General features: G+C 34.5%; 1 protein-coding gene across 6 annotated transcripts; it reads left to right on the top strand.

The window, feature by feature from the left end:
• The first annotated feature begins 72,746 nt into the window (after positions 1-72,746).
• Positions 72,747-140,339, top strand: Tmem161b (transmembrane protein 161B). Of its 6 annotated transcripts, XM_047556532.1 has the most exons (13): positions 72,832-72,860; positions 92,933-93,036; positions 102,859-102,921; positions 105,551-105,634; positions 108,013-108,110; positions 112,822-112,978; positions 128,220-128,371; positions 129,130-129,190; positions 129,659-129,799; positions 132,224-132,337; positions 136,204-136,378; positions 137,409-137,505; positions 138,707-140,338. In XM_047556532.1, the coding sequence occupies exons 6-13, from the start codon at positions 112,914-112,916 to the stop codon at positions 138,982-138,984; spliced, it is 1,083 nt and encodes a 360-aa protein (XP_047412488.1). In that variant the 5' UTR covers positions 72,832-72,860; positions 92,933-93,036; positions 102,859-102,921; positions 105,551-105,634; positions 108,013-108,110; positions 112,822-112,913; the 3' UTR covers positions 138,985-140,338. The 6 variants fall into 6 exon arrangements, with proteins under 6 accessions (XP_047412486.1, XP_047412487.1, XP_047412489.1 ...); XM_047556530.1 differs by lacking the exon at positions 102,859-102,921 and having other exon boundaries at positions 72,747-72,860; positions 138,707-140,337; XM_047556531.1 differs by lacking the exons at positions 102,859-102,921; positions 137,409-137,505 and having other exon boundaries at positions 72,747-72,860; positions 138,707-138,953.
• The last annotated feature ends 3,840 nt before the right edge of the window (positions 140,340-144,179 follow it).

The raw sequence follows: 144,179 nt of genomic DNA, 5'->3' as shown, positions 1-144,179 counted from the left end.
TGATTTATTTAAGTTGTGTATATCCTCCTCATTCAGTTTAGGTAATTCATATGTCTCTGGAGGTTTTCTGTTTTGTTGGAGTATAGATTTTCAAAATAGCTTCTAATTATGTTTTGTATTTCACTCGTGTCTGTTGTGATATTTCCTTGTTCATTCTGAATTTTAGTAATTTGAGTTTTCTCCCTCTTTCTCTTTGTTAGTGTAGCTAAGGGTTTATCAATTTTGTTTACTTTTTCAAAGAACCAACTCTTTATTTTGTTAATTTCTCCAATTGTTTCTTTTGTTTCAATTTCATTGATTTCGGTTCTGATTTTAACTATTTCCAGTCTTCTACTACTTTTGGTGTTGGTCTGCTCTTCTTTTCTAGGGCTTTGAGCTGTAGTGTTAAGTCATTTATTTGTTGATTTCTACTTCTTTTGTTGAATGCGCCCCATGAAATAAATCTTCCTCTAAGTACTGCTTTCATAGTGTCCCAGAGATTTTGATATGATGTGTCTTTGTTCTCATTTACTTCTAAGAATTTTTTTTATTTCCCTCCTGATGTCTTCTGTTATCCATTCATCATATGATAGTGTATTATTTAATCTCCAGGTATTGGAGAAGTTTCTGTTTTTTATTCTGTCATTTATTTCTAATTTCAATCCATTATGATCTGATAGAATACAAGGTAGTATCTCTATCTTCTTGTATTTGCTAACAGTAGCTTTGTGGCATAAAATATGGTCTATTTTAGAGAAGGATCCACGTGCTGCTGAGAAGAAAGTGTATTCGTTCTTTGTTGGATGGTATATTCTATATATGTCTGTTAAGTCTAAATTGTTGATTGTGTTATTGAGCTCTATGGTTTCTTTATTCAATTTTTGTTTGGAAGATCTATCCAGTGGTAAGAGAGGTGTGTTAAAATAGCCTAGTATTATTGTGTTGTGGTCTATTTGATTTCTAGAATTGAGAAGGATTTGTTTGACGTACATGGATGAGCCACTGTTTGGGGCATAGATATTTATGATTGTTATGCCTTGCTGATTTATGCTTCCTTTAAGAAGTATGTAATGTCCTCTTTATCCCTTCTGACTAACTTTGGCTTGAAGTCCACATTATCTGAAATGAGGATGGATACTCCAGCTTTTTTGCTGTGTCCATGTGCATGGTATGTTTTTTCCCATCCTTTCACCTTTAGTCTATGGGTATCTCTTTCTATGAGATGAGTCTCTTGCAGGCAGCATATTGTTGGATTTTTCTTTTTAATCCAATCTGCCAGTCTATGTCTTTTGTCTGATGAGTTCAGGCCATTAACACTCAGGTTTATTATTGTGATATGATTTGTATTCCCAGTCATTTGACTCATTTTTGTTTTTTGACATGATTTGGTTTCTCCTTTATTTGGCTCTTCCTTTAGGCTAGTTCTTCCCATTGCTGATTTGCATTGTTGTTTTTCATCTCTTCCTCATGGAATATTTAGCTGAGAATGTTCTGTAATGCCGGCTTTCTTTTAGTAAATTCCTTTAGCTTTTGTTTATCATGGAAGGATCTTATTTCATTGTCAAATCTGAAAGTAAGTTTTGCTGGGTATAAGATTCTTGCTTGGCATCCGTTTTCTTTCAGGGCTTGGAAAATATTGTTCCAGGCTCTTCTGGCTCTAGGGTCTGGATTGAAAAATCTGCTGATATTCTTATTGGTTTCCCCCTGAATGTAATTTGATTCTTTTCTCTTGTGACCTTTAAAATTCTGTCTTTATTTTGCATGTTAGGTATTTTCATAATAATGTGCCTTGGTGTGGGTCTGTTGTAATTCTGTATATTTGGAGTCCTATAAGCCTCTTGTACCTGGTTTTCCATTTCATTCTTCAGATTTGGGAAACTTTCTGATATTATTTCATTGAATAGATTGTTCATTCCTTTGGTTTGTTTCTCTAAGCCTTCCTCAATCCCAATAATTCTTAAATTTGGCCTTTTCATGATATCCCATAATTCTTGTAGATTCTGTTCATGATTTCTTACCATCTTTTCTGTTTGGTCAACTTGTTTTCAAGATTAAATATTTTCTCTTCAATGTCTGAAGTTCTGTCTTCCAGGTTCTATCCTATTGGTTATGCTTTCTATGGAGTTTTTAACTTGGTTTATTGTTTCCTTCATTTCAAGGATTTCTGTTTTTTTTTTTTTTAGTATCTCTAACTCTTTATTGAAATGATCTCTTGCTTCCCATATTTGGTCTTTTAACTGTTGATTGGTGCGATCATTTAATGCCTGCATTTGCTCTTTCATCTCCTCCTTCAATGCCTGCATTTGCTCTTTCATCTCCTCGTTTGCTTCCCTGATTGTTTTAATTATGTACATTCTGAACTCCCTTTCTGACATTTCTTCTGCTGTGCTGTCATTGGGTTTTATTGATATAGTATCTAGGTTTGTTTGGGACATTTTCTTCCCTTGTTTTCTCATATTGGTCAGATATCAGTGGGACTCTGAGATATTGCAGATTTCCTCTATTGGTTTATAGTGTCCCTGTAGATTTCCAGTGTATCACCTCCCAGCCTTCAGTAGCCTGAAGTCTTGGAGGAACTTGATAATGCAGTGCTTCCGAAGAAAGCTGGCCCAGCCTGCTACTGGTTCCAGGGATTGGAGCTGGCTCTGTGCGGAAAGGCTCTCACTGGGTGGCCGGCTCAGAGAATCTGACCGTGGAAGGAGCCTGCTGCCAGAGGGAGCAGGGTTTCTTGGGGAAGTCCCTGGCTGTCCTGACCTGGTCCCTGAAGCCGCCTGCGGGCCTGGGTTGGCCGCTGGGTCTGGGGCTTGGAGCTGGCTCTATGCGGAAAAGCTCTCACCGGGTGGCCTGTTTTGATAAGCTGGCCGTGTGGAAGGAGCCCGCCGCCGGAGGGAGCAGGGCTACTTTGGGAAGACTTTAGCTGCCCTGCCCTGCTCTGAGAAGCTGCCCCTATCTGGGCCTGCTGCCCTGTCCAAGCTTCACCTGGTTGGGGAGACTCACCCTGTGACTCTATGTTAGTCCAAGTCTCTCATGCCTCCCCTTCTTGAATCCTGGGTTCTGGAGCGACAGGAGATGCAGTCACCCTCTTGTCTGCCATCTTGGATCACCTCTTGCTAAGTTGTTGAAGCTGGACTCAGATTTACAATCCTCTGCCTCAGCCTCCTGAGTTGCTGGAATTACAATGTGCCACTCTGCCTGGCTTTGTATAGAACTCTTGATTGAGTCTCAATCTTTTCCCCTCAAAACAGTAGATTTTATCTATTTTCTTTTAGTTTATTATAAGATGTTCATTATAAATAACTAAGGCAAGCTCAAAACTTATTATAGAGTAGGAAACCTGTTTCTTCCTGATATCCATAGGACCTCTCTTTATCAGAATTCCCCTGTCATGAGAGGACATTTAAATAGCAATCTCTTTTCATAATGATCTCTTTTTATTAATTTTTCTGCCTATAAAATAAGCTAGTTTGATTGATATATACACACCAATCTTTCAGTTGAGAAAATTTCTTCTGTTGGATGTGAAGTTTTACTTTTATTTCTTCTGTCATTTGTTGACTCTCTATTCTCTGCCTTTTATTTCTATGATCTTCTCTTTCATAATTTTATTTTCCTGCTTATTCTAGTGAGCCTTCCTTTTTGCCAGAACATTTTTCTGTATTTGTGATTGACTATTAAGGATCCTGTTTTCAATTCTGCAGATGTGTTTTTAAAAATTTCTTTCTCATCTATCTTCAAATCACTCAGTTCACCTTATTCCTAGCCAACTCTTTTTACATTCTACTCCATTGTCTCATCTTTTAGTTCCAGATTCACAAAATACAATTTTTCATGAATTTTTGGAAATACAGAGAAAACCTTTAAAATTTTCTGAGGTAAATGTTCTTCAAAATTGTGCAGCTCATTTGTATCATAAAGGTGCTACTGAATATGTTACTGCAGGATATTTTCATAGATATCTGTAATGGTTATTTTCAATGTGTCAACTTAACTCAGCAAAGGGATGCCCAGATAGCTAGTAAAACATTATTTCTAGGCATGCCTCTGAAGGTGTTTCTGGAAAAGATCAGAATTTAAATTAATAGACCAAGTAAAGTCAATTCAGTCATCAGTCACACTGGTGTGTAGACAGGCATCATCTAATTCTTTGAGGATTACAATGGAATGAAAAGGAAAGGAAGGGTGGATTCTCTCTCTCCAGTATCTGGAATGCACATCTTCTGCCATTGGACATCAGTACTCCTGGTTCTCAGGCCTTCAGACTCTGAGACTTAGATCAGCAGGAGCTCACTGCACCAGGGTTTTCATGCTTTCAGTCTGGAACTGGGAGTTACACCACTGATTTCCTTAATTTTCAGGACTTTGAACTTGTAATAAATTATACCACTGACTTTCCTGGTTCTTCAACTTGATGCCAACCAAGATGACAGAAATGTTAAAATTTTCTGACAAAAATTTTTCAAAATACATTGAATGAAAATGAAACTATAACAAATCCAATGTGTGGGACACATCTAAAGCAGTGCTAAGAGGTAAGTTTATAGCAGTAAATGCATGACATAAAAGAGAAAAAGTTAAAAAATCAGTAATATAAGCTCCAGTATTAAGAACCCAGAAAAGACCAAATTAATCTCAAAGCATTCAAACAAAAGGATATAATGAAGATAAGAGCAGAAATCAGTGGAACCAATAACAGAAAAGCAAGAAAGAAAATCAAAGCAAATTGCTGGTGCTGTGAAAAGATCAGTGAAGTTTACAAACGGCTAGCAGGACTGACAAAGGAAAAACATCAGGGAAGAAAGAAGGAATATCGGTATATACCCTGTAAACATCAAACTATAATAAGGGAATGCTGTGAACAGTTCTATGCACACATATATTTCACAATTTTTCAAAAAACACAAACTATCACAACTCATCCAATATTAAATAAGTAATACTAATGAGCTGTAACCATTAAAGAAATTGAACTTGTAATTTAAAATTCCTACAAATTAAAGCCCCAGGACCAGATTGTTTCACTAAGAGATCTACCAAGTATTTAAAGAAGAATTAACACAAATCCTGTACAGTTTCTTCCAGAAAATAGAAGAGAACATTTCCCAATTTATTTTATGAAGTTATTACTGTCCTGATACCCAAACTAGGCAAAAATGATACCAAAAGCAACCAAAGAGAACAAAAGCCCTACATGTCAAAATCCTCGATTTTTTTTTTTTGAGGGGGAGCGGGGAGTTACCGGGAATTGAACTCAGGGGTACTCAACCACTGAGCCACATCTCCAGCCCTATTTTGTATTTTATATAGAGACAGAATCTCACTGAGTTGCTTAGCACCTCACTTTTGCTGAGGCTGACTTTGAACTTGCAATCCTCCTGTCTCTGCCTATCAAGTTGCTGGGATTACAGGTGTGCTCCACCACAGTTGGCAAAATCCCTCACTTATATAAATTAAAAAAATATATAAATATATATAATATATAATATACATAGTATATATAATAAATAAATAATATAGAATATAGAATGTAATAAATATATAACATTATATATAATATGATATATATCATATATATGATAAATATATATTTTTATATTTACATATATATGCAATATATATATATTTATATATAAATGTATATTTATATATCTTTTTTTTGGTTTTAGTTCGACACAATATCTTTATTTTGTTTGTATGTGGTGCTGAGGATTGATCCCAGGTCTCACGTGTGCTAGATGACCACTCTACCAATGAGCCACAATCCCAGTCCCCAAATCCTTGATTTTTTTATGATTTTTTTTTTTTAAATTTTGATTCATTGTACACAAATGGAATACAACTATTGTTTCTCTGGTTGTACATGAAGTAGAGTCATACCATTTGCGTATTCATACATGTGCATAGAGTAATGACATTTGTCTCATTCTATTATCTTTCCTTCCCTAACTCGCTCCCCACCCCTCATGTCCATCTACACAATCCATCCTTCTTCCATTCTTCCCTTACCCGCCCCCGACACCCATTATGTATCATCAATCACTTATCAGAGAAATCATTCGGCCTTTGGGTTTTGGAGATTGACTTATTTCACTTAGCATGATATTCTCCTACTCCATCCATTTACCTGCAAATGTCAAAATTTTATTCTTCTTTATGACTGAATAATATTCCATTGTGTATATATACCATAGTTTTTTATCCATTCATAAATTGAAGGGCATCTAGGTTTGTTCCAAATCTAGCTATTGTGAATTGAGCTGCTATAAACACTGATGTGGGCTGCATCACTGTAGTATGTTGACTTTAAGTCCTTTGGGTATAGGCCAAGGAGTGCAATAACTGGGTCAAATGGTAATTCCATTCCAAGTTTTCTAAGGAATCTTTTCAGAGTGACTGCACTAATTTACAATCCCACCAGCAATGTATGAGTATACCTTTTCCCCACATCCTCGCCAACACCTGTTGTTGCTTGTATTCCTGATAATAGACATTCTAATTGGGGTGAGATGGAATCTTAGGATAGTTTTGATATGCATTTCTCTTATTACTAGAGATGCTGAATATTTTTTCATATATCTGTTGGTTGCTTGTAGATCCTGTTGTGTGATGTGTCTGCTCATTTTCTTAACCCATTTATTGATTGAGTTATTTGTATTCTTGGTGTAAAGTTTTTTGAGTTCTTTGTAGATTCTGGAGATTAGTGCTCTATCTGAAGTGTGTGTGGCAAAGATTTTCTCCAACTCTGTAGGCTTTCTCTTCCCATTATTGATTGTTTCCTTTGCTGAGAAAAAGCTTTTTAGTTTGAATCTACCACAACTATTGATTCTGCTTTTATTTCTTGTGCTTTTGGAGTCATGTTAAGGAAGTCTGGTCCTAAGTCAACATGATGAAGATTTGGATCTACTTTTTCTTCTGTTAAGTGCAGAGTCTCTGGTCTAATTCCTATTCCTTGATCCATTTTGAGTTGAGTTTTGTGCAGGGTGAGAGATAGAGGTTTAGTTTCATTTTGCTACGTATGGTTTTCTAATTTTCCCAGCACCACTTGTTGAAGAGGCTATATTCTCTCCACTGTGTTTTTGGCACCTTTGACTAGTATGAGATAACTGTATTTCTGTGTCCTCTATTCTGTACCTTTGGTCTACCTGCCTATTTTAATGTCAATACTATGCCATTTTTGTTACTATTGCTCTGCAGTATAGTTGAAGGTCTGATATTATGATACCACCTGCTTCACTCTTACTGCTCAGGATTGCTTTTGCTATTCTGGGTCTCTTATTCTTCCAGATGAAATTCATTATTTCTTTCTCTATTTCTATGAGGAATGTCACTGGGACCAAATCCCTGATTTTTCATTAAAAAAAAAAAAACTTACCAAAACATTAGCAAATAAAATTCAGCAGTTATCTTAAAAAAACAAAAACAAAAACAAAACAAAACACCATGACCTAGTAGAGTTTATTTAAGGATGCAATGGTGGTCATTGCTTTTAAGATACAAATCAATACATCCAATATGGTAACATGGTTAAACACAAATTCGTATTAATCAGTATAGAAAAAGGAGCTGGCAAAATTAAACACCATGATATAAACAGTCAGAAAAGTATGAAGAGAAGTTCATTGTCTCAATTTGATGATAAAATCTTACAGCTAACATACTAATTGGTCAAAAAAATGAATGCTTCCCCCCTAATATTGGGCACAAAACAAGGATGACTACTCTTACCATTCCTGTTCAACATAATGCTTACAGCTATGGCCAATACAATATGAAAGAAAAGGAAATAAAAGTTATACAGATAGGAAAGGAAGAAATCAACTGTTCCTATTTGCAGTTGACAGGATGGTCTACATAGGAAATACAAAGAATCTGTATAAAACTTCTAGACCTAGCAGTGAATTCGGCAAGGTTTCAGGATGCACATTTAACATAAAAAACATATTTCTATGCACTAACAATGAACATATGGTCACAAAATTTAAAATACAATATCCCTTATAATTGCTCATAAAATAAGATATTGAAGTGAAAAATCTAAGAAAACATACAGGACATACATGTAGGCAGAAAACAACAAAACACTAATGAAAAAAATAAAAGGTTACCTAAATAAATGGAGATGCATCATATGCTTGCAGATCAAAGGACTCAACATAGTAAAGATACCAGTTCTCTCCATTTGATATATGGAATTGATATATGGGTTTAATACAATTCTTATCAAAATCACATCAAGATATTTTTGGTTGTAAACAATATTATTACAGAATGTTGTCTTAGTCTGTTTTCTGCTACTAGAATAGAATACCAAAGAATGAATAATTTATAAATAACACAAGTTTACTTGGTTCACAGTTCAGGAGGATGGGAAGACCAAAAGCATGGTGCTAGCATCTGGTGAGGACTTTTGTGTTCCATGTAACACGGTGGAAGGGCACATGAGAACACAGGGACAGAGATAAAAATGAGGACAAAACTTATTCTTTTATCAGGAGCCTCCTCCTGAGATTACTAACCCATTCCCAAGATAACTGCATTAATCCATTCATGACAGTGAAGGCTTTATTATGATTTGGATCTGAAATGTCCTCAAAAGCTTATCTGTTGAAGGCTTAGCATTATTTAGAGGTGGGGCTTTTGGAGGTTGATTAGATTGTGAAGGCTCTGACCTCATCAATGAATTAATTCACTGATAGATCTGTAGTCTAATGGCTATTGGGAGATGATGGAAACTTTAAGAGGTAGGGCATAATTGGTGGAAATAGGTCAATAGAGGTGGTCCCTTGAAGTATATATTTTGTTCCTGGTTCATTCATCTCTCTCTCTCACTCTCTCCTTCCCAGCCATCATGAACCAAGTAGCTTTACTTCACCGGTGCTCCCTCCCGTGATATTTTGCCTCAACACAGGCCTAGAAACAATAGCCCAGTGAACAGGGACTGAAATCTCAGACTCCATGAGCCATATAAAACTTTGCTCCCTTTATTTTTTTTTCCCCTCAGGAATTTTATTACAGCATCAGAACTTTAACACATCCTTCATGATTTAATCCCCTCTTAAATGTCCCACTTCTTAATATGGTTAGAATGGCAATTAAATTTCAATATGAGTTTTGGAGAGTACTTTCAAACAATGGCAAATGTATATGGAAACTAAAATTATTAATATAATTAAAAAAATAAAGTGGGAAGAATCAGTCCATATGATTTTCAGATTTATTATATAGCCATGGTAATCAAGACCATGTGGTATCAGTAGAAAGGTTATCACAGAGACATAGAACCTAGAAATAGACCTGCACAAATATGTCCCACTGATTTTTGTCAAAGGTGCAAAAGAAATTCAATGGGGAAGGATATCTTTTTAATCAAATGGTGCTGAAGCAATTGGAAACCCATGGAGGGGGAAAAAAAAACTTCCACATATTCTCACATCTGATACAAAAATTAATTCAAAATGAATCACAAAAATTGATGAAAAATATTAAATTATAAAAGTTTAAGAAAAATACACAGGAGAACGTCTGTGGGATCTAAGAACTAGGCAAAGAATTCTTAGACTTGACATCAAAGCCATGATCTATAAAAGAAAATCAACCTGATAAATTGATTTGATGAATATTAAAAACTTTTGATCAGGAAAAGATCCTGTTAAGAAGATAAGAGAAGCTACAGAATGGGAGATAATAGTTGAAACACATTATCTAACAAGAGACTTATATCCAGAATATATAAAGAACTCTTAACCCAACAGTAAGGAAAGCAAAGAATCCAAGTTAGAATATGAGATGGGCAAAAATATGAGGAGGCATTCCAAAGGATAATGTATACAGATAATAACACAAAAAGATGCTCAACATAATTAGCCATTGAGGAAATGGAAAACAACAAACACACAAGAATGGATTCAAAGAAAATAGTGGTGCTCATGATGTAGCTCAGTGGTTGCCTAGCTTATGTGAGGTTGTGGGTTTGATTCCCAGCACCTCATAAAAAAGAAAAAAAGAAGAAGAGAGAGAAAGACAAAGAGAAAGAGGAAGCAAGAGAGGGAAGGAGGGAAAGAAGAGAAGGAGGAAGAGAAGATAGGAAGGAAGAAAAATAGTGACAATAGCAAATAATGACAGCAAGAATAAGGAGAATTGGATCCTTCATACATACATTGGTACGTAAAATGGTATAGCTATCCAAGAAAATAGTTTGTTTCTTTAAAAAGTAAACATACAAATATTCTCCAGCTCAATAATCACATTCTCAGGCACTTATTCCAGAGAAATGAAGACATACGTTCACACAAAAACTTTATGAGCCGGGCATGGTGGTGCATGCCTATAATCCCAGTGACTTGGGAGTCTGAAACAGGAGGATCAAGAGATCAAAGCCAGCCTCAGCCTCAGGAGGATCAAGGCACTAAGCAACTCAGTGAGACCCTGTCTCTAAATAAAATACGAAATAGGGCTGGGTATGTGGCTCAGTGATCTAGTGCCCTTGAGTCCAATCCCTGGTACTCCCCAAAACAAAACAAAACAAAACAAAACAAAAAAACTTTATGATATCTTTATTTGTGATAGCTAAAAATCTGGAAACAACCCAGATGTCCTTCAACAGGTCTATAGCAAAACACATTAGTATATCCATATGAAGGAATACTACTTCAGCAACAAAAAGGAACTATTGATACACACAACAACCTGGAGTGATCATCAGAGAATTGTGCTAACCAAAAAAAATGCCAATGCCAAAATGTTACATGCTATATGATTTCATTTAGATAGCATTCTTGAAATTTCAAAATTAGGAAAATGGAGAAAAGATAAGTGATTGCCAGGATTCAAGGTGGGTGGGAGGAAAGTGAGAGTGGTTTTAAAAGAGCAACATAAAGGATTCTTGTAGTTTTGCAACTATTCTATATCTGAATTGTATCAATGCCGATATTCTAATTGTGATACTGTGCTATACTGTATTGTACTGGTAAGATGTTATCAATGGAGGAAACTGAGGGGTAAAAAGTATACTGAATCACTGTATTATTTTTTTAATTGCATGTGAATCTACAGATATGTCAACATAAAAGATTTAATTTTAAAATAGAATTTTAAAAACCAAACAGGAGCTGGGCATGGTGGCTCACACCTGTAATCCCAGCAATTTGGGAGGGTGAGGCAGGAGGATTGCAAGTTCAAAGCCAGCCTCAGCAATTTAGCAAGGCCCTAAGCAACTGAACAAGACCCTGTTTCAAAATAAAAAAAAAAAGAGCTGGGTAAGTAACTCAGTGGTGAATTGTTCATAGGTTCATTATTTGGCAGAAGTGGGCCAAGAGAAAATAGAACATGAAAAGTGAACTTCCCCAAAGTAAAGAAATCCCCACAGGAAAATTCATGTTTATATTCACACACAAGTCCTATCTTGGGTGAAATTAACTGGCAGATCCCCTGGATATGACCCAAAAAAAAAAAAAAAAAAAAAGAAAGAAAATCACATTTGTCTTGAGATAAGGATGGACAGAAAATGAATTTTAATAAACACTCTTTCTCCAAGGCCTGGTTTACTTACTGCACTTGAGACCATTATAATAAGACCCCATCTAAATCAACTAGAATTTAACTTGACTGTAACATCATCCAGTTTTCTCAGAAGTCATATATTTTGCAATTAAACATATAAACTGGAAAATGGTGGTAGTTGAGAATCCTGCCTCTTTAATTTCTTACCTGGATGGTGCTAAACAACTGTAACAAAGTAGAATTTTCTGAAGTTTTTAAATAAAATTTAAATAAACAAATCAATGGCTATTTCTCTGGCCACTATAGCTGCCTCTCTATATGTTATTTAATGACCATTTTTTGGCCATTAAATTTGTACCATATAATATAATACTAATGGGTAATCCCTACTAAATTCTTATTATATGCCATGTACTATTTAAACACTTTTTATATAAATTAATTATATTTATTAACTCTTTAATACACACCATTTAATGTTCATTAACATTTAGTAAATGTTAATATATTAACATTTATTAACTTCCTAGTAATCTTATGAATTAGATTCTATTATTAATTTATCCTAGGTGACATCTGTGCTACTAAATATTGAAGCCAGGAAAGAAATCTAAGTGAGTATAACTTTGGAGCATATGCTTTAAATTGCTATATTTTATGGCCATTCACAGAACTGTACCGCATGAAGTACATCTAAGTCCTCTAAAAATTGTGATAGGACTGAGGGTGTAGCTCTGGAGTATAATGATTGACAGGCATGCCAGAGGCCCTGGGTTTCATCCTCAGCAAGACACACACACACATACACAGCAAACAAAAACTGTGTGATATAAAATGTGAAATGTAACAGATTTCAACTAGTTGTGTCTTGTATTTTGGTAGAGTCATGTGACTAAATACATGTCAATTCTAGGGATAACTCATAAACTCATAAAATATTGTCACTGTGATCTTCTATTTGCATTTCCATCCTTTGGCTGAATGGAAAGAACGTCCAGGACCTACAGAAGAACAGTTGAAGGAGTCCAAATCCCTGCTTTGCTACTGAGAGAAGAGCTGCCTAACTAGGAACATTCATGTCACTCTGTTGTTTCAGGAGAAATAAACTTTTAATGTTTTAAGCTGCTTAAATTTAGTATTATTTATTATTGACCAACCTTGAGTAAATACAGGATGTTAGTAAGCTCTACAAGCTCAATCTTTACCTTTTCTTTTCTCATATCAAGGCATGTCCTTAATTCCCCAAGATTTTGTTTTCAGTCTCATTGTCTTTATTCTCCTTACTCATTCATCTGCTCAACAATTTCATGCTTCAGCAATCTTTTCCATGTGAATAAGTCCTAAGGTTCTCTCTTCCTCTGTTCCTCTCTTTTAGGGGAATATTTTTTCTCTGCCGTTTGGTTGTATCCCTCTGGATGTCCTCTTTCTCATCCTTCAGACTAGTCATGGCCAAAACTTACCTGTCTTCATCACCAATCTGAGTACTGATGCCCCTGCTTCTGTGTACCCAGCTTGGCAACACAGCTTTGAATTTATCTTAACTTTGGTTTCCCTCCTTTCCTCACATTTCAATTGATCATCCTCATATTCTCCCTCCACAGCTTCTCTCTTTTCTTTTCAATATCTACTGTCAATGTTCTTTTCTAGATTGCACAGCCTCTCTTCTGTAATATCATCCCAACTAGAATTTGAATTCATATCTGCTTCACTTCAGTCTCTTTCCACCATAATCAAAGCTCTAATCAAGTCAAGCTGAAATTATCAATATCTATTAACTACTGTAATATAACGTTCAAAATTTTCAAAACAATATAATTTTAAATATAATTTTAAGCTTTATCTCTTTATCCTTTACCTTAACATATACTCTATTCTCCAGTTAAGCAGTGAAACATTTAAATCTGAACTGAATAGGGTGTTTTCAACTACATTTCAGGATCTTTCTGTTTCTACCTGTACTTCTTGGTTTATTAAAATAGTGCTCTTTTGCCAAGTTCTATCCCATATGACACTTGTTTCACGAAGTCTTTTAAAAAACACTTTCTATTATGAAAAGATTAAATGTATATAAAAATGGATAAAATAGCCCAATGAATCCTGCATTCATTATACAGTTTCTCTAATTATCAACTCAAGCCTATTCTTGATTCAACTATACTGTTATCCCCTACCTTCCCTTTCATCAAGTTCAAAGTTGAATGTAAGCACTCTCTTCTTTTTGTAACTCTTACAGCACTAATATTGCTTTGAGAATTTTATAGCCATTTGCAATTATTTTATACTTTCCTCAGATTTAAAGTACCTTGAAGGTAAGGTCTCTGTGTTACTCTCCTTCAGCACCTATACACAGCACAGAGCCCTAACAGTAAAAAATAAAATATTTTTAAAATTTGAATTAAGACATTTAATGCTATTTCAAAAGGTGCTAGTTTGCACAGAGTTAATATTCATATCTTTTGCAAAACTAGCTCTATACAAAGCTAACAAGAGCTTCAATCCTATTTTTAAATTTTCTGTGAAGACGATCCATGGGCTTCTTTAGTAATCCAATACCCTGTTTGGATTATCTCAATAATCACTCAATTCTATGCTGAGCCTTGGTTCAGGGTGACATTGGATAAATCATGTGGAATTAGCATAGGGAATATATTCATTTTGTCAGTTTCCTTATTAGCAAATTGCATATTCCCATTCTAGCTCACAGGAGAATTATGAGATTAAATAGAGTAATCAACTATTGATTACACAGGTTATGACCATTCAGAATTTCTTTTTTGTACTTTCTAGACATGTTGTACAATTTTATTTTTATTTTTTGGTAGCTGATAACTCTCAGAGAATGATACAAAAAGGCAAGGATAAAAAGCTTAAATAATTTAGCAGTGGGGGGTCAATAAAAAATTGGGCAGGATAGAAAATTAAAGCCATTAACTAAAATAACTATCCTTTATTGTGATGAATATAAAAAATCACCTGCAAAGTATTTTAAATTCCATAAAGTCTTTGTGATGCTAGTTTTGTGTGAATGAGTGAGTGTGTGTGTGTGTGTGTGTTTTACCTTAACACACACAGCTTAAACTTCTTCAAATTTAATATTTTATTGATTCAAGCATTTCATCATACTTTAAAGGGACATAGAACTGAAAACATAAACTTCACAAAATCATTTACTGTGTCTCTATGATAATTTTCAATGTTGAAAATAAAATTGTAGGCTGTGTTTAGATTCCATTATTATGCATACTTTGGAGTGAAATACTAAATCCAACATTAAACCAAAAATGGGATTATAGAAAACACTAAGCAAAAGACTTTGATATTGCCTACTAATCTATGACAAAGGCTCCAAGAATACACAATGGGGAAGGGATAGTCTCTTCAATAATACAATAAAAGATATTGGGAAAACTGGATATCCTTGTGCAAAAATAAATAAATAAATAAATAAATAGAGGAGAAAGGAAGAAGGCAACTGGATCCTTATTATTTTATACCATATATAAAAATCAATTCAAAATGGATTAAAAACTTAAAACATCTAGAAGAAAATGGGAAAAGCCTCATGATGTTGGTCTTAGCAATGATTTCTTGGATATGACACCAAAAGCACAGGCAACAAAAGCAAAAATAAACATGTGGAGATTACATCAACCTAAAAAGTTTCTGCATAGCAAAGGAAACAACAAAATAAAAAGGCAAACTATAGAATTGGAGAAAACATTCACGAACTATACATCTGACATGAGGTTAATGTCCAGAATATACTAATATTTTAAGAAACTCCAACAACTCAATAGCAAAAAAAAAAAAAAAAAAAAAGCCTGACTAAAAACTGGCCAAAGGGCCTTAATAAACATTCCCAAAAGAAGATAAACAGGGTCTGATGATGGAGCTCAGTGGTAGAGCATTTCCCTAGCATGCACAAAGCTCTGGGTTAAATTCCCAGCAACACACACACACACACACACATATACACAAAGATGACATACAAACGGCAAAAGGTATTTTTTAAAGTTTAATGCTACTAATCATCAGGGAAATGCAAACCGAAACTACAAGATATGACCTCACTCCAGTTAGAAAGGCTATTTATATATAAAAAATACAGAAGACGGACCAGGCATAGTGTCATATGCATGTAATCCCAGGTACTTGGGAGGCTGAGCCAGGAAGCTTGCAAATTTGAGAACGGCCCAGGCAACATAGCAAGATCTCATCTCACAATAAAAATAAAAAAGACTGGGGATGTAACTCAGTAGTAGAGTACTTGCCTAACATATGTGGAGCCCTGGGTTCATTTCTAGTACCACAAAAAGTTTTTTAAAAAAATGAAAAGGACAAAAGATTACGAATACTGGCTAGGATGTGGAGAAAAAGAAACACTTATGCTGTTGGTAGGAATGTAAATCAGTATAGCCATTATGAAGAACAGTATGGAGGTTCCTCAAAAAAAATGAAAATAGATCTACATGATCCAGCAACTCCACTCCTAGGTATATATTCAATGAAATGAAGTCACTATCTTAAAGAGTTATCTGTACTAGCATATTCATTGCAGCATTATTCACAGTAGCAAAGATAATAGAATCAATCTGTCCTTTGACTGAAGAATGGATAAAGAAAATGCTGTAGATACACAATACCTTAAAAAAGAAGGAAATTCTTCATTTGTGACAAGATGGATAAACCTGAAGGACACTATGATAAGTTAAATAGGTCATCCACAAAAAAACGAATGCTACATAATCTCACATGTAGAGTCAAAAAAAGTCAAACTCATTGAAATAGAATAGAAGGGTGGTTACCCAGTGGGTACAAGAATGGGAAGATGTTGCTCAAAAGGGAAAAACTTTCAGATATAACATGAATAAATTCTGGAGACCTAAGGTATAGCATGGTGACTATGGTTAGTAATAATTTATTGTATACTTGAAATTTGCCAAGTAAATTTGAGGAATCCTAACCACACACACAAAAAGGTAACTATATAAAGTGAAATATATGGTAATTATTTCATGACATACATATAATACAACATCTTATGTATACCTTAAATATGTACAGTTTTCATTCATCATGTATACCTTAATAAAGCTGGAAAATTTCATTTATTGAACAAAGAATTCATGCTTAAGAAAAAAAAATTATATGAACAGTTACATTATTATGGAATTTTCATATAAGGTAAAAAGCCTTGATGACAAGTGAGTCTAAGATGTGTAATCACTTGATGTATGTACAATCATTCATAAAATCATAACATGCTCAAAAATTATGTACAATATAGGAATGGGGGAGAAGAATTATATGCTTTGGTGGTATTGACTAATCTAAAGACTTGCAAAGATTCAAGGATATATCTTTGTAAAGGACAAGGTGGCTTATCACTAATAAGAAAATACAAAAGACCTGGAGAAGTCTTCTAGTTTTCCCCTTTGAATTGTGTTGGACAGTGCCATAAAACTGTTCAGAGAAGACTTGGTGCCCTACTCAGACCTGGTAGGTGTTCCTATCACTATGGGCAGCTCTGCTTTCATTGGTCTAAATGAGATGCCATGTATGGTTGCTTCCATTTTATTATTATTATCATTATTATTATTATTATTATTATTATTATTATTATTTTGGTGCTGGGGATTTAACCTAAGGGTACTTTGTTACTGAATTACATCCCAGCCCTTTTAATTTTTTATTTTGAGACAGGTTCTCACTAAGTTTCTTAGGTCTCATTAAGTTGCTGAGGCTGATCTCAAACTTACAATCCACCTGCCTCTGCCTCCCAAGTCTTGATTGTTATTTTTTAAAATTTAAGTACTTACTATTAAAAGAAATATTTGAAACCTGTCATCTAGATTGACTACTGCCTCAACTTACCTCTACATAAGATTTCACTTGAACCTGATGAATCTGTGACCAAACAGGATCAGATTTGTGAAGTCCAATTATAGGTGGTTATTAGTATATGCTGAAGTTAGACATGTTCTTTCGAAATCTTCATTTCAAATTTCTTTAGTTACAAGTTCTTCACATTAGCTCAAACTGAGTTCCCTTCCCTAGGACATTCTTTTCTAAGCATATCTTCTCTCTTCTGTTTAATCATCAATAGTTCTTCACTGTTCATCAAATTATGGGCAATCTCTATACCCTAGCATTTGAAGTCCTTGATCACATGTCATAGAGTATCTATCATTTCATGTTTTCATGTCTATTAGAGTGCAGTAGAGCTGAAGGGCCAGGACAGTATCTCACACATGCCGAGTTTGAATTAAATTCTATAGCAACAATATTCAACAACCCAGTCTCTGTTATTGTTTTAGTTATGCTTACCATTATTAGCCCTAAGGAACTATAATTTTTTTAATTGTGACTGACAGAAATATTTGATTTTTCTCTCTAAAAGTGCTGCTTAAATTTTACATCAAGTGTACTTGAATATATTTCCCAGTTTTGTGTATCTTCTGGATTTTATGAAATACCCTAATTCCTTTACATTTAAAATATAGTTTTTGAATATTCAAGACACACAAACAATATTTTTAACGTTAAGTTTCTGGCATGAAAATAAGGTTAATAAATGCTTTAAAAAAACACGTTTTCTTATTTTCTGAAAACACGTGTGAAAATTAAAATAGGATTGCTTTTTCATTGTAAACTTAGTACTTTTGAAAGATGCAAAATGAAGGACTGCAAATAAAATAAGGGAATGAAACACCGATTTCTATCACAGTTATTTATGTAGTTAAACATCCATTTTATTTTAGGAATACTTTAGGGAAGGCAGTCCACATTTAAAACCAAGAAATTCCGTTTGCAATGAAGAAATGTAACTAAAAAATGTAGTATTTTATGAGGGAGATGAATGAGTCAGCGACTAATTATAAGATATAATGGCTACATACACAATTGATACCTAAATTAAGTTCTATGGAACCAGAGGGGTAGAAGTCATTGACTCAAGAGAAGGAAATGCCTAACTATGGCAGATGAGGAGGCGACCAATGGGCATGAAAACATGATTTTTTTTTTTTTTTTTTTTTTTGAGAAGAAAAAGTGCCTCCAAGTCCTTAGATTCTGATGTAAGAGACCACACCAACAAATCCCGGTAAAGAGAATGTGGAGCTTTGTGTGTGAGGATAAATATCTTCCTTTGGATGTTATTCTATTGGCAACTAGTGAAACTTTGAAAGTTAAAACTACAAAAAGATTTGAAAAACAAAAAAAGAAACTATCACTTTAATTTTTGCAGTCTGTTTTAGAATGAAAAAAAAAAAATCTGTTGCTAGTTAACATTTCATATTTAGGCTTCCACATTGCCACCAAATTAATTTAGCTAAAATGCACTTCCAACCACACCAGTTTTCTGTTTAAAAGGATTCAGTGACTTTATGGGTTATGTTAGATAAAACATTAATTCCTGAGTTGAAGAGGTTCTTATTCCACATAATCAGATCCTTACATAATACTGACAGAAACTTATCTCTTGCCATGCCACACCTCAAACTCTTACTCTACGGAATGCTAACTTTTTGCAGTTTATGAAAAGTTTAAAAGCCATGTCGTACATTTTATTTTATTTTATTATTTTTTTTATTGTAAACAAATGGGATACATGTTGTTTCTCTGTTTGTACATTTGTTTAATCATAAATTTACTTAGGGTAATGTTGTTTGATTCATTCTGTTATTTTTTTCCTTCCCCCCACCTCTCCCACCCCTCTTTTCCCTCTATACCGTCCTTCCTTCCTCCATTCTTACCACCCTCCTTAACCCTAATCCTAAACCTAACCCTAACCCTAATGCTAACCCCTCCCACCCCCCCATTATATGTCATCATACGCTTATCAGCGAAATCATTCGTCCTTTGGTTTTTTGAGATTGGCTTATCTCACTTAGTATGATATTCTCCAATTTCATCCATTTGCCTGCAAATGCCATAATTTTATCATTCTTTATAGTGGCGTAACGTTCCATTGTATATATATGCCACAGTTTCTTTATCCATTCATCAATTGAAGGACATCTAGGTTGATTACACAATCTGGCTATGGTGAATTGAGCAGCAATGAACATTGATGTGGCTGTATCTCTGTAGTATGCTGATTTTAAGTCCTTTGGGTATAGGCCAAGGAGTGGGATAGATGGGTCAAATGGTGGTTCCATTCCAAGCTTTCTGAGGGATCTCCATACTGCTTTCCAGAGTAGCTGCACTAATTTGCAACCCCACCAGCAATGTATGAGTGTACCTTTTTCACCACATCCTCGCCAACACCTATTGTTGCTTGTGTTCATGATAATCGCCATTCTAATTGGGGTGAGATGGAATCTTAGGGTAGTTTGATTTGCATTTCTCTTATTACTAGAGATGTTGAAAATTTTTTCATATATCTGTTGATTGCTTGTACACCTTCTTCTGTGAAGTGTCTGTTCATTTCCTTAGCCCATTTGTTGATTGGATTATCTGTATTCTTGGTGTAGAGTTTTTTGAGTTCTTTATAGATTCTGGAAATTAGCGCTCTATCTGAAGTATGGTTGGCAAAGATATTCTCCCACTCTGTAAGCTCTCTCTTCACATTACTGATAGTTTCCTTTGCTGAGAGAAAGCTTTTTAGTTTGAATCTATCCCAGTTGTTGATTCTTGCTTTTATTTCTTGTGCTATGGGAGTCCTGTTAAAGAAGTCTGCTCCTAAGCCAACAGGTTGAAGATTTGGACCTACTTTTTCTTCTATAAGATGCAGGGTCTCTGGTCTGATTCCGAGGTCCTTAATCCATTTTGAGCTGAGTTTTGTGTAGGGTGAGAGATAGGGGTTTAATTTCATTCTATTGCATATGGTTTTCCAGTTTTCCCAGCACCATTTGTTCAAGAGGCTATCTTTTCTCCATTGCATATTTTTGGCCCCTTTGTCTAGTATGAGAAAATTGTATTTATTTGGGTTTGTGTCCATGTCCTCTATTCTGTACCATTGATCTACCTGTCTATTTTGGTACCAATACCATGTCGTTTTTGTTACTATTGCTTTGTAGTAGAGTTGAAGATCTGGTATTGCAATACCGCCTGCTTCGCTCTTGCTACTGAGGATTGCTTTAGCTATTCTAGCTTTTTATTCTTCCAGATGAATTTCATAATTGCTTGCTCTATTTCTGTAAGGTACATCATTGGGATTTTTATGGAATTGCATTGAATCTGTATAGCACTTTTGGTAGTATGGCCATTTTTTTTTTTTTTTTTTTTTTTTTTTAGAGTGGAAAATGCAGCTTTATTAAAGAAAAGGAAAAGCAGACTTCTCCCGGGTGGAAGAAGGGGACCCAAAGGCGGAATCCGTGGGATGAGCAAATCTCGTTCTTTTTATGGGTTTCATTCTCCCATTCTTTCCCCCTTGTCTCCTCCCTTCCTGCCTACCGGATTAGGCCTGGTTTTGAAATGTAAAAAGCGAAAAGCGGATGGGGCAGAGGGAGGGTCAAGGTGACCCAGATGGGCAAGGGCCCAGGGGGCATTAATTAGCATCTTCCTGCCTGTTGTCTCTGACAAGGGCAGGTAAATTTGGTAATCAATGGGCTCCGGAGATCCTTGACATTCCATTCTTCCAGGGGCAGATGACTTTATGGCCTCCATTTTCTTGATCTGACCCGATTTCCTATTTCTACACTAACTACCTGTCCCCAATTCTGGCTTCATTCCCCCCTCTAATTTTAGGAACTCCATGCTGCTGGGGAAGGGGGTCGATGACCGCTCTGACTTCTTCGAGCTGAAAGTGGACGGCGAGGGGCAAGCAGCTTGGAGTTCCTTTTTAGAAATCGGGTCAATCAAGGGGTCCACGGTAAAAGTCTGGTTGAAGAGTAATAGGCTGGAGGGTCATTTGAGAGATGGGCGGTCTATAAGAGAAACAAGAAGTTATGAGTACCGGGATAAGATTAATGCAACAGTAAATGCCACAACATAGGAACACACCAATGAGTATGATGATGATTATAGAGACTAATAATCCTAAATATTGGACCTGTTGCTGACATAATTGAGCTTTCTTTTTTGAGACTTTATAACCCTGATTGGCTAAGAAGTTTAAGAGCTCTGTAGTAGCTTTTTGACATTCCTCCTGGGTGGAGGCGCATAACAGGATGTCATCCACATATTGGAGAACAATTGCAGTTGTCTTATCTTTGAATTCTGCTAAGTCCTTAGCTAGAGTTTGTCCAAATAGGTGGGGGCTATCTCTAAATCCTTGGGGGAGTACTGACCAGGTTAGTTGAGATCCACTATCTGGTTCCTCAAAGGCAAACAGATACTGAGACTGAGAATCCAGAGGTATGCAAAAGAAGGCATCTTTTAAATCTAACACAGTAAACCAAGCGGCAGTTGCTGGAATCTCAGATAGCAGAGTATATGGATTAGGAACTACTGGGTGGAGGGGAACAACTGCTTCATTAATTATTCTGAGGTCTTGGACTAAACGCCATTCCCCATTTGATTTTTGAACTCCCAAAATTGGTGTATTGCATGGGCTGTTACAAGGTACTAAAAGTTTCTGCTGTTTGAGGTTCTGGATGATTTTTAATAAGCTCTTTTTGCTTCTGGGCGTAGCGGGTATTGTCTCTGATGTGGAAAGACAGAGGGATCCTTTAAGACTATTTTAACTGGGATTGCTCTTTTTGCCCGTCCAATCTTGCCTTCAGTGGCCCATACCTCAGGGTTTATATCACATTCTAGTAGAGGTAAACATAATGATCCTTGTGGTCCCAAATTCATTGTAATGGAAGTCTGAAGTTTTGAAAGTAAATCCCTTCCCAATAGAGGGGTAGGGCATTCTGGCACTATCAGGAATGCATGAGAAAACATCATCCCATCCCACTCACAACTCAGTGGGGGAGTAAACTTTCTGGTAATAGGCCGTCCAGACACCCCTTGCACCGTTATAGTATTAGAGGAAAGAGGTCTAGGATAAGAGGTGAGCACTGAAAAACTAGCACCAGTATCTAAGAGGAAGTTGACCTCTTGGCTCCCTACGGAGAAGCATACCCGGGGCTCATGCGTAGTGATAGGAGTTACGGGAGCCATTAGAATTGGCCCCGGGCCCCGGCAGGCCTGTGTGGAAGAGTCTGGCCTCAAGGACCTACGCCCCTGAGGACAGTCACTTTTCCAGTGGTTGCCTTGACACTTGGGGCAGGGCTTTGGTGGTGGCCGTTTGGCTTGGGGACATTCCTGTCTGAAATGTCCCTCCTTTCCACAACGGAAACAAATCCCTTTTGTGGCCTGAGGTACATTCCGTTTTCTTTCTTCGTCACCTGGGAAGCTAACTCCTCTTAGGGCTAAGACCAGCGCTTCAGTTTTTCTTCTGTCTCTACACTCTTTTCCTTCTTTTCCTCTACATCTCGATTATAAAAAAACGGAAGTTGCAAGTCGGAGGATATCATCTAAGGATTGATCAGGGCCATATGCCAATTTTTGTAATTTCCTCCGAATGTCTGGGGCCGACTGAATGATAAATTTGTCCTTTAAAAGTAAATGGCCCTCTGTGGATTCAGGATCCACGGTGGTGTGTTTTCTCATTGCCTCCCTGAGTTTCTCCATGAAAATAGCCGGGCTTTCTTCGGGACCTTGTGTAATTTCAGAAACCTTAGAATAGTTAATAGGCTTCTGTTTGATTCTCCTAAGGGCCTCAAGGACTAACATCTGGAAGTGTCTGATCTTCCAAGCATCCTGTTCATCGTTTGGGTCCCAGTCGGGGTCATTTCTTGGAACTGCCTGTGCTCCCGATGGATAGTTGGGTTTAGATCTAGTTTGGGCTCCTGGGGCATGAGCAAGGTGTAGGTCATCCCCAAATTGTTCAGCTGCTTTCAGGGTGGCTTCCTTCTCATTGGAGGTTAAAGTCTGGTTAAGTAACAGGATAATATCTTTCCAGGTGAGGTCAAACACCTGGCATAGGTTTTGAAACACCTCAATATATTTATCTGGATCTTCTGAAAATTTCCCTAGGTCTGTTTTTATCTGTCTTAGGTCTTGGAGGGAGAAAGGGTTGTATACTTTAATTGGTCCAAATTCTCCTCCCGGCATCTCCTGGAGAGGTAGTACATTTGATCTGTCCATTGGGGCAGATGGAGAAGGACCAGGGTATGGAGGACAGGAGGCCTGCTGATGGACTTTAGCAGAAAATTCCTTTCCCTCAGTAGGTGACTCTTTAAGGCTTTCTTCCTTTAGAGTAGTGGTTCTGGCTGAATCTATTTTACATTGTTGGCATAATTTGGGGTTTTCCCTTAGAATAAAGAAGATTTGAACATAAGGTACCTCACACCATTTTCCTTCCCTTTTGCAAAATCTATCAAGCTGTAAAATGGTATTAAAATTTGTACTTCCCTCTGGCGGCCAAGATTCTCCAGGCCTGGCGGCAGAAGAAAATGAGGCGCTTTTTCTTGAGTGTCTGTGGGTCAAATTTGTCCCAGTTTTTCAGTATGCAGGCTAGTGGTGAACCTGGCAATACTGTTGAGAGTGAAGCTCCCATCTAAGTGGAAGAAAAGAAAAATAGACCTCAGGCGCCCGCGCCGGAGACTATGTGCAGGGACGTCTCCCTAAGTTTGAGCTTCAATCCGGTCCAGAAAACCCGTCTCTCACTACCTGGCTTTGTCAAAGTATTTCTGGCCTCCTTTGGCAAAGTGCTGGGGCTCTAGTTTGCCCTGTGCTAGAGACCCTTGGAGGATTCAGACTTAAGGGCATTACTGCTTTCCTCCCTGCCACTATAAACTCCTAATTATGAAAAACGATGACAAAAGTAAAAAGTGTGCCTTTTGCCTATCTTCTTGCCCTGTAGACGAAAGGAATCTCCGGAGGGTGAGGGGGACACCTATTGATTGTTAGACATATAATACCCTGTTCTCTGAGGGATTCAAGGGAGGGGTTGAATTAAAGTATACATCCTCCTTGCAGCTTAGAACACACTGAGCACCTTTAAGCACAGGAAAACTTTAAACAAACTAACAAAGGCTAAATATGCAAACAAAGATAACCTGAGTACTTTCCTATTGATTTTCCTATGATCCTACTATCTGAATGTTTAATGTCTGATCGGCGAGCGAAGGGAAAACATCCAGGAGGGAATGGATGTGTGCGGTGTGCTGCGCGGCCCATACGGAGGCAAATGTAATTGGCGCTTTCCCTCGGTGCCATTTGTCTACTGATCCACCTTGGATACCCCTTAGGGCGGTCGGGAGGGGGAGTCCAGAGAAGGAACCTTTGGGGTCCACCCGAGAGTAGCCCGGGCCGAGAACCCCGCAGTTGCTCCAACCTTTCCTCCGCCTCCACGCATCCTGGGCAGATCAGGACTAGGGACACTGTGTACTCACGGCAATTGCGCTCCGGGCCTGGACAGAAAAGTAGGAAACGGCTTCAGCAGAGCCCCAACGTGCCTGCAGAGCAGGGGATTGGAAACTTGCCTGGGCCGAGAAACCTCTCACCCGAGTCTTAAGAATGGCGGCTGCACTAGTTGCATTTAAGTAGCCGACGGGTGCCCATTTTGCCCTCCAGAAAGAAAGAGACAGAAAGATGCACCTCGGACAGATTGGGGTGCGTGAAGAGAAAAGCTCACTTACCTCGGCGTAGATCTCGGTGGGACCTCCAAATCTGATACCGCTTTTTACCCGGTGACGAGTTCTGCTTCCTCAGGTGTTGAAGTATAACGCCGGAGAAGCACGCCGAGGCAAATGTAGAGTGGAAAATGCAGCTTTATTAAAGAAAAGGAAAAGCAGACTTCTCCCGGGTGGAAGAAGGGGACCCAAAGGCGGAATCCCAGTATGGCCATTTTGACAATACTAATTCTGCCTATCCAAGAACATGGGAGATCTTTCCATCATGTAAGGTTTTCTTTCATTTCTTTCTTTAGTGTTCTGTAGTTCTCATTGCAGAGATCTTTCACCTCTTTTGTGAGATTGATTCCCAAGTATTTTATTTTTTTCGATGCTATTGTGAATTGGGTAGTTTTCCTAACTTTTCTTTCTGAAGATTCATCACTTATGTATAAAAATGCATTGGATTTATGAGCATTGATCTTGTAACCTGCTGTTTTACTGTATTCACTTATGAGTTCTAAAAGTTTTCTGGTGGAATTTCCAGGTTCCTCTAAATATATAATCATGTCATCAGCGAACAGGGGTAGTTTGAGTTCTTCTTTTCCAATTCGTATCCCTTTAATTTCTTTGGTTTGTCTAATTGCTCTGGCTAGAGTTTCAAGGACGATGTTGAATATAAGTGGTGAAAGAGGACATCCCTGCCTGTTCCAGTTCTTAGGGGGAATGCTTTCAGTTTTTCACCATTTAGAATGATATTGGCCATGGGCTTAGCGTAGATGGCCTTTACAATGTTAAGGAATGTTCCCACTACCCCAATTTTTTCTAGTGTTGAGCATGAAGGGATGTTGCATTTTATCGAATGCTTTTTCTGCATCTATCGAAATAATCATGTGATTCTTAACTTTAAGTCTGTTGATGGTGAATGACACTTATTAATTTCTGGATGTTGAACCAACCTTGCATCCCTGGGATAAAACCCACTTGATCGTGGGGCACTATCTTTTTTTAATATATTTTTGTATGCGATTTGCTAAAATTTTGTTGAGAATTTTTGCGTCGATGTTCATTAAGGATATTGGTCTGAAATTTTCTTTCCTCGATGTGTCTCTGTCTGGTTTAGGTATCAGGGTGATATTGGCTTCATAGAATGAGTTTGGGAGGGTTCCCTCCTCTTCTATTTCATGGAATACTTTGAGGAGTATTGGAATGAGCTCTTCTTTAAAGGTTTTGTAGAACTCGGCTGAGAACCCATCTGGTCCCGGACTTTTCTTTGTTGGTAGGCTTTTGATGACCTCTTCTATTTCATTGCTTGAAATTGATTTATTTAAGTTGTGTATATCCTCCTCATTCAGTTTAGGTAATTCATATGTCTCTGGAGGTTTTCTGTTTTGTTGGAGTATAGATTTTCAAAATAGCTTCTAATTATGTTTTGTATTTCACTCGTGTCTGTTGTGATATTTCCTTGTTCATTCTGAATTTTAGTAATTTGAGTTTTCTCCCTCTTTCTCTTTGTTAGTGTAGCTAAGGGTTTATCAATTTTGTTTACTTTTTCAAAGAACCAACTCTTTATTTTGTTAATTTCTCCAATTGTTTCTTTTGTTTCAATTTCATTGATTTCGGTTCTGATTTTAACTATTTCCAGTCTTCTACTACTTTTGGTGTTGGTCTGCTCTTCTTTTCTAGGGCTTTGAGCTGTAGTGTTAAGTCATTTATTTGTTGATTTCTACTTCTTTTGTTGAATGCGCCCCATGAAATAAATCTTCCTCTAAGTACTGCTTTCATAGTGTCCCAGAGATTTTGATATGATGTGTCTTTGTTCTCATTTACTTCTAAGAATTTTTTTTATTTCCCTCCTGATGTCTTCTGTTATCCATTCATCATATGATAGTGTATTATTTAATCTCCAGGTATTGGAGAAGTTTCTGTTTTTATTCTATCATTTATTTCTAATTTCAATCCATTATGATCTGATAGAATACAAGGTAGTATCTCTATCTTCTTGTATTTGCTAACAGTAGCTTTGTGGCATAAAATATGGTCTATTTTAGAGAAGGATCCACGTGCTGCTGAGAAGAAAGTGTATTCGTTCTTTGTTGGATGGTATATTCTATATATGTCTGTTAAGTCTAAATTGTTGATTGTGTTATTGAGCTCTATGGTTTCTTTATTCAATTTTTGTTTGGAAGATCTATCCAGTGGTAAGAGAGGTGTGTTAAAATAGCCTAGTATTATTGTGTTGTGGTCTATTTGATTTCTAGAATTGAGAAGGATTTGTTTGACGTACATGGATGAGCCACTGTTTGGGGCATAGATATTTATGATTGTTATGCCTTGCTGATTTATGCTTCCTTTAAGAAGTATGTAATGTCCTCTTTATCCCTTCTGACTAACTTTGGCTTGAAGTCCACATTATCTGAAATGAGGATGGATACTCCAGCTTTTTTGCTGTGTCCATGTGCATGGTATGTTTTTTCCCATCCTTTCACCTTTAGTCTATGGGTATCTCTTTCTATGAGATGAGTCTCTTGCAGGCAGCATATTGTTGGATTTTTCTTTTTAATCCAATCTGCCAGTCTATGTCTTTTGTCTGATGAGTTCAGGCCATTAACACTCAGGTTTATTATTGTGATATGATTTGTATTCCCAGTCATTTGACTCATTTTTGTTTTTTGACATGATTTGGTTTCTCCTTTATTTGGCTCTTCCTTTAGGATAATTCCTCCCATTGCTGATTTGCATCGTTGTTTTTCATCTCTTCCTCATGGAATATTTAGCTGAGAATGTTCTGTAATGCCGGCTTTCTTTTAGTAAATTCCTTTAGCTTTTGTTTATCATGGAAGGATCTTATTTCGTCGTCAAATCTGAAAGTAAGTTTTGCTGGGTATAAGATTCTTGCTTGGCATCCGTTTTCTTTCAGGGCTTGAAAAATGTTGTTCCAGGCTCTTCTGGCTCTAGGGTCTGGATTGAAAAATCTGCTGATATTCTTATTGGTTTCCCCCTGAATGTAATTTGATTCTTTTCTCTTGTGACCTTTAAAATTCTGTCTTTATTTTGCATGTTAGGTATTTTCATAATAATGTGCCTTGGTGTGGGTCTGTTGTAATTTTGTATATTTGGAGTCCTATAAGCCTCTTGTACCTGGTTTTCCATTTCATCCTTCAGATTTGGGAAATTTTCTGATATTATTTCATTGAATAGATTGTTCATTCCTTCGGTTTGTTTCTCTAAGCCTTCTTCAATCCCAATAATTCTTAAATTTGGCCTTTTCATGATATCCCACAATTCTTTAGATTCTGTTCATGATTTCTTACCATCTTTTCTGTTTGGTCAACTTGTTTTCAAGATTAAATATTTTCTCTTCAATGTCTGAAGTTCTGTCTCTAGGTGTTTTATCCTATTGGTTATGCTTTCTATGGAGTTTTTAACTTGGTTTATTGTTTCCTTCAAGGATTTCTGTTTTTTTTTTTTTTCAGTATCTCAAACTCTTTATCGAAATGATCTCTTGCTTCCCATATTTGGTCTTTTAACTGTTGATTGGTGCGATCATTTAATGCCTGCATTTGCTCTTTCATCTCCTCCTTCAATGCCTGCATTTGCTCTTTCATCTCCTCGTTTGCTTCCCTGATTGTTTTAATTATGTACATTCTGAACTCCCTTTCTGACATTTCTTCTGCTGTGCTGTCATTGGGTTTTATTGATATAGTATCTAGGTTTGTTTGGGACATTTTCTTCCCTTGTTTTCTCATATTGGTCAGATATCAGTGGGACTCTGAGATATTGCAGATTTCCTCTATTGGCTTATAGTGTCCCTATAGATTTCCAGTGTATCACCTCCCAGCCTTCAGTAGCCTGAAATCTTTGAGAAACTTGATAATGCAGTGCTTCTGAAGAAAGCTGCCCCTAGCCCGCTACTGGTTCCAGGGCTTGGAGCTGGCTCTGTGCGGAAAGGCTCTCACTCGGTGGCCGGCTCCGAGAAGCTGGTCGTGGAAGGAGCCTGCTGCCAGAGGGAGCAGGGTTGCTTGGGGAAGTCCCTGGCTGTCCTGCCCTGGTCCCTGAAGCTGCCTGCGGGCCTGGGTCGGCCGCTGGGTCTTGGGCTTGGAACTGGCTCTGTGCGGAATGCTCTCACTGAGCGACTTGCTCCAAGAAACTGGCCGTGTAAGGAGCCTGCTGCCAGAGGGAGCAGGGCTGCTTCGGGAAGTCCCTGGCTGCCCTGCTCTGGTCCCTTAAGCCGTCTGCAGGCCTGGGCCCACCACTGGGTCCAGGCTTGGAGCTGGCTCTGTGCGGAAAGACTCTCACTGGGGGACCTGTTCTGAGAAGCTGGCCGTGGAAGGAGCCTGCTGCCGCAGGAACAGGGCTACTTGGAGCAGTCTCTGGCTGCCCTGCTGTGGTTCCAGAGGCTACCTGCAGGCCAGAACTCACCGCTGGCTCCGGGACTTGAATCTGGCTCTGTGCAGAAAGGCTCTCACTGGGCGACCTGTTCCGAGAAGCTGGCCGTGGAAGAAGCCTGCCGCCGGAAGGAGCAGGTCTGCCTGGGGAAGACTCTAGCTGCCCTGCCCTGCTCTGAGAAGGTGCCCTGTCCGGGCCTGCTGCCCGGGTCGAGGTTCACCTGGTAGGGGAGACTCAACCCATGGCTCTATGTTAGTCCAAATCTCTCAATGCCTCCCCTTCTTGAATCCTGGGTTCTGGAGCGACAGGAGATACAGTCACCCTCTAGTCTGCCATCTTGGATTGCCCCATGGAAGAAGCCTGCCACTGGAGGGAGCAGGGCTGCTCGGAGAAGTCTCTGGCTGCCCTGCCCTGGTCCCAGAGGCTGCATGCAGGCCGGAGCTCGCCGCTGGCTCTGGGACTTGGAGCTGGCTCTGTGCAGAAAGGCTCTCACTGGGCAGCCTGCTCTGAGAAGCTGACGGTGGAAGGAGCCCGCCGCCGGAGGGAGCAGGGCTGCCTGGTGAAGATTCTAGCTGCCCTGCTGATACCGCTGTTTACCAGTGACAAGTTCTGCTCCTTCTAATGTTGAAGATTGAACACTAGAGAAGCATGCCAAGGCAAGCATGTTAAGCAGGTTTTATTTAAAGGTAATAATACAGACTTCTCCCGGGAGGAAGAAAGGGGTCATGGCTGATGTTCTAAAGTCCCAAGAAGTGAGCGCACCCTACATCTTTTATAGGTTAAAGTCTCTTTTGTTCTCCAGTTCTCTCCCCCCTTATCTCTCCCTTCCTTCCTACATGGCTAGGCCTGGTTTTGCATGAAGTGAGAAGCCATGGGCAGGGGGAGGGCCAAGTTGATTCAGGCAGGTAAGGGCCCAGGGGGCATTAATTAGCAGCTCCATGCTTGCAGTCCTTAATAAAGGCAGGTAAATTTGGTAATCAATGGGCTCTGGAGATCCTTGACATTCCATTCTTCCAGGAACAATCTCCAACTTCAAGAGGCAAATGGCTTCATGACTTCATTTCCTCGATTTGAACCAATTCCCTATTTCTACACTACCTGTCCTTAATTCTGGCTTCACTACCTTGCTATGAGAAGCTGCCCCTGTCCGGGCCTGCCACCCAGGCCGAGCTTCACCCGGTGGGGGAGACTCATCCCGTGGCTCTAAGTTAGTCCGAGTCTCTCAATGCCTCCCCTTCTTGAATCCTGGGTTCTGGAGCGACAAGAGATGCAGTCATCCTCTAGTCCGCCATCTTGGATTGCCCCTGTCGTACATTTTAATTTAACATTACCTTTAACTATACAAATAATTAGACTTGATTGTTTTCTGTTTACTTCTATTCCTGGAAGCTTTCTATTATAGTCTTATGATCAATTTTCTAGAGATAGCTTGCAGCTTATTGGCTTACTTCCATTCAGTAATCATTAGGGCATTTAGATGCACTAAATAGAAATGTGACACATGACAGATTTTGATAAGTGTTCTATATAATCTTCCTTAAATACTTTCTGGTGATTGGTTACTATATTAATGCATATTATATTGATATTATATATAAATGCATGTATATTCTTTTGGGGGAGGGCAGTATTAGGGATTAAACCCAGGGACACTCTATCACTGAGTTACATGATCGGCCCTTTTCATTATTATTATTAGTTTTAATTTTGAGACAGGGTCTCACTAAACTACCCAGGCTAGCCTCAAATTTGCAATCCTCCTGCTTCAGCCCCCTAAGTCACTGGAATTACAGGTGTGCACCACTGTTCCTGGCACATATATATCCTTTAGGAATGCTATTATAGATTGGATGAATGATATATGTCTTCAATTACAATATATATTTTCCTTTTTCCTAGAATGACTCTTTCCAATTTATTATATGAATCGACTATACTAATCACGGTTCAACTTAAACATACACATTGCCTTTACATTGCTTATCCAAGTTCAGAGATGGAACAGAGGAGAAGGTTGCAAAGTTTCTGAAAACACAGAATGGTGAGGAAGTTCAGTGGCTGTGTCCAATAGTTTCCTTACAAACTGCAATCCAGTCAATTTCTCCTTGTCTTTGTATTTACAATTATTTGAGGTTATGTAAATGCTTTCTTCTTTTTAACATAGTAACTTTTCTTTCTCATATGCATGTCCTCATAATAATAATGCATTTTCATGAAAAGAAATAATTTTTTGCTGTTGCTTTCACTGGAGTATGTATCTAGAACTGCTCAAGTGGGAAGCAGCTAATTGCAAATCAATTGCCGTTTGTAATCTCCTACCCTTAAAATCTATTGCTTATTTATTCTTTTCCATTTCTTCTTGGTTGCCTATGGCACGCTGTCCTAAGTAAGTACATATGGACACCATATCATGCCTTAGTTTCAGTTACCCTGAGGGATCATTGCATTGGAATGTTTGGTTTCAGTTAGATCATACCAAACATAACTTTAAAATTTGGTAAATTAGCCCTTATTTTTCACATGATGTGAGGACACACAAATAAAATACATACTACACAATAAACCTTTCACAACAGAGTTAAAAGTATATGAGAGAAGAAAATACAATAGACATGTCCAATTTCAACAACAAACTTAAATGCTGTGTTATTTATGATAAAGAGGAAACATTTTATTTATGTTACAGTACTTCATTCACTTTACCTTATTTATTCCTCAGTATAATTGTGAAAAAGATATTCTTACTATTCCTACTGAAACTGATGCTAAGAGTAGGTAACAATTTGTTTAAGGCTACCAAGATAAGAAAGGCTAGGAATCACACCCAGCTTTACCAACCTTCAGAGTTTAGACCTTAAGTGTTAAAGGTCTATCCAGTTCTAGAGGCATTGAAAATCTAATTAAGAAAGAGACAAAGAATGAGAGAACATAGAATAGTTAGTAAACAATTACATACTGCTGTATAAAAAAGTTACATGGTCATAAATAGTCATTCTAGTTCATAATCCAGTATATTTTTTAAAGTTATACCTGTTGGGGAAATAGAGCACATCTAAAAACACTTTTAAGAAATGGGAAATACAGCTGGGTGTGGTGGCACACACCTGTAATCCCAGCAACTCAGGAGGCTGAGGCAGGAGGATCACAAGTCTAATGTCAGCCTCAGCAACTTAGCAAGGCCTTAAGTAACTTAGTGAGACCCTATCTTCAAATAAAAAATAAATAAAGGGCTGGGGATATAGTTCAGGGTTGAGTGTCCCTGGGTTCAATCCCTGATGTCAAAAAATTAAAAAGAAATAAAGAAAGGAAAAGAAAGAAAGAAAGAAAGAAAGAAAGAAAGAAAGAAAGAAAGAAAGAGAGAGAAAGAAAAAAGGAAAGGAAACTCAAAATATGTAACCAAAATCTAAAAGTGAACAGCTGAAAGTTACTCAGAGGCCAGTAATTAATTTTAAATGGTATTTAGTGAATTTACTCACCTATATCCATTGATTCCTTTTTACATTTGTTCTTTTTAGATATACATGACATTAGGGTGTATTTGGACATTATTCATAGATGGAGTATAACTCATTCTAATTAGGATTCCATTCTTATGGTTGTACATGATGTGGCATTTCACTGGCAATGTATTCATATATGAACATATGAAACTTATGTCCAATTCGTCCTACTGTCTTTCCTATTCCCAACCCCTATCCTTTCTCTTCATTTCCATTTTTCTAATCCCCACTTGTTGTGTGTTAGCATCTGCATATCAGAATGAATACTGTACCTTTCCTGTTTTGGGACTGGCTTATTTCAGTTAGCATAACAGTCTCCAGATCCATCTATTTGTAACAGTTATCTACTTTATACTTTGAATATTGCCCTTGCTGCTCTGTCACTGCAACTTATTTTTAAAATGGACATGTTTTGGGTAGATCCAAGATGGCAGACTAGAGGAAGGCTGCCTTCCTTGTTGCTCTATAGCTCAGGATTCAAGCAGAGGAAATACTGTTTCTTTGTGAGGCAGTCATTGCTGCCCACAGATCCCTTGCTGTTTACCCACCTCAATCACCTGCCATCTGCTAGCATATCGCCTGCTTTTTGAGTGTGGATCGCTCACTGACTGCCACCTATCAGCTGCCATTTGCCAGTTTGCCTGCCTCTTGCCTGCCCATCACTGGCCTTTCACCTACCCATTGCCCACTGCCCAACGTCCACCTACTGATCGTCCACTGTTAGCCTGCACACTGCCTGCAAACTGCCAATGAATTGCCTGTTACCTGCTGTTGCCTGGAAGTCCATTATCACAGTACCTGCAGGTTTGGTTACATGTGGCTGCCACCATTTTGGGACAACTCCAAGGACCTGCAGGTTTGCCACCATAGCTGCTGCCATCTTGGGGCATAGCCACCTCAGTCTGGGAACTCAGGTCTGGTTCTGGAGATATACTGGGGTACCTGCAAGTCTGGTTGTACCTGAGGTCTTTCTGCTCAGTGTGGGTAGTGGCTGCCATCTGACTGACTCTTTGCAGGATTTCTCCTTTGCATCCCTGCCAGTCTCTCAGCAAGTTGAAAGGACATTGAAAACTTGGGACTGCAGCAAGACAGAGTCTGGGGAAGCCGAAACCCAGGTCCATCAAATTGCAGCTGGGTTTGTGTGGGCCAGTCTGCTTCTGGCAAGCCTGTGGAAAGCTAGAGACTAAGGGCAGTTCCCCACTGAGGGCACAAGTTGAAGAAACTGAAGAAAACTGGGTTCACTCCAGCTCAGTGAGTCCTGAAGTGTGCAGGGACAGAAGGGGCCTACAACAGGTGGGAAGACTGTAAGAGGGTGTGAGGGCATCTTGCTATCAACTCACCCACCCAACCAGTCCAGCACCCACTGGACTTGAGCTAACATCAAACTTCGGACAATCCCACCTATCAGTAGAGAAAGGAAGCTGAGAAAAATTTTTAAAAGCCAATGGAAGCAATCATTCAATTTTCCATTGAGACTTTCCTCCTTTTTTTTTTCTTTTTTCATGCTCTGTCTCACACCTCTACCGCCTTTGAATCCAAATATTTTTTCTTGCATCAATTTATTGAGGAATGGGATGCCTAAATAGTATATGACAGTTATGTTGTGTATTCCTATATTTTTACTTAAAAAAAAATCTGTACATATTTTTTTCTCACACCTACTTGTCTCCCTAGATTCTTTTTCTCACTTCTCTCATACAAACAGTTAACCTCTATTAATTCCTCCCTTGCTTGTACTATAAATTTTTACCTCTATCTTCTCTCTCTCTCCTTCATAAACATCACATCTTCCTCTATTTCTGTCCCCTCATTGTCCATCATTTGAAATGGTAAACCCGTTTAGCAAACATTATTTATACTGTAGACAATAATTGAACACTTCATTTCTGACTATTGTGACAAAACTGTAAATGACTTCATAGGAGCCATTTGGTTTAAGGTGGTATATTGTTTGCATTGGTGCTGTTAATATTGGTCTCCCCCTTAAAAATGAGGTATTGGAACACTTCAGGGACACTAAAAGCCTGCAGGGTAGAATCCATACTGCTAGATGAGAAGACACACAAAAAACATGAAAAAACAAGGGAACAAAGGGCCTCAAACAAACCAAGATGGTCCAACAATAGAATCTATAGACAACATATAAGAAGAAATGTCAGAGATGGAGTTTAGAAAATACATAGTTAGATCAATCTTTAAAATAAAGGATGGTATTGGAGAGAATATAAAAGAAGTGAAAGATCACTTCAGTAAGAGGCAGAGATTATAAAAAGGAATCAAACAGAAATCCTTGAAGTGAAGGAAACAAAAAACTGAATTAAAAATTCAATGGAAAGTATTACCAACAGACTAGATCACTTGGAAGACAGAACCTCAAACAATGAAAACAAAATATATACTCTTGAAAATAAAGTTGACTGCACAGAGAAGATGATAAGAAAACATGAACAAAATTCCAAGAAATATGGGATAACATGAAAAGACCAAATTTAAGATTTATTGGAATAGATGAAGGCATGGAGATACAAACCAAAGGAATGTACAATCTTTTCAATGACATAATATCAGAAAACTTCCCAAAACTAAAAATAAAATGAAAAATCAACTCAAACCAAAGGGATGTACAATCTTTTCAATGACATAATATCAGAAAACTTCCCAAACCTAAAGAATGAAATGGAAAATCAACTACAAGAGGCTTATAGGACCCCAATGTACAAAATGACAGCAGATCCACACCAAGACACATTATAATGAGAATGACTAACATACACAATAAGGACAAAATTTTAAAGGCTATAAGAGAAAAAAAAAAGTACATATGGGGGAAACCAATTCAGATCTCAGCTGATTTCTCAACCCAGAACCTCAATGCCAGGAGGTCCTAGAATAACATATATCAAGCTCTGAAATAAAATGGATGTCAACTTAGAATTTTATATCCAGCAAAATTAAGCTTCAGATTTGAAGATGAAACAAAAAGTTTCCATGATAAACAAAAGTTAAAAGAATTCACAACTAGAAAGCCTGCACTAGAGAACATTCTCAGAAAAATATTCCAAGAGAAGGAAATGAAAAAAAAAAAAAGAAAACCAGCAAAGGGAGGACTTACACTAAAGGGAAAGATCAATTAAAGGAGAAACTAAGTCAAGTTAAAAACCAAAAATAAAAAAAAATAACTGGGAATACAAATCATATCTCAATTATAACCCTGAATGCTAATGGCCTAAACTCATCAATCAAAAGACATAGACTGGCAGACTGAATTTTAAAAAAAGAAAGACCCAACAATATATAGTCTTCAAGAGACTCACCTAGGAAAAGACATCCACAGACTAAATGTGAAAGGTTGGGCAAAAACATATCACTCACATGGACTGTGTAAACAAGCAGGGTTTCCATCCTTACATCAGATAAAGTGGACTTCAAACCAAACTTAGTCAAAAGGGATAAAGAAGGACATTTCATCCTGCTTAAGGGAATCATACGCCAATAAGACTTAGCAATCATAAATATATATGCCCCAAACAGTGGAGCATCTATGTACATCAAACAAACACTTCCCAATTTCAAGAATCAAATAGACTACAACACAATACTACTGGGTGACTTTAATACACCTCTCTCACCACTGGATAGCTCTTCCAAACAAAAACAAAGAAACTGTAGAGTTAAATGATACAATCAATGATTTAGATTTAATGGACATATGTAGAATATTTCATCTGTCATTGAGTGAATACATTTTCTTCTTGGAAGCACATGGAACCTTCTCTAAAATAGACCATATGTTATGTCACAAAGCAACTCTCAGCAAACACACAAAAATAGAAATACTCCCTTGCATTCTATCACATCATAATGGAATGAAGCTAGAAATCAACCAAAAAGTAAAAAATAGAAACTACTCCAACATCTGGAGACTAAATAATATGCTACTGAATGATGATGGATAACAGAAGACATTAGAGAGGAGATAAAAAATTCTTAGAAGTAAATAAGAACACTATTACAACATGTTAAAATCTCTGGGATACTATGAAGGCAGTGCTAAGAGGAAAGTTCATTGCATTGAGCTCATATATTAAAAGAATAAAATGTCAACAAGTAGATGACCTAATATTACACCTAAAAGCCCTAGATAAAGAAGAAAAATCAACACCAAAAGCAGCAGAATACAGGAAATAATTAAAATCAGAGCCAAAATCAATGATACTAAAACAAAAGAAAAAATTCAACATATTGACAAAACAGAAAGTTGATTCTTTGAAAAAATAAATAAAATCAATAAACCCTTAGCCACACTAACAAAGAGAGAGAGAAAACTCAAATTACTAAAATTTGTGATGAAAAAGGAAATAGCACGATGGATACTACTAAAATACAGAAGAAAATTAGAAACTATTTTGAAAACTTATATTCAAATGAAACAGAAAAACTTGAAAACATTGACAAATTTCTAGACATATGATCTACCCAAACTGAGAGAGGAGGACATACACAATTTAAGCAGATCAATTTCAAGCAATGAAATAGAAGACACCATCAAATGCCTACCAACCAAGAAAAGTCCAAGACCAGATGAATTCTCAGTCAAGTTCTTCAAAGAAGAATTAATACCAATTTTCCTCAAATTATTTTGTGATATAGAAAAGGAGGGAACCCTTCCAAACTCATTCTATGAGACTAATATCACCATTATACCAAAAGCAGACAAAGATACATCAAGGAAAGAAAACTTCAGACCAATATCCCTCATGAACATAAACACAAAAATTCTCAATAAAATTATGGCAAGTCACATATAAAAATATATTAAAAGATAGTGCACCATGATCAAGTGGGGTTCATCCCTGGAATGCAAGTTTGGTTCAACATATTAAAATGAATAAATGTAATACATCACACCAATAGACTTAAAGATAAGAATCATATAATTATATCAATAGATGCAGAGAAAGCATTTGACAAAATATAGCACCCCTTCATGTTCAAAGCACTAGAAAAACTAGGGATAGTAGGAACATACCTAAACATTGTAAAAGCCATCTATGCTAAGCCCATGGCCGACATCATTCTAAATGGAGAAAAATTGAAAGTGTTCCCCTAAAAACTGGAACAAGACAGGGATGCCCTCTTTCACCACTTCTATTCAATATTGTCCTTGAAACACTAGCCAAAGCAATCAGACAGATGAAAGAAATTAAAGGGATATGAATAGGAAAAGAAGAACTCAAACTATCACAATTTGTGGATGACATGATTCTATATTTAGAAGATCCAAAAATTCCACCAGAAACTTCTAGAACTCATAAACTCAGCAAAGTAGCAGGATATAAAATCAATACTCATAAATCAAATGCATAAGTGATGAATCCACTGCAAGAAAAGTTAGGAAAATTATCCCATTCACAGCCTCGACAAAAATAAAATACTTTGGAATCAACCTAACAAAAAAGGTGAAAGACCTCTACAATGAAAACTACAGAACACTAAAGAAAGAAATTGAAGAAGACCTTAGAAGACAGAAAGACCTCCCATGTTCTTGGACAGGTACAATTAATATTGTCAAATGGGCCATACTACCAAAAGTGTTACACAAATTTAATGCAATTCCTATTAAAATCCCAATGACATTCTTCATGAAACTACAAAAAGCAATCATGAAATTCATTTGGAAAAATAAGAGACCCATAATAACTGAAGCATTCCTTAGCAGGAAGAGTAAAGCAGAAGGTATCACATTACCAGACCTTAAACTCTACTATGAGCAATAGTAACAAAAACGGCATGGTAGTGGCACCAAAATCGACATGTAGACCAATGGTTCAAAATAGAAGACACAGAGACAAAGTCTCATACATACGGTTATCTCATACTAGACAAAGGTGCCAAAAATATACATTGGAGAAAAGACAAACTATTCAATAAATGGTGCTGGAAAAACTGGTAATCCATATGTAACAAAATGAAATTAAACCTCTATCTCTCTCCCTGCACAAAAATCAATTCAAAGTGGATCAAAGACTTAGGCACTAAAACAGAGACCCTGCACCTAATAGAAGAAAAAGTAGGCCCAAATCTTCTTCATGTCAGCCTAGGACATGACTTCCTTAGCAGGACTCCTAAAGTGCCAAGAAGTAAAATTAAGAATCAATAAATGGGATGGATTCAAACTAAAAAGTTTCCTCTCAGCAAAGGAAACAATCAATAATTTGAAGAGAGAGCCTACAGAATGGGAAAAAAATCTTTACCACATACATCTCAGATAGAGCACTAATCTCCAAGATATAGAAAGAACTCAAAACACTTAACACCAAAAAAAAAAATAATCTAATCTACAAATGGGATTACCAGTTTCCCCATCACCATTTGTTGAAGAGGGTATCTTTGTTTTTTTTTACTTTTATTTATTTTTTTATTATCTTTTTTTTGATAGTGATATATTTGTTAAAAAATTTTTCATACATATATATAGGGTAATAATGTCTGTCTCAATATACTGTCCTTCCCATCCCCATCTGCCCCATCCCTCCCCTCATTCCCCTCTGTACAATCCAAAGTTCCTTCATTCTTTCCTAACCACCCTCCAAGATGAATCAGCATCTGCTCTCAGAGAAAATGTTCAGCCTTTGGTTTTTGGGGGTTTGCTTATTTAACTTAGCATGATATTCTCCAGTTCCATCCATTCACCTGCAAATACCATAATTTCATTCTTTTTTAAGGCTGAGTAACATTCCATCGTGTATTTGTACCACATTTTTTTTATCCATTAATCTGTTGAAGGGCATCTTGGTTGGTCTCAACCAAGATAGTTTTGTTATCGTGAATTGAGTTGCTATAAACATTGGTGTGGCTGCATCATCGTAGTATACTGGTTTTTAGTCCTTTGGGTGAAGAGTCTATTTTTTCTACGATGTATGTTTATGATGCCTTTATCTAATATAAGATAATTATATTTGTGTGGGTTTGTCTCTGTGTCTTCTATTCTGTTCCATTGGTCTTCATGTCTGTTTTGGTGCCAATACCATGTTCTTTTATTATGATAGCTCTGTTGTATGACTTATGGTCTGGTATGGTGATGCCTCATGCTTCCCTTTTCCTCACTAAGGATTGCTTTGACTATCCTGAGCATCTTATTTTATCAAATGAATTTTATGACTGCTTTTTCTATTTCTATTAAGAACTTCTTTAGAATTTTAATGGAAATTGAATTAAATCTGTGTAGTGTTTGTTTAGAATAAAAATAATTTTTTTTTTAAAAAAGATAACAATGCCAGCTATTAGCTAGCAGATGTAATGTTTAGCATTTTCACAGGGAACCAGGGGGCTATTGGCCTTTATAACAATTTGTCCTGGAGTCTGCCATATAATCTGATTGACACATTGTTGTACTGTACAGTTCTTATATTTAACATGTTTTGTGGTGCATTATATTGTACTTGAATAGGTTCAGACAATAAAACAAAGGGATATAATAAAAAAAATCTGTGTAGTGTTTTTGGTAGCATAGTCATTTTGACAATATTAATTCTGCCTATCCAAGAACATGGAGTAAAAGCTATATACATTAAATCCAAGGCAAATATTATTCTAAACAGAGAAAAATTGAAAGCATTCCATCTAAAAGCTGGAACAAGACAGGGATGCTCTCTTTCACCATTTCTATTCAACATAGTCCTTGAAACTCTAGCCAGAGCAATTAGGCAAACAAAAGAAATTAAAGGGATATTAAGATGATAAAAGGAATTCAAACTATCCCCATGGTAAAAACATGTTTCTATATTTAGAAGACCCAAAAAAAACAGAAGAAAACTTCTAGAAATCATAAATTCAGCAAAATAACAGGATATAAAATTAATACCCATAAATCAATTTCATTCCTCTACGTCAATGATGAAACAGCTGAAAAAGAAATTAGGAAAACTGTTCCATTCACAATAGCCTCAGAAAATAAAATAAAATACTTAGGAATCAATCTAACAAAAGATTGATGAAACTATAGAACACTACATAAAGAAATTAAAGACAACCTTAGAACATTGATTCTTAATCTCTATCCTCTCTAGGGGATTTCCTTTTTCTTAGTCTCACGTTTCCAAATATCACCAATCACTTAAACTTAAGAGTCGATCTTTTTCAATTCTTTTGAGTTCATCCATTCAGTTCTATGACTATGTAGATAAATCCTGTTTTTGACTCCATATGACCATATTCAGAAAAGAACAAGAGTTCTTTCTTAAATGAGATATTAAAGTTGCTACCCCTCTCTATCTTTCTTAGTTTTTTATCTTTCCCTTTCTCTTTCAGTATAAGTTAACATTTAATGAACTCTCTCTCATTGAAATTTGTTCTTCTATACTCCAGAGAAGGTTATCTGGTGAGAATCTAGGTTCAATATAGGAGTCCATAACCTAATATCTTCAGATATCATCTGGCATTGCAAAGTCAATTTTCCCTAATTCTATCCAGCCAGTTTCTTAACTTCACCGGGAATGCCTTTCCTTGACCAATGTTCAGGTTGCCTTCTGAATTACTAGGAGGTCATCAGGTTCTCTGACATCTATCTCCCTCTATGTCCTTAAGCTTAGTTGCCTGTGCACTCCTGTATTATTTACTCAGTTACATTTTAAGTCAAAAGAAAGTTCTATTTTACTCTTATTCAGAACCTGGCACTACCTTAAAGACAGTTGCACACCTGAATTGTAGCTAATGAGAACTAATTAAAAAGCAGTCTTCGAAGAGAATTTCTTAAGTTTGGACATCAGTTTAGTTAATTTTATATAGGCTTAATCATTGGAGGCAAAAGAATAGAGATATTTTGAAGCATGGTCCCATTTTTACAAAATATATTATTTTATAATTTTCTAGGTAGGTGAAGTTACTTGCATACAAATGTAGAATTAAAAATTAGAAACCAAGTATTCTGTTTCTCATTTGTATTTAAGAAGATATTCCACTTTGACAGATCTGTGGAATAAGTTTTTTTTTCAAGCATACCAAACTTGAAGTAGTGACATGATTTAAAAGTTATTATACTTTAGATTGTAAAATTTGCAGCAAAAATAATGGGAAAGAAAACATTTATAGGTATTAGTATCAGGCACTTGTGCTTTAAATATATATATATATTTAAAACTACTATTCTGAGAAAGATGATTAAAGTAAGACACAATCAAGTAAAAAGATAGTAAGACTTATTTTTGAAGTGAAAAAAAGTCCCATGGTCCAACTAGGGAGTGCTGACTTGGAAAAATTGGTAGTTTGACACTGTGGAAGAAATAAAATTGTCATGAACAAAGGTGAGGAGGGATTGTATTTGTCAAGAAAAGACTCCTTCTGGATGAACTGTCTGAGGGCTGTGGCATGTCACATCTTGTCTTGGAGAGTTAATGACTGGTAATGTTGGAAGAATAGGTCTTTTGTCAGATCATTATAGCAGTCCTAGTTACAACTGCCTCAAGATGTAATGACTGGTTCAGATAAGGGACCAAAATATTTCAGGTGAAACATGACTCAATTCAACCACTTCTTCCTGATTGGGAGATGGAGCAAAGGAAGTTTTACCCAGAAGACACTGAGGGTGAGCCCTAGGGCAAGAACATAGCGACTTTTGGTCCCCAGGAAATGAGAGCTGAAGAATTTGCTTGGCCTCTGATTCTGTGCAAGTAGTTGAATACCTTTGCCCAGTCTTGCTCTATTCTGAAGAGTTAAATTTGGAAATTTACTCTTCATATTTAAGCATTCTGGAAGAGTAAGAAGAAAAAATTAGACTGGAAAATTGAATGGGGTGGGTGAACACTGTCACTGCTTCTGAGTTAAATAAAATCTTATATTTCTACTTCGAAGAAAGAAAAAGATCTTATATAGTTAAGGTACCTCAAGACTATTAAGGAAGCAATAAAAAACTGTACCTTATCAAGAATGCCAGAGGTCAAATGTAAGAACCCGGGTGCTTCAAAGGAGCATTGTTTTCTCTCACCTATTGTTTTCTCATCCATGTATTTTCTGGGGTGGGGATTGCATTTGGGTGGTAATGGAGATTGAACACAGGGCCTCACACATGCTAAGCACTAAGTTACCCTTCAGTCCTTTTCATTTTTATTTTGAGGCAGGGTATTGCTAAGGTTGACCTTGAACTTATAACCTTCCTGCCTCAGCTACCAGAGCAGTGTGTACCACCACACCTGACTCATCCATTTTTAACATGGATAGGAAAAGAATGTTAAGATACTGCTTATTCATTTTCTTACCAACATTCTAAATACTTCACACTTATACAAAACCATCTTTAAAAGTGCCTTTATGGTTTCACCAATAGTGTGTTTCAGAGCTAGTGATCCGTTAAAAAACACAGATCTACTAGTAAATTATTTCAGAAAGTCATAGCTGTAAAAGGGTAGATGTTATTTAAACACATAAAATACATCAGTGCAGAGCATTAGTGAGGGACATCAACAAGGGGCATTATCACTGAGTAACCAGTTATGAGTCTTAAAATTTAGGTTCCATTTCTGGTAATACAAAATACCTACTGTTGAGAAAACTGTTCCACAGATTGCAATAATAAAATAGGATAAAATATCCAAAACAACTACTTATTACTGAAAGTAATAAAATACAGGAGGGACACAAAAAAATTCATTGATAAAATTAATGACAGTGTTTCCTGCTCTTGTGGTTTTGTTGTTTATTGTTGTTTACCAATTGGTGCTATGCTAGATAACTGAAAACTGGACCAAAACTTATAGACTTTTTAGCTTAAAGAACTAGTATTCAATTAGCCAAAAAAGTGTAAGTAGACACAGAGGAATAAAAAGGTAAAAGGAAAAAAAGAAGGCAAATAATAAAGTGATAGTTAAAATAGAACCAGACTAATAGTTACATTAAGTATAAATTGATTAAACACTCCAGCTAAAAGGCAATTTTGTTCTGAATAAGAAATCAAGACTTAACTATGTGCTGTCAAAAGGAAATTCACTTTAAATATAAAGACAGAATTAGCTGGACATGGTGGCCCACACCTGTAATCCCAGTGGCTTAGGATGTTGAGGTAGGAGGGTCCCAAGTTCAAGACCAGCTTCAACAACTTAGTGAGGCTCTGGACAATTTAGTGAGACTCTGTCTTAAAATTAAAAAAATAAAAAGGCTGGGGATTAGCTCAATAGTAAAGCACCTCTGGGTTTAATCCCCATTACCTCCTCCCCAAAAAGAATCCCAAATAAATAAATAAACAGAATTCACGGCATAAGGAGATGCTTATAAGATAATTGGGATACTGATTATAAATATATTACAAGTGCATATTTTTAAAAGGTGGTCAATGTGTCCAAATACTAATAGTAATTTTATTTGATAAAATTTGGAACTTTTTTCCTGGTGTTGGGGCTTGAACCTATGGCATGTTAGGCAAGTATTCTACCACTAGGTTATACTTCCAGCCCTCAAATTTGAGACTTCTACTTTTGAAATATTCATTCTACATGATATGCTCAATAAAAAAGATGATATGCTGAGTCATAAAACAAGTTCTTATAATTTTTAAGACTAAGAAATTGCATATTGCAAAATATGTTCTCTGGTCATAATGAAATTGTTATAAATTGTAAATCAATAAGAAGTTATTTTCAAAAATTCAAGTATTTGAATTAACATTTCACTTTAACTTAGTGGGCCAAAAAAGAAATCATAATTAAGAGAAAGAAAAGGAGGGAAAAAGCAAAATAAAGATATCACAATGGAAGTTAGAAAATGTTTTTTCTAAAATAAATACAATTTTATTTGCCAACTATACATGAATAAAGCCAAAGAGGGGAAGAGAAAACAGGTAGAGGAACTACATTATACAATTATATCAATTAATAAATCCTTAACAATCAGGAAGAAATTTGCAGAGAGGTTCATGTGTCTTCCATGTGTTCACAAAAGGGGTCTCCAGTATAGTTTTTGGCAATTTCAAATTTTTAAGTAAAGGTTTATTTTATGAATGAACAAATAAATGAATAATCAAATAAATATGTAGAAAATTTTCTCACCAAGTAGAGTAGTTGACCACCTACCTAAAATCCTATGGAATCTCTTACACATAAAAAGGAACTTATTAGCTATCTCTATAACAATGGATGCCATTTCAACCACAAGTCAATGGAGAATGTTTGATTCATAAGTAGATTTTTCATCATCTCACAATGAACTGACTGACAGAATGTGGCACTTGGGTTATATGGTGTCTGGTCAACTCATTGCTAATGTTTCTGACCCTCTGTATCTGAGAGCCCCAGAGAACATACAGCATCTATTTGCAGATTCTGGATGATGAAATCCCACTCCTCCTTGTTATTGATCACTGCCAGATGAGCCTCCATTGTAGAAAAGTTCTCCTCCTTTAGAAAAAGTTCTCTTAAATAAGTTCTCCTTATTTCAAGACTTGATTTAGTAGAAATAAAGTAGCAGTGGAAACTAAATGACTTCTAATTCTTTAGTCAACAGTTCAACATTTTCCCTTTCATGCTTGAATAGTGTCTTGAACACTCCAATTCTGTGTGGATTAGTTCTTTTTTTTTTTTGTTTTTTTTTTAATTTTCATGAACTTTTTTTGATAGTGATTTTTTAAAAATTCTTTTCATACATGTATACAGGATAATAATGTCTGTCTCCCAATCTATTGTCCTTCCCCTCTCCACCCACCCCACCCCTCCCCTCACACCTCTCTGTACAACCCAAAATTCCTTCATTCTTCCCTACCCATTCCCCACTATGGATCGACATCCACTTATCAGAGAAAACATTCAGCCTTTGGTTTTTTGGAATTGGCTTATTTCACATAACATGATACTCTCCAGTTCCATCCTTACCTGTAAATGCCATAATTTCATTCTTTCTTTAAGGATGAGTAATATTCCATTGTGTATATTAACCACATTTTCTTCATCCATTCGTCTGTTGGAGGGCATTTTGGTTGGATCTATAGTTTCACTATTGTGAATTTAGCTGCTATAAACATTGATGTGGCTGGTTGCTGCAGTATGGTGATTTTAAGACCTTTGGGTATAAACCAAGGAGTGGGATAGCTGGGTCAAATGGTGGTTCCATTCCAAGTTTTCTGAGGAATCTCCACACTGCTTTCCAAAGTGGTTCACTAATCTGCAGTCACACCAACAATGTATGAGTGTTCCTTTTTCCCCACAGTGGATTAGTTCTTTTATATAACTTTGATACTTCTTTAAGAAGCTGAGAATATTTTTGAAACAGAATGATAAAAGCAACAGACAATAAGTTTGCCTTAAGTTGGAAAAGTCTCAACGATGAGGCAAGAAACAACTTGGGAAAACTGGGATTACTTTTGTGAGCTGCAGGAGAGTTTAAGTTGGGTCCTGAGGACTCAGGTTCATTTTTGAGGTTCACTTCCATCTGAGTGCTTTCCAAAGCCATATTGAGAAGAGATCTTTTTCTTTCTTCAGAAAATTCATGTTGTCCCTTCCTTAAAACATCTTATACATGATTGAGGACAGCCTTGGCAACTTAGCAAGACCAATTTCAGAGGTCTCAGTCCATAGACAGCAAGTTCCATTGCTCTGGGTCCTAAGTGAGGCATAACATTATGGCAGAAGACTGTAGAGGAGTAAAGCAGCTCAGAACATGGTAGCAGGAAGTAGAGAGCTAGAAAATATTTCATACTGAACACAGAAGACACTATATAACAAATCTGATGGGATACAGCTAAAGAATGTTTAGGGGAAAATTTACAATTCTAAATTCAAATATTAGAAAAAAATTATAAAAATGGTGACTTAAGTTTTCAAGTTAAGAAGTCAGAAAAAGAAAAGCAAACTCAAAATAAGTGGAAAAGGAAATAATAAAAATAAGAGCAAGAATCATGAAAGGGAAAACAACAGAAAATTGACAAAGCCAAAAATAGTTATTTGAAAGGATTAGCAGTAACAATAAAATCCTTAGCAAATAAAAATGTGATGTTATTTTTTTTGATTCTGTTGTTTGTGGAACTGTCAATTTTTAAAAGATTTATAAATTAGTAAATTTTTAGAGTTATCTTTTCATGATTTCTTCTCATTCTAAATAAACATATAATAGGCATTCTAAATAAGCATACTTTCTTAACCAATTTTTAAATTTGGAGTTACAAATTGTTTTAAAAGAGGATCTCTCCAATTGTACCAGCTTAGGCCATGCAAAATTGGATCTTCCCCTGTTCTGAAGTTGTTGTTAGTTTTATAGCACCACATGTTCACATTTATGGAGTGCTATAATATGGCAATCACTGTGTAAGAACCACTATTACTAAAATGGTTATAAAATGAAATTTAATGTTAAAACAATTTATGTTCTTTGTTAAATAAAACAGATGATAGCTGGTCTCCAAAAATGGTTTCTATCAGTTTCATTCTGGTTTGTATGAGCATGTTGGTCATACTATCAAGAGGTATAGCCTAAATTCTCCTCTCATTAAATCTGAACTAGAAGTCCAAAAGAATTTGATCTATAGAATTTAGCATGAATGATATCCTGGGACTTTGTAGGCTACATTGTAGAAGTTCTACAGTTTCAATGTCTCACCTTGGAATGCTAGAAAGACTAAAAATTCATACTACACTTATTCCACTATGATGTTAAAAATTCCAATCTAGCCATATGGAGAAACCACAGGGAGAGACATTCCTGGCAAGAACCCAACTGTTTCACCCATGAAGGCACACATGAAGAATTCTTGGTTGGCCAGTGCCAACTAACATCTATATGAGAGACTACAAGGGATTACAACTATATGATTACAACTATATGAGAGACTACAAGGGAGACCAACTCAGAGAAAGGATGGGGAGGAGGAGGAGGCAGGAAAAACTCTGTGAAGGATATGTCTGAGCTAAGTCTTAGAGCATGAGGGAGGAGTAAGTCAAATAGGGGATGTGGAAGGGGATAGGAAGAAATGCACCATAATCAAGAGCCAGACATGTGAAACACAAGGTGATACAGATAAATTGATATATTGGTACATGTAATTCAGAATTACAAAGACATAAAGTTCAGAGTGGCAAGAAGCAAGATTGGTGAAGTAGTTAGGTGTTGGTCCTTGGATGGTTTAGAATACCATGTCAAGGAAGTTGAAACTGGTTTGTGATCCCTACTTCACACTTCTCAAATAGTAAGGGACATGAAATATGAAGAGCCATAGGATGACCATGACATATCTTTCTGAAGAGTCTATTATCCTCAATGGCAAGCAATATAATACAGTATTATTTTTATATTTAAATAAACCAATATATTAGTATGTACAGTGCCATGTTCACTGAATTTTTTATTTACTTATTTAATATGATGCTGGGTATTGAACCCAAGGTCTTGCATCTTTTAGGCAATTGTTCTACCACTGAGCACCATTCCCAGCCCTAAAGGTAAGTTAAGGTATTTCAAAGCGGAAGGCTACTTGCCTTAAAACTATTGTCATTTCCTCAAAGATATGACCTTGCTCTCTTTTATCATCATGTCTCTGGGGAAGTTTGACAAAGTGATGAGGAACCACTAAATAGACAACAATGAATTTATCTATTCCAAAGTAATTTCAATTGAACTGTGTAACCTTTGCCAGTCCCTCATTCAGAGCCTAAACCTTATCTCTTAGATCACTAATTCCTTGGTGTGTGGTAGATTTTCCAGAACCAAAACTTTGTTCCCTTTCTGACTACAAAATGACCACAATGATTTCATTGCTGTTATTCACCTATTTGAAGTCTCTTGAGTCGTAACATCAACCTGAGTTTGCTAAGTGCTGTGATTTAAATTGCGCCACTCTCTGGGCCTGGTTCTTATAGCTAATATTATTTCCCGGACTCAGTCTACCATTTTCAAACCTTATCCCTGACAACTGTTGAGTTTCCTTCATGTCTCAAAGCAAGGCTTCACAGTACCTTGTGGCTGCAAACTACATGCATCACTTTAGAGAAACATTTATAAACATTTATAAAATGTTTATAGAGAAACATATTATAATGTTATAGGGGCATTTGAGCAAACTGAACTACTTCTCCAAGTCTCATTTTGAAAATTTTAATTTGAAATCAAAGTAGAGAATTTCTGAGCCTTAAGTTTAACATGTTAAAAATTGTCCTGATCAATGATTTAAATATACTGACAAGGTTAGATCAAGATGAAGTGAGTTCATCAAACTGCTTATCTTCCCAGAAGAAAGTGTAAATTGGCACTATCCCTCTCTTCCTACCATTTCTTTCGCCCCTACATCTGCTAGCAAATTTCCATCCTGTCATGAAATTCCTTTGTAGATATGGCAAGCTTTTATTTTCAAACATAATTTATCTTTCATAGTTCAACTGGCAAATACCAAGCACATAATAATGTAATGTATATATCTGTGCCAGTCTCTTCCTTGTCTATTCATTCTATCTTTATTTGGTTCCTTATTGGAAGACAAAGTTATTGTATTTTCTCACTTATTCATGGAGGAAGCTTCAATCAAGTAAGTGATTTGTTTATCGATGAGTGAATTTCTAAAAAAGAGTACACATGGAGAGTTCCTCAAAGATAGAAAATGAAAAATTTTATTAGGCCCACAGGGATTTGCATATCACCCTATAAATAGGGAGTGATGTTAGTGAACTTATGGTCAGAAAAAAAACTAATGACTAGGATATTTAAGAAAGTGAAATAGCTCTCACATTCTAGGCAATACAAGTTTTCCAATTTTGTCTGTGTGCCCTTTAGTTCTACCTGATCATATAGCATTTCTTTCTACTATTATAGATATCCAGAGCAGAACATGAAAAAAAAATTCTCTTTTTCTCTTTTTTCTCATAATCATTACACATTGAAATTACTGTTCTGTATGATCAGAGATTTCCCTGTAGCTTCTTTTCACATATAGTCTGTGCTGTTCCAAACTTTCCTTTCCATGGTACCTCTATAGTCAAATCAGAGCTTTTAGGAGCTAGTGTTGACTCTTGGTCTCAGTGCTTTCAAATTCACTTTCAGGAAAAGGAATTGATAGGGAATTTACTTTTTTTCCATAAGTAACTACTTTAAGGAATTATCTTTTCAAATGAATTTCTGATGATAGAATTTTTTAACATCTGATGAACTGGTGAAAGGGTGGTGTTTGAATTTTTAGGTGAATAACCTTTCCTCTCAGCTTCCCTCTGCCCCTTATAGCTATATCACATGATCTCTCTTTTCCAGTAAAGCTAGTTCTGTTTTCTATAGACTACAAAGTATAGTTATCTGATCTGCCCTTAGTCCCTGTAACTTTGATCTATTTTCTTTCAGAGGTATCACCTTCTCAAAAAGCCAGGAAGAACTGGCAAAAAGTTGAAAAGAGCTCTTTTTTTCTTTCACTCAGAATGAAATAGCATAAGTTGCAAGGACTAGGTAATCTCAGTTTCTCTGGAAAGTACAAAGTATTGTTTCTCATGGTGGATAGTAAACAAAGAACAAAACACATCCTTGGCAACACAACCAAAACTAACCACAGCTTACAGTAGAACTGCTTATAGGTGATGAGCCAGCATTTGAAACATCTGTAAGGAGCACTAGCAGCTAGTCAAGGGCCAATTATTGCAACCTTTGCATTGAACATGAAAATATTTCTACTGTCCAATAAGAAGGAATAGTTTCAATATTTTATGTCATACAGTGTTCAAAAGTTATAAACGTGCAGCTTTAACATTTTTTGTTTTTTTTTGTTTTATTCTTTTTTAAAAAATTTTAAATTTTTTTATTTGTTCTAATTCATTGTACATGATAATAGAATGCATTTATACATTTTGATAAATCATACATTAAAGTCAGTACATGAGTATGGAAGTCCATAGCACAAAGAGGTCAATAGCATTTTAACTGATGTTAATACGTTGCCATTATTGATGAGGCTCAAATCAAGAGAGAGACCCATAAGTGTATAACCAATGCAAAAATCTCAGAGAGATGGCAGACATACCTCGTTTTGGGTACACTACTAAGCATCAGGTTCTGAGCTATATGAGATTTGCATTAAATACAAATTTGCTCCCTTGGTCATTTCATATAAAAAGTAAATTACCAAATAAATACCAGTGATATAGGGTTTATATTAGTATCCCTACACCTAAGTGAAAACTGAGCAGTCCCCAAAGACTAGTAAGCTCTTACCTCAATTTGTGTCTTTGACACAGCTTCTTATTTTATACTGATAACTGAAATTTGGTGTCTATAAGGAAAAAGTGAACTTACTCAGGAACTGGTGGTTATGGCCTAAGTAACTAGCTTGACAAAATGACTAAGTTTATTAATAATAATAATTGCAGTCCCCCTATAAAGTATTGTGTTAAGGATTGCTTTAAGACCTTGATATAAATTCACTCATTTAATTCTTTCAGAACTCTATAAGGTAATTATTATTTTCAATTTACAGAGAAAAAAAATCTAAGGAAAAATGTGGTAAAATAATTCCTAGATTCCATAGTCAGGAACTGCCAGAGTTTGAACCTTGGGCATCTGACTCTGAAGCAACATTTATGGCCACCCAAAGCTCATTAAATTAGTCAATTATTCAATTTTCATCAAATATTTATCAAATATGTGCTATTTTCTTAACAATGTGTTAGGCTTCAGGGCATACATGAATAAATTATATAAAGTGCCTGCTCTAATAGAATATCAGGTCTATGAGAAGTGAACATGAATATTAATCAAATAATTACATAAACAAATGTGAAATTACAATGTGATTGATAAATTAAGGATGAATGTATGATGTTATGGGAGTCAAAGAGGGAGATTAAGAAAAGTTTTGCAGAAGAACTGACATATACACTAAATATGAAAAATGGAGAATCTTAAAGTAAGCATAGAGGAAAAAGAAGAGATTTCAAAGCAGAGAAAACACAATGTGCAAGTTCTGGTGGTTTACTGGGTGTGGTGGCACATGCTGATAGACCCAGCTTTTCAGGAGGCTGAGGAAGAGAATGCTTGAGCCCAGGAGTTTAAGGCCAGCCTGGGAAATGCTGTAAGACACTGTCTCAAAATAAAGCAAACCAAAAAAACCCTTTAAGGTGAGTAGGAAGCATACTAGTAATTTAAGGAAGGCTAATGTGAGATGGGATCACAGTGAGCAAGATGAAAAAGAGTGGAAGATAAGGCTGGGAATACCAGCAGGTGAAAACCTGGCAGGGATTTTGAAGGACATGTTATTTTGTATCTTTACCTTAAAACCTTTACATTAGGACTTTTCCCAAGCACTGAAAGATTCCAAATGGTGGTGAAATTACGTGAATGGATATGTGTTTTAAAGAAACTACTCTGACTTTAATGGCGATAATGAGATGGAAGAGGACCAATAGATGTGAATAATTGAATTAGAAGGTTATTTTAATAGTCCAGGTGAGAGACAAGTTTACTGGAGTGATGATGGTGATAAAGAGATGTATATAGAATCAAACTACTAGAGGCAGAAAAATAAAAAATCAATTGGAATCTCTTAAAAAATGATCTCAGATAATTTGGTCATACACAATTGTTTTGTTGTTGACAGATAAAAATAGTTCCCAACTATTGAGATGAATAAAGGGGTAACTACTAAATCAAAATGAAAGCAATCTATTTAGCCATATTCTGTCATATAAATGCATTTTTAAAATAAATATTTATTAATAAAGAGGCATACATATGACTGTTCATATATATTCTATAAGATCAGTTAAGCTCTATCTCTGTCCTTTCATGTATTGTGATCTAATAGTTATCTATTACTACTTGACAAATCACCTCAAAACTAAATTACTTGAAACAACAATATATATAATAATATATATATTATATTCCCATGAGTCAAGATGTTTCCCAGGAATGTTAACTGAAAGATTGACCAGGGATAGAGAATCTGCTTCCAAAATGACTCTCACATGACTAACAAGTTAGTCTTGACTATTAGCAGAAGACCTTAGTTCCCCCCATGTGAATTTCATCATAAGGCTATATGAACAGCTACACAACATGGAAATGTCTTACTCCAGAACAGATAATCCAAGAGAAAACAAAGTTGAATCTGCAAAGTCTTTCAAGGCAAAGACTCAGAAATAACATGTGTTTATTCTATAATATAGTATTGGTTACATAGATTAGCTCTATTCTGTATGGGAGAGGACTACACAAAGGAATGAACACTAAGGATCATTAGTACAGGGTTATTGAATGTGTCCCCTAAAGCTCATGTGTTGGAAACATGGTCCCCAATATAGCAGTATTGAAAGATGAAACCCTTGGAAAGTAATTCGTTTTTGAGGTATCTACCTTCATGAATAGATTAATCCATTGAAGCATTGATGGGATAATGGTGTTTTAGTCAACTTTTACACCACTGTGACTAAAAGACTTGACAAGAGCTATTTTTGAGGAGGAAAAGTTTATTTGGAACTCACAGTTTCAGAGGTCTCCATCCATAGATAGCTGGGTTCATTGGGGCTCAAGGTGAGGCAGAACATCATAGCATAGTATGGTAGAAGAAAGTGAGTCAGGGCATGATCAGGAAGCAGAGAGAGACTCCATTCACGAGATACAAAATAAATACCAAAAGACACACACCCAATGACCCACCTCTTCCGGTCACATCCTATCTGCCTTCCGTTACCACTAAATTAATCCCTATCAGGGATTAATTAATCCCTATCAGGGGATTAATACACTAATTAAGTTAAGGCTCTCAGAACCTGATCATTTCACCCCTAAGCCTTCTTGCATTGTTTCACACATGAACTTTTGGGGGAGCACCTAATATCTAAACTAGAACAAATGGAGTAATGGAGCAATTAATTGGCTATTGAGAGAGTAGTTTTATTGTGAAAGTGATTTCTTTTTCTGGAAAGTTTGCTTTGTCTTGCTATACAATGCCCTCTTTCATGTCATGATGCAGAAAGAAGGCCCTCATCATGCACCATGTTTTTGGACTTCTTAACCTCTAGAACTGTGAGCTAAGTAACCTTTAGTCTTTATACATTATCTGTTCTCAGGTGTTTTGCTATAGTAACAGAAAACAAACTAAGACAGTCATCAAGGGCCAAGGTTGGCTATCATCTTTGACTACAACATGCATGACAAGATTATTTGAGGTAGATACAGCCATATTTTAAGGCAGGCTTTAGGCAAACAGGATCTACTCAATCAATAGCTGGGCAGAAGACATTTCGGGAAGCAAACCTTGGGTGCCCATTTGTAAGGATTCAAATTATGGTGCTTGCTAGATATTTATAGCCTATTCTCTTAAGGCAGAATGTCTCAAATCTTTTGATCAAACCTCATACTTTGAATAACAGCAATTTTGACAATAAAAAACGCTTGCTAATATTCACTATGCTAATTAGCACAATTCTGGTGTTTGTTAAGATAACTAAACACTATATACTTGTCATAGCTCCCTCTGGAATGTACCTTTCTGATGAAATATTAGTTGGTTATATCTGGGAATGTGAATTCTAAATTATGACAAGCAACAGTACACAACACACAGTTCACAGTCTAAATTAACATACATGTATGTCTACACATATCACATATCCTCAACTTTTTGAATGTAAATTATAGATATCATAATACCATCCATGATTTAGAAAATGCAACCTATGACAAAATTAACAATTCTGGTCAATAACTGTCACCTAATGGGGCTGTTCATATTGGATAGAATGATTTACAATGGAAATTAGTGAATGATCATTAGGAAAACATTCTTGGTGTTGGAGTGTGTTGCCAAAAAAAAAAAATCTATATTTATTTTAATTTTTGAGGACAAAGTATTTGTAGATTATAAGGTTCTTTTGAGATTTACATGAGTTAATAATTTCAAAGCACTTAGGACAAGTGTCTGACACATAATAAAGTTATCAGTAAATGTTTGTGATGATGATAATGGTGGTGGTAGTGATCATTTGATAAATACATACCTCTTTAGTATTATTAGTTGAATTGAACACTGAACTTTACTACCCAGATTCCTCTTCAGGACAAAAAGACTTGTTTTCTCAGCTATTGGGAATGCTATTGGCTGACAGTTCTCAAAATGCCAGCTCCACCCAAGCATTGACTTCAACCTTACTCAAGGTCACACAGCCTTTATCCAATGACAGGTCACTGATGGGTACATACAGGTCCAACCCCTTTCTTTAACTTGGCACATCTCTGAAAGGCTATTCTAGTTTTAGAGCCACCCGTAGAGTCATTACGTGCTTTGTTGTAACTATGTCACAGCCCAACTTCTCCCTCTACCCAATCTTGCATTTCACCACAGTTTTGATTCCAAAGGAATTCTCTGATAAATTTTCTTGCATACTAGTCTCAATTTCAGGTTCTGCTTCTGAGAGAATATGATCAGAAACATCAATGTTGTTTAATAAATTAGAAAACTACATAAGCAAATGTATACTTTTATTGATTGGTGATGATTAATACAAGTTGTAAGTTTTATTTTTTATTTTGAGACAGGGTTTTGCTAAGTTGCTTAGAGCCCCACTAAATTATTGAGGCTGGCTTTGAATTTGTGATCCTTCTGCCTTACTCTCAAGTTGCTGGGATTACAGGCATGTATCACTGTACCCAGTTAGCCTAGAAATTTGAGATCTAAAGTTTAATATAACAAATTATTAATTAATTAAAATGTTTATCATATTAAATATTTTCTCATGGAAAAGATGGCAACTTATATATAACTGTTTATTGATGTATGGAAGCACAATAGGTTATGAAAGCTTTTAAAACATATTTAATAAGCAAAATGTTTATCCACAAAGATTAGGTAATACCTAGTCTTAGCAAATTTTGTTTATCAGTAAAGACTGTAGTAATAACAAAATCTTAGAGGACTATAAAATATCAGGTTCTTATAGGCAAATTTGATGAGTTCGAAAGTTTCCCAGGTCACCCTTATTATAGATACTCAAATTGCTTCCAACCTTTTTCTAGCATTTTCATCTCAGTATAATACCTCATGCTTCTTGGTGCTAAAAAAGTATGGTGAATGTTAGTCAGTTTTTCATCACTCTAAACAAAACACTTGACAAGACAACTTAGAGGAAGAAAAATTTGGGTTCAGTTTTTGAGGTTCAGTTCATGGTTGGCTGACTCCAGTGCTGTGGGCCTGAGTGGGAGGCGGAGTATCACAGTGGAAGCACATGTCAGAGGAAAGCTGCTCAGATCACAACAGCCAGAAGTGGAAAGAGGGAAAGAGAGAGAAAGAGAAAGAGAGAGAGAGAGAATATTAATGAGGAACCAGGGACAAAATATAGTCCCCAAGCACATGTCTTTAGTTATCTACTTCCTCCAGTCATACATCATCTGCATATAGTTACCACACAGTAGTTAATTTGAATTATTAATTCACAAAAATGGATTAATATACTGATAAGATCACAGCACTCATAATCTAATTGTTTTACTTCTGAACGTTCCTGCATTGTCTGACACATGAGTTTTGTGGGGGATACCTCTTATCCAAACCATAACAGTGAATCATTCAGTGATTCAAATGTTTTGATCTGGAAGTGAAACTTAACACTTTTGGTCACTGTCCATTGGTAGAACCAGTCACATGGCCCTGATCAACCTGCAGAACAAAGAAAAATAGTCTTTCACACATCCAAAAAGGTGAGAAAAACTGAAATACTGGTGAACATTGGCAGTTGTAAGTGATGAGGAAAGTCTTACACTGTTGAGGGAGTCTCATATTTTAGTGTTGATAAGGATTATCTTATAAAGAGCATCCTATTTTTTCCCCCCCGGCGGTACTGGGGATCAAACTCAGGGCCTTATGCTTGCAAGGCAAGCACTCTACCAGCTGAGCTATCTCCCCAGCCCAAGCATCCTATTCTTGAGACAAACTCTACATAGATCTTAATTAATTTTAAGCCCCAGTATCTATTATGTAATTTGATTTAAAGTAAATTTAGTTAAGTATAGAGAATCAGCAGCTAGAATAGAATTTGGCAAGTCATGGACTATCTCTTTAATCATAGGTAATTAGAAAGAAGGGAAAAAGAAATAAAGGTCACAGTTGAGTGAGCTGTGAAAATTTAGATAAAAATCTTTCTCCCCCCAGAGACTTTCTTGAAAAGATTATTGTAAAATTTAAAAACAAGAACAAAATACAAATAAAAGTGAGCTTAGCCTAAATTTCCTTCCATATTTGACAATTCATTCTTGTAAGGAAAAGGAATAAAATTATCCTGTCAAGTAAATATACCTCTCATCCTTATTTCTACCACATTCTTCAATAAGAAAAATGTTTCATATGAAAAACATTCCATATTATAGACAGTTCATAGCATGAAAAGTTCAAACATTAAAACTGTGCTGTAGTTTGTATTTGGAATGTACCTCAAAGACCCACATAAAAAGACCCATATAAAAGAATTGGTTCTTTGCTTGGTGTTACTAGGAGGTAGTAGAACCTTTAGTAGGTGGGACCTAGTGAAAAGAAAGTAGGTCACTGTCAGGGGGCATGTTCTTGAAGAGAATACTGGGATCCTGAACGTTTCCTCTCTTGTTTTTGTTTCCTTGCCACCATGAAGCAAGGAACAGTTTTGCTCAACCATAAGCTCCCAACATGATGTATTGACTCACCACAGGCCCAAACGCAATGGGCCAACTGAACATAGACTGAAATCTCTAAAACTGTGATTCAAAGTAAACCTTTCCTCCTTATAAGTTAATTATCTCTGGTATTTCATCAGAGTGGTAGACATCTAGCACACAATGAAACAAAAAGTGAATAATCATAAATATTTCCTTGCTTTAGCCAGGCAGTGCCATTCATAACTATAATCCCAGCAACTCCAGAGACTGAGACAGAGGGATTGCAAGTTTGAGACTGGCCTCAGCAACTTAGTGAGATCCTATCTCAAAATAAAATAATGAAGGGCTGGAGATGTAACTCAGTAGCAAAGTGTCCCTGGGTTACATTCCCAGTACCAAAAAAATTTTTCCTTGCTTTCCAAAATCATAAAAATGGACATACTAATTTAATTTTGTCATATACTTCTATACAGTTTTATCATATGTAATAGATTAATGTGGGGATCATCACAATCATGATGTACAACTATTGTATTACTCTCAAGAAATTCTCTGTGGTACCCCTTCATTAGCACAACCTACTCCCAATCCTAGCACTAGTGACAGATCTGTCTTCCATCACTATAATTTTGCTTTTTTGAGAATATTACATAAACAGAATCATATAATATGTAACCTTTTGAGGTTATAGTCAGCATAATGGCTTTGAAATCCACTCATGTTCTATTTATCAATAGTGTGTTCCTTTTTATTACTGAGTATTATTCCATGATATGGATGTATCCCAACTTATTCCTTTGCCTATTGGAGGTCACCTAGTTTTCTTTTTTCCAGCTTGAGGGGTATCATAAATACAGCTGATATGAACATTTATGTAAAGGTTTTTGTGTGAACTTAGGTTTTCATTTCTCTAGACTAAATATCCAGTAGTTGGATTTCTGTTTTGTGTAATATGTGTGTTTTATCTATATAATAAACTGTCAAACTGTTTTTCTAGAGTGGTTGTGTCATTTTACATTTTCACCAGCAATGTATGAGAGATCCAGCTGCTCTGTATCCCAGCACTTGATATCATTAATATTTTTTATTTTAGCCTTTCTAACAGGTGTATAGTTGTATCTAATTGCGATATTAATTTGCATTTTTGTAGTGGTCAATGATGTTGAATGATAATGATGTTATACACCTAAATAGTGCTTTGCATTTTTACAAATAATGCCTTAAACATCTCAATTTATTCTCACAAGTACAGGTGTGGAATAGTTTAAGTGAAAAAGGCTAATATGTATATCTGATCTATAAAAGACAGCCAGATATAATTATACCAATGCATACTCAAAACAATTTAAAACTGAAAAGCAGCATGAAGGTGATTTAGTCAACCTTCCCCATTTTAAAGAGAACTGAGTTCCAGAAAGGTTAAATGATTTCTAACACAGCTGGAATCATAACAAATACATACTACTGATACTTGAATCTCTTCTATAATGTCCCATATAATAGGTGACAATTTTTGCTTGAATCTTTTAAGTAACTGGGAATCACTCATTTTTAACTCTATTCTGTTAGGAAGTTTCCTGACACTGAGGTGAAATTGCCTATAAACAAGTGAACAGTCTGTAAGTGTTTTAACATTGAGCAGAAATGGCTTACTATAGATCATCAATGGGTCTAGTTCCATCAGACCTTTCCAGCGGAAGTGTGATCTCTTTTCTCATGGCAGGACTTCAGATACTTGAAAACAGTCATTTTGATGTGACAAATATATCCCAGGTCAAGCATTCAACCATTTCTAAAGTGAGGTTCTTTACCAGTCTGCTTGCTTCCCTGTAAACCAGACCCAGATTTATTATGGTGCCCAATACTGAACAAAATATTTTTAATAATAGATAAGTATAAATATTCATTGTAGAAAATAATGAAATACCTTTATCTCTCATTTAGTATGAATATTACCTCATATCACTAAAAATACTTGTAAATATATTTTTAAAATTTTAAGCTAACACCATATTTTTATTTTTTTACTTTTTCAGTACTGGAGATTGAACCTGGGTCCTTGTATTATATTCCCAGTCTTTTATTTATTTATTTATTTTTTGGAGATGGACACAATATTTTTTTAAATTTATTTTTATGTGGTGCTGAGAATCAAACCCAATGCCTCACACATGCTAGACAAGCACTACCCTGAGCCATAACCCCAGCCCTATCTCCAGTCTTTTAAAAAAAATCTCATTAAGTTACCCAGGCTGGCCTTAAACTTGTCATCTTCCTGCCTCAGTCTCCCAGGTGGCTAGGATTATAGTCATGCACCACCATGCCAGCTCGATACTGTATTTTAAAATTGCATTTATTTTTTAAATGTGTTACATGCACATGGTGCAAAATTCAAAAACATCAAAGAGGGTTTAAAGTGAAAAGTTATACCCCTCAGCCCTTTGGTTAAATGTTATGCTATGCTGTGCTATAATATTTCAGACATTCTTTTAAAAAACACATAAGCTTTTTATGATTGACATTCTATCACATGGTTGTATCATATCTTCTTAATCATTCATTTAAAATTATTTTGTATTTATAAATAATTCTCTTATAAGCAATCTTTTATATAACTTTGTGAATATATGTATATTTTAGATTATTTCATAGATCTCTAGAAGAAAATTGACATATCTAGTAGTACAACTTATACATAGTAACTTTCCACAAAATTACCATTTTATGTTTGCACAAGCAGTACATGTGTCCATTTATGGTAAATATTATTTTACTAGCTTGTTAAACTCCTGTTTCACACATGCTAGTGCCAATCAATCCTATACAATTTAGTTGTTTTTAACTTAATAATAAGTTAATAATAATAATAATAATAATAATAATAATAATAATTAGTAGTACTAGTAGTAGTAGCGTGTGAACCCAGGGTCTCACACATGCTAGGCAGTACTATACCATGGAGTTTCACCTCCAATCTTATGAAGCTATTTATTTATTGAAGTACTGGAGATTGAACTCAGGGGCACTCAACCAGTCCTGAGCTACATCTCCAGCCCTTTTTATTTTTTGCGATAGGGCCTTGCTAAGGTGTCCAGGTTGATATTGAACTATGATTCTTCTGCCCCAGACTCCTGTGTAACCTGGCTTAAATTTTTACTAAAACATAATACCCTACAATTAACATTTATCTTATAGTTTACCTCCTTACAAGTCTGGTTCACTCATCCGATTTTATACTTCTGTGGTCTAAGGAAAATATCTTAATAATCTATTAAAAGTATAATATAGACTAATATAGTTATTCCATAAATTTATATTTAAATCAGTAAATAAACTTAAAAATTCCTACTAGTTTATTGGATGCTGCCTATATTGCTGTAGACTTAAAAATTTTATCTTTAAATTATGATCATCTAGAATTTAACTGACAGACAATATCTAGCTATTTTAATTTCTAGAAAATAACCTATCCTTCCCAATTATGAATCAGGTAAAAATTTGATACATATGGGTTCATTATATTCATTGTCAATAAAATACAATGTTGACCCAGATAGGGGCTATGGATGTATGCTAACAACCTAAGGAAAGGCTGACTGCCAGGCAGGAGTCAGTACCTTTTGGAGTTAAGTCATTCTCTTAAGGTACTACCATTTAGCCCCTTCCCTAACCTTCACCCCAGTTTACAAGTATATGATAAAAAACATCAAAACGCTTCTTGGTCTCCCCTAGTATTGTCTACTGCATTTTATTTTTGTAATAACCTAGTAGGTGTCAGAAAAAATGAAATAAATTACAGTAGGTAAACCCATACTGTACTGTATTTATTATCTCTTTCTCTTACTCCCAGAGGATCCTTTATAATTCCTTTCAGATTCTTGCCCAGGATCAACATGGTCCTCACTGGAGATTAGAGGTGTCAGGGAAATCTCAGTTGAATGTGTAAAATTCCAGTCAAAATTGAAGGGTTTCTAAGAGATAGGTTTTCAACCTTATGTCACTGGAACCACTTCAGCTGTCCATGACCTTTTTTGTATTTCTGAGGATTTTTGACTGCTTGAGAAAATTGAAGTATTTCATCCTATGAGTAGTTTGAATACAATTGATTTAGGTATCCGCATAGACAGAGGTAACTCCCTGCTGCAGATCAAGGCGGTAAGGAGTAGGAAGCATTTGTCAATTAACAGAGGCTTTCTTTAGATCTTGACATGTCTTCCTGATTCTGGCAATGCACAGTAACCCTGTCAGGCCTTTCAATCTTTGCAATCTTTCAGAGATTATATGATGTCTAATTTACTAACTCCACTCATGGTCACATATTCCCTCCAAGTTTCCTCAGACAGACTTCACTCTCCATAACTCATTTCACCATGTCTTATTTCCTGTAACCCAGAAAGTCCAATTGTGATGGTTAATTTTGTGTCAGCTTGACTGGGCTAATGGATGCCCAGATAACTGGTAAATATTAATTCTGGATGTGTCTGTATTTCTGGAAAAGATCAGTAAACTGAGTAAAGATTTGCCCTCGCCAATGTGGTAGGCATTGTCTAATCCAGTAGGAGCCAGCTCAAACACATCAAAAAAGGTTAAAGAGAGAATCTTCTTTCTTCTTGAGCTAGAACATCAATTTTCTCTAGTTCTTGGACATAGAGCTCCTGGTCCTCAGACTTTCAGACTCTAGGACTTATACCAGCACCCCTAGTCCCCATTCTTTAGCCTTGGATTGGGCATTATTACATCATTGGCTTTACTGGTTCTCAGGCCTTCACTTAAAACTGAATTATATCACTAGCTTTAGTGGTTATCCAGCTTGCTGAAAGATCTTCAACTTCCATGATCATATGAGAGAATTCTCACAATATCCTCTTATCTATATAATCTGTTAAAAAGCAAACTGAGACAATAAAACTTTGAGTTTATTTGAGCAGTGATTCATGAATCATACAACTCCAAAAAGTGGTTTGGGAGCACCATTGAGGGAACACAAGTGGGAAGCTTTTTTTTTTTTTTTTTTAATTTTCTTCATCCAAGCATATAGGGTAATATTGTTTGTCTCATTCTATAGTCCTTCCCATCCCCACCACCCCACCCTTCCCCTAACTCCCCTTTGCATAATCCAAAATTCCTTCTTTTTTCCCTACCCACCCCAACCACAACCAAGTGGGAAACTTTTATAGGACAGAGAAGCAAAGCAAATACTTGATTGATTAGTTACAGTTGCCCTATTTGGCCTTATACGAAAGTCCCTGGTCATATAAGTTTGTTGGCTATTTCTAATTGGTTGAGCTTAAGTTCTGTTTTCTTTTAATATATGAATTTATAAAAACTAGCTTGTTTCATTTTGCTTATGTTTGCAAACCAAATGAATTTAACTTTTGAGTTCTAACTCGTTCTGTCTGCTCTGGGATCCTGTATGTTCTCAGGACTCGTTTGTATATTGCCTCTGAAGCCTGAAATGTAAACCATTTGTAGCAGATGACAGAATCTAAATTCAAATTGTTAAGTACTCTCAAAATTTTTCCTCCATTTGGGAACAGTATTCCTTTGTGTCACTATTTATATTCTTTTATAAGTTGCTATGTATTTACTATGGTAAGCTTGAAGCAGTGTTTTGAATGTGTTACTACCTCCAAACAATTCTGAGGATGATTATCTCCATTTTACAGATAGAAAAAGAAGACTCAGAGTAATACAACTAGTAAGTGTTGTCAAAAGACAAACTCTCAACAAATTTAATTTAAAGATCTAATTAACTTTTATTAGTGATTTTAGAATTACATCACATTTAATTTATAAAACAGGTGTTCCAATGGGTTGAGCTGAGGTGGGTTTTACAGCAAAAAAAAAAAAAAAAAAAAAGCTTTCGAAAGCAGAAATAAAGAACAAGACACAGATTGACCATTTCAAATTTACTTTCCGAATAAGGTTAGAGCAAAGGGAACTTTCTTATTATGTGAGCTAAAAGCAGCCATTTGGGGATTTGGCTGTTTTCTTTCTCCTGATTTCCTGGAAGGTAAGATAAACAACTTAAGTTTTAGTTTTGTGATTTGGAACTTTAGCGTGAGTGATTTCACTTTGGTCTGGTCTATAAGGTCCTAGTGCAGAAACTCAATTCAAAACAATGGCTTTCCATAAATTTAACAGTGTTGACACAATTAAAACCAGTTATTCTAAACCCACAAACACATGTTTTTTACTATATCAATTTAGTTCTCAAGTTTCCTTAGTAGAGAACAAAGCAAAAGAGTTGCCTTCTGTGTTAGTTCTAATTTAAACTAGAAGCTACAAGTGGTTTTTTTCCTCCAATTATCTCCTGGCTCTGAAGAGAATTTTAAAAGGTCCACTATTTGTCCTTAGTTTTTATTTAATTTTTATTTTTTGCAAGTCTCACCTCCTCTGGGGGCTTCATATTTCTTGACCCTATCCTTTAGGGACCATGTTACTTTCTTAAAATTATCCTTAGTATGCTGCTCCTTTATCCCAAGGTTTCTGTCACTTTTAATTAGCCAAGAAATTCCTCCTTGTTGGTCAGAATCAGTTTACCCAGTTGCTCTGCGAGGACATTAAATCATGAGAAACACAAGTAAAAAACTTTTCAGATGTTTTATTTTCATCAATGAAAACTTTTAAAAGTGTCCAGCTATTTGAATTTTTTTAATTACTATATTGCTACAGGTGTTGACAAATAGTATGCTAAGTCAGCCATTGTGGTATAATGAATCCTTTTATGAAGAATTCACATGTGGCAATTTGTTTGGAATCAGTTTTAAACCTCTTACATAAAACACTCTTAGAGTGCTCCAAGCTTCCTATTGTGTGTATGTGTATTTGATTATTCTATTCCCATTTCTCATCTCCCAAACAAACAAGTTTGCCACATGGAAAATATTTATTTCTAATAAACTAATTATATTTGTTATAACACATTTTGAGTGTAATCTCAAAACAAAAATAGGTGGTGGGATAGGGAATATGACCTTTCCGAAGTAAAATGTACATAAGTCTACAAATTAGGATCATAAAGCAGAGGACCATGAATTTAGTAGGTAAAAATATTGCACTTAATTTTTGCTAGCTGTGTGTGTGTGTGTTGCTAAGGATGAAACGCAGGGCCTCAAGCATGCTAAGCAAGTGCACTACCAACAGAACTACACCCCAGTCATACTTCTGCTAACTTCTAAGTGAAATTTAACATTTCCTTCAATTGGGAACACAGGCTATAAACCAAGGTGTTATCAGAAGTTACTAGTGACTTTTCACCTATAAAAATTCCAATTATTTTCCTACCATTACAAATATCTCAAGACATGATGCTCACTAATCCAAATTATATTAGACCCTCTGATAGATTTTATTTAATGCATTAAAACAAAAAAGCACATGCATAAGTACACATTTGTTTACTATTTGATGGCTGTATTCTAGTAGAATTGGTTTCACTTATAAACCTATGCATTATATCTTAAAAGCTTTATTCTGAAAAAAGGCTCTAAAGGCTTCACCAAACTGCTGAAGAGATCCATGGCACACAAAAGGCTAAGGGTATCTATTATAGACTGGCACTGCAGTGAAGAGCATGTGGTGCTTGGATTCAATTCTGCTCTGCCACATATACCAAGATTTTGGCTAAGTTATGTACACTCTTTGTGTACATAAATCAAATTCTTCACTTGTAAAATGAAGATAATACCTACCTAGAAGTCTTCCTATGAAGTTATTTATCTCCATATCTACCTAGATGTTAAGAGTTTCAGTCAGAAGCTATTTACATTTACCCTACACACAGATTTTTTTTAACTCTATTGCCAATGGTTAAAATCTAAAATCATATTATTAAACACTGACAAGCTTCAAATGACTGTGAAATACGTGCATGATAACAGAATGATACAATGAAGACCCATATACCTCTATCCAGTTTAAGAGGAAAAAAATGTTATTTTAAAAAGAATGAACAAATAAGTATTCAAATTGTGACAGCTTTGAGAGTCAAAGAGAGGGCTATTACACATATATCAGGAAAAGAGGGGAACAAGGACTGTCAGGCAAACCTGGACCATCTAGTCAAACCAACAAGTATAATCACTACACTCTTTAAGCCTTTTGTATGCCCTTTATATATTTCTCCTTCTCTCTGCAGCTAGAAAAAATAACTATCTTGAATTTTATGACTATCATTTTTCTGCTTTTATAGATTTATGTCTTATGCTTGCACCCTGAAGACAGTTTACTTTTATTGGTTCTTAAATTTACATAAGTGGAATCACACTGAAATTTTTTTTGGTAAATTCCCGTTTTACTTAACATTTTGTTAATGAGATTTAACCATGTCTGTAGACTTGCAATTCATCGTTTCTATTGCTGTTTTTTACTGTACAAGTTTATACAATATATTTATTCTAATATTGATGGATGATGGTGTTGTTTACAATTTTTACTATTATATGCAATACTGTTATAAATTTTCTTGCTCAAATCTCCTGCACACATTTTTCCTGGGCCATAGAGCATGTACATTTTCAAGTTTATTAGATTATGCCGAATTGTTTTCCAAATTGATTATCAACTTATACTTCTATCAGCCATGTTCAAGTGTTCTGGAAATACTGGGTGTAACATGGTATTTCCTTGTGATTTGTTATCTGTTCATGTTTTCCCCTCTATGAATTGCCTGTTTGAAGTCAGAGTGGGGAGGAAAACATCTTTTTTCTTTTCTTTCTTTTTTTCCCCTTTCAGTATAAGGATAGAACCCAGGGGAACTTTACCGATGAGCTACATGACAAGTCCTTTTTATTTTTTGAGACAGGGTCTCTGTAAGTTGCCCAAGCTGGCCTTGAACTTGTAATTCTCTTGCCTCAACTTGCAGAGTCACTAGGATTATAGACATACATACCAAGCTTCACCAAACTTGGTATTTCTTTATGCAATCTGAATACTAATCCTTTCACTAGTAATGTTTCAGCATTTCCCATAAAAATTTTATTATGGCAAATGTTAAACATACATAAAAGTTTACAGAAGAGGGGCTGAAGTTGTAGCTCAGTGGTAGAGTGCTTGCCTAGCATGTATAAGGTACTGGGTTTGATTCTCAACACCACATAAAACTAAATAAATAAATAAAATAAAGGTATTGTGTCCATTTACAACTAAAAAAAATTTTAAAAACTTTAAAATATAACTTCACAGAATAGAACAACTCCCCTTTACTCATCTTCAACAATTATCACCTTATGAATCTATTTCATTTACACTATCACCCATTTTCCCCGTTTCTTATTTTGAAGCATACCTTAGACATCATAGGCATACTCATATGTCTATTCCCTGGGAAAATCTATAAACTGGGGCCACACCTACCCACATTCTAATCATCTCAATTATTTACTAGATTAAGGTGATCTTGGATTTCTAGTGTTTAATGGTCCTGTCATAAGTCATAAATCCTTTTGGTAGAAAATATCACAATGACCTCAAAGTATAATTTTTTTACATGTCCAATAGTTCTGGCAATCAATTGAAAGTAATGTAACAAATAAGATAAAACAGCAAACTTCTATAAATAAAATATTAAAAATAACAAAAGTAAAAAAAAGACAATATGATAAAGGACAATAAACAACAGATGCTTCAGATAATAGCAGACCCACAGTTATTAGACATTTTTTTAAAAAACTATGATTAATAAATTTAAGAAAATAAGAGATCAGATTGATATTGGGTAATAATTGGAAAGAATAAAACAACCAAACAGAAATGCTTCAATAAGTAACTAAAACAATACTGAAGTAAGGGCTTCAACAGGTAGTTTTCAACAGATTAGAAAGAATTAGAAACAGTGAACTGAATGAAAGATTAAAAATTATCTAGAATGAAAAGAGACAAATATAAAGAAAACGGGACAAAATGAAATGGTCAAACATACCATGTAAGTGGAGTACCAGAAGATGAGAAGAAAGAGTGGGAGCAAAATCAGTATCCAATGAGATGAGATGAGAATTTTCCAAAACAGACTAAGACCAACAGACCCAGATTCAAGAGGCACTATAAACCGCAAAAGAAAAAAAATCAACAAAAACATCATGTAGGCATATCAAGGAAAAAAGAAATTACCTTTAAAGAGCAAACATAAAACCGATGTTATTTCTAAGAATGGAAGCCACAGCAATTAAAGGTATCTTCAAAATCATAAATAGCTGTAAATTCAGTAAAAATATTAGTTGAAAATAAAAGCAAAATAAAGTTGAAGAACACAAAAACTGGGAGAACATGTGAACATGTAATATGCAAATATTTATAAAAGAAAATTCTAAAGCATGTTCTTTTTTTTTTTTTTTTTTTTTGCGGTACTGGGGATTGAACTCAGGGCCTTGTGCTGGCAAGTCAAGCACTCTACCAGCTGAGCTATCTCCCCAGCCCCCTAAAGCATGTTCTTGAGGGAAAAATAATATAATCCCAGATATAAGCTCTGATTCAAGTAGTCATTACATACAACAGCAAAAGTAAGAGTGGGTAAACATAAATGCACACTAATTGTATAAAAGTAATAATGTCCTGAGAATTTAGGAAGTACACATCTAGAATAGACAATTTATATAAAATGGGTTGGAGAGTAAATGAAATTGATGTGTTCTAAGGTCTTTACATTATCTAGGAAAAGGTAAAACACTAAATTATCTTACAAGCTGATAGACTAAGATTTCACATTGTGATACCTCAGGTCAATACTAGAAAGAATACTAAAAGATACATAATTGTTAAGTTTATGGAGCAGAAGAGTTAAAATAATTAAATAATCAATTTAAAAGAAGGCAGAAAAGAAAATGAACACAGGACTCCTATAATCCCAGCAGTTTGGGAGGCTGAAGCAAGAGGATCCCAAGTTCAAAACCAGCCTCAGCAAAAGCGAGGCACTAAGCAACTCAGTGAGACCCTTCCTCTAAATAATATACAAAATAGGGCTGGGGATGTGGCTCAGTGTTTGACTGCCCTGAGTTCAACCTCCAGTACCCCCTGCAAGAAAAAGAAAAAGAAAATGAACTCAGGAGAGGTGGGATAAATAAAAAAAGCAAATATAATAGATTTAAATGTAAGTATATTAGTAATTCTTACATATGAGCAGATGAAATATTTCAATTGGAAGACAAATATTACCAGATTAAAAAAATGTTATTTTATATTATTCCTCAGTTTAAAATACCCCTCAACCCCACCCCACCTCTGTACCTGAAATAAAATCCAAACCACTTCCTAGCTTTCAAAGTTAACATGATCTAGTCCTTTCCTATCCCTCTAACATTTTTCTTCTCTTAGGCACTATGTTCCAACTATGCAGACCTTCATTTGACTCCTAAAATATTCCAAGGTAGATCATTCCTTTTGTGTTTTGCACTGTCATTCTTTCTGTAAACAATGGTTCCCCAACTTCTGCAAAACAGGGTTCTCTTATCATTGAAATAGATGCATAAATGGCATCTTCTTAGAAGCTTTTCTTAATCATATAATTTAAAATAGTAATATATTTAGTCACCAAGTACTATTGCTACAATAGTCATCTAGTACTTACCACTATCTTATATTTTCCTTGTTTATTCATGTATGGTGTATTACTACTAAAACATAAATTACCTCATAGGGACTATGTCTATTTTATTTACCAAGGTTTTCTCAGAATACAGAACAGTGATTGGTACACAGTTGGTAATAAATATTTAATAAATGAATAAAACTAATTCAAGTTTCCAACGATATGGTTTTGTCCGTTTATTGTTCTTGGTGATGATAGCTATTTTAAAGATTTTCCTAACAAAAAAAGGTATTAAATGGTATCAAGATTCCATTTCATATGTTAGCAGTCCTTGAAAATGTGCACTGTACCACTTGTGTAAAATTTTCAGGGGTTATTCAACCAATTGATCAAATACATGGTATAGTCCTAGAAACAAGTGTGGTAAGTGACATGGAAATACAGGAAAGAGTCAAGGGAGGCTACTGAATTAGTAAAGGGTTGCAATATACTTCTGAAAAAAAATTTTTCCAAACAAGAAAGACGAGAGCAATATAGGTCAATGTTTAAAGGCAAAATATTGAAAACAAGTCAAAATGATCTATTCTTTACCTAAATAAAATAATTTTAAAATAATTCTCGTACTAAACAAAAGGGTTTAGAATGTTAACACCAAGAGTGGTAATTGATATTACTATACAATGGTAAATACATTAGTATGTTTTTAGTCTTTGTATTTAGGATTTATTTTTAAACTTAATCACACTGAGAACTATTTTGCATTCTGCTTTGTTTGGGTTGCTATACCAAAACTATCATAAATTGAGTAACTCAAACAAAAGAATACATTTCTCATAGTTTGGATGCTAGGAAGTCAGAGATCAGTGTGCCAGCATGGATGGGTTCTGGATAGGACCCTCTTCTTGGTCTGCAGATAGCTGTGTATTTACTTTATCCACACATGATGAAGGGAAGAGGGGAAACATCTCTCAAATCTCTTCTTATAAAGGCACTAATTGTATCACAAGAGCACCACCCTCACAACCAAATCACCTCCAAAAGTCCCTATCTACTAACTGTGCCATTGTAGGTTAGGGTTTCAATATATGAATTTGGGGTGGAGGACACACAGCCCATAACAGGACACACAACCCATTAACTTAGAATCTTCTAACATTAGAAACTAGTATAATGGCTTTAAAAAACAGATAATATTCCACTAAGAATATACAACAGAATGTGATTAATCTTATTGTTATAAATGATTGCAACTCCTTTTTATCATTTAGAGTATTAGGACAACTAACATCTTGTCCACAAAGAATTTTAAGTGCAATTTAACTGAAATTATTTTTGTCCACAACATTAAGGTATTTCTTAAAGAGGAGGGTGGCAAAACAGAACAAAAACAAGGTCCCAGTTCTCTAGATGGTTTTTGGAAAACAATATAAATTACAGAAAAAAATAAAGAAAGCCTATAATAATCATTAAATGAGAGTAAGAGAAGTGAAGGTTTCTTAGAGGAGAAACTAAGCAGAACATTTTGCAAAAACCATGAACTGAATTTTGAAAAAGTAATAGGTTTTAAGGTTGGAAGTGTTCCAGGTCCACAGTGGGTGTTAAAAGAGGAGGCAACTTCCTGTTGGTGCTTGTAAGTATTTGAGAAGAATTCTCTCAGGACATTTCAACTTATTAAAACGTCCTAATAGTAAGCAACCAAGATGTTTCTCAAAGATTATGCTCCCAATTCCCTTACTAAAACTATTGAATTTCCTTTTAATCTTCATCATTCACACCTTTCCCCCCCTTTCATAATTCTCCCCTTTCTTTGAATCTTTGTAAAAGACTTCTACCTATTTAAAAAATGGAAACAGGCAAATTTCTCTACTTTTAAGACAGGTCAGCAACAGAAAATACTGTTATTCTGTAAAAAAGGGACTGGGTGACACTGCCTTAAAACATAATATGCATTTAAATCATTAAAATATTACTTGTATAAGATTTATCATACTGTAATAGCGATAACTGTGAAACATGAATATTAAAGGGTATTAACCAAGGATTATTTATAAATGTGCCCTAAATAACAAATATAGAACCCCATGGCCTATCAAAAATGATAAGCAAATAACAAAAACTGATTTCTTTTCTTGATTTTACTCTGGCAAGAATGGATTCTATTCTGATAATAATTCCAGCATTACTGTCATGTAGAAGGAGATGCCTTGTGAACCTCAATGAGGCTGCCAGGTTTAGGACAGATATAAGAACCACCACACTGTCAGAAATGAAAGAGTAAGACTTCACAGGATGTGTTGTCACTGACAGGCTGATAGCCACTTTCCTTCTCCACCTTTTCTTCCTCAAGGATAGCACTTGTTTCCTACAGATCCACCAGCATACAACTCCAATTCCTTTCTAACGCACTTAACCATCTGTAGATGCCCTGAGGCTTGTCTATTTACAACCTTGTCCCTACACAGCACAAGTTGAACCCTCAGGGAGGTTCTGGATTGATCCTCAGCAGGATCTGTTTCACAAACTATTCCTCAGCCCCACCCGGCTTCCAGCTGTTTCTGTCAGTATTTATGATTTCTGTATCTTCTCTCTTTATCATGCTATGTAACCCCCCCACAACACACACAAAATTTAAAGTAAAAGGCAACTCACACAACCAGTCTCTGAACCCCATTCTAATAGAAAGCAACTGCTCCATGCCTGCTTCTTTTGGATGGTTCAGACCTCTAATTCCTAGGGTCTTTGGGCTATTTACAGCTTTCATATCATTCCCTCCAGATACTCTGGTAAGGAGGGTGAAACTGAACATCCGTAACAATTTCTAACTTCTTCTGAAACTTCTTAGCTTCCAGCCTCAATTCCAACTTCATGATAAAACTTGACACTATGGCAAAAAGAAATGGATGAAGTTACAGATAGCCACAACTTAAAGATTCCCATGTACTTCTTTCTGGGTTGATGGTGCTCTGCATACCCATTTCAAGCCTGCCTCCAGGACTATGTCTCATTATAATAAAAAGGCAGAAAGAGTTGACTGGGGGGAGTTTCCTTTCTTTCCACTTGATAATTTCGTTTCCTTTTTTTAGCCAAAAGGAAAACGTCCATATCGGAATGTAATAAACAAGTAGAATTTTCTTCCTGGTTACTCTGTTCTTGGTAGATGTCCTTCTGGCTCCAGCTGGTGTATGAATAACGAAGAAACTTCTCACGATTAGATTCCATTGACCTGAGGAAGTAGAGCTGGACCCACTAAGACAGGAAATGAAAACCACAGAGGGACAACAGGTCTACGGAGAAGGCGAGACTCCCCAAAGTCAGGAAAGCGAAAGGGTAGAATGAGAAAGGACACTGGCTAAAAGCCGAGGCAACTACGGCGTTGAATCAGGAAGAACAAGACCCAATCATGGTCTTTATCTTCACTAAATTCGCTGGGTAAGGGGGTCGACTCTCACCAGAGACACCAACTTGTGCCTCCATCACCTCCCAGAGGGAGAATACGCTCCTTCTGAAACCACCCAACCTACCTCAGAATCCTCTTAGGCGCGGCAAGGGCGCTCCGCCCGCCCACCTACCTGTGCTGCGCCTGCGCCTTTCCCGCACGCTCTCAAGGTCAGCACCACCCCCAACCCCTAACCTAGCACCACGGAAGTTGCTTTAGAGGACGTCCTACGTATCCTCACCTCTGCGTAGCGTGGGGTTGCCGGCGTTCAGGGGGGAGGGACTTCCTGTCCCGCGCGGGCAAACTTCCGGCAGAGCCGGAAGCCCTTCTCCCTCGCGGTTTCTAGAGGTTCCCCTCCGCAACACCGGCAGGGGCAGTCCGGCGGCTTCTGGGTGTCTGGTGTACGACCTGTCCTTGGCGCCATGGTGAGTTCTTCTGTGAAGGCAGGAGTAACAGCTGTGGGAGAGAAATGGCCAGGAAGTTCCTTGTGAGGGGAGTCGGTTGAGTACCCTGCTCAGAATGGAACTGGCTGAAGCACCCGGTGAGCCGCTGGGCAGGACCCGCCACCTGCCCCGGAGTGCCAGAGCTCCTGAGGAATCAGTATCGGTCCTGACCAGTCGCGAGAGTAGGAGGGCGGAGGGTGGGGGCGGATCCGTCAGGAAGTTCGGAGTAGGTAGCTTGACTGTTGGTGGCCCTTCACTCTGTATGGCCCGTGGCGCCAGGTGGACTCAGAATTGACCTTGCCTGGCTCATCACCTCGTCCCTGTCACCTTTTTCAGCCGCGGGACTGAGGCCAAAAACTTAAAATCTTAGAAATACCTTTAGTGTCTCCAAGTGAACACAGCGGATCCACTTCTTGGAGAAGTGTAACACCTGTCCCTTAAAAAAAAAAAAAAAGACAAAATCAGCTTATCTTTCAAACACAACCACTTCAGAATTGGAAAGTATGTCAAATGTAAAAATCCCGATTTAGTAAGAACAGATTTCACTCAAAAGGAAAATCTCAAATGTATGGAGGAAAGATCTATTGTAGTATAGAGAATGCCCTGATGATGGGATCAGCAGGGGTCTCAAAGGTTAGACAGAAATGTCTCTTTTATAGGGAGGCGTAATAAGACTAGAAAGAACCACATGTGGAGAAGTGCGATGAAGGACTAGTATTATGATGGAGAGTAACCAGAGAATGTTTTACTCTGAGGCAGCCTATTTTGAAGAGCTGTTAACAAGGGTTTGTGTGTTGTTTCAGGCTGAGGGTAGGCCAATGTTCAGGGACTTCTAGGAAGGGAATCATAATCAAAGTCTGTTTAATAAGCATTTGGTTCCCATTGATTGGTGGTGACAAGCAGTTTAGGACGTCATTTATGAAACAAAACAGGAATTTGGAGGGTCTAGATCCTCATAGGTGAATAAGGGAGCGGGGTGGAGGGGCAGACTGTGAACCTTGTTTAAGTTTAATGGGGAATGGTGATTCTGTTGCGGTAAGTCATTTTCTGGAACACAAAACGATGGTGTCAACTTTTTTAAACCTTTGTTGTTTCCAAGATCACAGGACTCTAGCATGGTTCAAAATCGTCAAGTTATTTCATCATGTGAAAGATTTTTAAACCCTTATCTGCAGGGCCTTCTGTCTTGGAATTTGGCTTCAGTCAGCCATTCTTTTTTTCAGGACCAAATATTGTCAAGTTTCAGTTTGGTTATTGTGTGTGATGATTGACTTTTTAATAGTTTATAAACTGAAATGAATGTAAAACAAAGATCTTCAAAATAATGGGGCTCCTGTGCACTCTACCAGATAACCTCTATCACTTTAAGCATTATGTTTGTGTATTTTAAACCTCAGTGAATAGTATGGTTTGTATATCTTAATAAGGTTTGTTTTGTTTTCTTTTGTGTCAATGATATTAGACTAAGAGAGGGAACTAGTCAGAACTAAATCCTGATCAACCGTTCTACTATCTTGAATATTACAGAAGAATGTGGGGTTCAGAAATAGGAAGTTATTTACTTAAGGTAGCAGTCTGGACTCAAACTCAGATCTCAGCTTCGTAAGTTTAAGATCAGTTTTTGACTTCTTGGTCTAAAAAGTTGAAGATGGTGTAATTAAAATTCTTAAATTCATCATAGTCACAGAGAAGCTGAACATGAACTTGTTTCTTGTGTTCTGGAATAGTAGAAATAGAATCCTTCTCCTGCCAGTTCAAAAGAGGTAATTATGTCTTAAACTAGTGCATTCTTATGCTTATTCTCAGAATGTTTCAGTTCAGGGGTCAGATTGTTGGCTCTGTTCATTCTGGCATTACTTATACTTTGGAGCTAATTACTTGACTCTTTCTCTGATAGGAAATTGATAATGTCTGCGTGTGCAAATGTAGTCAGTGCTTGGAATTCACCAAAAGAAAAGGTTTATCCACTTAATGAATTGAACATAGACTGGATTTGTTTAGGATTCAGCTTGGTTGAAGTGATGACAACTATTACATTGTTTAGGTCTAATGATGTAATAAAAAGAACACTAGACATGAACTCAGGAGACCCAGATTCTGCCTGTTATTGCATGAATTTGGTAAAATCACTCAACTTTGATAAGCGTTCCAAATGTCTCCTAGATAAAAGAAGTAAAAGTTGATGGGGATTAAAGCACCATCTAACACTTTTTTTTTTTTTTTTTTTTTGCTGTACTAGGGATTGAACTGAGGGCTTGCACACGCTAGTCAAGTAACTGCTGGGATTAAGCAGTGGTCTGTTGGATGAAAAAAAGTAGTAATTATCTGCCATAGTTAATCAGAATTAATGAGAAAGTTTTCCTTTGGGGAGAAGGTGAGGAGGAGTATTGAGAAGTAATAATGTGATAAATGTTATAAGAGAAAGTACACATAATTTCAAACAGTACAGAAGAAATAAATTAATTCTAACTTGGGGAAGTCATGTAGTTGGTGACTTTTATTGAGTTGTAAAGTGGATTAAGTACTAGCTCTTTTTAAAAAATATTTTTAGTTGTAAATGGACACAATTTTATTTATTTTTTGTGGTGCTGAAGATTGAACCCAGTGCCTCACACATGCTAGGCAAAGCGTTCTACCACTGAGGTGCAACCCCAGACCCAAGGTACTAGCTCTTAAACTTAATTTTACATAGGAATTACTCATGATATTTGATAAAAACCCTTACTTGGGTCCATTACTGAGGGGTGAAGTTTCAGAATCTTGTGCTTAATGAAGTTACAGTTCAGTCAAACTAGCAGTCCTCAAGTCATCCTTAGAGTAAAATATAGGCATGAGAAACTTTGAGAAATTGGAGGGTTTTTGCAGCTCGGTGGTACTCAGACATGCTGTTTGAAGGATGGGTGCTGTGCTCATTTTAGCATTTGGCATACCATGGCAGAGATTTGGGTTTCTTCTTAGTTCTCTGACTTTAACTTTTGCTACTTTCCTAAAGAGGCTTAGTTAACAGAATTTTAGAGACTGTTCCCTTGTATAATACTAGATATTGTTCCTTAGTATTTGACTGATTCAAGTTTTTTTTTTTTTTTAATTTCTTATTTGTTCTTTTTAGTTGTACATGACGGAGAATGTATTTTGACATATACATACATGGAGTATTCTCATTCTTGTGGTTGTACATGATGTGGAGTTACACTGGTTGTGTATTCATATATAATCATAGAAAAGTTATGTCTGATTCATTCTACTGTCTTTCCTATTACCATCCTGTTTGCCTTCCCTTCATTCCCCTTTGTCTAATCCAGTGAACTACTTTTCTTCCCCTTCCCCCCTTACTGTGGGTTAGCATCTGCATATCAGAAAGAATATTCGATCTTTGGTTTTTTGGGTTTGGCTTATTTCACTTAGCACGTTCCATCCATTTACCTGCAAATTCCATAATTTCATTGTTCTTTATGTCTGAGTAATATTCCATTGTGTGTATATTCCACATTTTCTTTATCCATTCATCAGTTGAAAGGCATCAAGATTGGTTCTTAAGACTTTGCAATTTGATCCACATTTTTAAAAAGTTTTTTATTTAGTCTATGACAAAACCATAAAGTGAATTAAGTTAATATCTGAAAATCAGCAGATATTCTAGCGTGTTCTTAAAAGATAGAAGTATTAATTCCTAAGAAGATTTTTTTTCTGTGTGACATGGTGTTGCCTGTGTTTCTAAGAATGAACACTTTTTCCCAAAACAACTTTGCAGAAGTAAACTTGAGTGTATTTCTGTACTACTTGTATTTATTTCTACTTTCTGTATCACCTGTTTTAGTCTACTTTTCGTTGCTAACAACACAGTAACACAGGCTAGGTAAGTTATACAGAAAAGAATCTTATTTGGCCTACAATTCTGGTCCCGGGTGGAGGGACCTCATCTGGTGTTGGCTTTATTGCTGGCAAAGTCTGAAGGTATCAGAGAAAATCAAATGACAAGCGACAGTATACTCATGCATGCTCTAATTTCTTTCTCCCTTATAAAGCCACCAGTTTTTAATCATGAGCACTTCATTATGACCTTACCTAATAGTAATCAATTAGGCCCTACCTCTCCCAAAGACCCTATCTCTGACACAAAGTCACATTATTTCCATTCTCTTAATAGCATATAATGGGGATTAAACTCCAAAATGAGTTTCAAAGGTGATAAGCCATATTCGGTCAATACACCACTTTTTTTTTTTTTTTTTTAACTGAAGATTGAACCCGGAGGCTCTTTACTACTGAGCTACATACCCAGTCCTTTTTATTTTTTTTTTTTTGAGATAGTGTCTTCCTAAGTTGCTTAGGGCCTTGCTAAATTGCTTAGAGCCTCACTAAGTGACTGAGGCTGGCGTGGAACTTGAGATCTTCCTACCTCAGCCTCCTGAGTTGCTAGGATTGCAAACTTGTGACACCGCACCCAGCTTACACCACCAATTCTTGTATGTATATATATATTTAGCCTGTGTACCTACTACCTGTGTGTACAAATTTATTAACTGTATCCTTAAAACTATTATAATATATCTAAAAAGCATTCACAAAGCTTGTATTATTCTTGTGTAATTCTTTCAATAAAGTTTATTGCCATTTTCAATGAACAGAAAATCTATAGTAGTAGGGAATATAAAATTTTATTTAATATATTTCACTTTTTAAAAAAATTTTTTTAATTGTTGATGGACTTTATTTTATTCATTTATTTATATGTGGGGCTGAGAATTAAACCCAGTGCCTCACACATTTGAGGCAAGCACTCCATCACTGAGCCACAACCCCAGCACCTATACTTCACTTTTGTGCCACATATTTCTAATTATTTTTAAAAGTTTTGTTTTTTTAGAGTAGTTTTTGGATTCACAGGACAATTAAGAGGAAAATATATAGAAGAAAAATACATGTATTCCTTGTCCCCGCACATGCACAGCCTTCCGCATTGTTAACATCCGTCACCAGAGTGGCACATTTTTTTTATAGTTGATTAATGTGCATTGATTGACACATCATAATCACCCGAAGCCTGTAGTTTATATTAGGGCTTCTTCTTAACTGTTATACATTCTATGGGTTTAGACAATGTATAATGACATGTATCCAACATTATAGTATCAAGCAGAATATTTTCATCCCCCTAACAGTCTTCCTGTACTCTACCTATTCATCCCTTCCCTTTTTCCAATCACTGATCTTTATCATTTCCTTGACTTTGCCTTTTCCAGAATGTCATATAATTGATATAATAGTATTAGCCTTTTCAGATTAGTCCCTTTTACCTTTATAGTAATATACATTTAAGATTTCTTCATGGTCTTTTATTACTTGATAGCTCAGTTCTTTTTCTTCCTTCTCCTTCCTTCCTTCCTTCCTTCCTTCTTTCTGCTTCTTCTCTCCTCCTTCTCCTTCTCTTTTTTTCCTCTAAACCCTCTCTTCCCCTTCTTGTCCCTCTTCTCCTTTCTTTAGGTGGAGTTTGAAACCATGGCCTTACACATGTTAGGCAAACACCCTGTCACTGAAATATATTCCCAGCCCTAACGCTCATTTCTTGGTAGGGTTGAATAATATTGCATTTTCTAGATATACTACAGTTTATCCATTCATTTACTGAAGGATATGCTGATTCCTTCAAAGTTTTGGCTACTGTTAGTAAAGCTGCTGTAAACATCCATGTACAAATTTTTATGTGGACATGTTTTCGGTTCCTTTGGTTATATCAAGGAGTGCAGTGCTGAATTTTATGGTAAGAATATGTTTGTTTTGCATGAAACCACCAAACTGTCATCTGATTATCTTCCTCTCCGTTTTCCTGTGAACCCAAAACTGCTTTGAGAAAAATAAAGTTTTTTTTAAATAAAACAAAATGTGGCACGAAAGTGAAATCTTTTAAATAAATTTTCATATCGTTTTCTATAGTTTTTTTTTAAAACCATGTTTCTATAATCTTCTGTTGCTGTTTGAAAAAGTGACCATAAATAATTTTATTGAAAGATTTATGCAACAAAAACTGTAAACTTTGTGATTGCTTTTTAGATATAGTACAATCATTTTTAGGATGCAGTTAATAAATTTGTACTCATAATACCAGGCACATAGACTGCGTTTTTAACCAGCATGGAATGAGAATTTCCTATGCTTCACTTTCTTGCCAGCATTCAGTATTGATAGTGTTCTGGATTTTGACAATTCTCATAGATATATTGTAGTGTCTTATTGTTTTGGTTTGTATTTCCCAAATGACTTAAGACATGGAGCATCTTTTCATATGCTTATTTGCAATCTGCATATCTTCGTTGAGGTGCCTGTTAAGTCTGGCCCATTTTTTAATCAGAGTATTTCCTTATTATTGAGTTTTAAGAGTTGTTGGTTCATTTTGGGTAATAGTCTTTAAAATTTTTTTTATTTGTTCTTTTTAGTTGTATATGACAGTAGAATGTATTTTGACATATTATACATACATGGAGTATAACTTCCTATTCTTGTGGTTGTACATGATGTGGAGTTATACTGGTTGTGTATTCATATATATGAACATAGGAAAATTATGTCTGATTCATTCTACTGTCTTTCCTATTCTCATCCCTTCTCCCTTCCCTTCATTCTTCTTTGTCTAATCCAATGAATTTCTATACTTCCCTCCACATTTCCCACATTGTCTTTATCCATTCATCTGTTGAAGGGCACTTAGGTTTGTTCCATAGCTTAGCTATTGTAAATTGAGTTGCTGTAAACATTGATGTGACTGTCATTGTAGTATGTTGATTTTAAAACCTTTGGGTATATACCGAGAAGTGGGATAACTGGGTCAAATGGTAGTTCCATTCCAAGTTGCCTAAGGAATTTTCATACTACTTTATAGAGTGGTTGCACCAATTTGCTGTCCCACCAGCAATGTGTGAGTGTACCTTTTTCCCCACATCCTCATCAACATTTATTGTTACTTGTACAGTAAATATTACTTTTGCCATTCTGACTAGAGTGAGATGAAATCTCAGTGTATTTTTTTTGTTGTTGTTATATATGAACAGCCTGCCTTTATTTTATTTATTTTTTATGCAGTGCTAAGGATTGAACCCAGTGCCTCACACATGCTAGGCAAGCGCTCTGCCACTGAGCTACAGCCCCAGCCCTCAGTGTAGTTTTAATTTGCATTTCTGTAATTGCTAGAGATGTTGAACCTTTTTTCATATATTTGTTGACCGATCATATTTCTTCTTTAAAGTGTCTGTTGAGTTCCTTTGCCCATTTTTAATTGGGTTATATGTTTGTTTGTTTGTTTGTTTTGGTGTTAAGTTTTTTGAATTCTTTATATATTCTGGAGATTAATGTTCTCTCTGAGGTGAAGGTGGCAAAGATTTTCTCATTTTGGATAAGTCTTTGTCTGACTTTGTAAGAATTTATTCCTAGTCTGTGTGTTGACTTCTCACTTTCTTGATATTCTTTCATAGGGCAAAAGTTTTTAATTATAACCAAATCTAGCATATCAACTATTTCTGTAATAGAACATGCTTTTGGTGTTGAATATAAAAAGTCAGTGCCATACCGAAGGTCATTTAAGTTTTCTCTTATGTAACCTTCTAGGAATCATAGTTTTATGTTTTACATTTAAGTCTGTGATCCATTTGTTTTTGTGAAGAGTGTAAAGTCTGTCTGGATTTATTTATTTATTTATTTTTGCATGTGAATGTCCAGTACTAGCACCATTTGTTGAAAAGACCATCTTTTATCCATTTTATTGCCTTTGCTCCTTAACTATATTTATGTGGGTCTATTTATGACCTTTCTATTTTGTTTTATTGAACTATGTTTTTTCTTTCACCAATACTCTACTGTCTTTTTGGGGGGCGGTTTCGCTACTGGGGATTGAATTCAAGGTCACTGACCACTAAGCCACATCCCAAGCCCTTTATTTTATTTAGGGACAGGGTCTCAATGAGTTGCTTAGCACCTTGCTTTCACTGAGGCTAGCTCTGAACTCTTGATCCTCCTGCCTCAGCCTCCCAAGTCACTGGGATTACAGACATGCACCACTGCACACAACTACTCTACTATCTTGATTACTGTATCTTTACAGTAAGTCTTGAAGTTAATTAGTTTTCTAATTTTTTTCTTCAATATTGTATTGTCTAGTATGGGTCATTTGCCTCTCCTTATTTTATTTTATTTTCCTTTCTTTGTGATAGGAGCTGAAGGAGCTTAATGGAGGGTATTACACAAAATAAATACTAAACACATGTAACTGGGATTCTTGACATTCAGAGATAACCTTGGGGGATGGGATGACTGGAGTTAGCAAAGGAGGCAGCTAGATTTTTGTGACTTCTCCGCTGCCTAGCTAGCTTCTGCTTCTGTGGAATCACTTCTCAAGGAGGAACTCAAACATGCTATGATGCTGAGGACCCTCATATCTGTTTGACCTGCCTAAGCTGGGCAGGACCCTGGCCTTTCTCCCACACCAGACTGCGCACATTGTAGTGTCAAACAAATCTATGCCCACCCACATTGGGCTGTCCCTTTCAGGGAGCCTGTGGACATCCTAGTAGGAGCCTTATTTAAGACATGCTTTTTCCCCAAGGGACATCCCATTGGTGGGTACCTCCATGATCACGTGTCAGCTCTTTGGTGATGCTATGTGAGGGGAGTTTTATTTGAGCTCTTATGTCCCCCATACATGACACACCAGAGGACCCCAGTCCTCTTTCCTGACATTCAGTTTTGTCTAATTAAAAAGCTCAGTTCTTTCCTTTGCTCTAAAACCTTCCATGACTCCCCAGATTACATCTGTCTGTGGAAGAGACTTTTCCCTCTCCGTATAAACTGTGGATTCAGTTTTTTTTTTTTTTTTTTTTTTTAATTCACAGAATAATTCCCCACAATGTATAACCACAAGAATGGGATCCTAATTAAAATAACTTATACTTTTTGTATGTATAATATGTCAAAATACATTCTACTGTCATGCATTTCTATAAAGAACGAATAAAAAAATAAACATTGAAAACAAATAAATTCCCAAGATTTGTGTTGGGATTGCACTGAATATGTAGATCAAGTTGAGAAGGACTGACATCTTGACAATATTGTGTCTTCCTATTCATGAACATGGAATAACTGTCCATTTTTTTAATTCTTTGATTTTGATCATCAGAATGTTATAGTTTCCTCATACACTTCTTGTACCTATTTTGTTAGATTTATATCTACATATTCTTTTTTGGATACTGATGTAAATAGCATGTTTTTAATTTAAGCTATTCTTTTTTATTGCTGATACATAGGAAAGTCACTGGACTATGTATTTATATCATACAACCCTGCTATATTCACTTACTAGATCCTGGATGTGTCACACTTTTTTAGTCTTATTACAGTTCTTGGAGAATACACCTCATTCACTCAAAATATCCTAATTTTATGTCTGTATCTTTTTTACTTATGAAACAAACACAATTCTGTTGTTATAATAGATCAAATATCTTCTGCATTTTGGTTATAAACTTACGATTTAGAAAAACCTGGAGCATTTTTTTTTTTTTAATACATTTTTAGTTGTAGATGGACACAATGCCTCTACTTCATTTCGTGTGTGGTGCTGAGAATCGAACCCAGTGCCTCACCTGTGCTAGGCAAGCACTCTATCACTGAACTTCAACCCTACTCCCCTGAAGCAGTCTTAACTATTGTTGAAACTGTTATTCTGATATTGAGACTCAAAAAATTAGTATCTGATTGTAATTTTTAAAACTCTTTGAGATATGAAAATCAGTCATGATTATTTGTAAATATGACCTTACAAATAGTAAACACATTGCATCAAAAATGCTTGAATTGTAATCAGGTTACCTGTATAGTTTGGCTCAAGATTGTATGATTCTGAGTATATGAATTTGTGCTTATTGTTGGCATACATTTATTTGAATGTACATTGTGGACAAAAGAAGGAATATTTAATTTGTATAGAATTCAAGGATTTCACAAAGAAGGATTGGTTGGACTAGATCTTTAAATGTAAGTAGAAGCACTACAGACAGATTAAAAAATTTGCTTTTCCTCAATTTTCAAGGAAAATTAAATTTTCCTTGAATTTTACTTTTACCCAGTAATAATCGCTACATTTATTTAGCAGTTAATATTTATCAGATATTGTTTTAACTCATTTAAATCCTTATGAAGTAGTTAAATTCTGTTTTTTTGTCTTTTTCGTTTTGTTTTGTTTCGTTTTTGTTTTTCAGGACCTTGCATGTGCTAGGCAAGTACTCTACCACTGAGCTAAATTCCCAACCCCCTGTTTTTTGTTTTTAACCTCTACCTTTTGAGTGTAGAAATGGACACCCAGCAAGATTAGAGTCACTTGTCCAAAATCACTCAGCTAGTGGCATTGGAATTTGACTTGTAGTCTACTTCTTGGCCACTGTGCTTTCTGGCCAGCCTGATCATTGTTTAGCTTTGATAAGTTTCAAACTTATGGAAAGATTGAATTTCAAAGTTCAGTGCATTATGAAAGGATTGTTGGTATTCATAAGTTTTTCCTGAGAGAAACTGCCACAAACCAAGAGTTGAAGTAAGAATGCTGGGTGGTGAGTCCAATCTACTCTGTTATATTAATTTGAGATTCTTAATTTCCTTTTATAAATATTAGCTTATTTAATCCTTACAAGAAAGGGATTATTATTCATTGTCACTAGCAATGAAATGTTAAATTTGTGAATGCCAATGATTTATTGTGTATTTAGTTAAAATATTGCAGTCATACATGATGAGATCTGTTTTGGGTGCCATCTCTTATCATATTGTAGATAAGGAATGAATCAACAAATCCCAGAGCTTTCCTAATTAGTGTGTAGCTAGTTAGTGACAGAACTACATCTATTCCAGTGATGATTTAATGCATTAAAATATTCACAATGAATGCATTTACCTAACAGTAAATTAACTTTTCTTGGCTATTGTGTATGGCTTTAAATTTTAGAGTTAAGTCAAAATTTTTATTTAAAATGTGTTTAATGAAGTTTTATTAATATATTTACCAAAGTTATAATATTAGTTTGTTTAAAAGAAAGCATTTGTAAGTATGTTGAATTTAAGTCGAGATGATTATCTCATGAAAAAGATACATCTTGTCCTTTGAGAGGTGTAGAAACCACAGTACATTATCTTTTGCTCTTAAAGCAGGTGGTTTTCTTCAGGTTAAAGTTGAGTGTTTAACAGTCATACATTCCTGAATGTAATGAAAAATAGGGGGCATATTTATGCTTTATCTTTTTATTTCATCAACAAGTAAATATTTATTCAATTTACATTGCAAACCTGCCATATTAGGTACTATCCTGGGAGTGGGTGTGGAATATAAGAAATGAACTGAATATAATTTTAGTGGAAAAAGTTACCTTAAATTTGTGGTCACAGTTGAGTATAACAGTGGCTAGTTTGGAGGTTTGCTTATGATTTTTCATAGAAAAAAATTTTAGTAGAAAGTCAAGGAAGTTTTTTTTTTTTTTTTTTTTTTAGTGAAAGTGAACATTGAAAACAGTAGGAATTGGTCTCAACAAGATGATTTGTCTTGAAAGACAAATATGTCTTTGAATTTATTGCTTTTGGCTAATAGCTTCTTTGAATATAGACCTGTAGGGATATTTTCTATAATGTCAGAACAGTACTCTTACAGCTAAGGAAGAGTGACAGAATTTAGGATGCCTTCTTCTATTGAACCTTTTGTTTGTTACCTAATAGTACTGTAATGAAACATTTGTGGGTGTCCTGTCTAGAGATGAAGTGACTTGTTAAAATCTTTTAAAATATTTTATTTCTCAACATTTTGATGACTGTGGTAGTGTTTCATATGATATATTGCATAATTTATTCAACCCACAGTAATTGTGGAAAATTATCTTTTAAAATAAACACAAATTAGTTTTAACACCAGTGTGTTAAAATGGTTTATGAATTGTATTTAATTAGAATGCCCTCTATCCTTGTGAAAAGGTATCTTTATCTTTGCATTGTATTTGTTAGTCTTCATTTGCCTTATCAGCTTACATTGAAGAAAATGTTTTCTCTTATTTCTAAATTTAATCAAATTCTGGTAAATGACTTCACATGATCATCTTCAGAAATTCTGGAGCTGCTGTTTTTGAATATAGTTATGTCAAATTCTTGAGTTCTATTATATTGGAGGTCTAATCCTTAAGAAATTTAAAACATATTTAGGCATTTTATGGAGGATTTGTGTTTTTTTACCTAAAGTTTTAAAATACATTGAAAGGCTTTTTTTCTGAATTAGAAAATAGCAAAAAATTTATGCTTGTGCTTTTTACTTTAAGGAAATTAAAAACATTTTTTTCCTATGAAACATTGCTGGCAAATTAGTTATATAAACAATTGTTTGGAAAATCCATGTACTTTAGCTCAAATCCTGGTTGTTGAGATTTATACGTAATTTTATTTTGTTTCTAGAATTAAACTATATGGAATTGATACTTTGTATGTCAAGACAGTTAATATCAGCACTTTCATGTGATCCAGTTAAGATATCTATATTAAATATCAATAGGTGACTTCCTTCTTATTATTTCGTTTCTTTGCTACCAGGTATTTCTGTTTTTTGTTATTTCATAATTAGCACAGACTTTTTTCCTTTCAGTTCAGTCTACTGCATCTGTAAGGGCTAGAACTATGTTATAGGAAAGGCCAGGATAGCCCATATAATCATACTAGAAGTGGTCTATAGAAAAGACTTGTGTATGTTTATGATTGTTTTTATGCTGCCTTTACCACCATTGGTGTTATACAGAAGGATTTCTCTTGATTTAAATCTAAACAGTCCTCAATCCAATTAAAAACCTATTTAACTAACCATCTTTAAAAACCCACCTTGAGTCTGTTGATCATCTGGGTGTATACTCTTACCAGACCATTCATCTCGTTTCTATACTTCCTTTTAGTCACAAAAATAACATTGGTAATGATTATTTTATGACATTTTTCCCTATCTTCAAAGATGTGGTTTTCTTCAAGGTTATCTCTTGCACTTTGTCCACTCAGACGCTTTGTTTGAGTTATTTGGTTAGTTATATAAATATCTTGAATTTTCCTATTCCCATAACCTTTACAAGGTCCTACCTAACTCTAGATCACTCATTTCTGATGTTGTGTCTAACCTACTGAATCATGCAGACTTGTTGCTTGGTAGTCATTCATTCAATTCCTATGCCACCACTGTGCCCCCTACCACCGCTGCCAAAAAAAAAAAAAAAAAAAAAAAAATATATATATATATATATATATATATATATATATATATCCTCATAGCTCTTAGCTGTTCTCCCCTGTCTTTTATAGCTCAACTCCTCTGCCCATTATGGTTCTTGGGAGATAATATGAGAACTTCAAAATGCTTTATAATTTGCAAAATAACTGTCTCTACTAGGAAATAAGATATCTGGAATCTTGACCTGTTTTTTTTTTTTTTTTTTCTTCCCTTGCCAAGTGTGTATAACCTATGAAGTCTTTAGTTTTCAAATTTAATACTTCTCCATAGATACTTATGCTTACATGTAGTAGAATGGACAAGGTCTCATAAATGGTTTTGATCCAATCTCTTCATGATCCTTAAGTGATAACACTGGTTCCTTCCCTTTTGCTTTAAGGATGTGTACATGCATGCATGTGTTCTGATCTATATGTATATATGTGTGTATGTGTGTGTGTGCATATACACACATATTTTAGCAACCATCAGATTTTCCTCTTATTGCTTACTTTCTCCAAGGAATAATTATGCTCATTATTTCCATTGTATTTTTACATGAACACCTGAGTTTTATCCTTATCGACTGAAATTTTCCTTGCATAGATAATTACTGTCATCATTATTCTCATGCCTATTTTCCTTTTTTCCTTAAAAAAATTTTAATTCTTTTTGATTTTGCACTTCTGCAGCTGTTCAGTTCATGTTTTTAATAGTGTTGCTTGGACTGTTTCAGTGGATTTCTGATCAAGCTCCTTACTTTCAACCTTCCTTTATTTTTTGGCAGTGCTGAGAATTGAATCCAGGACCTGTGTCTGCTAGGCCTTCACTTGACCACTGAGCACACCACTCATCCCTGTTTTCTTCCTCCACCATAGTGGCAGAGTTACCTTCCAAAATGTATTTGATTTGGTTACTTCTAGATTAAGGTCCTGGAATTATTTCCCAGTATTTGCAGAAAAGTCTATTGTATGTAACTTATACCAGCCATGTAGAATATTTCCTTATTTCTGGATCATGACAGTTCTCTTTGTATATAGGTGGGTATGTCTGCCTAAACTTTTCTCTTCCTGTTCTGACAATGGTATATATTTTTAACCAAGTCAGATTAGTTCAAGTGTTATTTCTGAACCACTCTTTCCCAGACCTTCTTTGAGGATTTGATCACTGCCTTTAACCTGGATTGTTCCCATAACACTGGGCAGTGACCTCTACCATATCACTTACCACATTGTAGGTGGCAGTGAGGGGTTGTTAACATTAAGAATCTGATAAAATGAACACATGATGAAAGAAATCAGTTATGTCCTTTTGCCTTGAACTCAGATGTGAATTGGTTCCAAGACCTGCTATAGATTATATTGTAGCCAAACAAATGTGTTTATATATTGAAAGACAGTGATTTTTCATTGTAGGGAACATGGCCCAGGAAAAGGGTGGGAATCACAGGGTGAGCCTAAAGAATTGGAAACATTAAAACCTTAACATTAAAATTTTTAAAAGACCATAATTTTTATTTAGGTTTTATCTGAAGAGCCAGTGTATCAGTTTGAAAGTAGTTTTAATAGTTGAAAGTCTAGAAGTTTAAATAGCAGAATTGAACATATTTATCCAAAACTATATGACATTTGGAGTATTTTGCATCCTAGAGAGGTATTCTATATATAGTGTTTTTCATCTTACTTCAGCACTAACTATATGAAATATCCTTCAGTGATATTTGCTGCTTTGTGCTGTAAATCTACTTACCAAGCAACCTGGTTGGCTTCCAGTGTATTATGAAGACACTAATTGAATAGAACAATTAACTGAACTTGAATACCTGAATTACTTGGTTGTTTTTATTTCACTATAAATTAGTTGATAACACTTGGAAATCTTGAGTGTTTCCAGTTGCTCTCATGAAAATTGGTCATCCTTGGCATGCTAGCACAAGCATTTTTTTTATGTTCTGAAGCTGAGAATACAAGCAGGTACTCCCCTTAGAAAGCTTGCCTGAGGCCTGTCAGACCCCTTTGTTAAGTTTTGTTTAGGCTACAGGTTTCCTATCAGTTGCCTAGAATTCTACCAATCTTCTAAGGTAGGCTTTATCTTTGTTCATTTCTCCTAGTTTCAACCACTTGTATCTTAGTCTTAGGTTTTCTCTTGAATCACAATATCTAATTTCCTTATATATAGCTAGCATTATTTCATCCCCTTACCCTGCTTGTTTAGAAAGTTTCCAAAGTGCTGAGACATGTTAAGCTAAGACCTTTTTTTGGTTTTAAAGATTCTCAGTGATATAAAATTTTGTCTTCGTTTTGTTTCTCACAATTCCTTGCAATTTGGTTGAACTAGGCTTTTGGCTGTTGTGTATGCCATTTAATGTTCACATTTATCTTTTGCTTGAAATTTTCTTCATTTTACTTTTCTATGATTTCAGTTTCCATCTTAAGTCTCACCAACTCTATGAAACTTTGACATCCAGTTTAATTTCTGTAACACTTCATTGTACTATGGAATTTGGTGCTCAAATATTGTCTTGATGTATTTGTTGTTAACTAATAAGTTACTTGGATTTTAAATTTTGTTAAGACAGATTTTTTTTTATAGTAATGCCATGCATTCATTTAACACATATGTGCCCTACTTACTATGTGCTCTGAACTACATGAAGTGATATCCTTCTAGGTGTTGGGATGTCACAGTCAGTAAAAACCAAAATTTTTTTTGTTCCAATTCCCTGATAACAGCCAGCAAGATACTGGATTCATGTTAGGTAGATAGCATATTTTTAAATTTAATTTTCATTATTTTTTTTATTTATACATGCAAGTTGTATGTGTAGTTTGAATTTACAGTGATTATTAGTATTGTTTGACTGAGCTATTAAATAAGTTATAGTTTTACCATCAAAGTAAGAGAAGACTTCACCTCTACTTCTTGCCTTTAGTTCAGGTCCTCCTCTTTTACTTGGGCCGTGTTCTTAGTGCTACTGGGCTGTCCTTTATTCGTTCTTTACATGGTAATCCACAGCAGTTTTTCATAACTATTCTTATTGCTTTTCATGGGATCCCTGTTGCCTTCAGGTTAAATTCTAAGCCTGATAGTTTTTGCACTTCAGTTTCTGGTGTTCTGTCCTACCATCCTTTAATGTAAAGCAGATAGCACTAATGATTCACTAAACTGAGTCTGCTGTGTCTTTGCTCCTGCTTTACTTTCCAAACTGTGACCTTTCACAGCTTTTTGCCCTCAGTAATTTTTCTCTCTTTTTGCTGTGTTCTCATAAACTTCCTCTCTTCTCGTAACTTGGTAATATAATATTCTGTTTACTATTCTAGTGAATTGACTGCTCATTGATGGCAAGGACTACGCACTTTCTCTGTGTTGCTAGTGATGTATGGCCCATGCATGTAGTTTGTTGGTCAATAATGTTCATTAAATGCACTAAGTAGACTTTAGTGGGAAAAGCATTAAGTTGGACATTAAGTGTTTGGATTCCAGATTACTCTTAACTGGGTAGTTTTATGATCTTGGTTGTTTGAATCCTGTCACCTCATTTGTAAACTGTTCAGAGATTATTTAAGTGTTTAAAGTGTGAATTCTAAGATATATGTGAACCTAGATTGAAATGACAAAGTTTACAACTTCTTTTGTAGTAAAAATTATTTGAGCATGTCTAAGAAGTCTGTCTCAACATGTCTAGCTGTCACTAAAACATGTAAACAATCGAGAAAACAAAAAATAGGAAAAACATTGGATAAAGTTCTCTTTCCTTTATCTCCCTTCTAACTTATTCAGAGAGATGATAATTGAAACCATTTGGGGTGGTCTGAGTTCCAAGTTTACATGCAAATATGCTTTCTAATGGTAAACAATGTGTACTTTTGTTTCAATCTGTTTGTCAGCAGGAGAGCTAGTTTAATGAAACATAACAAAATGTCAACTCCAGTGAGGTTGATACAGTATTCAAAGTTTGAAACTTAAAATTGCACCATTTGTTTCTAAGTTTTGAAGTTTTATTTTAAGTACAGACAAACCAGGTAAAAAACTGTTATTTGGTATATTTCATTTCTTGGAGAAATGCTTAATTTTTATTGGGAAGAATTTTTTTAACTTACTCAGAAACTATTACTGACAAAAATTGAAATGATCATTCTTCTAGACACTAAGGGCAAATAACTTTCTTGCTCTTCATGGCCTCAGGTTAATAGATGTGGAAAGGTTGAAACCTGTTACCCCAGTGTTTCACCCTTCTTAGGAGCTTATGAGCTATTTCATAAATGCCTTCCCCAGTCCCAGTTACCAAGAGTCAGAACCTAGGGGCAATGAATCCAGACAGAAACCATCTTTTTGGTCAAGTTATTGTTTTGAAGCGTTAATAAAACCATTAAGGCTACTTGAGTCAATGACCCATATGGTTTTGCGTTTTGAGACTTCAAATCTGATGGACTTTGTAGCTTCACTGCATCTCAGTTTAGCAGTTTTCTACTATTAAATTTGTTTAAGTTTTTGTGAAATTTACTTAAGCATTTTCCTTTATTTAAAAACAATTTTAAAATACACAGGAAATTTGATATTCAAACATTTAAAAGGTTCTGCTTGTGTGTAAATTCAAATGTACATGCATGGCAAGTTGGGCAGTGAAGACAGGTCATTAGAATGGTTCATTTTTTAATTTTAAATGATTTTGTCTTTTAGCTAATTAGAGACTTTAATATGTTAATTCTTGATATGAGCACTGTGTCAATTGCATATTAATGTCTTAAACGTTGATTTAGGTTCAATGTTAATAATGTATTGGCCACTATGGTGATGCATGCCTATAATCCCAACTACTTATGAGGCTGAGGCAGGAGGATTACAAGTTTGGGGCAAGCCTGAGCAACATAACGAGATGTAGAGGGTTGAAAGATTTCTGCTACATAATAATGTTTATTTAGCATAGTATACAGATTAAATTTTGGGAAAGTTATTTTCAGCTTCACTTAAAAAGAAGTAAGTAACAGTAAAATAAAGGAACAGTAAGGTTATATTTTTGCATTGCATACTTTTTAGTTATATATTAATTACAACACTGAAAATGTACCATCTATACTATGGTGTTTACCTTTCTTGTAGTGAGTCTCTAATTCATCCTTTGTCTCTATATTTGGTCATCCTCTTGAGTTCTTTAACCATATCTCTAGATTATGTTTCTTTTTCTGGATACCAAAGATGGATACAGTTTAAAGCATCATTATTTCTGGTCTGGATTATTAGAAACATAATTGATATTTCTAATTATTCCATTTCCCTTATTTATTTATTTATTTTTTTGCCTTAATGTGTCTTACGTCTTTAATAGTGGGTCTGTTAGTGTCATCTCACTGTATTTAGTGATTTGAAGGAAAGGGAAAGAGTTGGGTAAAATAGTCCCCTTCCCACAGTTTATCTCTTTCTATAATACATATGTTCTCGATCAGTCTTTCTGAAATACCATTTAATAACTGTGCTACTAGTATATGCTTTCTGCTATTAAGTAGCAGAAACACCTACTCTCTAATAAAATATTACATAATATATACCTGTCAGAGATTGTGTGGAATGACCTTGAAGGTTCTTTTCTAGTAAGTGATTGGCCTTTTACTAGTAATTTACAAGAAATCTGTAATAACTGATATTTTATCCCCTTTATGATAGAGCCACACCTACTTTTTCCCTGTTTGTCTTCTGATTTTGTGTATATTATTTCATTATGTAGAAATTAGGGTTTTTTCCAACATTTTGGTGTAAAATCTTTTATAACTTGGGAGATTGTTTTTGTGTGTGTGTGTACTAGGAATTGAACTCAGGGGCACTGGACCACTGAGCCACAGCCTCAACCCTATTTTGTATTTTATTTGGAGTCAGTGTCTCACTGAGTTGCTTAGCACTTTGCTTTTGCTGAGGGTGACTTTAAACTATCCTCCTGTCTCAGCTTCCTGAGCTACTGGGATTACAGGTGTGTGCCAATGTGCCAGTCTGGTAATGCTTTTTGAAAGACTTTCTTTAGTCTTGACATTAAGAAATTTTTTCTTCTAGTATAGTAGTAATACCAACCATGAGAAACAATGACAGTACTAACTTGTATTCATTACTTATTCTGTACCAGGCACAATTTCTGCCATACTTTTATTACATAAAATTTATTATTCTACTTTATTATTCTACTTTATAGAAGAGGAAACAGATGTAGAATATTTGAATAACATACCCCAAATCACACGATTAGTGGACAATGAAAGGATTGATGGGAGAAAAACAGAATTGTTGACCATTATTAAAGACCTACCCACTGTAAATAGGTGATGCCAGCATGAGTTTAAATGTCTTTTCTAGTAACTTTCAGGCCAGTGATGCCATCACACTTCACATAGTTAATGTTCTTTAATCATTCACTACCAATAAAAAAAATATGCATAACACTTTTCTTTTCTTTTTTTTTGGAACCAGGGATTGAACCCAGGGGTGCTTAACCACTAAGCAACATCCCTAGCGCCCCCCCCCACCCCTTTTAAATATTTTATTTTGAGACAGTCTCTTGTTCAGTTACTTAGAGCCTTCCTTAGTTGCTGAGGCTGGCTTTGAATTTGCAATCCTCCTGCGTCAGCCTCCAGAACCACTGGGATTAAAGTATGTGGTCTCCAATACCTAAATGCCAGAATAGTGATGTATTTAATAGCAAACTCATTTTTCTTAAAATATAATTTTCAAAATGTACAGCAAGTTTTCCAGCAGTGTTCCCAAATCCAAATTCATTCATTGTTAAATTTGTTTGTTTTTTACACAGGGTGTGATAGGTATACAGCTGGTTGTTACCATGGTGATGGCCAGTGTCATGCAGAAGATTATACCTCACTATTCTCTTGCTCGATGGCTACTCTGTAATGGCAGGTAAGGCAAGGATAGGCTGATTGTGACTGGCACTTTTGATTTCTAGTTTATAAGACTGGTTAATTTTCTCAAAGTACTAATTCTGTTTTCTAAAAGCATAACAAAGGAAGATTATGAGAAAATTTAGCTATTTCTCTTATTTGACACATCAGAAGTTTATCTATATATCACAAACGTAACAGGGTTATGGATATGAGTTCAGTAATGCATCCCACTCTCCTTTTCTTTTGTCTACTGAATGTCTGGCCACTGAGAATACATACCATGTATATTTTCTAGTTAACTTTTTAAAAGTTGGTAACAAGAGGATAAGAAATTAGAAATCAAAATGCTTAAATATTTTTACTGTATATTGGGAAAAAATACTCAAAGTATGTGTCCTGCTGTTGGTTCCTCAATTCAGAGTTTATTATGAGGGTTAGTTTGGTTTACTGCAAAGAATTTTAAACTAATTCAGCAAGGAAAGTGAGAAGTTACCTTGTGGGATTTTAATTTTATCTACTGTACTGTAAGCTGTCTACTGTCTACACTCTGCACAAAAGAACTAAGTTACTTTGCTGAAATATGTACAATAAAATAATAAGATCAAAAGTAAAGGAGTTAACTATAGGTGATACAGTTAGGCAAAAGCAAAATGTTTTGTCTCAACACAGAAATGCTTGCTAAAATCCCATGTAATTATGAGAGGTAAGTGATAAATTTGGTCCTGTGAGTACTTCAATTAATCATTTCTAGTGAGTAGCCAAATTCTCTTACTACCTTGTGAGTCTGTTTTCTTTTGTTCAGACCCTTTGAAGTTAGAAAATAATGGATAACTCTTCTACTGATGATTTCATATACTGCAAGAAGAATATGCCTTTATTTAATTCAGAGCCTTTACATTAACAAAGCTTAATTTCCCTCATAAAATTTGCCTTTGATTTTTAATTATGTTCTGTATGCTTTGTATTTGTCTCATTGTTGTTCACATATGGAAAAATATTTAAACTGCTCTAAATTTTTTGGAACATTTTAATACATGTGTGTCAGTATGATGAATGTGTGAAATAACAGGTGTTTACTAGTGGGTATTAGCAAAATAAATAATAAATAAAGTTTTGGTGAAGTTGAAAGCCTCTGTTCCATCTATTTATAAGTGAAAATCATCTAACTAGATATTTATTATGTAGATTTAATATGCCTTATGTCATGATTTTTTTTTTTGCTTATTAGCAAAATGATTTTCAGTAGAACTATCAGTAACTATCATTAATTCTAAGAAATGGAATCTGAGTTTATTTGTAAAGTATAGAAACTATATTACAGTAGCTTTTCTTCTGAGAATTGCACATTCCTAAATTGTATCCTTGTGGTCCAGTTAGGGTTCTGGGTCTCTTTTAGCTGTAAAGAACTTAGCAGTCTTGTTCCATAGTAGTCTACGTGCACTTTCATATTCTTATGTGTTCTGCCTTTGTATTTGTTTCTGTAAAACTTGCGTTCACCAGGAAAAACTAAAGCTTTAGAGATCGAAATCTGATTATCTTTGTTAATATTGGAATAATGTATTATATTTAAAAGCTTTACTTTTTTGACAATGTGTCACAAGAATACATACATAACTTGAGGGGGAAACTCAGTCTTCAAAGATAAACATGAAGTTGATTTTCTTCATGATCTTAACTTGCTTTTATAAACAGATTACCTTTTGTATTAATGCTGTCTTTAATGCCAAATTAACTTTCATGGATATCAAGATATTCTAGTATTGGTGACTTTTCAGTTATAATTAGTTTCATTTCCTCACAGTTTTGTTTTTTCATGGTTGTCTGCCCTTTTCCCCAGTACTAATACTGAAATTTTGAGATAATGAAAACCAACTTGCTTAGTGTTGTCAACTAACTCAATAGAATAAAATCATGGATTTTACTATTTTGACAACCTTTTATAATATTAAATGATAATGTTTTAATAATATTGAGAAAAATCTAAAAATTTCTCTCAGTTGCCCATGTAAGGAGACTGTTGACCAGAAATGACAATTCGTATTTTATGCCTTCTAAGCAGTTGAGTTGAGGAAAGAGAAATTGAGGGTATTCTTTAAGTTCTGTAAAATGCTTAAAAGAGAGAGCCTTGTGAGGACTTTTAAAAAACTGAATAGCATGGTTTGGAAGTGACTATTGTTGAATGAAACTATTTAAGTTCTCAATCATATATTTATGATTAGTCATAAGTATGTTGAAAGAAATTTGTTAGTTTCTGAATCTATTGTTTTAATATTCATTTATAACACTGGTATCATAACCTCAAATTATAAATAAATAGTTCATAATTTTCTTAAAAGTTATGACTTCTCTTTGGTATCATGTTAATTAATTTCTGTCCATTTAAGATGGAGAGTTTAAAAGAACATGTGATTTCTAGTATGTTAACTTTATGAGTAAACTATTTTTCCAAAGGAGTCAATACCTTGAAAGGAGTAAGTGATTATACTGGAAGAAATAAGCAGTTTTTGTATAAATTAGCAGTCTTTTTAATATATTTATTTTCTAGCTTATATTAAATAACGTATATATATTGCTATTACTATTTTTTAAACTAAACTGTTATTAAAAATACTGTGTAGTCTTTAGCCTAGTTTAATTTCATTGATATCACCCTTAATTTGTTTAAAACATTATATTGAAGAAGTTTTTAAAAATCTGTTATCTCATTTAAATCTGTATACTCTTAGTTAAGTAGGAGGAGAGATGCACTGGGGTATGTCATGGTCTCTAAAATCTCAGTGTCTGGAATTAGTATCAATTTTTATCAATTAATGTCAATTTATCACTTATTTTCTTCAGACAGGGATCAGAGTCAAATGGGGAATCAAAGGGGTTGGGCAGCTCTCCAGGTAGGTCCTTCACAGAATAGTTATTTAAGGATTTAAGGATTTGAGTGACTTAGGGATTCTAGCCTTCTTTCATCTTGTAGCTCTTCTGTTGCTCCTGTTACCCTGGAGTCCTCTCTTAGATTCTCTGCTAGTTGGCAAGTGAAGAGAGAGGGCTATGGATCTTTCAGGAGATTCTACAGTAATCAGGTTTAGACATGCATTCAGCATTTCTGCCCACATTCAGTAGGCTGAGTTGCTTTTACTAGTTTTAACTGAAGGGTAGGGGAGCAGGGAAATGAAGTCTTTATTGTACTCAGAAGTTAAAAAAAAGATTGATGAGTGCCTTCTTTCTTGCAATGGGTGATATTACCTGTTTTTACAAATGAGGAAACAATTTTAAGTGATTTACTCAAGTCCCTATACTAAGAAATGAAACAAATCCAGACCTCTTCCCCAAGAAGTTTAATTCATAGTCTTAATATAGTAGTTCCCCTTACCTGCCTTTTCACTTCCTACTATTTCAGTTACCTGCAGTCAGCTGTGGTCTGATAATATTAATTGGAAAATTCAGAAATAAATAATTTATAAATTTTAAATTGGGCACTATGCTGACTAGTGCAATGAAATCTTATGTCCTTCCTTCCTGGCATGTGAATCATCTGTTTGTCTAGCATGTCTGCCACTGTAAACTATCTGCTTGTTAGTCACTTAGTAGCCATTTCATAATCAGATCTACTCTCATGATATTGAAGTGCTATATGTTCAAGTCACCCTTGCATCATATATTACAATACCTATGACATTCACTTCATCTCATCTTGTAGGCATTGTGTTATTTCACACATATCACAGGAAAGGTAAGTACAATACAATAAGATATTTTGAGAGAACACATTAACATAATTTTATTACAGTATTTTGTTATAACTTCTATTTTATTATTATTATTAATCTTTAACTCTGCCTAATTTGTAAATTATCAATAAGTATATATATGTACAAGAAAAAATTAGCTATATAGGTTTGGCACTATCTGTAGTTTCAAGCATCCACAGGGTTTGAGGGTTTGTCTTAGAATATATCCTCTGAGGGTAAGCAAGAGACTACTGTGTTTATTTGATTTATGGCTGTTTATCCACTCCACATCTTGTCCTAGAACTGTCATACATAACCGAGTTTCAAATTGGGGGAAATGAGTATTAACCTTTCTGCTACCATGGTGACTCTCATTGGCAGTTTACAGAGTAATTTATTTAAGATTATTATCTTCTTTTTACATTTTCTCCTAAGTCTACTTTACCTTTTAGAATATATCCTTCAGGTTATATACCATGTGATTTCTCTTCACTTACTATGTTCTTATGGCCACTCTTTGACTACTTAGCCTGCTTCTATTTTCACTAAATTTAAAAACACATCAGCATTGACTTTGATTACTAAAAACATGCTAAATATGAAGTAGAGCTTAAGAAATATGTTACTCAGTCTGTATTCCTCACCCCCTCATTTGACATTAAACTTATTCTGTTACTAAATTTAAAATGTTTTGTATTTCATCCTTTCCGTTTTTTAAAATAGGAAAATACAGATTGAGTATGCCTAACTTAAAAATCTCAAATCCGTAATGATCCAGAATTTGAAACGATTTTGAGTATGATTGGAAAATTCGACACCTGTGATGTCATGTGTTTGATCACAGTCAAAATGTAGGTGCACTAAAAATATTATTTAAAATTACCTTCAGGATATGTGTATGTGGAAACAAATGAATTTCATGTTAGACTTGGGTCCCATCCCCAAGATATCTCATTGTGTATAGTGCAAATATTCCCCAAATCTGAACTCTGAATACTTCTGACTTAAAATATTTCAGATAAGAGATGCTCAACCTGTACAGGAAAATATTATAAGTTCTCCTTTTCTCACGTCTTTTTTATTATTGTCAGACTTTGTTGTCAGACTTCTTCCTACTTGAACAAGAACTAAATAATAAGATCTCTTTAGCCAACAACCCATGAAATGTATTATTAATCTAGAAAAACTCAAACACCTGGAATGTCAGCAATTCAGGAGATTCAGGCAGGAGGATCACAAGTTCAAGGCCAGCCTCAGAAATTCAGTGAGACCCTATCTCAAAATTAAAAAAAATAAAAAGGGCTGTGGATGTAGCTCAGTGGTAAAGTGCCCCTGGGTTCAATCCCCAATATCAAAACAAAACAAAACAAAACAACTCAGTCTGAAGAGCCTAATGCTTTTATACTCTTTCTCCTTCCCTCCCCAAAGGGAAGAAAATCTTAAGAAGTTACTTTCTCTGTACCTTTAGTGTGAACTACTTTTCCTCACTTAAGATGTTTTTGTAGTTGTTCTTATTACCTAAGTGTTCTTCCTGGTGGCTACTGATTTGTAGCCAAAGTATTCTTAACTTTCTATTGTAATTAAAGTTACTTTTTGTTTTGAAGTTTGCTTGGCTCTTCATTCCGTGGAGAGGTAAGTGATAGGTTACATTCTTTGTACATTTGAATAGTGGGTTTTGCATGAGAAGTAGAATTTGCCTTTTCTCCATAATAGCTCATTGCTGAACTTGCTTTCCATTTTCCTAATTGTTTATCTCAACACTCATGTATTTTTCCCCATCTCTTTATTTCCCTAATCTCTCACTTTGGTCTGCTACTCCCTTCATATGTCCCTCATCAAAAATGTATTTTGGTCAAATCTACTGATATTTTTCTCATCCCATATTGGGTAAAGAGGGTGTTATTACACCTATATTCAGTTACTCTAATTCTTTTTGCCTGTTGTATGTTGCATGTTGCCTGATCTAACAGTCTGCAAGTTCCCTTTGGTGAGAGAAACCTACTATTCAAATGCACAGTAGGTGGGACCTGTGACCTAAGGGAAAGATTTAAAGCTATCACCTTACAGAATGCTTGAGCCCTTGCTCTCCTACCTTAGAACTGGTCTTAACTTCCAATTTCAAAATGATTGTGATACTCCATTAAAATTTACAACGAAAAACAGGAGAATGTTTCTGTGTAACAAATGGTATTACCTACTTACATGCTGAAAGATTGTCTAGGTTTTAAGTGGTGTTTGTTTTCTCTTGTTTGTTTTTTCCCTCATTTGTCAAAATTATGGAGATTTAGAACAGAAACTGAAATTATCTTTAGTTACTGCCTTCTTTATTTCAAGCTACTATAACAAAGTACCATAGGCTGAGTAGCTCATAAAAATCCAGACATTTATTTCTCAAGTTCTGGAAGCTGGAACTCTAAGAGCAGGACTACCATGGTCTAGTTTTGATGAGGTCCCTCTTCTGAGTTGCATATTGCTGATTTGTGTATCCTCACATGGTTGAAAGAGAGCAAGCCTTTTTTTAAAAGGGCTAATACATTTTATGAAGATTCTACCTTTATGACCTAACATTGCTTCCCAAAGACCCAACCTCCAAATAGCATCACATTGGGGATTGGATTTCAACAAGAAATTTGGGGAGACATAAATCTTTCTTCATAACAGTGATCTATGCCCTGACATAGAATTTTGTATGATTGTTTATATATTAAAATTCTTTAGCTTACAGTATCAATAGTATGTTTTTATATATTTGTTCTCATTTAGATTCTCCATTTAAAATTTCTAAAGTAGTTTGCTGTAAATGACATTGGTTAAATTTTATAAATAAAGTCTGTGCATTCTATATTTTCCACCACCTGTTTTTTTTTTTTCAGTGCTGTTGAGCAGAGTTATAATGGTCTGATAATGCCTTATGTAAGTGATTTATAAAAGAATGATCATTGAAAAATTAACTTAATAATTTTGTAATGTGCAATACCAGATTATCTTTGTTATCTGAGATACTGCTGACAGTCTGAACTGAACATAAGTGCAAAAACCTGAATAGCCAAGGTGTAGGTCATAAAATACACTGAAATTATATAACTTAAATTCAGGAATCTCAGTGTTTTAGTAAGATCTCTTTATTTTTTTAAAGTTTTTTTTTTTCTTATTTCAAAAACATTACGTGTCTACAATATGGGAAAAGATGGCAAATTGGTTTTAAAAAAAATAAAAATAAGAGGTGATGTATAGTCCCATCACCCAGGATAATCACTGTAAATTTTGTTGGCTATCCTTCTCATCTTTCTATTCATAAGTCCCCTTGTGGTTATGATATAGTATATGTACAGTTTTACATCATGTTCTTTTGCTTAACATATCAAAACTTTTTTTTTTCTTTAAATGTATTCCTGTGGCCGTTACTTACTGTTGCATGGACTCTAAATCTAATTAACCATTGCATTTGTCTTTAAGCTAATTTTTGAAAGCATAGTGCAGCAGTTGCTGGTAGGCTGTCATTTTGCTACCATAGGCCTTTCTACTAACAGCAAGGAAAAGACTGAGACAAGAATACAAAATATAGTAAGGGGAACTATATGATATAAAAATTAAACTATGTACAAAGCACTGACTGTTGTTAAAATCAGGCAAACTTACTTTTAGATTTTACCTTGAAATTATGACTTCTGACTTTAGATGGCCACTCCGTGCTGCTTGGTAATATTTGTATGTTCTACTTCTCAAGACAGCTTTTTCAACTAGAATTCTTTTTTCCTCAGACCTTATATGTGTGTACTTGCCTCAACCTCATTGAAACCAGAGCCTATCACTTTCACACTAAAAAATCCATAACCCCAGTTACATGTGCAACCCCTCATCTTTATTTTTATTTTTAAAATTTTGGTATATTTTAGTTTTTGCCTGTGCAAGAAGTGTCCTGTCAGGGCCCAATTCATGCATTAAAGCTCTGGGCCCCATTCCCTGTAACTTTCATTCAGACTTTAAAGCTTTGGCCATTCCATCTCTTCCTAGGTCATCAGTTTTTCCATTTTATGTTGGATTATTCTTGTTTGCACACACATTTTTTTTGTTTTGTTTTTAAGAGATCTACCATTGAACAATAACAGAAAAGAGGAGCTACAACCCTGCCTGCCTCCCTTCTTAAAAATCTAAAGCCCTTATATTCATTCCTTAGTTTGTGGCCTACCTCTGTTTCCCTTTATAATCATTTGTTACATGAGTTATCTATATTTTGTCATTAACTGTTTAGCCTTTTACCATTCTTTTACCATTACTTTCTCTTTAGTTGATTTTTATTAATTTTCTTATATTTAAATACCACAACTGTGCAATGATCCCAAGCTGAGTTTTAGATACCAATATACAGTTGCCTTCCTGACATTTTCACTTGAGGTTTCATTGGCATTTAAAGTCAACTTTAAGTTCCTGATTTCTTCCTGCTCTATTCCATATCACGAAATGTATCACCATCTTTAATCAAAAATGTAGAGGACATTTTTTATTCCTTTTTTCACTCCCTAATTAAGTCCATCAGCAGGACCTATTGATTTGGTGTCCAAAATACATCTTCCTGCTATCCTTTATTGCTTCCCTCTCTGTCACTGAGCAGCAAAAGGGCTCTTAATATATAAATTTAATTATTTCTCTCCACCACTTTTAGACTATTATTTTAGCATAAAATCTAAACTGCATACTATTGATTATGACCTATAAGGCTTTGCATGACCTTTTTCCTTTCCTATTTCTTTGTCCTTCCTTTTGCATTTCTTCTTAAAGCTATTACCTTCTTAGCTTTTTAGTTATGGTAGTATCGTGTTTTATCTTGACTGTGCTTTTGAAAATGCAGTTCCCTGCCTGGAATGCTTTTCTCTTTGTTTTTCTTACCCTTTTAAGTTGCTGATTGCCATTTATTTGGTTCTTTCATTGATATCACAATTTGTAATTAATTTTCATTGTTTTAAATTAGTTTAGATTGAAGAGAAGCATCAAAAAGGCATAGACTTTGGCATTATTAGGCCATTATTAGATTATTTTATCTCCATTGCCTAGTATAATGCCTGCTATATAGTGGGTATTCCATAAATGACTGATGAATGAATGAATGAATGATGAGTGAATGGGTAGATGAGTAACAAAAGTAAGTAGTCCTAAAAGTATCCAGCATCCTTATATTTCAGCTTTGAAAAATTGTTACTGGTGAGGATGACCCTAAATTATCCAATAAGAACTGTGACAGACATAATATATTTTAGAAAAATGGGTTTATAAAACTAAAATTAAAGAAGCTTGAGTAGTTTAAAAAGAAAATGGTCCTTAGAAAATGTGTCTTAAAATATTTCATCATTCTAAATATAGCGTTGGACTAGAGGTGTAGCCCAATGGGAGAGCACTTACCCTTGGTTCAATTCTTGGCACTATAAAACTAAAGAAACAAAACCTAAGTTTTCCTATACTAAGAATTTTTCACAAATCATATATTATTTCCCACAGTTGACCAACTAGTTTTAGTCTTTGTAAATGAGTTTTCTTCTGTTTATGTCTGCATCTTTTTTTGCAGATTCCATACTTGTTATTTGTCCACTTGCTAAAATTTATTTGTAACCCCCAAATCAATACTTGGGTACAGTTTCCCTGGTCATTCATGGATATATACAGAGTGATGAACAATTTGTTCCCAGTTGCAATCTAACATGGCAACTTTGTCTTCTTGTTTCATGTCTCATATTGTAAACAGGTATTTCTTTAGTGGGCTTTGTTTTTCACATTTTTGCTTTTTGTTAGTGATTTTACTGTTCAAAATGACCCTCAACCTTTTATTGTCTATTATTCCTAAGCACAAGAAAGCTGCGATGTGCCTTATGGAGCAAATATGCTATATTGATACACAAAACTCAATACAATGCTATGCTTTGATTACAGATAGATACTGCATAAGCTTTGTTCAGACATGAGTTATAGTGCTGTTAGCTATGAATTCAATGTTAATGAATCAACAGTATATACTATATAAGACATCTTTACCAGAAACACATAAAACAAGGTTATGTCTTGATCAGTTGATGAAAATGTTGTGACAAGAGGCTCTAAGGAACCTAACCCTGTATTTCCCCTAGGAACAATGGTTCAATGTTCGCGGCGACTTTATAGAACCTAACTACCGCGAATGAGAATTGACTGTAAGTTAAAATTCTGGACTTGAATGGAAATTTCAGGAAGTGTCTCCTCATCTGTTAATTGTAATTTAGGGACTTTTTGGTTGGGATATATGTTTTACTTTAAAACCATTAAACTAGGAGGAGAACAGAATTATTTTAGTTCAGTTCTTTTTGAGCACTTACTATATGCCAGTAACTATAGTAGCTTTGAAGAATACAAAAACACCAAGTCATAATTTTCACTTCAGGAGTCTTTCAGTTAGAGTCTTAATCCAGCTGATTTGATGTCATCTGGGTGTAATGCAATTCAGTTTTGACACTTAACTAATAAGGTTAGCACAGACTGTACAGGTTAAGGTCAAAAGTTCTCCATAAATCTGCTCTTATTTCAAACACCAGCTATGAGTTCTTGGAGGTACCTACAAATCCAAAGATTGCCATGATCCCTCAGGTTCACTAATTTGCTAGAATGACTGGCACAACTCAGGAAACTACTGTACATACAATTGCAGTTTTATTATAAAGGGTGCTTATGGGGTGAGGTCTGGGGAGGAGCATAGAATTTCCATGTCCTCTTGCTACAGAGTCAGAAGATGTCACTCTGGGCACAATAGTGTGTTAACCAACTAGAAAGTTCCTCTGAGCTTCAGTATCCAGAGTTTTTATGGAGTTTTATTCATAGGTCTGATTTTATATTGATGATTTATCAATTGATTTAAATGATTGAATTCAATGTCCAACCTCCCTCCCATTACTGCAACCCTCTAAAAATGTGTTCGATGTTTCTGGTGACCAGAACCCATTCTGGAGCTTTCTTGGGACCTATCACATGTTCCCTCATCAGCATAACAAAGAGACCTCTTTCACTTAGTATATTTCTGGGACTTTTGAAGCTTTGTGACAGGATCTGAGGGCAAAGAACATACATTCTTTATTATACTATAGGGAGACTGACTTAAAAGATAAATTAGGAGTTTTCCAGGTAGGGGCATAGATGTTTATAAGCAGAGAGAAGAATATGTATAAAAGCAAGAGATCAAAGAATTTGTGAAGAATGAAATATTGTTTAGTCAAGTTTGAATATTTTACTTTCAAGTGGGGAATGGTTGAAGGTAAATCTATAGAAGTAGACTGTGGTCAGATCATAAAAAGCTGTGGAAGCAGAATGTCACAGGCTCTGTGCACATTTAGGCCTTCTCGTATGTGTTTTAATTTTTAAACATACAAACAATTGAATAATACAGTAAATACTTGTGTAGTCATCAGAATTAATAGCATTTCATTTCTACTCCCCTTCATTTCCCCCTCCCCCAACACGTAATTTTGTAGCAAATTCCACATTTTATTATTTTAGTCATGAATATTTCAGTGTGTATTTCTAGAATATTTAAGCTTTTAAAAATTTGCCACAGGGGCTGGGGAGATAGCTCAGTCTGTAGAGTGCTTGCCTTGCAAGCACAAGGCTCTGGGTTCGATCCCCAGCACCGCAAAAAAAAAAAAAAAAAAAAAAAAAAAAAAATTACCACAATCCCATTATCATAGTTTAAAATTTTTAATTGTAATTCCTTAATATCATCAAATATTCAGTCAGTACTCAAATTGCCAATTCTGTAGTGTTTTTAAAATGGCACATCAGTTGATAATTGTTTGTAACAATTGTGATATTTAATATTAAAATCTAGATTTTTGTGATTCAAAAGTTGGAGAGCCTTGCGATGCTATGTCTGTGTAACTTTCTTTTTAACAACAGGACCATGGTCAGAGTCCTTGCTTAGTTGCCTTACTCATTGCTTTACCCTATAACAAGTCTTTGGAAAAGATTTAAACAGACATATTTGATAAGTTTTTCATTATGGAAAAGTAACTAAAAGTGGACCAGTGGATTTGATGAGAAGTGCATCTGGGAAAGCAGGTAGACCAGTTAAGAGTTTTGTGATAGACTGGAGAGGATGACATGCTGAGGAAAGTTTGAACTCAAGTTTTTTGATGGAACTGGCACAGTTTAGGATTGCAATATGGAATTGGATACATTGAAGATAAAATCTAAATGTCAAATTTAGTTGAAATGTAGATAGTGGGACAACTAGGTAGAACAAAATTATATTGAGCTGCTTGGTGGTTGGGACGGGATAAATGATTTGTAAGAGTATTCTGACTGTGTGATGGAGGTGAATGTGCCCAGTTGTTGTTGAAACCCTAACTGAAGAAGATTAGATACAGCCAAAAATAAAGGGTTTTAGAATACAATAAAGGGGAAACAGAAAAGACTACCTGTAAATGTTAGAGATAACCACCATCTTTTTAAGGAAGCTGATGTTCTTTTAAGTGAAGGATGGTTGGAAAATTAACGGGCTCTTGCCCCCTTCACAAGAGTTCACTATAGTTACTTCTAATAATAGGTGCAGGCTATAAGAAATACATACATACAGCATTACAGGGCCTGGCATCTAGTAAGTGCTTGGTAAGTGTTTGCTGCATTTGAATCTAAGCCCTCTTAAGGCTTAAGCAGTAGTATCTGTTTTGGACTAGTTTTCACCTGATATTTCCCTGCAGTGTCTTCACAAATAGGAAACTCAGTAAATATTTATAGAATAAATGAATAATTCTGGTGATTTTAAGTACTTTATTTAAAAGGATTTTTTCCCCTTAGTTTAAGGTGGTATCAACATCCTACAGAAGAAGAATTAAGAATTCTTGCAGGGAAGCAACAAAAAGGAAAAAGCAGAAAAGACAGGTAAGTTATATTGATGAGATTGTAATGCATTAAATGTTTAACAAAATTTGTGCAAATATATCCTTATGCTTTAAAGAAACATTGATAAATTGGAATTAATAAATTTGAGATCAGAATCTATAAATCCAATACTGGAAATTAATATATAAGCAAAAAATAATCATTATTTTACTTAAAAAAAGTGTAACTATTCTTTTGTTTAAATTATAAAAAACAATACAGTTATTAAGGAAATTTCAATTGGGGATTGCTGGGAAAGAGACTGGTAACCCATATATTCACACTACAACTCATTTGAAGATACATAAGCTACGCAAGTGCTCTACCACTGAACAATAGCTTCAGCTCTTAGCTATTGAATATTTTGTCCATGTTTAGTCTATTCAGAGAACTGCCTGCTAATAAGCCACACTTCTTGAACTACAGTAGCTTCATCTGTGAAATAGAAAGATCGAACGTAGTCATTTTGAAGAATTCTTCCAGATGTAAAACTGCGTATTTCTCTCTGTAAAGTTGAATTCTCATAGCAACTATATATTAATTATCCTCTCTGAATGGGCTTTAATTTCCTGTCTTTCCAAAATTATGATTCTAATATTATTAAAAGTCACTGAAAATAAATTGACATTAAATGTTTATCATAAAATTTATGTTTACCTGGCCTAATAGATTCGTAGGTACTAAAAAATTCTTTAAACATTAATGATTATTTAGCATGAAATTGGAAATTTGAAGACTGTATTTTCTGACCTTGCTACTATCCTCTTTTTCTCTTATTACAAATACAAATACACCTTGAAGTTCATTAGAATATTGTCATTCTTCCTTTTTTATTCCAATAGTTAAGTTCTTTAATAAATATTTTTTTCTAACGTAGTTTCCAAAACACTTACACATAGTTGTCCTTAATACACAGTTGTACTGAATCCCTGATTATTACCTAACAATTTGCTCTTTACTAATGATCTTTACTGTTGATCAAAGATCTAAATCAGCTGCCCGAGTTCACATAATTTAAGGCCTTATTCATAATAGCACTAGTTTGATTTACTGACATGAAATAATTTTTACTGAAGATTGTCCCAGTTTATTATATTTTTATTTATTCAAGAATAAATACAAAATTGCCAGTATTGAAATTAATGTTCTCAAAAGTTAATTTATTATTTTGCCTGTCTTTAAAAATTAAATTTAGCCTCAAAAGACTAGAAATAGAACCACCATATAATACCACTCCTTACTATTTGTCTTAAAGAATTAAAGTCATCATATTATATTGATACCTTTGTACCCATGTTTATATAAAGCATAACTCACAATAACCAAATTATGGAACCAGCCTTGGTGTCATCAATAGATAAATGGTGTGTGTGTGTATTTATATATAATGTATATATGTATATGTAATGCGTATGTGTATATATATTCATATATATATACATACATACACATATACATATGTATATACAATGGAGTTTTCATTCATCCATAAAGAAGAATGAAATTGTGTCATTTGCAAAGAAAATGGATGGAACTTCAGAGCATTATGTTAAACAAACTAAGCCTATCTCGGAAAATCAAGGGTCATATGTTTCCTTTTGTATGGAAGCTAAAGGAAAAAGGAAAAGAAGGGAAGGTGGAGGGCTTATTTGAAAATCAAAGGGAGACCTGTAAAGAAAAAGGACCCAGGGAGAAAGGATGGGAAAGAAAGGGGAAATACTGGGGAATGATACGGACCAAATTATGTTGTTATATCATGTGTATGTACATATATGTAACATTGAATCCCACTATTATTCATAATTATATTGTACCAATAAAAATATGGGAAAACTAAATTTGGGAATGATATGAATGCACACGATATTCTATATTTTCTTCCATTTGTGGTTTTTAGTAGATACAATTCCAAGTTAGCCTTCAAATTTCTGATTTTCTCATCTACATTAATTTTAATCTGTTTCTTCAGCTCTGACCTCTCTGTGTGGTCTCAAAGACAAGTATACTTTGTCTTCATTTGCTTTTATTCTTGTGCCTAAAGAAGGAAATATTAAGTGGTCTTTAAAACTACAAAAGAGAAAATAGGAGAAATGGGTGTGAAAGACTAAACTAACAACAACAATTTTGTGGCTATCACTAATTTAGGTAATTTTTTCCTTGGTATTTTATATATATCCACATGGTAATTTGCATCCACACTTTGTGGTCCCTTTTTAAAAACTAATTTCAAGTGTCTTACTTCCTTTCTGATGTAATATTTTAAAATCTGTTCTTTTTCACTGTAAAATTTTAAATCTCATTTGTCTTCAGTTTGAAACAAGCACTTTCATAATAGTGTATGTAACTCGTTTTTTGTGTCACTTGTCTGACTTTTATAGGAAATATAATGGTCACATTGAAAATAAACCACTAACCATTCCAAAGGATATTGACCTTCATCTAGAAACAAAATCAGTTACAGAAGTGGATACTTTAGGTAAGGGAATCTTGGTAAAATGTTCTGTAAATCTCAGTTTTATATTATGGTAGTGAAAGTACCTTCATTTTATCTCTTGTGGCTAGTTTTTCTCGTGTGTGTGTGTGTTTCTAATCATTCAGTCCATTATGCAGAATATGAAGTCTAAGAACTTAGAAGCTCCAAATGACTTCAGCTGAGTTAAATTTCCTTTTCTGTTCATCAAATTTGTAGTAATATTTTGACCATTTAACAGAAGATGCTAACTTACACAATCTTGTTACACAGTTTCTGTTTATTAAGTTGAGGTCACAGTTTTTATAATCTTCAATTCTAGACTTACTTTGTTTCCTGTACTCACCTACTCCTTTTATAATGCGACTTGCAAAGCTGCATTTATGTATCTGTATTGAATTGCCTATATTTTCAATAATTCACTTTTATTCTGACATTTAGTAGAAATAAAAGTGATTTTAGAATAATAAATAGAATTAATAATTAGGAAACTTATACAAGGTTTACTATTACACATTGAATATCTGAATAATCATTAACTTTTCTGTAATTATATGACTAAAAGTTTAAAATAAATTATTTGAATCTAGAAGAGAAAGGTGATATTATTTAAAACCCTAGTTTTCTCAGTGCAGTGGCACACACACTGTAATCTCAGCCATTTGGGAGGCTAACAAGAAGGATCGCCAAGTTTGAGACCATCCCAGACAACTTAAGTGAGGCCTTGTATCAAAATTAAAAAAAAAAAAAAAGAGTTCTAGGGATGTAGCTCAGTGGTAGAGCACCCTTGGGGTATAGTCCCCACGTGTACACCCTGCTCCCCGCCAAAAAAGCACTGGTTTTTAAACCTCAACTGTTTATCAAAATCATTTGAGAAGCTCTTTAAAAACAAATATCCCCTACTCCCACCCTTGAAGACTCAGGGAATCTAGAGTAGGTTCTGGGAATTTGTGCTTTTAATTCTAAGTATGGGGTTTTTTGTTTTTGTTTTGACCAGGTTTGAGAACCACTTTTGATAATGTATAAAGTATCAAGCAATTTTGCCATTCGTTTGTTAAATCACACCATCTTCAAAAACATGTATCAGATTTATCTAGTTCTCACATAGTATTATTTTGTGATCTAAAGGTTAAAAGTGCCTTCAAAATATATGAAAGTTGAGTATTATGCCTACAAAAATTATGTGTATGGAAAGTTGTTTGGGAACCCAACAGTGTCAATGAAGAATAATATAAATCAGTGGTCTAGTATCTTTAGACTTTTACAACCTATTATGTGTTACACTCTTTATCTTTTTAGTATATAAAAATATTTAAAACATTTATTTTTTATTTTTTAAATTTTTAAACTTTTTTATTTATTTCTTTATTTATTGGTACTGGTGATTAAACCCAGGACTCTTAAACACTGAGCCATGGCCCCAGACTTCTTTTTAGTTTGAGACAGCATCTCACTAAGTTGCTTAGGGTCTTGCTAAGTTACTGAGACTGGCTTTGAATTTCCAATCTTCCTGCCTCTACCTCCCAAGTCACTGAGATTACAGGCATGCACCACTGTGCCTGGCTTTAAAAACCTTTTGATTTTTTGATTACTAGTTGTCACATTTGTTTTACCAACTTTTATATATGTCCTTAACTTGCATACAAGTGCTCACATACATGTAGAAATACAAGAATATAAACACATTCTCCCTGATTGCTAGTATTATTTTTATCATTTTTACTAGTATCTTCAAAATCTTCACATTATTATCAGGCATCCTGAGTATTTCTGTCAACTCATCTTCATAGTTCTGTGAGATAGGTAACTGTTACATATATATTTTAGCTCTTTAGAAAAAGAGTTAAAAATTTTTAGGCAGGGTTGCATACTGAATGTAATAGAGCCACTCAGTGAGAACTAGGCTATTTTAATGAACTTTAAAAATTGAAATCAAGATGTGACTTCAGTACATAACATATTGAGTATTTGAATTCATTTGTACAATTTTGAGAACTAGTTGCAAATGATACTGCTAAACAACTGATGATTTAGTATCGGGAGTATTCTACTTAGTAGGGAAATTAGCAGTCATGATTGCTGCCAACCCTTGGGACCCAGCTTGCATGCCAAACTTCAGGGCCACCGTTGGGCCATTTTGTGGCTTCAGGGTTGGTCACTGAGGAGATGTTAAACATATCCAAGAAAATAGCTACTTACTTAGAGAAATTCTCCAGACTGCAACAAATCACAAATATTCAAGCTGAAATCTATCAGAAAAGCCTGGAAATTTAACTTCTGAAACTAGAAAAAGAAACAGCAGATGTTGTTCATCTTTTCTATTTGGCTCAGAAGTGTCATGCTCTACAAAGCATGAATAATCATCTGGAAGCTGTACTGAAAGAAAAGAGGTCCCTCAGGCAGATTGTTGAAACTCACATGCCAGGAAAACTTACCTATGGAAAGCTGTTTATCACAGGTTAAACCGAGAAGAAGAAGTGAACAGTTGTACATGTTTTCTGAGGGTAGTTTATGTTCAGCAGTTACTTTGTAGCATGATTCATGAATCAATGTATTATAGATGTATTTGTTAATATTATTAATGTTGATACATTAAACCAGAGAGAAAATTCTTTGATTTAAAAGAAATATTACTGTGGTGAAAAGAAAGAACTTCCTTTTGCCACTGTGTTTTGAGAATTATAAATTATGACTTTAGTTTAAAAAATTAGATCCTTAACATGTAGCAATATGGGTAAAAATTGGTTTTATTATATATAGACTGTTTTCTGTGAAGTAAATGTATTGATTTAAAGTTACCTATATGTAAAAATTCTGTTCAAGATACTTAACATAGAAGAAAACAATGTCAATTAAGAAAGAAAAAACTGGATTCTGGTCTCATCTCTACTGTTTATATGCCTCAAAGTCTTGGGAAAATGATATCAGTTTTTGCTGATGGTACAGGTTTTGCTTCAGTTTCCCAGTCTGCAGAATGGGAATTACTTCTGTTGCTGTCTTTCTCGTGGAAATATTTTAAGTAGCAACTTGAAGGTCTTAGCATAAACTAATTTATTATGATTAATAAATTAAAAAAAGTATTCTAATTAACTAGAGTAGCAGAGAGATATTTATGTTTATATTTATGTAATCATTTGTGATTGTATACTGCATATGTATATTTAGGTAAAAGTAGGGGGTTTTCTGGCTGAACTTTTGATTCCAATATTAAAAGGCACATATGTAATTGCATTTTTGAATACAAAAAGAATATAATTGTAATGCTTGAGTTAAACATATAACCAAGAATATATGTAACTGGTACTTTGGTTGAATGTGTTATTAATATCCCAGTAAATATTTTGAAAGTCCATCTTAGTTTGTACTAGCTATTATTAAGAACCTTAAAGAATATTAGAACTTTTGAATGTTACCTGGCTGTTTGCTATGAGTACGTTCCATGGAAGAAGCCTGTGTGCTTGTGAGCAAGCATGGAGAATTGGAAAACTTTCTGAACAATGGGCATTTGTTCATCTTTTCATTTATTTTCATTGTCCTCCTTTTAGAAAGTTATTCAAAAGGCTAAATGTTGGTAATTTTTTTTTTTTTTTTTTTTTTAAATTCCTGGGAGAAAGAATTGAGGGAGGAATCCTAACAACCATTTAGGATAAATCTTGAAGGCTTATGATCAGTCACAACAGAAAACCTAAAGCAGTTAAAATAACTTGAAGCAAATGAAGAGTGTTAAAGTAACAAGTAACAAATTTGCTGATTTATAAAAAGGACTTGGGATTTTAAAAATTTATTGTCATCACTTAGAAAATGATATGTTTTGGTTAGTTTGATACTTTTAAGAACTCTTACTTTGAGTGGTATTTTATTTTAAAAATATTTTTTATATAAGGACATTTTATCTTCATGTATAATTATATTACATTTTGCAACCAAAAACTTTGTTCCAAAGTAAAGTTGATTGTTTTATTATGTGCCAGTAACAACACATTAATTGATGTTTAAATATGTGATTTATTTCCACATTTTTAGGAGGCTTTTTAAGAAATAATGTTGGTATTTTGAAGTATACTCTGGTAAAAGTAAACCAGAATAAAATAAACAAATAAACAAACTTTTAAGAAGTTTAAATCAAGCCAAATGCAAAAGCAGTAGAACTGTATTTACTTTCATAGAATGTTAATTTTAACATAAACTTTGAAGAATGAAATTGTTGAAAGGATATGGTTTTATATAAAATCAACAAACATTTCAGTTTGTTTTAATATGCAATAGCAACAAAATTAGTAGTTCTCCATTAGTGCCATTAATAATCATAAAGTTTAACTCTCACAAAAGTGAACATACATGTAAATCTTTTGTATACTATACCCAGTTTTATTAAAGTTATCACCTACATCCTCAAAAAGAAAATTTTTTGATTAATGATACCTGTAAAAAATCATAGCTAATTGGTTAAGAAAATGCCAACACATTTGTAATCAAATCTTAATACAATTGAGGTAATTCTGGTAATCATTTCAGGTTTATTCTAATTTAATTTCTGAGCTATTAGATTTTAATTTTAGATGCTAACATTTTGAATCTGTTTCCACCATTTTTAGATTCCTACATTTGCAAAACTTATATTGGAAATCAGTAAATAGACATACTTTAAGTTAATAATGATAAATTCTCATAAACTGTGAAATTTTAAATGAAATTTTTTTTAACCTTTATTTTTCAGCATTGCATTACTTTCCAGAATACCAGTGGTTGGTGGATTTCACAGTGGCTGCTACAGTTGTGTATCTAGTAACTGAAGTCTACTACAGTTTTATGAAGCCTACACAGGAAATGAATATCAGCTTAGTATGGTGCCTGCTGGTTTTGTCTTTTGCAATGTATCCTTCAAAACATCATTAATATTAATTTATAAACTTATTTTTCTTTTGCAGTTAATATTAGACCCTGTGTCTGATTTGAAAAACACAATTGCAGATTAGAGAACTTTCCTTTGTTGAATTCTTTATATCATTGAAAAAAATTTCAGAGTAATAGAGCTAAATGGATTTAGAAAGTTAAATATGAGGGAAGATGCCAGTTCACCGACTCCTTGCTTATCTAAATCTAATACAGAAGCATTTTTTTTTTTTTTGCAGGATTTCTTTCCAGATGTTTAACTATTATGTGGTATTGGTATTATTATAATTTTAGATATTAGCTTATCTTTCTCCTTTCTTCCATTCTTCCCAGGCATTTTATTAAATTTGTTATCAGTTTTCTCTGTGTTATTTTATAGCTAATCGTTCGTTGTACTATTACCTTCTTCGAATACTTCTTTGAAAAATTTTTTTTGTTTTGTACTGGAGATTGAACCCAGGTGTGCTTTATCATTGAGCTACATACATTTCGTCCCCAATCCTTTTCTATTCTTTATTTTGAGATAGGGTTTTGCTAATTTGCTGAGGCTGACCTTGAACTGGTAATCTTCCTGCCTTAGCCTCCCAAGTCACAAGCATGGACCACTGAGCCTGGCTTATGTTTCTTGTATGGGAACTAAACCTTCCCAAAATTAATTGTACACCAGTAGTTCAGATATATTGTTTCCATTTTGTTTTTCCATGGAATATCCTTCTTTAGCCCACAGTTCTCTATTTATAGCTCAACTGGGACTTCTCTTCCATGTATTCACAAGAATTCCTGTAACCTTTTCTGAATCCCATAATTGCTTCTTCCTTAGTTTACTTTCATTTTGGCAGAAGTCATTCTTCTACTCTTTAGAAAGAGTGGTAAGTTGTTTTTGAAGTATTATTTGCCTGAAATTATTTTTCTTATACTTGACTGATAGTTTGGCTCGGTAGAAAATGCAAAGAAAGATATAATTTTTCCACAGATATTTTTGAAGTCTTGAGAAATTGGATGTTCTTTTGCTCTTCACGTATATCTTCTCTTTCCCCTTATGTACACTCTCCTGAACTTTTTCTCTTTATGCTTTTGGTATTTTGAAGTTTTATTTTATCATTAATTATATTAAGTTATAGATTCTCCCTTTAGATCTAGAAACTCATATATTTTGACCGTTGATAATTTTTATGCCTTATCGAATGTTTGTTTTCATCCTTGTGCTAGGAATTTGACTATTTGGAAACTCAGGTTCTTGAGTTCTAGAAAATTTTCTTGCATTATTGGTGATTTTCTCTTTACTTATTTCTTTTGTCTTGTTAGAATGCTTATTGTTTAGCTATTACCCCTCCAAGACTAGATTCTAAGGCTGTCATCTTTCCCATGGAGATATATGTGTGTGTGTGTGTGTGTGTGTGTGTGTGTACAAGTGAGTATGTGTGTGTGTGTGTCTGTATTTTATATTTCCATATTTTTTTTCTGGGAGATTTTCATAACTTTAATTATTCTATTGAGTTTATCGTTTTGAATTTCTGACATAATTTTAATTTTTAAGAACTCTTTAATTTCTCCACCTTTTTTATAAAACCCTTTTCATTTTATGATTATATTTTGTCTTTAAGATATTAATAGATTTTTATTATAGCTTTCCTGACAAATATCTTTCTACTCTAAATTGCTTTTGTTTGTTTAATTTGGTCATTGTCTTTCTTCTCAGAGAACTTTGATTGACCTATGCTTACCTGTCTATATTTAACTGTGAGACAAAAAGTAGAATAGAAACTGAGTACATGGTGAAACGAGTTGTTCTACCTTTCCAAAGCATTAATCTCCCCAGAGTTGTTTCAGATGGAGGTGGATTAAACTGGTTACTTTTTAAAGTAATTTTTTTCAGTAGCACTTTTTCCACCTTAGTACTGAGGATTGAATACCCAGGGCCCGGTACATGCTAGTCAAAGCACTCCACCACTGAGCCCAGAAGTACTTACTTACTTTTAATACCTTGTATTGCCCTCAACGCACACATTCAGCAACTGGTTCTTTCACCCCGGTACAGAGAATTATGAGCATCAGATCAATTCCTTCACCTTTCTGGGAGTTCTAAAATCAGATCAGAAACTTCCCTTGGCTTTTTGACTCAGCTTCCTCATCCTATTTAAGTTATTTACCACTGTCTGCTTTCTAGTGTCCACATTTTACTGTTTTTTTTTTTTCTTTTCATTCACTGTATTTAAGTACTTAAAAACAAATTCCTTGTCATTTTGGTGGGGTTTAGAAATAGGCCGAAAGTAAATGTTGTCTTTGATCTGCTATTTTTATCTATGTGATTTTGTTTTTAAGATTTATTTTTAGTTGTAGATGGACACATAGTACCTTTATTTGTTTATTTTTATGTTGTGCTGAGGATTGAACCCAGTGCCTTACACATGCTAGGTGAACTCTCTGCCACAGAACCACAACCCTAGCCCCTCTATGTGATTTTTATTGTTTGTAAGATCCTATTTTCTGTCTTCTTTCGGGAATTCTTGTTAGTGAGTTACTCAGTTTATTTAAATGGTTCTTTAATTTTTTTATCTCTTTATTTTATATTTTCTCAACTATTTCTTTCTAATTTTGTAATTTAACCCTTCTGTTGATCTATTTATTTATTCTTTTTTTTTTAATAAGCTGCTGAGAATCAGACCCAGAACCTTACACATCCTAGGCAAGTCCTCTCTTACCGAGCTACATCCCCAGCCTTTTTATTTTATTCAAGACAGGTTCTTGCTAAATTTCCCAGGCCGGCCTCAAACTTGGAATTTTCCTCCTTCAGCCTCCCCAGAAACTGGGATTACTATTATATGCCTTTTTACCTGGCTATTATATTGTTTACTGTGAACTTTTAAAGAAAATTTTTAAGTCTTTAATTAATTTATTTTTGGTGGGGGCTAATGCATATTAAACTCAAGCCCTCATACATGCCAACCCTAAGCCTTTTTAGGTTTTTTGAATGACTGCTTTTCCTATCATTTTTATCTTGTGGATCTATAATATCTTTTAACTTATCAATATTAATCTTTTAAGGTCTGATTTATACCTTGCATTTTTTCTTGTTTTTTTTCTCCCTTTTTGCTGTAATCATGGAGATTGTTCTCAAATGTCTTGTGAGCTTTGAATATCTGTTACTATTCAAGAAGGCACTAAAAAATTGAGTTTTGTGCCAGTGACTGAAGCTTATTTATTGATGAACCTTTTTGTGATGATTAAGGAAAACCTTGTGAGGGACTTCTAACTATCAGTATTTGCAGGTTGCTGGACTGTTATTTTCTCCAGAGAGGAATTGTCTATTCTCCCATCTGTGAGATAAAATTATGGCTAATATTATGGGAATTGATAAACTTATTAACATTCAGTGTGTATGGGCATTAACTTATTAGTTCTTCATTGTCAGCCTAACTTTTACACAGTAATCCCAAGCCAGTCTTCTCTGGTTTACTGTCTTCAGAAAGTAATCCTTACACATTCTGCCAGTTGGTGAAGAGCAACCATGTAATTTATGTGATTAGGCAAGACAGAAGATCTAGAAAGTCTTAATTAATACAAATACAGACTTTCAAACAGTCTTCCTGTTTTTATCCACTCCACATTTGGAAGTACCTGGTGTCTCTTAATTCCTGGTTTTTCTAGGGCTTCTGGTTAATGAATTTGCTTTCTTTCTTAATGGGTTCCTCTCTTTGTATACCCAGTATAAAAGAGAAAGCTGAAACCTAAATTAGTTATTGCTTGTCCAACCACTTCCTCTCTTCTAAAATTGTACTGACATCTCTTTTTCCTGTGTCCCTTATTTTTAATTCTTGAGGATATTTACATTCCTATGTGGTTTCTTCAGTCAGATTTTGGGAGTAAGCAGAGGAAATACATATCATGTCTTTTATATTCAACCTGAGACTGCTAAAGCCATATAAGCAGATACTATTTTAAATATGTGATATAATTTGACATTTTAATATCATTGTGTTTGTTCTTAACTCTTTTGGATTGATTTAGGTATAGTTTAGAGTAGAAGGACCAGAGCAGAGCCTTGAGAGGCAACATCTTCACAGGTGTGTGTGTGTGTGTGTGTGTGTGTATAGTGTACTAGGTAGAAATATGATCATGTGTTTCATTTGAGAAACATCCTCAGATATGCAGTTTTGCAGATTATATTCAATCGCTTAGAACATTACTGTTTAATTCTGTAACATTAAAAATGTGATAATGCTACTCTATCAGAATACTCATTTTTCATATCAAGTCATATAAAACCCACTAAAATATTTCAGTTTGATAATTAGCATAGCTGACTATATGTAATGTTACTTTTTTCATACTTTAGTGAGTTCTTATGTTCTTCAAAATGTTGTTTATTATGAAATATTCTTGATTATCTTCATTGTTTATACATATCTGGAAATATATATTCTTTATATGCAATTTAAATTTAATGTGAAATAGCCCTTAATACATACCTAACAGAAAATTTTAAAATGTACCTGAAATAACTATTCATAATTTTTCTGTGAATAAATTTCAACTTCCATTTCATTCAGTAATGCCTAATAATGTGAGAGCAAAGGTCCTATACAGTCTTTAGCACTGAACTAACTCTGCTTGGTTTTAAGTACTGCACTCATGAAAAGTGCTGAGCAATATCATCCCTGCTGGAATCTCATAGCTTAGTGCATCCCCATCTCAGAAGGAAAGGAAAGTGCTGAAGAGCTTAGAATTCAAGCTATTTTCTTTCAACTTTGACTCTCCACAGAATGGGTAGGGAAGAAGGAATTAGAATTGTGTGTATGTGTGGGTATGAATTTTTCATCTATAACTTTAGCATGTGAAAAAACAACCTACTGCCTTTTACAGCATAGAAAAGACCAAAATTCAGTACCAGCTATCCAGAATATGACCAAAGAGAGGTCTATTTATAATCTCTTTTATCGTAGTCATCACATATCTGGTTTTCACCGTATGAACTGAGTCCAGGAGAAATGACCCTCGTAAGTGGCTTCTCTTCACTTTTTTATTGCATGTTTCTACTTATTAGTCTAGCACATGCTGCCATTGATTCCATAGGATAGTAGCTGTACTGAATTCCAGAGTCCACATATCTCAATTAATTCAGGAATTCTCTGCAGTTGTTGGTGATAAAATATCCTTTGTTAAGGTGGTCCCCAAGTCAGCCACATAAAACTTACCAATTCATTTAAAAGTTAGAAAGAAAATAGCTTTATTTCCCCTGTCATTTTGTTTTATTCCCTTCTTCAGTTATATTTGACATACTTATATAGGATAGCAGTGATCATTTCTTTAGAATCTTGAAGGTTTGAAAAGCATGAGAATGACTTTTTTAACGTGTGACTCTAAACCCTGATTCCTGATACACCTAGAACTGCACCATCCACCATCTTTTACCTTCTGCTCTACTTTCTCCTTCAACTGAGTTATACATTCATCTCAGCTGTCACATTTCCACTCTCCTAAATTCAAACTAAGGTCTCGGTTCTCCTCTTCATTCTCATTTATAATTCTAAGAATCTTTTTTCGACCAAGTCTGTGTGTTTCAATCCCATTTATGCCTAGTTGCAAGGTATGAGGAAGATATAGAGTGAAGAAAGTCTTGCAGTGAAAATGGAACTGTTCTCATAATGTCTTTTCTGTCTGATGGCCCATGAGATGTTAGAGTCACTGGAAAAATATCTTCTGATTTTATAAGTATGAAGCATGTTTTCATTTATGAAGAACTGAAAGTAAAAAGGTTAAAATGTTATGTTGATGGCAAAAAGCCAAAGATCCTGTGGTGGGCATAAAACTTTTAAAAATAAAAGTGCTCTAAAATGTATAAAAAATTTTTTTTTTAAGAAACTTTCTTAGGAATGACCTGTAGCACAGAAAGTAATATTGAGTCAATTACATGAGTTCGAGAAGAATGATAAAGCTTCTTGGTAGTCCTGTTATATTTGGCTAAAGAACTGGATCATTAGTCAATTTCCACAGTGCTTGCATTTTATAATGTGGTTGGTTTAAGGTACAAAACCTTATTATGTTTGTTTTTATGGCTGTGTTTTAAATTTTTGATTTACCTTGGATGCCAGACATACAAATTTTACATAAAGATAAAAACTGAATAATTTAAAGTAAGTTCTGAGGTTTTCTGATAATATTCAGTTTTAGAATATAATTTTGCAAATCAAGCGTGTAAGTTAAATGCTACCTTGTTTGCTGTTGAATATAGACAACTGTAGCAAGCTATCACAACTTAGTCCCCATTTCCAATTCCATAAAAGGTTCTAAATTACTATATTGTTACTACCTAAAAATGTTCTACTTTAAATTAATGAGGGAAATGAAACTAAACCCTGAAGTAAACTGAATAAGATGTAAGAAAGGACAAAGTTATTAAATCTGTGCTAAGATAATTATTTTTTCTTGAAAAGTTGTATATAGCATGTCATGTCAAATATGTTTCTTTTATAAACTTTTGGAGATCTTTTGTGATACTAATGTTTCTAGATTATACAGCCTGCAGATTAAAAAGAGAGAAGTTAAGTGACCTTATTTCTATTTTTTTAATTTATAATTGAGGGTTTTTTTTCTCTCAAAGTGATAATTTTCCTTCTGAAACAATTTTTTTTATTGTTTGTTCTATCTACTTGACAACAGAATGCATTTTGAGTCATTGTACACAAATGAAGTACAGCCTTTCATTTCTCTGGTTGTACTTTGGTTTTTTAGGATTGGCTTATCTCACTTAGCATAATATTCTCCAACTCCATCCATTTACCTGCAAATACCATAATTTCATTCTTCTTTAAAACTGAGTAATATTCCATTGTGTATATATACCATAGTTTCTTTATCCATTCAACTACTGAAGGGCATCTTGGTTGGTTCCACATCTAGCTATTGTGAATTGAGTTGCTATAAACATTGATGTTGCTGTGTCACTGTAGGATGTTGATTTTAAGTCCTTTGGGTATAGGCCAGGGAGTGGGATAGCTGAGTCAAATAATGGTTCCATTCCAAGTTTTCTGAGGAATCTCCATACTGCTTTCCAGAGTGGCTACACCAATTTGCAATCCCACCAGCAGTGTATGAGTGTACCATTTTCCACACACTCTCACTAACACCTATTGTTGCTTGTATTCTTGAGAATTGCCATTCTAATTGGAGTGAGATGAAATCTTATAGTAGTTTTGATGTGCATTTCTCTAATTGCTAGAGATGTTGACCATTTTTTCATATATTTTTTGATCAATTGTGTTTCTTCTTCTATGAAGTGTCTGCTCAGTTCCTTAGCCCATTTATTGATTGGGTTATTTGTATTTTTGGTGTTAAGTTTTTTGAGTTCTTTATAAATTCTGGAAATTAGTACTCTGTCTGAAGTGTGTGTGGTAATGATTTTCTCCCACTCTATAGACTCTCTCTTCACATTATTGATTGTTTTCTTTGCTGAGAAAATCTTTTCAGTTTGAATCCATCCCATTTATTGATCCTTGATTTTATTTCTTGCACTTTGGAGTCTTGTTAAGGAAGTCTGATCCTAAGCTGACATGATGAAGATTTGGGCCTACTTTTTCTTCTATTTGGTGCAGGGTCTCTGACCTAATTCCTAGGTTCTTGACCCATTCTGAGTTGAGTTTTGTGCAGGGTAAAAGATAGGGATTTAATTTCATTTTGCTGCAAATGCATTTCCACTTTCCCAGCACCATTTGTTGAAGAGGCTATTTTTTCTTCATTGTGTTTTTGCCATCTTTGTCTAGTATGAAGTAACTGTATTTCTGTGGGTTTGTCTCTGTGTCTTCTATCCTGTACCTTTGGTCTACCTGCCTGTTTTGGTGCCAGTACCTTGCCATTTTTGTTACTCTTGCTCTGTAGTATAGTTGAAGGTCTGGTATTGTGATACCTCCTGCTTCACTCTTCCTACTCAGGATTGCTTTTGGAGTGCTGGGTCTCTTATTCTTCCATTGCTTTCTCTATTTCTATGAGGTACGTCTTTGGAATTTTAATTGGAATTGCATTGAATCTGTATAGTGCTTTTGATAGTATGGCCATTTTGACAATATTAATTCTGCCTATCCAGGAGCATGGGAGGTCTTTCCATCTTCTAAGGTCTTCTTCAATTTCTTTCTTTAGTGTTTTGTAGTTTTCATTGTAGAGGTCTTTCACCTCTTTTGTTAGATTGATTCCCAAGTATTTTATTTTTGAGGCTATTGTGAATGGGGTAGTTTTCCTGATTTCTCTTTCAGAGGATTCATCATTTATGAATAGAAATGCATTAGATTTACGAATGTTGATTTTATATCCTGCTACTCTACTGAATTCATTTATGAGTTCTGTAAGTTTTCTGGTGGAATTTTTTGGATCTTCTAAATATAGAATCATGTCATCAGCAAATAGTGATAGTTTGAGTTCTTCTTTTCCTGTTTATATCTCTTTAATTTCTTACGTATGTCTAATTGCTCTGGCTAGAGTTTCCAGGACGATGTTGAGTAGAAGTGTTGAAAGAGGGCATCCTGTCTTGTTCCAGTTTTTAGAGGGAAGTCTTTCATTTTTTTCCATTTGGAATGAAGTTGGCCTTCAACTTAGCATAGATAGCCTTTACAGTGTTGAGTACATACCTCAACACTGTAAAGTAGTTCCCCATTTTTTCTAGTGTTTTGAACATGAAGCGGTGCTGTATTTTATCAAGTGCTTTCTCTGCATCTGTTGAAATGATCATATGATTCTTGTCTTTAAGTCTATTGATGTGATGAATTACATTTCTTGATTTCTGGATGTTGAACCAACCTTGCATCCCTGGGATAAACCCTACTTGATCGTGGTGCACTATTTTTTTAAATATGTTTTTGTATGCAATTTGCCAGAATTTTGAAGCAATTAAATTTTAAGAATATCTTCATTTTGTTTTAGTTTAATACAAAAACTTAATTAATAGGTTTTTTAAAAAAATATATTTGGTTTTGGTTTTTAAATAAAGCTTTATGCTTTCAAATATCTCTGGCTATTTTTCTCTCTATAATCTGGTTAGGTTGAGGTTAGCTATTATGGGATGAAATTTTAAACATGCATGATAATTTTTTTCTTATACCTAAAAGAATTTAGAGTTTTTTTTCTTTCTAATTGGTAATCAAACCTACCTAAGAAAATATGAAAAAATTATTTTAGTTAAAAAGTATCCAAGCTTTATCTGTATATTTTTAACATTGGAAGATAGAATCAGAATACTTTTTAAAGACTTTTACTTGATCAGTCATGAGTACCTATCAAGTACTTATTATTTGGTTTCATTGTACACCTATATCTATACATCTGTAATATATTTCTGGTACAGTTTCTAGGTTGTTTTGCAGTGTAGAATACAAAATGTTACATATATTGAGTATTCTGGTTACCTTTTCTGGAGAAAAGTAAATGTGGTAGACTTAACCACTTAATAGGAAAAAATTTGTACTGGTAATATTCATAAAAGTAAAAATATAATCTCCCTTCTTTCTCAGAGTTGAAAATTTTTCAACTTGCATGAAAGTTTCTTAGTTAAGTAAAAACATCAGTTATGAAAAGATACTCAAAAACTTGTGAAAAATATTAGAGAATACCCATCATATTTGTGTATTGGCAACAAAATGTTTCTTATTGAAATTTGGTCCTCTATTTCTTTCCTTGTCAAAAAAGCATTGATAAATATTTTTGAATGATTTGGATATCTTTTGGTATAGAAGGTATATTTGATTAATGAGAGCTGAGCATTTAAATCAATGTGAATATAAATGAAGTTGAATCATAATAGTACCTTGATAAATGTTATTTAAGTTGTTATTCTAGTTCTGAGAAAAAAAAATTTATTTTTATTTTTTTGTGCCTTTATTTTGTTTATTTTTATGTGGTGCTGAGAATTGAACCCAGTGCCTCACACATGCCAGGCAAGTGCTCTACCATGAACTACAACCCCAGCCCCAAAATTGCCATTTTAGGACTAAAAATTAAATCTGTTCACCATTATTAAAACTTTTCAGCTCAAAGGTTATCATATTTAAAGTACTTTCTCCTAAGTAAATTTTTTCACCCCTGTCCTTGATTTTTTTTTCTGTATGAATTTTTATATTGACACATATAAAATGTGAACTATTTCCAGCTGCAAAAAAGTATGTTAATATTAAATTAGAACTTTAAAATGTCAACCTTCTGGTAGGGGGAAAAAAAAATCCTTCCTCTAATGTTGTTTGTTTTAAGGGTTGAGATTTTGCAACAAAAGGTAAACTAGTATAGCATGTAACGTTGGTGGTCTTTTCAGCTAAAAATAAGGAGTTAAAATGGGGGGAAAAACAGTTTATTAAAAGAAAGTGACTATTTGCGTCCATAGTCTTCCATATATAGTAAATGTTTTTGGTCGTACATGTCTGTAAGTGTAAAGCTTAATTTTGGCATCATCGTCATGTTATTTACATCAAATATTTGTATATAAAAAGGCAAAAATGTGTGCATCTAATTTACTTCAAAATTATATTAACAATTTATGGAGAAAGACCTATTTTCAAGAAATAGCTCTCAGAGAAATTTTATTTCCAATGAGGTTCTTAAGTTATTTGTGGTGTAATTGTTGATTTATTTTTATATGAATAATTGATTGTTTAAGCATGTACATGGGATTAGAGCATAAGAGAATTTTTCTTCCTTATTGTAAAGCTATTCATTATATAGGTATTAAAATTTTTTGCTAAACAGCCCAGTAAGAAACTTTGTTACTGCCTAGGTAGTATAGAAATTTCCTATTAAATGATCTTAAAATTACCACATTTGTCAGTGAGAAACTCTTAAATGGAGCACCACCACTCTAGTTATTTCTCCTGACTCATTAAAACAAAAAACCAAATTTATATTCTAATTCTAACTATAGTCTGTCTTCTTAGGAAGTTTTTGTTTGGTCTACTATTACATACTTTAAGAGATTTAAATACAGCTAAGACGTGTCATTTTTTGGTCTGTCTGTCCTTGTTTTCATTCCCATATTCTCTGATATTAGAAGTTTAGTATTTAATTCACTTATCTAGGAAACATCAGATTGTTGCTGAGAACTACAGTGAACTCTCTAATTGTTAATTAGCCCTCTGATGTGGTGGCTATACTAATGAAGAAATGAAAATACAGAGAGGTTAATGAATTTTCATGTGAAAGATCACATAGTAAGAGTAGAACCAGGATTCAGCCAGCCACTCTAGATCTAGAAAATGCTTTATTTACAACTTGGTCATGCTACAGTTCAAGATAGCATATGATTATGTGGCAAGTGAATTATAGTAGTAAGTGCTATAATAAATTCTGAAGAGGAAGAGACTGGTCTTGACTGGTGAGGTAATGGTAAGCTTTGTGAAGGATGTGGCCAGATAATAGTATTACATTTCAGAATACTGTATGTGTATTTCATACTGAGTTGTGGGGAGGTTTTGTTCTAATATGGACCTCTGGAAATACTTCGTTTAAGATTTAACTAGGCAATATGAATTGAGGATGCAGGGATTGTGACATTTTAGACATTTATGATGTGGGGTGATGTTGAAGGATTAGTGATCAGGGTAAGATCATGTTTCATGCCTGGGTCAGGTTACTTCTTATTTTGTTTTGTTTTCCCTTAGTGTTGACATATTTTGTGATTGATTACTGTAGGGTTTAACAGTAAATATAATCTTTGGTCATTGTGGTCATTTAATATCATTCTTGGCCAAAGGTGTTATTTTGTTTTTCAGTGTAAGTGGAGAATTTGGAAATTGTCTCTAGATATTCTAGTTTTCATGTTCAGTAAATATGAAGTAGTGGTTTTCAAACTTGGGGTAGGGCCCTCAGGCAGTACAAATGATCATAGTGATATCTCAAAAGCTGTTCAGTTGTGGTTTTGGACTTTTTAAATCTGTGTTTTAACCTTATTTCCCTTCTTTGTCTTTTAATACATAAGTTCTTTGCAGTGCCAAGAAAGATGGACTATAGTGTTTGATGCTAGTGAGTTAAACTGGTTTTGTTTCTTGTGAAAAAGAGGTAAATAAGTAGGGAACATGGGATTCAGATTAACGTGGAAGGAAAAGTTTGAGCATCTGTATTCTAAAATCTTATCACCACTCTTAAGCAGTATTTTGTGCCTCCTAGATTCTATCTTAAATGTTGTTAGTTTTAGACTTGTAAAATTGTTCCTAACTTGTTTTTTAGAAAACTTGCTACTCGATTCTTCACTTAAAAAAATATATATTTTGTTTGTATGAATGAAAGCTTTAGTAGCCTTTTTTATTTAAAATCAAATCTTTTTTGTTGTTGTTTGCTTTCATCTTTTTCACATATTACTTGGCCTTATACTCTTACTGCTAATTGACTAAGATCACTTATTTATCACAAATAGGCTATGGTTTAAAAGTTGAATGATTTAAATACTACCTGTGTAGTAGACTTTTCTATGCATACTTTGTTTTCTCCTATAAGAAGTGAGAAATCTAGTTTAAGTAGAGAAGTCTTAATTTTGTCATTTTTCTTTAATTAATTAAGTTACTAAAATAAATCAGTGCAAATTTAAACTATAGTATATTTATTACTTTGGTTAACTGTAACGCTATTCCAGAGCTTAAATCATGCATGATTTGGATAAATTTTCATCTTTTTTCTTACTGGCATACACTTCTGATTATCAGAAGCATTTTTCGTTAAAAACTCTGTGTGTGTGTTTAAATATAGTGCTGGGAATTGAACCCAGGATCTTGCACATCCTGGGCAGGTGTTCTATTACTGCTCTATCCCCCTAGACCTCAGACAATATGTGTTTAGCCAGGGTAATAGGATGATTTTGTATTTGTGGAATAGGACTTGCCTATTATCTCCCCTAGCTGGAGACCCTAGATTTTAGTCAGGGTCCAGGTCCTTCAATATGTATAACTTTCTTAACTTTTTCCTTTAGGAAGTCTTTTTACTGCAACTGTAGACTACTAGTGTTTGCCTTTAAAGTGGAAGTATAAATGTAAAAACTGAGAAATTAATGTAGAAACATAGACAAAAATAATGGTAGGTTGTGTGCATTGATATCATGAAAATGGTTTTTTAAAAATCACATTCTTTTTATAGTGACATGGAGGTTAAATGTGCTTCTTTTAAACTTTTATTAATCATTTTAATTGAAATTGATGTCTTACAAATTCAACTATTATGGTTAAGCTTGATATTGTAGAATCAGGACAACTTCTGCAATGTTTATTGCTTATTCATGATTTAGTAGCTATTAGCTAAAATAGGTGGATTGACAAATACGTTTATGGAAAATTTGTACAATGTTAGTGATTTTAGAAAGAATTTGGTGGGAGTAACACATGGAAATATCCCAAAATACTGCTTTGAAAGATAAAAACTGGAGTGTAAATATTACTCTTACTATACTTTGTTGAATATTTGAATTTATTTTAAATTCTTAGTATACTTTGCTGAAATTACTGGTTTTACAGATTTAGAAAACTTAAAGATATATCCCTTTTCATAAAAACAAGTTAGCCTTCTCTTACCCTAATGTATAATATTTTGAAAAAACTGATACCGAGAATTTTTGAGCTGTTTACTCTGTCCAGGGCAGTTCTATTTTGAAAAGACTTCATGGTTCTGAAATATCACATGTAATTGTGGTTAGGTGCTGTGTATAGTTTGTAGAGGCAGTATAATCAATTGCTAAGTGCACAGATGGGATTCAGATGGCCTAGTTTAAATCCCAGCTGCCTCTAATCTAGCTGGGACTTTTAAGTTTTTACTTAACCTCTCTGCCACAGATTTTTTTTTTTAAGTTTTTTGTTGTTGTTGTTTTTGTTGTTTTGTGTATTCGTTTGTTTGTCTGTAAAGCAAGGATAATAGCATGGCTAATGTGAGGAATAAATGAGTTAATCAGTAATTCTTGGCACATGGTAAATACTAAATGTTTTAGTCAGCTTTTCTGCTGCTGTGATTTAAAAAACCTGACCAGAACAATTATAGAGGAAGAGGAGGAGTTTATTTGAGATCTCTGGGTTTCAGAGGTCTCAACTCTTAGAAGCTGGACTCCATTCCTCAGGGCTCCATGTGAGGCAGAAATAATATCATGGTGGAAGAGTGTGGCAGAGGGAGGCAGCCCACATGCTTGCTGATCAGGAAGCAGAGAGAGGGGATCTTCACTTGCCAATAAAAATATATAACCCAAAGCTATGCCCTATTTCATACCTCCTCCAGCCACACCCTACCACTTCAGTTAGCAGTTAATCTCCATTTACCACTCAGTGAATCAGTCAGGGAATAAATAATTCACTGCTTAGGTTAAGATTCTCACAACCCAATCATTTCTCCTCTGAACCTTCTTACATTGTCTCACATGTGAGCTTTTGGGGGACCCCTCACATTCAAACCATAACACTGACAGTTATTTCTAGTGCTTGACATAATGTTTATGTAAGAAGTTGCTTTTCTAGATTTGTTTGTCATGTGTCTTATTTTTTTGCCTGATTTATGCTTTCATGGAGTAAAATTTGTTATGAGGGAGATATGAGTTCTAGCTTGGGATCATGTTCTTATTTGATCCTGATTAAATGAATTATTGTTGCAGATAGGGTTCATATCTCTTCAGTTTAGTTTTAATAGATGAGCATATTGACACTTGGGCTGCTTTTGAATATTCTATTGGAACTTGCTTTCTCTAGTGATTGTCATTTTCTTTTAAACCTATGTTTTCATATGATAGATCATCAGTGGTTATTGGTAAATCTCAAATTATAAATTGTTGAGTGATTACAGATGATTTCTCTGAGGTGTGTTGTGTGTTTATTAATCAGGTAAACTGTTCAGTAGGCATGCCCAATAAAGACAGTGCCCTAATATAACCTATACCCTGACTTTTCATGTCACTGAGAACCTATTATAAAAAATTCCTATAATAACTTCTTAGTAAAATTTGAGTCAGTTAAATGAGAAATGCGTTCCTTAATTGTAGTGTACTTTTCCTTAATTTAAAAGTTTCGTATACTTCACTTAGATTTGCTCTGTTTTTATGTTCTGTTTCCTGGAAAACCACTCAGTTTCATTGGTTTTTTATTTTCTTCCAAAGGGCATCTTATAGATAAGCATGTCCAATCCAAATAAATGTTGTAGTCAAATTCTGTTGGGGTTCACATCCTGTAAAGATGGTTGTGTATAGCTCCCACAAAGTTATTTGTGGTTTTTCCTGAACTTTTCCTTCTGCAGCAAAGTTCTATTTTCATTAACTACACACTATTTTAAAGTAGAAGATGGTGGTGAAAGATCAGTTTGTGTCACCTTTGGATTTTTTTTCTTCGTCAAAGCAATGGCAGTTTTGATTATAACAGAGAATTATCTGGAATTTGGACTTGAAACAGGTAATAGTTTTGTACAACATCAAAGATAAGTTTTGGTTTGTCTAGCATTAGAATTTTTTACTTCAATATTTAAGTAAGTTTAGGATAAATGTTTCAAATTAGGGTTGAGGCGTATACTGCACTGTTTTAAATAATTTACTTTTATTATTTTAAATGAATTCTTTGTTCTTTTTTATTTATTTGTATGTTCATTTGTTTGCAGTACTGGGTATTGACTCTCAGGGCCTTACATATGCTAAGCAAGAATTCTACCACTGAGCTATATCCTAACCCTCTTTATTTTTTATTCTGAGACAACTAAGTTGTCCAGGCTGGCCTCTAACTTGCAATCCTCCTGCCTCGGCCTCTTGATTACAGGCTGGGATTACAGGCATACACCACCATGCTTGACTTTTCTTTTGCATTTTTGTTTTTTGTTTCAGTTAGTTTTTTTTTTCTTTTCCAAAAATTCTGTGCCCTTATTTTTTCCACTTGCAGTTAACTAAGTTTCTGTATTGGTAAAGTTTACTCACATAAAGAATTAATGCAAATTTTATGCACACTCATGGAATGTAAAAATATCAAAGGGATGTTTTCAAAGACTGTTCCCTGCTAATAACCAAATTTTATTGCATTATGGCATACTAATTAACACATGAAAGAGCTAAGCTAGTCATTTCAAAAAAATTTTAAGATACTCTGTTTTCTAGCATTTTATTTCCAAGGAGTCTGTATTTCACCATTATGATGCGAGTAATCTTTTTTTTCCTCCCCTGCAGGGTTTACAAATTTTTCAGACAGTGCCATGCAGTTTCTTGAAAAGCAAGGTTTAGAATCTCAGTAAGTTTTTGAAAATTTCAGCATTATTTAAATTTTAAATTTTCCATTTTTAATGAAGCAATATTTACTTTAAATGATTGTTTTAAAATCATGAAAAGAATTCTTTTCAAATTGGACATCACTTCTAGAAACATCCTTACTCATTTTTCCAGCTATTTAAAGTCTGAATCTTTCATAAAATTCTCATGTAGATTTGTTCTTACTTTATATTAAATTTGTGTTTCAATCAGAAACCAATTCTATGTTGAATATGTAGGGGTTGTTAGAAATGTTCCTAAAGAGGTTCTGGTTTATTTTATAGTTCGCCAAGATCCAGTATAGGCACTTGAATAAGAACAGTCTTTTTATAGATATTTACTTTCTTTATTTTACCGTTGTGTTTATAGGGTGATTGATTAGAAGAAAGGTAGTTCTTAGAAAGTTAACCGTAAAAATTTATCAGCTTCTTTTTTAAAACTTTATTTTTAGGGGTCCTGTTTCAAAACTTACTTTCAAATTTTTCCTGGCTATTTTCTGTTCACTCATTGGGGCTTTTTTGACATTTCCTGGATTACGGCTGGCTCAAATGCATCTGGATGCCCTGAATTTGGCAACAGAAAAAATTACACAGTAAGCGGAAAATGTACATAAGCACATGCAGATAAATATATGTTTTCCACCTTAATGAAGGTATATTATTGTAATAAATCATAAATTTCTATATTGAGACTTAATAATCAAATAACCATTTGATGTCACACCACTTCCTCACTCAACTATAAGCAGTTTCTCTTATTCACTTCTAAATTTAAGCCTTGTGTTAAAAAAAAGAAATACCATTGATTACTACATTTCTGTTTTACCTGTTAAAATAGAAAGACTAAAATTTGTATTAGTTCTCTTTTATTCAGAAGCTTATGCTATTTTAATCTCTACACCTGAACTGATGATCTATGGAAATTTCCTTTTGAAAAATCACGTCATTTTACATAAAAATATTCTTATAAATGTTATATATTTATTTAAATAATTAACTTTTTATTTAAAATATTTCATTTAAGATTTTTTCAAAACTGAAAGTTATATGTGTAAGAGATTTTGGTTTTCCTTAGTGATCTACTTGTTAGACTCTTGGTAAATCATACACTATTTTATTGGGGGTTACTAATACTGTAGTTATAGTAATGCAGTGTTCTATAATACAGATTACGTTTATCTACCAAATTCTGTTTTAGTTCTGAAATGAAGAAATCATATTCAATCTCTACATATAATTCAAAGAACTTTATTGTATTTCTTGTGGTTGTCACAGGTTTTTTGTCGTTTATGTAGATGCCTTGGTAAAAGGGCAGGCTGATAAAGTACTTCACCTCAAATCCAGATCCAAATTCCAGTCTCATTTTGTTTGCATTGGAAGCCCAACTTGAGAATACTCCACTTTGATATACATATTTATAGTCATTAATTTCTAGGTGATCATATCCCCAAACAGTACTGCTCTTTAAAATCCTGTATTTAATAATGCTGATTCTCTAGTCTTTTCTCATTCTTATGTTTTCTTTTTAATTTCGTTGTGATTGTCTTTTTTTCCCTTACCTCCATTTTTCTGCATATTTCTTGTACATGTGTTTACTTATTCTCATCTCCTGCTACATACTTCTTCATTCCTCTTTTTTTCCCCCTTTTTTACTCAGCATGCTCTTAGCTATATCCTGCTTTTCTCCCACTACCAGTTTCTCTAATAGCTTCTTTAAGACAAAACCTGGTTCTCCCCCTCCTCTCTACACACACACTTCAGTCCACTAACCCCAGTGTTATGATTTAAATAAGCTGAAAAGGGTGGGTGGAGGGGAGCCCTTCACAAGCTACTGAAACTGCTGTGGGCTGCTCCTTGATACTAGAGTGTTCCCTAGCAACACTGCATACCTAATACTGCTTCTTTCTTCCCCCGCACCCAACGGTTTACCAAGACTGTGGAATGAAAGAATCACTTTATAAAAAAACATTTAAAGCAGCCAGTGGTTGGGGAGAGGGGTTTTTTCAGTAAACTGTAGCTTCTTTATAAGCTTTTTTCCTTTCGGGATATGTGGGATTTATTTTACTTTGAATTTATTGTAGTCCCTTATTGTATTATAGCACTCTGTCCAGATATTAGGGTGTGGGCAAGCTAGTTCTGTAGTGAGAAACATGATTGGCACAAAGAACAGGATTGTCTTCATCCCATGGCTAGGCACTGTGACTTGTTTTAATACCAAGGGTTATAACCACAGTTCCATGTTTCCTTGGCAGGCATTCATTACTTTCTGACCCAGCCCTTTTTCCTCACACAGATCACTGTCATTTTCCTGTGTATATTTTAAAATATGTGTGTTTATATACATTTCAAACCCTCCAGTTTAGACCTTCTCTTAGCCGATAGTTAAAATAGTCTGAAGATTTTGCCTTTTTTCTAAAATAAGAAAAATTTTTATCAGCCACCTGTTCGTGTATAGTACACAAACTTAGCAATTAATAATGAAGTTAGAGCTTAGACCTAAAACCCTTTGTAGTATTAGGTGTATTATCTTATCAAGAGTAAAGTAAAACTTGTTGGTTTATATAGGATAGGAAAATATTCATAATAGTCCAAGAAGAAATACAAATGTTTGAATCACTTGTGATTTTAGCAGTACAGTATAAACCTTATACAGGATCATTACACATTGAAAGGTTCCTCTGTATCTACCCTTTGCATTCATTCACTATAAAATTAGAGGATCATTAAAGTACCTGTTTATTGAATCATGAATCTAATATGGGATTGTTAAAGAATACAGAATAGAAGTGAACAAATCTGGATTTTGGTCCTAGATTTGCCTCTAACCTGCTAAATCACCATGAACAATCACTAAACTTTTCTGAGTCTCAGTGTTCTTTTCTGAAAAATTAAGATAATGTAGTTTGTTAAGGAATGAAATCAGTGTTAATTGAAAATGATCAATGAAATAGTCAAGTTTCTGTACTTGTGTACATTTTGTTTCTGGATTTTTATGATTATTTCTTGCATGCTTTCAGAACATTACTTCATATCAACTTCTTGGCACCTTTATTTATGGTTCTACTCTGGGTAAAACCAATCACCAAAGACTACATTATGAACCCACCATTGGGTAAAGAAAGTGTCCCTTTGTAAGTATGGATGTTATTTGAGGGCTAATTTTTGTTTCATTGTAATGCAGAACCACTTTTCTGAATGTTATTTATTTTATTTAAGTTTCTTAATGATAAAATTAGGACACTACACTTTTTAAAAATTAATAGAAATGCTAAAAGTAGTAATAAACTTGAAGCTACAGTTCATCATTGAACCTTTTTGTGAACTTAATGAATGTTAAGGATTATTACCCTATTCTATTACTAGCTTTTATACTTACAGGTTTTTTCTTAATGCTCAGTTGTCATCTGGCATTTTTCTACTGTCATTGTGCCACTGATTTTAGTGCCCTCCTTTTTTGGGGGGGGAGGGGGCGTGTGCTATTATTTGAACCCAGGGCTTTACATATGCTTGGCAAGTGCTCTACCACAGAGCCCCTGTTTGGATACCTTCTATAGTTATTTCAGTATTTTTTTTTTTTAATTTGTGAAAATTGCAGAAGAAAAGAGTAGTATACATGGAAATTCATATACTTACTTCCATATATATGGAAATTTTAACATTTTTCATATTTATTTACTTATCTATTCTTTTGATAAAGTATTTCTCAAACTAAAGACATAACATTTTTATTGCTAATTACTATAGTTTGCATCTCCAAAAAAAAGGATATTTTCCTGTAAAAATAATACCATACACCAGAAAATTAAAATTTGTCCCTTAACATTATTTTCTAATACTAATTCATGTTTCTCCAGTTGGACAACTGTATTTTAACATAAGAAGACAAGGAAACATTTTATTAGAATGCATTAATAATTGTATTTGGTAAGATAGATGTGTACTTATGAAACTTGAGTATTATAAAGGTTCAGGCAGAGCCAGTTCAAACTCCAGTTTTGCTCCTCATTCAAACTGTCACTTGAGGCAGTTTATTTAACTTCACTGAGCCTGTTTCCCCATAATAGTATCTACAGAGTTATCACTGGAATTAAATGAAAGAACACATGTAATACAACTGACTGAAAGTGTTTAATAAATGTTCCTTTCACTGTTTTGCCTCATCAAAATTAAAATAAAAAATTTTGACTAGTCATTGACTTCAGTGTGCAATTTATATTATGTACTTCTTTTAGATACTGGTACAACTTTGTCTGCCTTAGAGTATGTAGTCAGTGATGACCATGACAAATCCCCCCCCCCCCACACACACACAACTAAACCTTAATAGTAATTTTAACTTGACAGGTTTCTCAAGTATTTAAAAGTAATTCTAAGGATCCTAGGCTTCTAGATAAAAATCTCAAAAAAAAAAAAAAAACAAAAAAAAAACTGCTAAGTCATGCCTTTGATGCTAAAAGCATTCCCAATCCTTCCTTGAAGTTTCCTGGTCACAGAAATTGGATTTGATACTCTTGAAATTATGTTCTCTGATTTTAAATATAGTAAATTTGGGAAAACAAGGAAATTAGTATTTATGATATCCCTATAATATGGCAGTTATTATACTAGGTATTGATATTTCATGTTTTATATCTTTCATTCATATATTAATTATCCATTTGTGGTTGCTGTTCCTATCCCATTTTCTAGATAAAATATCAGACTCAGAATTTAAATAATTTGACTAAGTTTATTCAGTCAGATTTGGCATATATAAAAGTTTTGTACAACTAAATTATTCCACTGTTTATACACAAAGACCTGGGGTCATCTTCCTATTGCTTTTCCCCCTATTTGTTACATCCCATTACTGACCTGTTTCAAAAACATTTGAAGCAAAATTGTGGTCTTACTCTGCTTCATCCTGTTCTTCAATTGTGAATTAACAATTAAATGATTAGGTAGGTAGTTTTATATTTTTGTTTACAATCTGAAGTCCATGTAGTAAATGAAAGAATAGGTGCCCATCCATCAGAGAGTAGAATGAAGAGAAAAGCAAGTGACAGATTCTTCTCTGTCACACAGACAAATTAGTTTGTGGATAAGTCTATTTGTAGTCAGAAGCAAAAAATGGTTATGATTCTGTTTCAACTGGAAATGTATTTCAGTTATCCATGTGTTCTGACATAGCATCCAAAAAATAGAATGATTAAACAGTTCATGGGTGCTCATAACCTCATTAAAAGAAAGCCAAAATGGCATATGCCATAAAGCCCAGAATGGTTTCAAGATCCCAGGGGAATGTCTTCTTCCTATGTTTTACCTGGGTGTTTTATCCTAGTCCAGGATTCTTGAGATACTTGATTAGATGAACTTATCAACTGTTTATGATGTTACTTGAATCTGAATTAGAAGATATTCTTAATGACTGTTTTCCTGAATCCAGAACTCATAATCTAAGCAAATAATTTCTGATTTACTGCTTTATGCTAGTTTCTCCATTTTCATTATCTATTATCCTCAAAGTAGCTGTCTTCAGGATGCTGCCTGTCAATTCTCCTTGTTGCACAACTTTAGGGAGCACAGTATTGTTTATAGGTCTAGTGGAAAGCTTCAAGGCTGTGGATGGCCTTGTGTCTTGTTTTACTGTTACTTTTACATGACTGGCTCCTTCATTTCATTAGTCATTATAGTGGACCTGAATTGGTAAAATATTATATCTTTTTCTTTTCTGGCCATTGGTGTTTTTCCACTGAAATTCTTTGTCCATGTGCACTTATAACAAGGAAACAAAAGCATACATTTGTAAGTTCCAGATCCTATCTGACAGATAAATCCATGCATTTCAACAATCATGTTAACCCATTAAGTCTCAAGTTTTCAATTCTGCAAATATTTCAATGAAATTGAGACAGGTGCTTTAAAATAGTTTGGAAATCATAATCTAGAGTTTATATATAATTTTTATATATTTTCATATGTATGTATTTGGAAATACATTTTTTAAAATGCTTTAATCAGTCCTATATTTTCCAAAAAAAAAATAGAACTCTTAAAAAACAATTTTTATTTCAGAAGTTACTGTAAATTTGTTACTCAATACAAGTTTTTATACATGTCTCACATCTGGGACAGTGGGACTTAATGGGTTAAGTGCCTGATGATGTTCTAGAGATTAGACTGAATACCAGAATTTGTCTAGTTATTACTCTCAAATTACTCATAGTATAGTCCTCTTTATCAAAGCAGAATCCATGATCTTTTTACAAAAACATTAAACCCCCCCAAAAGATACCAGATAGTGCATCTTCATTCTGAAATACTTCAAGAAACTCTCACTAGTGATCTAGTTTCTGAAAAGATGTCCTAAGAATGAATGTTCTCACCTAGAATCCTAAACTTATCCTTGAGGACTCACATAGAACTAAGGTATATTCAGCACATAGCACGTTGAGTCACTCAGGTTGAGAAATCCGAGGCATCTGATGTTATTATAATGTATAAAGATTTTAGATTTTCCAGTGGTCTCAATCAGAAACAGCAGAGTGAAAGACTCCAAAATATTTATGTGATCAGACAAAATTTGCAGCCACTTACACATGGGTGATATGGGAACCTCCTTGGGTTGACTCAATGCAGACAATTTCCTTGTTTCTCAATGCTAGGATTTCCTTGTTTCTTTCCCTTAGAACTCAAATTGTCTAGTCATGTCACAACCAGTTTTACTTCCTTTGATGAGAGTAGATAGAAAAAGGATCCCCCAAATACTGCTCTACTTCTATCTTTTGGTTACTTGTTACTTATACTTTCTGTTATACATTTATCTGTGTATTTATTTATGTTATGAAAAGTGAAAATATTATATAGATAAGTCTGTGGCAGAATGGGATTCTCCTCTGTTAGGTCTCCAACTCTAGCTAAGTATAGATTTCCCGTATCTTATATGGTAAACAGTAACAACTAGCACGCTGGCATACTGTGGTCTTTGAGAGCATTATTTCAACTTTTTGATCTGTAGAATGACAGAAGCTACATTTGATACTCTACGACTTTGGTTAATAATCCTGCTGTGTGCTTTGCGATTGGCCATGATGCGTAGTCACCTGCAAGCATATTTAAACTTAGCCCAGAAGTGTGTGGATCAGATGAAGAAAGAAGCAGGCCGAATAAGTACAGTTGAGCTACAGAAAATGGTACGTTTTATATCATTATTTAAAGGAAAAATGGCAAAAACTTGTGTAAAACAAAAGGATTTGGTTTCCTTTAATTAGTAATATTTTGTCCCATAATATTCTTATTGTAGATAAGTGGAACAATCTTAGACCAATGTGTATCAGAAACCTTGATCTGATTTTGGTGCTAAGAAAGGATCTCAGTTCCTCTTCTTGTCTTAAGTGTTTTAAGTGTCATATAGTTGGGTGATGCAAAGCTGTTATATGCCTACTGTTGTTAAAGGGGATCCCTCCAATTTCAATATACTGTCTAGACTTGGTGACTTAAGGTTAGGACATACCACTTTTAGTGCCTAAAATCACCAGTTTAGTGGCTAAATGTATTTCTTTTTAACGTTATTCCATGTACTTGAACATGAAATGTAACTACTTAGTGGAGAGTCTAGAGAAGGAGAAAACTAGGAATCCATCCCCCATTTTAGTGGACCTATATATTTTTTAAAGATTTGGTACTGGGTCTCCTGTTTTGGATTTTCCATAGTCAGAGGCATTTATCAAGTTGACAACTTTTTTTTTACCTTTTATATATTTTCATATTCTTTGTAATTTGATTTCAATCAAATATGTTCATGTAGAATGAGGATTTAACATTTTTGAGGGGTTTATGCTTATGTAGACTACCTGCTATTGCTATTTATTTTGATGTTCAAGATGGCTGTCCTTAGATATTTTAACATTTTGTTTTATCTTTGAAATATAAGTGAATTTATACCATTGGAAATTTATTGGTTATTTTCTCCATTTTGAATACATTGTTTGAGAACTTTTAAAAGAAATTTATTGTAATATTTTCACATTCTAAAAGCATCTTCATATTGAGCCTAAATCAGTTTAAAAACATTTATGATGAAATGCAAACATAATAACATTTAGCTTTCTTCCCATGTAAGGATTACTTATCTCAAGCATTTCAGTTTGATAATTTTATGCAAGTTTAATTCACTTACAACATATGAGCTGTATCAGATACTAAGAATGTTGTTGGTTACAGGTGGCTCGAGTCTTTTATTACCTTTGTGTCATTGCCCTGCAGTATGTGGCACCTCTGGTAATGCTGCTTCATACAACTCTGCTTTTGAAAACACTAGGTAGGAATACCCTGGCAACTGGGAAAATCTTTTACTTTCTACCCATAATTAATAATGCTTTCTGTCACCTGCAGAGAAATATGCCACGTTAAACCGTTTCTCTCTTTAAGTTTTAAGAGGAAGCATGGGAAAATTTGAGCCATAGAAGTTGATCCATCATCTTGATTTTGACAGCTCAGGTCCATGTGGTTTTATAATGTACACTTTACTTATGAGAATTGTTTACTAAAGGTTAATTCCCAGATTTACTTAATGAATTTACTTAATTTCGTAAGTAACTTACCACTGTTGATTTTCATTACTTTTGTGCCACATAAGAGGATGATTTAAGATTTCGTTAGTCCCTAATGTTTAAATTATTATACAAACTATTTGTAAATGTACATAAATTATGGAATCCTCTGGTAAGTTCAATTTTAGATAACTAGGTTGAAAGGGTTAAGATTTTTCAGTGAAAGAGCAAAGTTCTCTGACAGGTCTCTTTACTGTCAAAGTCCCTGTTGGTATTATTCAAGAATGATCCATTATTACAGTGATCATTTCCCTTTGCTTTGATCAGGCAACTTGCCATCATGTGGGTTTAGAAAGCCCAAAAAAACTAGAAGTATAACTTGATGGATTTAGTCGGTGCCATAGGTTGATGATAGTTGTAAATGCCCTTTAGGAATCTGTGGAACTTAAAGGGGTAGGTAGCTTAGTTATAAATTATGTGACTCATATCCTATGCAGCGTAGGAAAGTATATGATGAAAAAATTTCTGGAAGCTATTAATAGTTTCTCACATTGAAATCATAGATAGTTTCTGAGAAATAAATTTATTCTGATGTTGTAGAGTTAGAAAAGATTTCTAAGAAGTTATTGAATCTGTCCCTATTGCTCCAGTAGAGGCAGTTGATTCATGTCTCATACAAAGAATAATTTGTTTTTATTGTATTACCAGGTTTTACTCTAGTTAATTAAAAGTATATAAGGCTTTTTGCTTTACTGATGAGAACAGATTATATAGGCTGGTCAAAATAAGTATATTCTTTACATATGTAGAAAAACTATTATTTCTATTTTCAATCTAAAATGATTTACTCTACCACTAAACTTACTGTTCTTAATTTTAAATGTAAGTTAAGGTTTTTTTTTTTTCTTTTTTTTAGTAAGAAGCTTTGGAATTAGTTACTCTTCAAGTTTTGTGTCTTGAATTTTCTAGGTAATCATTCCTGGGGGATTTATCCAGAATCTGTCTCTACCTTGCCAATGGATAATAGTCTACACTCCAATTCTGTTTACTCTGAATTACCATCTGCTGATGGGAAGATGAAGGTAACTGTTACGCAGATAACAGTGGCACTGAGCAGCTTAAAAAACATTTTTACTCCACTCCTTTTTCGAGGACTTCTATCATTTTTGACATGGTGGATTGCTGCTTGCCTCTTTTCTACAAGCCTTTTTGGGCTCTTCTATCATCAGTATCTGACTGTGGCATGAATCTCAGTTAACAAAAAAGGGTATCCAAGTCACACTTTGAATTAAAATATCTGTGCCCTTGAAGGACTGGCAAAAACCAGAAGAAAGCAAATACAAAGGAAAAAAAAAAAAAACAACCATATCAAAGTATCTTGTTTTAAATGCTTCCTCTGTATTCTCAGGGTGAATTAATGTTGTAATATTTAAAATCACAGGATGAATTGTTAACTATTACACTGTGTCATTGGGATTTTAACTTACTGTATTAACTAATGTGAGAGGGCTATCTGCAGGGGTAATACTTCTGATTACCTTGGTTTACAGAAAACCTCCAGCAGTCTTTTAAACTTCTTATATGACTTCAGTTACTGATTGCTCTTAAATGGTATTAAGGTACTGTTCATAGTCCTAGTGGCTGCCTATAGAACAATCTTCAAACTGAGCCATGCTTTAGGGAAGAGAAAAGAACTAAAGTAATTTCTGTTGGTAATATATTAGTTACTCTTCAAACAACAACAAAAATCCAACAGAAAGGAGGAGATAGCTACTGTATATTACAGTAAGGAAAGCTGCATAGTTACTTTAAATTTAATGGAGTTGTACATGCTTGATATCTGCAAGTACTGCTGCTTGAGAGTAGCAAAAGTGTTGTTTTAAATTGTATTCTACCCAAGTTGAGAGTTCTTTTAAAATTATTGGCCATATGAACATTTGCAATCTTGCGGTTAGGTTTGGGCCTGCCATATTTTATTTTATTCTGTGATCCTAGATAGTTTATTTTAATTGTCTAAAAATATTTATCAGTACTGATCAGACTTAAAAATTTACTTTGTAATCCTGCTGACTATATGTATGTATTGTATATATATATATTATATATTAAATATATAATATATTGAGATTATAAAAGATGAAAATATTGGGATCCTTATAATATTTTAAGTTGCTGAATGTATGTTAAAAAGTGATTTGAATAAGATGTATTTGTATCTATAAATTTTATTTCTGTTTGGAATGAGATTAAAATACATTTTGAAAGTTCAGCAGAACATGCAGTTTATTTGTTGTGCATGTGTGAGAGTATTTAAACTTTTATGAATGCTTTTGTTGATTTCTCCCAAATTGCAATTCTTTTTTTGTCTTTCAAAAATCACAATCTACTGGTATCATTAACTCCAACCAATTCTACAAGTATCATTAAAGCCCTTGTTAAATAGAACTTATTTTAAATTTGTAGTGTCTGGAATTAGAAATATTACATTTCATTTTATAGGCCAGAAATTGAGGTCATTTGGACGAAAATAATCAAGTGAAATGAAAAAAAAAATTGTAAAATTCCTTTTGATGCTTTTTACATCCGAAATCCAAAATGACTATGAGAATTTTTCTTTAAATAAATGTTCTCCTATTTAACTGTCTTGGGAGACTTTATATTATGTTTTAATGCTGTTAACCACTATTGAAAGCAAGTTTGAAATGAAATTAATTTCTTTTTTTTTTTCTTTTTGGTACTGGGGATTATACGCAGGAGGTGCTTAATCATTTAGCCAAATCCCCATCCCTTTTTAGACTTTATTTTATTTTATTTATTTATTTATTTATTATATTTTATTTAGATACAGGTTCTTGCTAAATTGCTGAGGGTTCTTTGAACTCACCATCCTCCTGCTTCAGCTTCCCAGGCCTGGACCACCACACTCAGCTGGAATTACTTTTGTGGCTTAAGGTTTATGTTAATTTGAACAATCTCAGTGTAGCAAATCCTTGTCTTTTGGTGTAGATTTAAATATTTTTGAAGTAGCTGATATTTTAAAAGACTAAGCAATAAGTGCTTAAATTGGATAAAATTCTTAAGTTGAAATTGTGAATATAGCCTTATGATACTTCATTTGTATATTTAGAAGAGGCATTTCAAATATATCTTGAGAGGCATCAACATCACTAAAATAAGTATAACAAGATCATACCAAAGTTTGACATTTATTTTGTATGTGAAGGTTCTTATACTGTAGACTGATATTTATAAACACCTGGTATTTATAACTGTTCTTGCTAAAAAGCTGCAGTTTTTAAATTATTATTAAAGTTATTATTTTGAATTTCAAAGATTGCACAGTAGAGTAATATGAGGGGAAAGGGACAGAATTCATTGTTGGATAAATAACATATAGTTCTAAAATTCTATTGGTGCACTTCTGTACTGTGAATTTAGGCAAGCTACACCCTTAGATTAATGAGTTTGGTTACCTTTTTGAGTGTGTGGTATTGGGGATAGAACTCAGGGCCTTGTGAATGCAAGGCAAGCACTCTACCAACTGAGATATCCCAAACCCAGAGTTTGGTTCCCTATTAAAGCAAATTTGAACTGACAGATTTACTTAAGCATCGTGAGTGTGGGGGTAGGGGTGCATTGCTGGGAACCATATCCAAGGCCTTGCAAATGCTAGATGAGCACACCCAACCTCTGAACTGTTCCCCCAGTCTTATATTTTGTCTTTGTAACAGAAATTATATTCTTTAATTGCTAAAGGTACAAAATACAAAATATTTTAGTATCCAAAAATTTGATGAGTAGAGTTCTTTTACTTGTTAGACTCTATTCAATATAATATGCTTCAAAGGGTCAGTTATTTTTATTATACATTTTTGCCACATAAAATAGGAAGCCTTAGAATCAAGTTTGTTGATTTTCCTCTTCCCCCACCCCTGCCCACTGCACTGTAAAAATCAGAACTGTATTATCCCTCCTACTCCTACTGATTTGTCTGAAATGAAAAGCATATAATTTTATCTTAATATTTTGTGCATTTTTATTATCTTAGGTATTTTCCCTAGAATTCCAGGTGCTGTGCATAAAATGATCAATGCATGCAAGCATAAAGGGCTCATTGTCTAATTGTTTCTGATATAAATATCATTGGTAAAATAGTGTCATTTCTGCTTGAGTTATGATTTAGGAGAGATAATCATCCATTAATGGAATTGATTGGTCCAGGAAGCAATAAGTAGAATTCATTATGAAAACTATAATTGGAACTTCACTGGATAGATTTTATTCTTTCACATGAAAGATTAAATTCTCAGTATTGTGAAGCATAAGGTCTCAACATTCTCTGAATTCATACCCACTTTCTGAGCCATCATGTAATTGAAAATACTCTACCAAGATATAAAGCTTTATCCAGTAAAATAAAACTAAGTGATTTTTGAATGTGGATCATCCTGTGTCTTCACAGAGTTTTCGGTGGCTTAAGGAATCAAATTTAAACACTCTTATGATCTTAGAGCTTGAGCCCCATGACTCAAATAGTTGTACAGTCTCATTTTTCAACTCCTACTCAGTTCATTATGTCCATACCCTGGTTTCAGAGCTCATTATGTCATGAAAATTCTGACATGAACACTAAAAATGGCCAAGCCTTTTTAAAGTGGTAAACATTTTTACGTATTTTTGTTTTCTTCCAAAAGAAAACCCAGGTATAGTTTTTCTTATGTGTTTGTCTTCTGTTACTATTTTAGTATTGAACTTATTAACTACAAAGTCATTATGTTGCATGGACTTTTTTGTGTGTTTGTTTTTTGTACTGGGAATTGAACCTAGAGACACTTTACCACTGAGCTACATGTTCATCCCTTTTTATTTTCATTTTGAGACAGGGACTCACTAAGTTGCTGAAGTTAGCCTTGAACTTGAAATCCTCCTGCATCAGCCTGTCAGGTCACTGGGATTACAGGTGTGTATCACCACATGTGACACTAGACAGGCCTGTTTTCAATGGGTCAGAGAGTCTATTTTTTCATCCTATTGTTTTTTGGTATTTGTGGGTATTTTTTGTTTGTTGTTGTTTCTGTATGACTTCGTACATGTCATTCCTCTTGCATTTGGCAAGATAGTTCATTTTCTTAAGCACAGTAGCAGCATAATTTTATGGAAAGAATGCTAATCTGAATTAGGAAATATCCCACTTCTGCCTATAATTAGCATTTTTTTTCTCACTTTAGACATTCAGTTCCTACTAGTTAAGTAGAACTGAATTTTCCTCCATCATTGACTTCATCTGTAAAGCTAAGAGTTTACATTAAATATATGGATATGTATTTCTAAATCTGATATCAATTTCTATTTGTGTTAACATGAAAAACAGCAATTTTTGGCTTTGGCAGTGGTTACTGAATATTTTCTCTGATATTCAGTGATATTATTAGAGGACATTCATTTATTAGTTGAGAATTACTTCCCAAAAAGTGTCCAGTACTATTTTGGTTTTACTTATTTAATTATTCTGTAAATATTTATTGAGTGAGTATATCATGTTAGGGATTGTACCATGTACTCTCAGTGAACAGAAGAGAAAAATTCCTTCTCTTTAGAAGGGAATTTAGTAGGGGATGCAGACAATAAACATGAAAAGGAATCTACTATAGGACATGTTAGATAGTATGATATCTAATCAATGAAGGGGGAATATGGAGTTGGAGGACACAAAATAAGTTACATTTTTAAATAGGATGCCTAGGGAAACCCTCACTGATTAGGTGGTTTCTGAGCAAGGACTTGAAGAGAAAGAGAACCATCATAGGGTTTTTTTTTATTTTTTTCTTGGATTGCTGTGGCTCGTTGGTATACAGAACACCTTGATTAGTGGACACAGTAGTGCTTGCCTTTTACCACAGCAATTTGGGAAGCTGAGGCAGGAGGATCTCAAATAAAACCCAGCCTGGGTAAATTAGGAAGACCCTCTCAAAATAAAAAAGGCTGGGGATGTATATAGTTCAGTAGTAAAATGTCTCTGGGTTTAATCCCCAGTGCTGGGGGGAAAAAAAAGAAAAAGGAAAAACAAAAACACCCCGATTGCTGGGATTTTGCTAACTTTTTTCCACTAAGGAAAAAAAAAAATTTATGGATCCTATCTGGCTGAGGATGTAACTCAGTGGTAGGACACTTGTCTAGCACATGCAAGACCCTAGGTTGATTCCCCACCACCACCAAAAAAAAAATTTAAAAGGACAATATTTGTACCTCTATTCAATTGGTATGTTGTACTAGAAGGAATATAGTCATTGAATTAAATGTCAAGTATTTGCTAATTAACAATAAAGCACACAACAAATATCCTCCTTAATCTGTTTTTTTAGTTTTAGTTTTAAATAGACAATACCTTTATTTTATTTATTTATTTTTTTACGTGGTGCTGAAGATCAAACTCAGTGCTTCC

The sequence above is a fragment of the Sciurus carolinensis genome, chromosome 6, assembly GCF_902686445.1.
Source record: "Sciurus carolinensis chromosome 6, mSciCar1.2, whole genome shotgun sequence".
Lineage (NCBI taxonomy): Eukaryota > Metazoa > Chordata > Mammalia > Rodentia > Sciuridae > Sciurus > Sciurus carolinensis.
Note: the sequence above shows the minus strand (reverse complement) of the source record. Positions and strands in the feature narration are given on the sequence as shown.

What these genes read in the sequence shown, in the direction of transcription:
- Tmem161b (XM_047556530.1), top strand. An exon ending in CTGGTTTTGTCTTTTGCAAT is followed by an intron (nt 112,979 to 128,219) that starts GTATCCTTCAAA and finishes TTCCTTCTGCAG; the next exon opens with CAAAGTTCTATTTTCATTAA. An exon ending in CAGTTGAGCTACAGAAAATG is followed by an intron (nt 136,379 to 137,408) that starts GTACGTTTTATA and finishes TGTTGGTTACAG; the next exon opens with GTGGCTCGAGTCTTTTATTA.